Genomic DNA, 115984 nt, shown 5'->3' with positions numbered 1-115984 from the left:
AATATGGAAAGATTCATTTCTGGTGTTCCTGAGGCAGGTGTGAATTTCTGTTCTCAAGAAATCAATCTACTTTCTGGGAGCTCAAGAGGGGTAAATATGTTCTTTGATCACAAGAAGCCCGTATCCCCTGGCCCCCAAGTCAGTCCTGTGGCAGCAAATGGCTGTGAGCTAAAATGAAACACCCAGACGTGCTGTTCTACTTGGGAGGAAAAAAAAAAAAAACCTAACCTGGCTGTGCTCACTGTGGCTTTGTTTGGCCTTTAAACACTGATTGGTGGAGGCAAATGATGCTTTCCAGATGCTCCCATCTCCTCCAGCCTGGAGTCCGGCGGGCCAGCTGGGCCCCCACTGCAGGCCTCTCCTTCAGTCTGGCCTCCCGCCCAGCCAGACAGCCTTGCTTGGGCTCAGCTTCCCTCCGTCTCCCTCCAGCTGTGTGACTATGGCCTCGTTTCCTGCTGTAGAGGAGGGCCAGGCAGATGGTCCCCACGGACCCTTCCGGCTCTAACATCCTACCCTTGCATGTCTCCTGGGCTTGCATCTGCCTCAGAATCAAAGTCGGGCATTGGAGGATGCCTCCCCACCCTGGGGTTAACAGTAATGAGGCTTTTTATTTGAAAAGTGCTTCATAAACTTCAGAGATGCCACCCACAGGCCTGTCCCAGCCGCCTGCCCAGCCCTGACTCTCTGGGTACTGTTCGTGCTGTTTGTGGTGCTGGTCACCATTGCCATGATAAACCCCCTTCCCGGTGGTGCCAGCCCCCTACCCGACCCCCACCTTCTCCTGCCTTTGAACAGCTGGTCTTTGGGATTTATCACACAGTGACCCGAATCGATGGGAAGTTTTCTTCTTTTAGAGTAGATATCTTTCTTGGATTCTGATACTTGAACAAATTGGTGAGATGCCTATGTTAAAATTTCTTTTTAACTTTTTATTTTGAAATACTTATAGATTTCCAGGAAGTTGCAAAAATGACTGATTTTTTTGCTTTTGGAAAGATGGAGTAAATGTACTTTTCCCTATTCGTCCCATGAAGTACAATGAAAACCTCTGAACATTGTACGTAAAACAAATGTAAAAAGATTCTGAGAGGTGGAGAGAAGCAGTTGGCTGACGAGGGGCCTAGGGACCCACCGAGCCACGCAGGGCGTGCTCCCAGGGATTTCTTTTGCCTCATACATCCCAAACTTGGAGCTGAAGAAGCTGGCTTCTGGAAATGCCAACAGGCACAGACGAACAAAAGCCCAACAAAAGCCTGCTGTCTCTAGCCAAGGACCAGGAGAGGGCAGCCCCGCAGGATAGAAAACTTTTACACAATAACTGCCCTACTTTAGCTAAACGCACAGAAGGAAGCCGGATCCACCCACATCCACACCAGGAGGTAAAGAGGTGCTCCTGCATCCCTACTGGCTGGTGTCAGAGAGGGCTGGGTGGGGAGCCAGCACTGCTATCCCTACCAGCCAGTAACCTCTCCCTGGGGTCACTAAAGACACGTGGGGAGTCTGGATGTCTACCCTCACTTGGCAGACACGGTCTCTCCCCTCCTCCCGACAGGGGTTTTGTCAGAGGAGGCCTAGTAGAGAGTCAGGACCTTCACCATGGCCCAGCAGGAACAAGGTCACCCTTTCCCCTCCCCTGTGGAAAAGTCCCCTGGAGAGAAGTCACAAAGCACTTCTATCTCTTCCCACCAGGGAGCTTTTAGTGGAGGCTTACTGGGGAGCCAGAACTCGCACCCCCACCCAGTGGGAACGAGGAGCACCCCGTCTCGGGTGTCAGTGAAGGATAAGCAGGAAACCAGGACTTCTCTCTCCACCTGGCAGTAATGAGACAGGCCCCCCTTCCACTGCCAGAGCGATGTGAGAGAAAGCCAGCTGGAACAGAAGGTTTAAATAAGACCCAGAATCTCATATGGAATATGAGGAGAATGTCCAGGTTTCAACTGAAAATCACTCCTCATACCAAGAACCAGAAAGATCTCCAACTGAATGAAAAATGACAATAAATAGATATCAACCCTAAGATGACAAAGATGTTAGAGTATCTGTTAGACATAGATTGCAAAGCATCCATGATAAAAATGCTTCAACAAGCAATTATGAATATGCTTAAAACAAATTAAAAAATAGAAAGTCTTAGCAAAGAAACAGAAGATATAAAAAGGAAAGAATCTGTGAATCTGGGAGATAGAACAACAGAAATTACGCAGTATGAACAACCAAGAGACAATAGATTGGAAAAAGAAATGAACAGAGCCTCAGGGACCCATGGGATTACAACAAAAGATCTAATATTTGTTACATCAAGTCCTGGATGGAGGAGAGAAAGGGTGGAGCTGAAATAATAACTGAAAACTTCCCAAATTTGGCAAGAGACATAAACCTATAGATTCAAGAAGCTGAGCAAATTCCAAACACAATAAACTCAAAGAAATCCACACCAAGACACATCATAGTCAAAATTCCAAAAACTAAAGCAAAGAAAAGAAAATCTGAAAGCAGTGAGAGAGAAAGAATTCAGCAGGGGAAACGATTCAAATGATAGCAGATTTCTCATCATAAATCATGGAGGTTGGAAGGAAGTGGCGACATTTAACAAGGGCTGGGGGGGAATAATTCAGAATTCTATACTAAGAGAAAATATTCTTCAGAGAATGAAAGGAAAACTTTCATTAAGAGAAATTTTTGTTAGTAGACTTCTAAAAATTTTACTAAAGGAAGTTTCCTAAACAGAAAGAAAACAATAAAATAAGGAACTTTGGAAAATCAAGAAAGTAAGCAAAAATACGGGGAAATACAATGTTTTTTTTCTCCTGTTGAGTTTTTTTTAAGTTATGTTTGACATTGAAGCTAAAAGTACAACACTGTCTGATGTGGTTCTAATATATATAGAGGAAATATTTAAGACAATTACAAATGGGAGAGAGTAAAGAAACCTGAAGGGAGATAAGATTTCTATACTTCACTCTAATTGGTAAAATGACACCAATAGACTGTGCTAAGTTATGTATGTATATAATGTCATACCTAGAACAAATACTAAAGTAATTATACAAAGCAATATATTCAAAACAATATATAAATGAAAATGGAATTCTAAAAGAATGTTCAAGTAATGCACAGGATGACAAGAAAAAGAAAACAGAGAAACTGAAAATAGAACACATTTTTTAAAAGGGCAGACTTCAGGCCTAACTTGACAATAATTACATTAAACGTAAGTGGTCATTTACCATATAAACACAATTAAAAGACAGAAACTGGCAGAATAAATTTTAACTATGACCCAGCTTTGTGCTGTCTACAAGAAACTCACAATGACATAGGCAGGTTAAAATAAAAAGGGTATAAAAAGATACATTATGCAAATGTTAATTGAAGGAAAGCAGGTGGCTATGTTAATATCAGATGAAGCAAAGCAAATTACCAGAGATAGAGAGATATTATATAATGATAAAAGGGCAAATTCACCCATAAGACATACCAATCCTAAATGTGTGTGCATCAAGGACCAGAGCTGCAAAATATGTGAGGCAAACACTGAAAATTGTGAGGAGAAATAGGTAAATCTACAATTAATTTGGAGACTTCAACATGCCTCTCTCAATAGTTGGTAGCACAATTAGACAGAATATCGACAAAGGTATAGAAGAACTCAAAAACACTATCCACTAATAGTGTCTAAACAACATTTATAGACCCATCCAACAATAGCAGAACACACATCCTTCTAACTGCTGGGGAACAAGTAGCAAGATAAACCATATCCTGGGCTATAGCGCAAACCTCAAAAAAATTAAAGAAATTGAAATCATACAGAGTGTGTTCTCTAATTACAGCGGAAGACAACAAGAAATGAATAACCAAAAGATAACAGGAAAATCTCCAAACTCTTGGAAACTGAACAACACACTTCTAAATAATCATGGGTCAAAGAAGAAGTCTCAAGGGAAGTCAAAAATACATTGAACTGAATTAAAATAAAAAAAACGCAACATACTAAAATTTGTGAGACTCAGCTAAAGCAGTGCCAAGAGGGAAATTTATAGCACTGAATGGATAAGTCAGGAAAGAGGAAAAGCCTCAGATCAATAATCTAAAAGGGGTGGCTGGTTAGCTCTGTTAGTTAGAGCACAGTGCTCTTAACAGCTAGGTTGCTGGTTCAATCCCCACATGGGCCACTGTGAGCTGTGGCCTCCACAACTAGATTGAAACAACTACTTGACTTGGAGCTGATGGGTCCTGGAAAAACACACTTAAAACAAATAAAAATTAAAAAAATAATAATCTAAGAGTCCACCTCAAGAATTCATAAAAGGAAGAGGAAAATAAACCCAAAGCAGGCAGAAGGAAGGAAATAATAAAGAGCAGAAATCAATGAAATGGAAAATAAACTCTATGAAACAAGGAGCTGGTTCTTTGAAAATATAAAACTGACAAACTTCCAGCAACACAGACAGATTTTTAAAAAAGAGAGTATATATCAATTATCAGAATCTGGAATGAAGCAGGGCATATCACTACAGACTCTATAGACTCTAAAGGACAATAAAGGACTTTTATGAGCAAACCTACAAACATAAATTTGACACATTAGATGAAATGGATCATCTTTGCGAAAAAAAAAAATCATACTATCACAACTCACCCAATATGAAATAAATAATTTGAACAGCCCTATAACTATTAAGGAAATTGAATTCATAATTTTAAAACTCCTAAAAAAGAAGCTTTCAGATCTAGATGGTTATACTGACAAGTCCTGCCAAATGTTTAAAGAAGAATTAAACATTTACACAAATGAGACAAAGACAGTATAATTAAAAAAAACGAAACAAAAAAACTACAGAGCAATATCCCTCATGAATATAGATGAAAAAATCCAAAATACTAGTAAGTAGAATTTAGCGATGTACAGAAACAATTGCATAGCATGACCACATGGGCTTTATTCCAGGGATGAAAACCTGGTTCAGTATTTGAAAATCAATCAATCCACTTATTAATGGGCTACAGAAGAAAAATCATGTGATCATATCAATTGATGCAAAACAAGTACTTGACAAAATTCAACCCCATTCATTAAAAATTCTCAGAAAATAGGAATAGAGGGGAACTTTATAAAGAATCTCTACAAAAAAAAAAACAACTGCAGCTAACCTTATCCTTAATGGTTAATGCTTTCTCCTTAAGATCAGGAACAAGGCAAAGATGTCTGCTCTTACCACTCTTATCCAAGACCATGCCTGAAGTTGTAGTCAATGTATTACAGCAAGAAAAGGAACAAAAAGGCATACAGATTGGAAAGGAAAAAAATAAAACTGTCTTTACATGTAGATGACATCATTTGCTACATAGAAAATCCCAAGGACTCTACAAAAACTCCAGAACTAATAAGTGAGTTCAGAAATATCTTGAGATACAAGATAAGCATACAGAAATCTATTTTATTTCTACATACAATGAACTTGTGGACATGAAAATTGAAAGAATACAATGCCATTTATAATCACTCAAAAAAATGAAATACTTACACATAAATCTAATACAACATGTACAGGACATATACACTGAAAATGATAGTTATATGATACAGGGCTGATGAAAGAAATTAAAGATCTAAGTAAATGGCGACACATACTTCATTGACAGATTCGTAGGCACAACACAGTAATGATGTCAATTCTCGTCAAATTGGTATAAGTGTTTAATGCAATTCCTGTCGAAATTCCAGTAAGACATAAACAATATATAGATATAGACAAGATTATTCTAAAATTTGTAGGAAAGGCAAAAGAACTACAACAGCTTCAAAAACAATTTTGAAAAGAAAGAATAAAGTGAAAGAAATCATGTTCTTAATTTGAAGACATATTATACAGCTACAGTAATTAAAACTATGTAGTACTGGCAGAGGAATAGACACATAGGTCAATGAAACAGAATAGAGAACCTAGAAATAGACTCCCCCAAGTACACCAAATTGATTTTTGACAAAGGTGCAAAGTAATTCAATGGAGGAAAGATAGCCTTTTCTACAAATAGTGCTGAAACAATTGGACATGCATCAGAGGAAAAAATAAACCTCGACCTAAGTCTCACACTAATTAAAAACTTAACTCAAAGTGGATCACAAATTAAATGTAAACTATAAAGCTTTTGGAAAAAAGCATAGGAGAAAATCTTTGGAATCTAGGACTAGACAAAGGGTTCTAAGAGTTGACACCAAAAGACTCTTGGAATAGGAATTATTCCTATTCAGAAAAGGAATAATTCATAAATCTGACGCATCAAAATGGAAAATTTTTGCATTGCGAAGAAACCCTGTTAAAAAGATGAAACAACAAGCTACAGATTGGGAGAAAATACTTGCAAACAACATATCCAACAAAGGACTAGTATCTAGAATATATCAAGAACTCTCAAAACTCAACAGTAAAAACCTCAAACAATTCAATTAGAAAATGGACAAAAGACATGATGAGACATTTCACCAAAGAGAATATACCCAAAGACAAAGAAGCACATGATAAGATGGTCAACATCACTTGCTAGTAGGGCAATGCAAATTAAAACCATAGTAGGATGATTCACTACACACTTATCAAAATGGATAAAATAAAAAAATAGTGACAACACCAAATGCTGGTGAGGATGTGGAGAAACTGGACCACACATTGCTGATGGGAATGTAAAATGTACAGCCACTCTGGAAAAATAATTTGACAGTTTCTTAAAAAATTAAATATCCAACTACCATATGCCCAAGTGATTGTCTTCCTGTGTATTTATCCCAGAGAAATGAGGATTTATGTTCACACAAAAACCTGTACACCAATGTTCATAGCACCATTATTCTTAATGGTCCCAAACCGGAAGCAATCCAGATGTCCTTCAGCATTCACTGAGCGGCATTGTAGACGACCTTTATCAGGGGGAGGGTCTCCTTTCCATTCCTCGATTGCTGAGACTTTTTCTCATGAATGGATGTTGAAATTTGTCCAATGCTTTTTCTGTAGACACTGAAATGATTATATGATTTATATCAATGTAGTGAATTACAATGATTAATTTTAAAATGCCAAACCTACCTTGCATTTCTTTGATAACTCCACGGGTCATGATGTGTTATCCTTTTCCCATATTGCTGGATTTGATTTAATAGTATCTTGTTAACGATTTTTGTGTCTACCTTCACAAGGGCTATTGAGCTGCAATTTCCTTTTCTTGTAGTATCCTTATCTGGTTTTGATAAGCAAGTAATGCTGGCCTTATAAAATGAGCTGAGAAGTGTTCCCTCCTCTTCTATTTTCTGACGTTGTGTAACTCGGTATTATTTTATCCTTTAAATGTTTGCTATAATTCATTTATTAATCTTTGAATATTCCCTCTATCCCTCAAATCTTCTATAAACACAGTAGGTACTCAGTACATGTGGAATGAGTGAATTTGTGCCTTTGATGACTCCGGACTGCGTACTGATAAGCAGAAACCATCAAAGCAAAACATAATGAAATAAGCTCACGCTCTGTTCCTAAAGGCATGGAAATGTATTCTGCATTTTGGAATTCCTTCCACTCAAAAGTGTCAAAATAAGAAAACCAGGGCTTGGTCGCTTTGAAGGGATAAACTGCAAGACTCGGGGGAAATTGCTCACTGGGGGAAATTGGGAACTGGTCTTTTCCAAACTCATTGATGCACTGTTAGTGCATGGCGTTTTTAGAGGGGAGTTGACCTGTTGTCCTGTGACAGCACAGAGGGTCATATAGGCAGCATGGCCCCTCACTCTAAGTCTCGGTGGTGACTTCAGTGTTTCAACCCATGGTGGACCAGCTCTGAAGTCTCACAAATGCTGTATAACTATAAACCAATTCTTACTTGTCTCTCTAAAGTAGGTCTCACATCTTTATGGGCTGTTTCATTTTCCCACTAAAGCTTAAAAAATAGCTTTTGAATTTTCCCTGGCTTCAGAATGAAGTCATAAGACCTGAGAATTACCAACAGATGCTCTCTTGCTAGAATGTGAGTGTGTCGGGAGGTTTTATTAAAGTAATTTTCATGCACAGAAAAAGATCGGGTGTGTGTAAAACCTGCCATAAAAAGTACATACATTCTCCAGGGAAGGCTGTAGATTTGGTTTCAGGGCTCAGTTTTGCGTAGATAATGGTCTTTAATATACACTGTTTTTTTGTTGTTTGTTTGTTTGTTTTTGTAGTGTAGTCTTGCTTTTTACTTGTTTGGCCTATGTCCCCACTGTGACTCTAAATTGCCAAACCTTAAACCTGGAAAACCAGCGTTTGAGATGAGGCATAAAATGATGAGATTTTACACCTCCAATTTTTTTCATGAATTTTGAATAGTCTCTGTTCCAATGTTTTTTTACACCAATAATGAACGTGTGCTGGGAGCAGTGCAGGTTGTTAAAAGTGCTGGCCAAACCTGCTTCTACAGCCAACCCCACTAGCAGAAAAAAAGAAGGAGCCATTTATTGCAAAAGCCATTTACCCCATGGTTGGCCCCCAAATGTTTCTCATTAAGTATCTTCCCCAAGGGCAGGCCGTGGACTCATTCATTCCTTAATTTTCGGTACCTAGCTCAGTGTCCGACAGCGTCAGGTGCTTAGTAGATGTCAGCTAACTGGAAGATTTGAAAATTTTCGACACTAAGTGGTCTGTTAAATGAGTAGGTCCCCAGGAATATGACCCATGCCTCAGAGCAAAGGATGCTGTACAGCCCTCAATTCCAAAATGGACTTTTGGAACTCTGAGCAGACATGGTGACTTGAAATCCAAAAAGCTGCTTTGCTTGGAAGGAGAGATCCCAGAGAGAGGAAGAAGAGAGCACTGATGCTGCAAGTTCCCAGTAGGCCCTGTGTCTGCTCCTGTTCCCTCCTCAAAACCTGTGTGTGGGGGAGGAGGGGAGCGATGGATTCCCAAGAGAAGTTCTGGGGGATCCTGAGGAAAAGGGACCTTACACTCCTGAAGGCCCCAGGCAATGGGGTGGAGGTAGCCTTCTGGAGGTTGGTGGCATCTATCTGAAACATCCTTCTCTCTTCCCTAGGTGGGTCTCACCTGTTCCTCAGGACCCCGGGCAGATCTTCCCTCTGGGAAGACTACCGGCACCCCAGTCTGAGTTACCTGTCTCTGTCTCCTCTCACCTGGATCTCCTTGTCCTCCTGTTCATCCACGTGGCATAAGCTAATCACACAGAATTGAAATTCTGTTTCATCCCTAGACTGTGAGCTCCTTTGGGAGGGACCGTGTCTGATGCATCTTTCTACCTACGCAATCAGCACAGGATGTTCTGGTGCTCCCCACGGCCCCTCCCTGTCCCCACCCCAATTTGTCGAGGTTCTTTTGAAGATAATGTATTTCCCCACTCCCACTCCCACCCTCAGCTGCTTTTAAGATTTTTCTTTGTGTTTGTTTTTCAACAGTGAGTATTCTGGGCTTAGAACGTGGTTTTCTTTGTGTTTATCTTGTTTGGGGTAAGTTGAGCTTCTTAAATCTGTGGGTTGGCATCTTTCATTGTTTTTGGAAAATTCTTGCCATACTGAGTATTGCTTTTGCCCCCTGCGCCTCCCTTTTCTGAGGCTACAATTACATATATGTTAGATTTTTTTATTATGTCCCATAGGTCTTTTATCTTCCGTGCATTATAAAATCCATTCTTCTTTATTTTCTGTTTCACTTTACGTATTTTTTATTGACTTGTCTTTGAATTCATCTTTCTTGTGTTCTGCTGTGTCTTCATCTGTTGTTATATCTTTTCACCGAGTTCTTAAATTTTCATTCTTAGAATATCAATTTAGTTATTTGGTTCTTTTTCTCTAAAGATTCCAGTTTTCTTCTGAAGAAAAATCTACCTTTCATTATTTTGTTTTCATTGTCCTTTATTTTCTTTGACATGCATATCATTATTATTTTAAAGTCCTGGTCAGCAAACTTCAATATCTAGATCAACTGTGGTTGTGCATCCTCCCTGTCTTTCTCTTGATTATTTGTCATATTTTCTTCAGTCTTTTCATGTCTAGTAATTTTAACTGAATGCTAGACATCATGTATGGAAAGTAAGGAGGCTCTCAGTGACTTTATTCTCTTCTGGTGATAGTACTTCCTCACCTCCTCAAAACATTTCTGCTTAAGTGAAAAATGCTAAGTACAAAACTGTCTCTATTGGATAAAGAGTAAGAGGGGCTTTTCACCTCAATCCAACCAGAAATTGAGCAAGGAGGGGGCTGGATTGTAGAGTTAGTCATACTTAGTTTGTCTCTGGGGTGTCCTTCTTCACACATCATGCCTCCCTGAGCTTTTGATTGAAAACCTGGTGGGACTTTGTCTCCTCAGCCCTGAAAGACTACAGGAAAGCCACCTCTGTCCTCCAGAGGCTACAGCCCACCTCTCCCGCTTCCTGCCCAAGCAGCTTCATAAACTGGCAAACATGTGAAGCAGGAAGACTGGCGGCATGTATGAGGGAGGTCTCCTCTCAGGCTGCTCTTTTGTGTCCTAAGCCCCACTCTGCCTTTCCGATATCCTCCTTGCTCCCCAAGTCCCTGCACAGCACCAGAACTCAGCAAGTATGCCACCAGAAAAAGTGGGCTGTGCATCCAAACCCCCTTGAGTTTCCTTGCCACGCTTCCACGTGGCCAAGCAAATACTTGCTGGCTTCCCTTTCCCCTGACAAAGGCTCACTGCCAGGAGCAGTGCAGTCCTTAAGCCTCAGAAAAAAACAACGGCTGGACATTGTCAGTTACCTCGAGGTCTCCCAACGCTAGAAGCGAATCTAATCTAAGCCTTATTGCTTCAACTGCTCTTAGAGGCCTTAAAACTATGATTTTAAGAAAAGCAGTTTATCCAGGCTTTTCTAATTGATGCTTTGGAAACATTGATGACCTACCACTTACTCCAATGTAAAGAGTAGAAAAAGAATGTCTCTTGCATAGTTAACCCATGTATTGTATTTGCTTTTTTTAAAAAAAAAAAAAATCATGCTTAAGTGAAAAAAACTAAATACACAAGTGTAGCTGCACCAGATCACAAAGGTAAAAGTCCCCCAGGCACATGAACAAGAACGAGAGGGGAACAGTAAAAAATGAGCCTAATGGGCTGGGTGGCGGGATTCTCAGTTTTCCTCTGATTTTGAGTCCCTTTAATATGACTAAAATGGGGTTTACAGAACTTGCCAAAATCCCATTTTGGAAATCCAGGTTTGGCTGTGCAGCTCCGCCTGAGGTCTTCTTGCAAGATACTCTCCCAGGTTCTTTCAAGGGGCCACTGACCGTCCACTCTACCCATTCTGAGCCACCCAGCCGCTCTTTCTTAGAATTGCCACACCTCGTCTGACCCCTGTCTTCCTCCTCGCTGAGATTAAAAATTCGGGAGGATTAAGCATGCCAACCCAGTTGAGTCTCCTGTCCATTCTTGGTGCTTTAGCAGGTTGAGCTCCAGACTTAGAGCCAGGAGGACAGGGGAAAGGAAGCACCCAGCTCGACCTCTCACTGGCTGCGTGACACCCGCTAAGCCCCGGCCTTTCTGAGCCCCAGTTTCTCCATCTGTGAAGTGGCACAATGTTCCCATCTCACAGGGTTGTTTGGGGACTATGTTTGACTTGCCAGAGCTCGGCTGAGTCTGCATTTGAGTATGGAGTCCACGGATGGGAGCAGATGGCAGCTGCAGAGCCTCAGGCCACAGGTGGAGGGACACACGCACAGCCCAGGGCATGCTGGGCTGGTCTGGTTAGGCACAGTCACAGGTCAGGCTTGTCCATTCATTCCCCACACTTACAGGGGACAGTAAATGTGGGCAAACACAGGACAAATGTACACTTTGTCCAGGCAAGCCCTGAGCTGGGGTCCCTGAGATGAGCAAAGGGCACCCTACCCAGTGGTGAGAAAGATGGGCAAACAGCCCATGGCAGGACAGGCTGGCAAGTGCGAGACCCAGGAGAGAAGGACCCGTGAAGACCCAGAGGAGGGCATCTGACATGCCCCCACAGGCCTCCCAACCTGTGCCCGATGACAGCCCCGCACCCCACAGGGAGTGAAAGGCGTGTGGTGGTCTGAAATGCGAGAACACATAAAATATGGTCATGATGAAGTCAGCCTCATAAATTGTGAAACCCAAGACACAGGCTGACTTTTCCTGTATCAGAGTAAACACTGCACATTTTCTGTTAAGACTGAAACTTAAACCAAAGATAAAGTTGGAGCCCCGTTCTCTGAAGCGATGCAGCACCCTATATCAGGGTGGGTCGGAAAGGCAATGCTGGATGTCCCAGCCCTGTTATGACACCGCTCCCAAGAGGGGTACCTTTGGAAGGGTGAGGATGGCTTTGCTGGAGGGGAAGGGCCTGCCAGGTGAGGAAATGGCAGCTGAAAGCAAGGGAAGGATAGTCCGTGTCTGAATGGAAGCTCTACCGTCCAGGGCGTCAGCTCCACGGAGGCAGGATTTTGTCTGTTTGGCTCACTTTGTCTGTTTGTCGGTTTGGCACCTAGGACAATGCCTGGGACATAGTAGGTATTCAATAAAATGCTCGTTGCATGGATGGATGAATGAGCAATTTACTGGGTATTCAGAGAGAAAAGGCTGAAGATGAAACTGAGGAAAACAGATGGGGCAGAGTGTCGCAGGGGCCCCATGCGGCAGTCTGAGGTCCTGGGCGTGGTCCTGCAGACAGCAGGGAGCCCGCAGGATGCAGCAAGATCCCTCTGCTATTGTTCAGCTGTTCCAGGCACCATGGGAAGGAGGGGCGGCCGTGGGGCTGGCTGGACCTTGGGCATGGCCACGGGGCTTGGCCTGGGGTCTTGTGAAGTCTCCTGGCCACACTCACCCCATGGCCCCACAAACAGGAGCAAAGCCAAGTGGCCGAAAGGAAGGCAAGGGGCCCAGTAGACAAGTGTGGGATATCAAGAGGAGGCCACCTGTGCCCTGGCAGAGTGTGCACCTGCCCCCAGTGCTAACACTTCCCAAACTCTAGGTGCTGGGAATAGATCTAAAACTTCACAGACGTTATTAGCGTAGTCCTCCCAGCAGCAGTATGAGGGTGCTGTCAAACACCCTGTTTTATAAAGAAGCCACTGCAGCCAAGAGCAGATAAGTGACTTGCCTCAGGTCATCCAGCCAATGAGGGGGAGAGGCAGTGTTTAAACAGAAGTCTGTGAGGACAAAGCTCGCTCTTGGCCATCAGGAGACGGTGCCAGGTGGCCGTGGTCTCTAACATTGTCCCTTGGTGCTCTACGTGCACAGAGGAATCCTGATTATTTTCCTTTGGGATTTGCTTTTCACACTTGTCTTTATCCAGGAGAGTGAGCCAGGCCCAGGCCCCACGTGCCCAAATGCACCACGCTCTCCTCTCGTGGCTCCTCCTTCTTTCCTTGCCCACCTAGCAAACCTCTCCTGGACAACACTGAGAGCCCCTTGCCCCTGCAGCCTGCCTCTTCTTGGGGTTCCCGCCATTCTACCTAGCACTGAAATGGCCGGCGTAAGTCTTTCCCAGACCTTGAGGTCCTTGAGGTCCTTGAGGGTTTTGCCACTTAGTTACTGTGTAATCTCAGGTAAGTCCCTTCACCCATTGAAGACTCGTAGAATGGGGACCATTTGAGGCAAAGAGAGAAGAAGGCACTTCATAAATTCCGAGTTGCCACATGGTGGTAAGGAAGGATGATGGAGGTTCCCAAGCCCAGATCCAGAGAAGGTCTGGGGGACCTGCTCTTTGCTAAGCAAAGCAGGCATTTCATAAGGCTCCCAGCTATGTAGATTTTCCTAAAACATGAGTCAGTGCAAAAGATTGTTGAGTTCCTTTCAGCAGAACACTACCTACGGAGACTGTCTGCGCCAACCATGTAGCCTAACGAGATTGCTCTGCTTGCAAAGACCCCCACGCTCCCCCATCCACACAGCTGGAACCTCTGAGGAAACTTTGGGCCTTTAATTAAAACCATTTGTCCTTCCAGTGAACGGCAGGTGGCTGACCCAACTTAGAGACAGAGGCTCATTAGAGCCGTGTGTGCCCTTTGACCCATTCCTCCGACTTCTGGGACTCTGTCCTGAAGAAACAATCCCAAAATGCGGAAAGACTCATGAACAAATAAACCATCCTTGCAGCATTTCTTATTATAGCAAGGAAACTGGAATTAACTCGAATATGTAATAGGAGCCTGAGTCGATGACATTTTCCCAACTCGATGATGTTTTATTGCCCACTGAGGAGGAATGGAGGCTTTGTAGTAACACAAAGCATGTGTGTGACTGGATGTTAATTAAGGAAATCAGGTTACAAGACTGTGTGCCCTGAGATGAGCTGTGTAAACAGTGCATATAAAACACGGGAAATAAACACACCCCTGTTCCAGTTGTGTCAAGAAGATGGGATGGTGGATACTTTTTCTTTCTTCATCTTCCCAATTTTCTGCAGCGTGGTTCTAGTTGAAAGGATATTATAAGCCTACAAAAAACAAAAAACAAAACAAAGCAAAGAAACAATGGCTGGTTTTACAAAAAACAAGTTCTGCAGAACCACTGGGATGGCCTATTTCAGATTTTTTTTTCTTTAATGAAAAAGTAATATATGTAGAGAGTAAAACAAACTTGGCGTAGAAATATCTACAAATGTCATTATCCTAAAGAAACTGCCTTTCTCCCCAATATTTCTCCATATTTATATATTTTAACAAAGACTAGTACACATACAATTTTAAGTTCTGATTTCATTTTTATTTTATTTTAAAAAAGAACCTCTGCCGCAACAGTCTTAATATTTATGAATATTCCATAGTGGGAATATGTCATATATTTACTTAACAATTCCTCTATACTACACACTAGTTATGTTTCCATGTATGTTTCTGTTTCTATTATAAATCTCATGGCAATAGATGTAATTATATATAATGTACATAGTTGTATATAATGAATATATAAAATCTTATAGTTTTCCTTTATACCAACAGTAACAAGTTAGAAAACATGATGGAAAAATACTCCATTCAGAATGATAAAATATAAAGTGCTGAGAACTAAGGAAGTGAGATGTAAGATCTGTACTTTAAAAAACTGCAAAAATTGTAATAAAGGGTGCAGTTCTCAAGGGAGAGAGTCATGAGCTGGGCTTAATTCCCCAAAGGTACCCACTACTTTGCACGCCTTGGCTGCTTAGTACATTCATATACCCTTTCTCTCTATCTACAAACTTTGCTTAACTCCACCCAACTATCTCGCAACGCAACTACAAATTAACTTTCTCTCCACCACAGGCAACCAGAGTCCTGTTCAGATATTAAATCGACGTGGTGAAATTAGGGCCCCTAATTTTTCAGGGTCCGCCATCTTTTGGCAAATGTGCACTCCTCCTTTAATTCTGTAACCATCCCAGTATCAATCAGGACCCTTCATTGCAAGCACCGGAAACCAGGTCAGGCTGATGTAAATCGGAAGACATTTATTGAAATAGTATTGGGCAGCTCCTAGCATCCTCAGGACCGCTGCGGACCAAGCCTAGAAGCTGGGCTAGAATAGGGACATGTGGAGTAAAGCCAGGGCCACAGCCAAATTCAGGCCACAAAACCAGTCAGGTGATGTCACTGCCACCTACCATCGTGCCACTCAACACTGGAGGTCACGGCTTGCTCTGCTGCCAGCGCCCACCCCACAAAGTCCACGTTTTTGCTGCTGCTGCTGCTTCTAACTGCCAAGAAAATGGCTTCACCACCAACCCTGCTTCTTTCCATCAGAGTCGCTCAGCATCACAGCTCCCTCTTTGAAATCTGGGGCGGTTCTGTGATTGGCTCTCCGTGGTCACTGGCCAGCACCCTTGCTTTAAGGGAGGCTGGTGTGGGAGAAATGAGTTTCGTTTCTGTGAGGCTCTTAAGTGGGGAACTCCTCCAACAAAGGTGGGAAAAGGATAGATGTTCCTTGTAACCCCACTCACGGTTCCACGACTTCATTCCTGTATCTGGTGGCAACGGCAAACGCAAAGCAACTCTGTCCTGGAGCAAACAGAAACCCAAGTGCAAGACTGTCCCATCCCAGTCTCCACGGCTGCCCTCAGGACATCAGGGGGCAGTTTTTGCAGAACGTGATCAGAGTTCTCTCATTTTGTCAGAACAAAATTGCATTTGCTTCAGCCGTGTAACGGCTTCTTCGTCTTCTTTTTCAACCACGTGATCTCCAATGCTTTTAATCCGTTTGAAAGGTCATGGTTTCCGCTTTGCCAGTAGGACTCTTAGGACAGCCCACACTCATGCATTTTCCCCCCAGCGTCGGGCTGTCCGCCGGCTTTTCTGTTTTCTGGGCTTCTGGTTGGGTGGCGAAGGAGCGGCAACCTGCAAAGCAGAGTACAGCACTGCAAGCACTGTGTTTTAACACACAAATAAATGAAGGTGGTTTTATTTGCATTTGCCCTCATTATTCTTCTGATCCACAGAGTCCTAGGACAGCTGTGGTTCCAGAATGTTCTGGAATGTGCGTGCTCCCCCGCCCCCTTCCATCCCTGGTCCCAACGTCTATGTTCAATGTTGTAAACCACCGACACAGCACGTCCTCCTCACCCCCTCTCTTTCTCACAGTGTTTGTCTTCTAGGGCTGCATCACAGAGCACCACAGGGCAGCGGCTGAAACAACAGAAACTTGTTTCTCCCAGTTCTGGAGGCCGGAAGTCCAAGATCCAGGTGTCAGAAGGTTCTTCTGCGGCCTCTCTCCTTTGCGTGGCTTGTCGATGGCCATCGTCCCTAAGTCCTCCCAGGGTGCCCCCTCTGTGTGTGTCTGTGTCCTAATCTCTTCTTATAAGGATGCCAGTCTGTTATTTTAGGGCCCACCCTAGTGACCTCATGTTACCTTAATTGCCTCTTTAAAGACCCATCTCCAAATATAGTCACTTTCTGAGCTACTGGGGGTTAGGACTTTAACATATGGATTCTGGGGGGACACAATTCAGCTCTTGACACCGACCAACCAGCCGGTACTATGCTGGTGGGAACTGTGGGGTGGGGGGGATGAGAAACACGTGGGCTCAAAACCAGACGTGCCGAGGTTGTGTCCTGGGCCGGCCGCTGGTCCACAGGAGGCTGGCAGGTCCTCGAGTCCCCAGCTGTGAAACGGGTCCTACAGAGAGGAAAGCACACCTGCCTCACGGCTGGCTGTGTGAGTGGAGAGAGGAAGGCCTGCGGAACGCTAAAGTGCTGGACACACGAAAATTACCATCGTTAGATGCCATGGGGGAGACAGAATAATAAGATGGGCCCCCAGTCAGAGACTTGCCCGGTCACCACCTGCCCTGATGACGTGGGGTTGTCACTAGATGTGAAGGAGCCCCATGAAGGCCAAGGGGGTGTCTGAGGTGCCCAGCACAGGTCACTGCAGCCCCTCCGCCTGTGGAAAGGAATATGGCATTCAGGGGAGACTTGCTTTGGTGCTGAGCCGTGTGGGAGGCAGAGGTTCAAGAGGATGGGAGTTTGAGGAGAGTTGGCTGCAGGGTTGGGAGAGCCCGGCCGGTCTCCGTATTTTGTGTATGTGGCATAATTTGGAATCTCTTAATGTTCCGCAGCCCACTTGCAGGGGCAGAATTCTTTTTGCATTTGTCACCCTTGTCACATGAAAGCCCCTAGGGCCTTCCTAGTCAGGAAAAGACCTAGTGTAGGAGTGGAGAAGGGACCCAGAGGGTGTGGTGAGTGGGCCAGGAGTGAAGGTGATTGGTTTTCAGCACCGGGCCAGCTCCAGGCCTGGCAGAGGACAGTGCCCGGGGAGCCCCACTGGATTTCAGGGATTCCCTGGGCTTGTGGGCCCAGCTCTGCCTCCTCCCTGAGCCGCAGTCTCCTCAGCTGCTGCATGGAAGGGGGGTGCCCACCTCAGGGGTGGTCGTGATGCTGAGCGAGCCTCTGATCCCAGGCTCAGCTCTTCTCACCACGCTGCTAGGAATGCGGCTTTCTCCATTCCCACACTCAACAAGGATTTATTGCACACCAAAGATGCACAGACACAGTCCTTGCCCTCAGGGAGCTCATTGGCTAGAGGGCAGAGAGAAAAACCAACATTTTAACAAAGAAATCCAGGCGTATGAAGAGGGATAAGTTTCATAAAGGAGCCGGTTGAGCAAAGCGGCAGGAAAGGCAAGGAGAGTGCTTGGGTGTTCCAGGAGCTGTGCAAAGGCCCGGGGGCTGTCGCCAGTGAGTGAGAGGCGTGGGGCCAAGATGCATCTGGAGGGGTGGGCAGGGGTCAGGGCAGCTGCCACCCTCAGAAAACCACCCAGGGCGCATTGCAGCATCACACGAAGAACCACTGGAGGCTTGTCCTCCAAAGGCTGGGCAGCATGAAAGCCAGTTGTTCTCTGACTTGGAGAAAAACAGTTCACGGGTGCCAACAATGATCTTTGAGAGAGCTATTTGTTATTGGGGGAAAGCAACCAGTTATTCAGCTTCTCTGAGAGGGGAAAAAGCTGGACTGTCACAACAGGACATAATGAACGACTTCCTGCTTGGAGCTGAATCCAAAGGGGGTGGGGTGTCATCTTGCCTTGGCCCCAGGAGTCGGAGAGTGGGGGGCCTCCCCCAGGCCCTAATTCCCCAAATGGAACCTCTCTAAACACCAGTCCCATCTTCAGCGACCTATGAGCAAATGGGCCGCTCACCGCTTCTTGACTTTCACATAAAGACCCAGAAGGGAAATGCTTAGAACCCGGTGCCACAAAGGACCTTGTCTTTCCCGATTAAGTGGTCACAAAACAGGAACTGTGTAAGTGATCATAATTCGAGTTTTACTTCAGTTGCCAAGAAACTCAGGGTAAAGTTTAAGTGTAGGAATTCTATCACTCCAGGTTTCTGGTACAATTATTCCTCCTTGCCTCGACTGTTTCCTAAAAAAAGTAAAATAAAATAAAATTAAATTAACATTAAAAATAAAATTTTCACCAGTCAAACACAACATCCATTTCCATTTAGTGTCCTTTTGATCTTTAGCTACGTAAAAGCAGCTTTTACAGTCGTGGTTGCCGTGTGGACCTATACATTTACATGCAATTTTGTTTTCTATTGTTTGTTTGTTTTCTACATGACATTAGTTCACAAAGATCACATTTCTTCTACTTAGGCCTCCTCTTCGGCCTTTTCAGCCATGGCACATTATCCCACGAATCTAGTTGAATCCAGTCACACATACCATCAGTAGGCCATGGTTAGGCATGGCATTTTTTCCCCAGATTTTCACTGTAATAAATGATTCTGCTATTACAAAAATAAATGAGTAAATGTTATGAAAGGAGTCACAAAACAAGAAATGCAAATGGCTAGTAAGCACATGGAAAATGCTCAACCTCTATAATGATTAAAGACATACATTGGAGCAACAAGACACCCGTTTCTTTTGCCTGTGGAAATAGCCCAAATTAAACAAAGATGCTGCCCAAAGCTCGAGAGAAGGAGAGACCTAGGGCTCAGCTCTTGCCTCTCCCAGGGATATGAGTTACTTGATTTTGGGGTGCAGCCATTGCTCTCCTGGAGCACCCACGCTAGGAGCCGAGCCCAGAGCACACAGCTGTCACTGCAGCACGATTCCTAAGGCCCCAAATGCCAGCCACCTCAATGTCCGATGACAGGCGAGCAGTCAACAACACGGGTATACGACTTTCCTCGTCATTCACTAGACGTGTAATGCAGATTTCTAAGACAGGGAAAGGTTTATGGGCTCTCAGATGAGCCTGGGATTGGCAGTCCAGTGCCCTGGATTCAAACCACTAGTTATGAGAATTTGACCAATGATCTCACATCTCTGAGCCCTGGTTTCCTCATCTGTAGGAAGGGGGTCATAAAGCCTCCTAGAACTGTGTGAGTATTAAGAAAATAACGTCTGGGCACATACGACGCCTTCTCTGGTGCTCTAGCCTCTTTCCAGGGAACCCTTATTCTCCCATGGCTTGAAAAATCAATTTAATACCAAAGTACTAACGAGTCTCTAATTTGTCTCCAGCTCAGAGCTCCCCTGCACCCCATACCCAACTACCCGCAGGACCTCACCCCCTGCATGTGCCTCAGGCATCCCGTCCAGTCAAAATGGACCAGGTCCTCTTCCCGAGCTGCCCAGGGTCTCTGGTGCCTGTTTTCGCAGATGCATTTGGTCTGCCCAGGAAAGCCTTCACACCCTTCTGCTTGTCGTTCAGGGGCCAGTCCCATGTCACCTATTCTGGGAAGGCTTCTTCACCTAGGAGGCAGCTAGCAAGTGGGGCCTTCTTCATGAACTTTCCAGGGCTCTCTGCAAACCTCAGGTATATGAGGCATCCTGTGGGGAGGTGAGCGTTTTGTCTTTTTGTTTCTGATTTTTAAATCTAACATTCATTCAGAAAAGGACACACGTCATAAGTGAACAGCTTGATAAATTTTCATAAATGGAGCCAACTTGTATATGTGCTGCCGAAGCGAGCACAAATGGAGCCAACTTGTAACCAATACTCAGATTTGAAAAACAGATCTTACTCAGCGCCACCACGACCCCTCCTCGAGCCGTGCCCCCAGCCCCCTCGTGCCCCCTCCAGTCACTGACCCACAGCCAAGGGTCATCACTCTCCTGACTTGTAACTTGCCCTTGCCCTTCAAAGGCGGAATCCGTGTTCCTTTGTGTCTGGCTCTAGTGTTGCGCTGTGTCTGAGAGAGCCATCCTGTCGCTGCAAGAAGTACAGAGCTGTCCCTGTTCAGAGCTGCGGAGGGCTCCGAGGTGTGGCTATGCCAGTGTTTCCACTCTGCGGCTGGTGATGCCGGGCACTTCTGGACAGGATGCTGCTATGAACACTCTGGGACAGACTTTCTGTGCACACGTGTGCGCCATGGCTTCCTGCTGGGCCAGGGGATCAGTACATCCTGCTGCGTGGTGTTCCTATGGGTCTCACCCCATTGCTCCGCATCTTCACCTGCATTAGTTTCCTGTTTGTTCAATTTTCTAATAAAACCATTTATGGTTCCAGCTGACTCAGTCACTACTGACTGGCTGCAGCCACAGATTCCTACACAAAGAAGTGGCCCCTGCCCACCCAGATCCAAGGCTGCTTCCCCTCAGGCAAATCCAGTCTCTGTTCTTCCGGGGCTTCGCCGTGGGGCTCATCATGTCCCACCGGTGTGGGGATGCTGGCGGAGTCTGTCTGCCTCTCCTGATTGGCAGTCCCAGCATGCGATACACCTGGGGTCAGCCACCCGCCCGCAGACCCCCTGGGCAATCTGCGCTCCCAGGGCAGCTGAGGGAGGGGACCGAGCAGACAGTGTGTGCGGGTCTTTCCTCGCTGGCCACATCCCGCAGACAGTCCCCCGGGTGGACACCGCCTTATTCCCACCCCCACCCCCACCAAGGCACCTCCAACTTTCGGGGATCCCCCGCCGCCTCAGTCTCTCCTCGCCCATTCGGCGGAGTCGGGCGGAGCTAACCTTTGATACCTAGAGGGTCCCTCGAGCCGGCGGCTGGGGAGGAGATCGGGTTTCACTGGCGTAAGGGTGTGGGGGGAGTAGGGGTGGGGGTGCATCCCGCGAATGCGCCCCCCTTCTCTGGCCCCACCAGGGAGAAGTTTGGGGTCTTCGCTCCCACCCCTAGTTGTGGGCCTGAGCGCCCCTCCTGGCCGGGGACGGGAGGGAGTGGCCCCAGATGTCCGAGGCGGGGAGGCAGCCTGGGAGGACTGGGGACCCGGCGCCCCGCGGCCCCTCCTCCGCCGCGCCCTCCCCCCGCCCTCCTCCCGGGCGGGATAATTGAACCGCGCCGCGGGGCCCAGCTTTGGCTGCGGAGGCTCGGCCGGTACGTGGAGACGCGCTGTCCCCGCGCCGCGCACCAGCCAAGGAGCCGCGCCCCGCGTCTTTGTCCGCTCCGCCGCCCGCCAGCCCGCCGCCGCCGCCAGCCTCATGGAGCGCGCTGCGCCCTCGCACCGGGTCCCGCTGCCGCTGCTGCTGCTGCTCGCTGGCCTCTCGGTGCTGGCGGCCCCAGGTAGGGGCGCGGGGGGCGGGCCAGAAGGGAGGGGACGCCCCGGGTCCACGGCCCCCGCTTTAGTATCTCCCCAACCACCCAGCCCCGCACTCCTGGGAAGTTCTGGAGCCGCTGGTGACTCAGAGCCCGTGCGCCTCTCGCGCTGCGCCCCGCGGCCGCGGAGGCCCGGGCGATGTTTCCTCCCCCTCACCCCACTCCTAGCTCACGACCTAATCACCTCGCTGGTTTGCGGGACTGGTTTTAGAGACCGGATCCCCTCCTAATACTTCCCGCTGTGGCCCTAGCACATCCACCCTGCCCACCCACCCGCCCGGGCCGAGGTGCCGGGTTGGGGAGAGGAAGCGCTACCCCGCGGTTGCCTGCCAGCTTCCTCAGCTGTTTGCACCAGGAGTGTCCTTGGCATATCTTTTCTCACTGCACCCACCTTCACCCTTAGGTATGGGCTGTTGTGCCCAGCTTGCTGATGAGAAAACCGACACTGGGAGGTGGGGAACAGTAATTTGCCAGGGAGACAAAACCAGTCATGGGGTGGGGAGTGGACCTGAAGAAATCAGAAAGGAAGGGAATCGTCTGGAGGTGTTCAGGGTGATTGAAAGCTGTGTGTGTGTGGGAAACCGCTGCCTGCTCCCTTGGGAAACAGAAGCCATGAGTCAGAACTTCTGCCAGGCTCCATACTGAGCTGGGGCTGGGGACAGGCCACTTCCAAACCCACCCAGAGGCAAGGGGGATGGAGTGTCCACCAGCAAACTCGTGGCCCAGACCCCCCTCTCACCCCACCCCAGGACTGAAAACGGATGGCCAGCATCCAGCTGTGCCCTTCTTTCTCCCTTAATCCGTAAGGCCTAGCTCCTGGGGGGTGACCAGGAGGCCCTAAGGCTCAGAGCCATGACCTTTGACCTCTATGCTGACCCTTGGTTTATCAATCATTAGCCAGGCCCATCTTCCTGGAGGCTTTGTTCCTCCTGGAGCCAGGCCCAGACAATTGCCCCACCACCCTCAGAATCCCAGATTCTTTATCTCTGGATAAGCTGTGTTTCTTTTAACTCTCTGGTGACCACACTCCAGCGTGGTCAGAAGCTCACTTGACCACCCTTGGAATCCCAGTTTCGTTATCTCTGGCTTAGTTGAGTTTCTTTTAACTTTCAGGTGACCACCCTCATCCTTGGTCAAAAGGTCACTTGTCCCAGCTAATGCTAGTCAGGGGATTCGAGGAAAGGCTGAGGGCCGGGGGCAGGGGTTCTGTAGCGGTTTCTTGGCTCACTTGCTGGCTGAGCAGACCGTTGTGGACCTCTGACTGTTCTGGGCACCAGCACCATTCTGGGCATGTCCTGGGGGACATCAGTGGGGGAGATGGTGTGGGGAGGGACAGGGTTCAGTCATCCTGGCCCCCGGGGCTCACAGGAGACTTCTTAGAGGAGATAGTGCTTGGGCAGGAGCTGGTCAGGCAGGCAGGGGAGGAAGGCGTTCCGGTGACTGGTGACCACTGGCTGGAGTGAGAGCCGAGTGGGGCTCGGATTGGGGACCACACAAGACTCCTGTTGGAAATGGAAGTGGCCCCAGAGAACCCCTGTACTTCACAGACGAGGAAACTGAGGCCCCGAGAGAAGGCATGAGCCTCTCCTGAGCCTAAGTCTGCAGATACTCCATTGCTGTTCTGTGTTGCCCACCATGCGAGAAGGTCCCCCTGCAGCCTGGCAGTGCCCAACTTGGAGAGCACACCCAGGGCTGGTTAGGTTGGAGTGGCATCCTAGGCCCTCAGACAAGGTCCTAACTTGAAGTGTCCTAACTTCATTGCACACTTTGATGAGATGAGAACGCCTGGGTTATCCTGTGGCCTTTGTTTCTTGTGGGGAGGTCCCTCTACTGAGTCTGAAAAGTTTGGCATGGTTTGGGGAGAGGGAGTTAGAAGGCTGCCAGCTTCCTTTCGGTGGCTGCAAGCTCAGAAGCTGTAAGGTTCCCCGAAGCCCTGTAAAGCCGGTGGTGACACTGTCCCTACCCTCTGGAGAGCAATGTAAAGCCGTCACAGAAAAGACCATCCGGTGGTGAGCCCTTAGCTAATCTGCTGAAACTCATTTGGTGACTTGGCCACCAAAATGCCATGCCAAGGAGCAGAGCCGAGCCACCAGTCTGTCCTGTTGGGAATTACTGAGGGCCCTGATGGGAGGGAGAGGAGAGGAGGCGGGAGGGGGTTATGTTTTCTCCAAGACAGTCTTGGCCTCTGGCTCCAACTGATTACAGAGAAAGTCCTGGGAGGGAGAACAAAGGGAGAGAGACTTGGCTTGCAAACATGTGGCTTGCGCCCCTGCTGCTCCTGGAAGTTTCCCAGTCGGGTGGCCGGGACCAGACAGGCGGGAGGGTGGAAGGTGTGGGGGGGAACTGCTGGAGCACCAAATGCATGAACATGAGACTTGGGGTACCTCGAGGGGCAGTCCAGGGCCTCTTCTGTGCGTGCCACAGAGCAGTCATGCCCTGCTCCTGGCACTACCCGAGCCCTTCCCCCAACTCAGGGCTGCATTTACTCTCCCCCCTCCCCCGCCCCCCTTGCCCCCCCCCCCAGGACTGTAGTGTATGTGTGTGGTAGGAGGAGAGTAGGGCTCACTCATCTTTGGGTCCTAGCAGGCGCCACAAGTGTTTGTGGGGTGAAAACAACTCTGCCTGTCACCCCTCAGAAAAAGCCCACGGATGGTTTGGTGGTTTTCTCACTTATAACATGGACATAACAGAAACCTACTTCCTAGGTTGCCCTGTGTTGAGAGAACAAAGGACGGTGCCTGTCGTGGTGGCTGGATTATTATTATGTTATTTGTGTTGTCCCCTTTTCTGAGATAGGACAGTGTCCTTTTCCCCAAGATGGCTCTGAAAGTTCTACTCATACTGAATTTCCCCAGGAGCTGGGAAGGAGGTCCAACAGGGCCACCGCCAGCGGCTGTGGAATGCCAAAGCCATACGCTAAAGGTCATGCACAGTGGCCTCAGCTGGCCTCCTTAGGTATTCTGTCACTAAATAGCCACTGAAGGCCAGCTGTGTGCCAGACACTGTTCTAGGACTTGGGCATACGGCAGGGGAGAAGAGAGACCCAGCCTCCCCGCGCCTCGCCCCACGGGGCTCATCCCCGGAGATCCAGAAAAACTGAACAATTACAAATGTCGACTGGACAAAAATAATTCTCCAGGTAGTCCACCAAAAGAGCGGTTTATTCGGGAAAAGAGAAAGAAACGAAACCACTGGAGCAGTGTGTGAACGCACACCTCGGCCTGGGGCTCCAACCGGCCTCACACTTGCAAAAGCGGAGCTTCCCATGATGACCTTTCTCTCCCCATAAGAATCCCTCCCCCCCCCCCAGAAGTTACCACAGAGTTTAACAGGAAGTCAGGACTAGAGAGTTAACAAGAGGGCCTAGCTTCGCCCCACAGTCCTCCCAGCTTCATGGTTAATCATCCTAAGATGCTAGTTCACTTTTATCAGAAACCAGCTCCAACTGCCAGAAACTCAGGGAAGCCTTCCTGGAGGAAGCAGTCAGCAAACTGGGCTGTAAAGGAGCAGAAGGAGTTGGCCAGGTTTGTGGGGAGGTTTGGGAGGAGAATGGGGAAGGTATTCCCTGCACAAAGAAAGGCATGGATAAGGGCCCAGAAGGCGAGAGAAAGTGGGACTTCCATGGAGCTTGCAGGAGTTTGGCCTCCTCCTCAGGCTTGGGGAGGATGGCAGTGCCTACGCACGGCTCCCCCCCACCCCGATTCCTTTGCTGGTGGGGCTCTGGAGCAATGGGTGCAGTGGGTGGGGCAGTTTTGCAGGTAATTTTATGAAAACAGTTCTAACTGGCACAATTGTTTTGCCAGTATATTACCTACAACAAAAGATTTTCCTTTTGTGAAACAGTGAATTACAACGATTTCGTTAATAACAGCTTGTACAGGCTCTGTATGGTTCCTTACAATCATCTCAAATGTGGCCACATAACAAAACAGAGGGGGACACCCATTAAGTCAACTTTCCTGGGATCAGAGACCCTTCAGCCTGGAGGGGAGCATGGCGATGAGAGGGTGTGGCGTGGAGGCTAAGTCATCGTCCCAAGTCATCCAGCTCGTAGCAGGCAGGGCAGGACCAGAGGCTGTGCTCGGTGGGGGCGCAGTGCCCTTTCCAGGGGTCGGCCTCTTTTAGCCCCCAGCTGATCCTCTGTAGAGGCTGGACCAGCAGGGATCCAGGTGCCTGCATGTTATCAGGAGAGTCGTACACAGTGGGGGCTGGCACTCGAAAGGGGGTAGGGACTGGTCCCAATCCTCAAAGTCACTGGACACAGCTCCCCAACTCCCACACCCTCTCTGCTTTATATGGAATGAAAACACACTCTGCTCCAAGAAGTTATCATAATTGAAATGTCTGACATTGGCCACTAATTTAATCCTCTCAACAACACTATGAAGTAGGAGCTATTATTATGTCCATTTTACAGGCATGTAAATCAAGGCCCTGAGCCGTTAAGTACCTTGCCCAAGACAACAGGGGTAGTAAGTAGAGGCCTGTGATATGGGACCCCGTGCTCCTAACCACTGGGTGGCACAGCACTTTAACCCCAATGAGTGCTGTATATGTGAAAAGAATCCTTTGGAAGAAGGGCATTTTTCCACACACTGGGGAGGCCACAGAAGCAGGAGCCACAGCCTGGGTCCTTCAGGGGCTTGTCAGCTGGCTTGAGCGGATATGACTGTCAAGGTGGTGGCCCCTGTCTCAATTGAGATCAGTGGATGAGTCTGTCTTGTGCTAGTGTAAGGGCTGTTTGCTGGGGTGTTGAGCCCACGGTCTGGCCTGGCCCTGCCTCTCCCTCAGGTATAGCCTGAGTCAGGCCCTCCTTGCTGCCATCTGGGATGGGGTGCAGGAGCCCCTCAAGGAACCATCGGCCAGCAGTGCTCCTGCCACCGCAGGGGAGGCATTGCACGTGGGGACAGCTGGCTCCGGCCTTAGGACTCGGAGAAGTCTGGAGCTGTCCATGGGGTAGAGAATCGCCCCTTCCCTGCGCCTCTGGAGAGGAAAGTGCTTTGTGCTGGTCCTGGGTATTGAATGCAGCAGGGCAGAGGACAGGCCAGGAAGTTGTTCAGGTTGTGTTCCTGCTTGATTCCTGGGCCATCTGACCCTGCCAGAGGGCTGTGCTGACGTGGCCAGAACCAGGAGATAGGATTTCCCCCCAGCTTTGTCACCAACTTCCTGGGAGACCCAATGGGCAAGTGGACCGCTTACTCCTTCCCAAGGGACAGGGGCCCAGACCCTTCTTTTCCCCAAGCAAAGCATTTGTGATGTGCACTGTTTCCTGCACTGCCAGCTCCAGGCCACTCGGGGATGGGGAGAGGTACCACGTCCAGGGTCTGGGCCCTCTAGGGTCCTAATCCTCCTGGTTTGTGTCAGAGAACCAGCCCTGGGGTCCGATGGAGCCCAGGTTTTATGATGGAAACTGTGTGATCAAACAATACGGTGAATGTTTAAATGAAAAAAATATGTATGGTAGTAAAAGACACATTGCTATTAATCACCCTCAAAATACTCCCCCTCGCTTCGAACTCCTCAGGTGTTTTCACAGGTGCCTCCTCGTCATTCATATCTCAGCTCAAGAATCACTCCCCACTCCACGCTCCTGAGAGCTTGAGAGCCACCTCGTGCCGCTGCCACTGTCATGGTTGATGTGGTACTGATCCCACCATATGTTCTTGTTAGCTCATCTGTTCCTGTGTTTATTGTTAGCGTGTGTGGTGGGTTGAATGCTGGCCCCCCCAGACAGACATGTCCACGTCCTGTCCCCTGGGACCTGTGAATGTGATCTTACTTGGAAAAAGGTCTTTGCAGATGGAATTAAGGATTTCAAGAGCATTAGGATGAAGGGAACAGCAGGTTCCCAAGTGGAACCAGGTGTGTCAGAGGGGCTGGAGGCAGGTGTGTGTTGTGGGGAGGAGAGTGAAGGGTGCCTGAGAGGGTGGTCGAGGTGGGAGGGGCCCACGCAGTCACGCAGGTCCTTAAAAATTAGGACGCAGACGATGGGTTTTATCCGAAATGCACGGGGAAGCTGCCCATGGATCTTAAGCAGGGGAGTGACACTATTTGACTTACATTTCTAGAAGCCACTCTGGACAGCTGCGTGGGGAATAGATTACAGGGAGATTGGAGTGGAGGCACAGTAAGCCCGCGAGGGGCTCCTGTAGGGTTCAGGGGCTAAAGGTGCCCTGGACGGAGTGGTAGCCAGGGGCTGGTGAGAAATGCATAGACCTAGGGCGTTTGGGAGGCAGAGTGGACAGGACTTGCTGAGTGGTCAGACGAGGACGGGGAGGGACAAGGATTAAATCATGCTGACCTCATTATTTTGGCACAGGCTCTGGTGATCGCTGATTACTGAAATGGGGAAGGCTGGACGGGGGTGGAGGGATTAGCATTCTTTGTGGACACTCTAAGTGTCCTGTTAGACGTCCATTCATTCCTTCACAGACATTTATCGAGTGCCTGCTTGGGGCAGGCATGGGGCAGGGTGCAGAATGAGACAAGCCTGGCCCAGCCTTCCTGGAACTAAGCACAGTTAATGATTTGTGCTAAGTGCTGGGAAGTTCGGGGTGCAAAGAGACCAGGCAAAAAAGGAAGTGCTTCTTCCCACCTTTGTGTGTGTATGTGTTGGGGGCGGGGGTTAGGGAGGATTTCCTGGAGGAGAGGACCTTTGAACTGGCGTGGGTGTGAATGAGCTAGCCCAGGACAGGAGTGGGCCCAGGACCACCCAACCTGAGGAGCTCTAGCTTCCAAAGCCAGGTGCAGAGGACATGTGACAGTGTGACACATGGTCAGAGAAGTGAGAGGAAACCCAGGGGAGATGGACTGGGCAGGGTGGGACGCTGTAGACATGTCTGGGGCTGTGGGAGGGTGGTGTGAAGACAGTCCCCATGTCCACTGGCCTTGGTCCCAGGAGGTCACTGCAAGGGGGAAGCAATGTAGAAGATGTCCCCCTTCCTTCCCAGAGATGTGCCTTCTGCCCTCCCCTGCTGCCTGCCTCCTTGCCGGTTCTATCCAAGACTCCTGTCTCTGTGATGGGTGCTGTTGTGTGTGTTGAGGGCACCAGGAGTTCTTGTGCTGGGGGCGATTCTGGAACCGGAAGTGTGGCCTCAGGCATGCCCTGCCTCTTCCTGGGGAAGTTGAGTGGCCTTGAAGGGGGAGAGGGGCTTGTCCTCATGCTAGACCTGCACGGGCTGGGGAGGCACAGGGACACAACCCACTGACAATTGCCCGCCGTCTCCCTGGCTGTCTCCTTGAGGACAGGCTCCTGCCTTTTCACCTCTGCGTTGCTCACCCCAAGCTCAGAGCCTGGCCCACGCAGGGCTTTTTGAACATACAGATGAGTTCGGACAGCACGGAGAGCTGTGGGAAGGCCCAGGCTGGACCCCTCCTGGCTCCTCAGCCTCGGAGGGCAGGGCCCCTGGAAGGGGTGGATTGAGTCTCACCCAGTTCTCCTTGATTGGAATTTCCTGTTGGCATTTTCTTAGTCAGCGTCTCGTTGCATTTCAGGCTTCCCAGTTATGCGGGTCCTGGCACCATGGGGACCACATCCAACTTTTTGCTGCAGCTTCAGACAGTGCTAAACGGAGCAGGTGGGGCATGAGCCTGCAGCGTGGCACGTGCAGGAGACCCACAGGCACAGCCACACCCCCGAAACACCCACCTCTGGGGCTTTTACCTTGAGCAGAGGAAATCAAGACAAGTGACTTGCTAACTAGCTTCTGATGACACACTTTTCCCCTTCTTATTTATGCATAGAGCTGGTCCGTTTTTTATTTTGCTAAATGAGCATATTAAAATGTAAAACAAACAGAGACCCAACCAACCACCACCTCGTATGTCTCCATTTTTTATACAGAAAGGGCATTTTAATGCCCCAAATTTTGGAGGGACAAGGTCTCAGAATAAAAGAAAGCCTTTTATATAGAATCAGGCTGGCTTTGTGGAAAAGCTCCCTTGGTGGTTTCCATTCTCCCTCATTTTGCTGCAATGCTGTGGAAATTTTGTCAGCCTCGTGTCCATATCCAGGGTGGAGTTGGGAAACCTGTGTTTGACTCCAGGCCAGCTCCTCCCCTCAGTTTACAGATGAGGAAACTGAGGCCTGGACTTGCTCCAGGTGGCAGAACCCTCGATAGTAGAATTATAACCAGACCCCCAAGCCCTAGGCCTGTCCCACCACAATACTCTGCATTCTAAGCAACCTGGCTATTACATCTCAGTAGCTCCCGGGCTGATCAGACATTGCCCAAAGCCCCTGTGATGCTGACAGCCAGCAGGCTGGTATCCTGGAAGCTTCCACCTGAGGAGCGGTGCAGAACCCTTCCAACTGCCAGCCGGCGTCAGTAGTCGTGGGAAGAACACATTTTTACCCCTCGACAAGACCATCTGCTCCTCAGACTATGAGCCTCAGAACACGTAACATGCTCTTGGCATCGATCAAAACCACCATGATTCACAGCCTGCACCATAATCTTTCTGAAGGCTTCATTCACCTGGAAGACATTTCATTTCAGCTGCTGTCTCAGGTGACAAATGATATCTGACACCTGTGAACCAGGCTGTGTCTATCCACCTGCCCACCGGTTCCTTCAGGCGCTGGTGTGTCTCTTCCTTGAAGAGATGTGACATAGTGGGGCCCCAGCCATCTGGCCTTGTCAGCCGGCAGGAGTGTGTGATCCCTTGTCAAACAATGTTCGCCCCACACAGGTACGATAACTAATGTTTTTATTTTGTTTTGAAGATTCTGTTTTTTTTTCTGTGGTCAGGTTCTGATTTAAGCCCTTTGCCAGAGTTATTTATGGCCAGTTATTTATTTATTGGTTGATCTTCCCAGCCAAGCACAGCAGGCGCTGTTAGCACCCCCTTGGCCAGGAGAAAGGGGCTCAGGAGGTTTAGTGAGAGATGGAGCTGGTTCGGGGCTGGGCAGCTTTACGCCACAGTGCTGCCTTCCTTTGTGATGTTTGAGTCAAGATTAACGAGGTTTTGCAGAAGAGTTTATTTTTGGTTTATATTTGGCATTATGCTTCATGGATCTAATCCACACAGTCAGATTACAGAACCAGAGATTGAAACAGTTGGATAGAAGCTTCTTCTCGGAAGAGAGGGACATGATCTGACAGAAGATTCCAGACCGGCCCGAGGCCCCATCTCTCCCTTAAGAGCTCCTACAGCCCAGCGGCGGGCGCTGAGTGACCAGGAGTGCATGGTGGGTGTGGGTGGGCTGCCAGTGTGGGGTCGCCTGAAGTAATTTCACAGACGTTGGCATCGCTCCCAGGGAAGAAGCGTGATGGGCTCCTTTGCTGCAGGTTGCCGAGGGCTGCTCAGATATGGCGGGTCTGGGCACAGAGTTTCTTCAATTGTGCGCCCTTTGGAGGTGCTGCCTGGGGAAGGGGGGGGTCGGTGCACCCTTCCAAAGGTGCTGCCGGGGGCTCTGTGACTGCTGGTTGGCCTGGTCGATCGGGCACTGTAACCACAGCCGAAACCCTCCATACCAGTGAGGGGTGTTTTCAGAGTGGGGGTATCGCTTGGTTCTCTTTGCCATATGCCCCTTCTCCGGTATATGCCCTGTGTCCGACAGCGGGGCCATTGCCTGGGAACCCCCTTCCTCTTTCTCTGGCACTGACATTGCTGAGTTCCTACTGTGTGTGGTCGGGGAAAGTGATGCTGGAAGGGGGCCCTCCTGGCACCTCCAGAAAGTCTTCCCTCTGATTGATATTCCTTGGGCTCTAGGAGTGAGTGTCCCCCTTTGCTAAGGGCTTGTCCCACTCCAAGATGACAGTCACTTGACTCAGCTGCTCCCTGAGAACAGCTGGGCTGGCACTGAGAAGGTGCGCCGTGGGGGTGTGACATGTGACAGGAGGAGCAGGTGGAGAGCGGTGCAGGAGAGAGGCGCCGGTGTGGGCCTCAAGCAGTCCCCAGCTTTGGTGAAGGAGCATAAAGCTGAGGATGCTAGCTTTCAGAGGAGTGACAGGGGCCCATCCTCCAGGTACGAGGAGCTGGCCGAGGTGCCCCCAGGATGCGGGGGCCAAAGCCAGGGCCAGTCTGAGCATCGGGCCCTCTGGCATCTTTGTCTGGGCCACCCTCCGCCACAACCACTGAGACTTGGGGGGAGGTGTGTTCCTCCCAGGATTTGGGGGGGTTTGTGTGCTTGTTTGTTTTTCACTTTTACATCATCTTTATTTTGCTTACAAAGTTACAAGTTATTGAATTTAACAAGTTACTTTGTTACTTACAATTTTATCTGCTCTCTTTTGAGGTCTCATAGCTTGCCATGTAAAACATTGCATTCACTGCCAAACCGCTATCAGGGCGTTTGAATACGATTTACCAAATTAGTACTCTGTATTGTCTTCAGATTAGTGCATTAAAACAACATCCTTTGAAAAAAACAAGTGAATTAATTGTCAGAACAGCCAGTCCCTTTCCTAATGAAGGTGGAACAAAATGGCACACACTCAATTTGTTTTAAAGTATTTTTTATTATGATGAAATACATAATGTAAAACCTAACATTTTAACCCTTTTTACGTGCACAGTTCTGTGGCATTAAGCACATTCTCACTGTTGTGCAACCGTCCCCACCGTCATCTCCAGAACTTTCTCATCATCCCAAGCTGACACTCTGTCCTCATTGGACACTAGCTCGACACTTCCCCTCCCCCTAGCCCCTGGCACCACCGTTCTCTCTGTCTCTATGAGTGGGACTCCTCTGGGGACCTCATGTAAGTGGAACCATACAGGATTTGTCCTTTTGTGCCTGGCTCATTTCACTGAGCGTATCTTTAACAATGCCATTTTAAACGAAGTGTTTAGGTTAATATCAGGTGCTCAGCTTCCCCAGCAACAATCAGGGGAAGTTAAAACTGATTTTAACCCAAGGATGCGTACGCAACCGCATTCTGCAGGACACGAAGAAAGATAAATAATGGTCCACAGGCGACTTATGCACTCCCTGTGGTTTTAGTAGGATAAGAAGTTAGGATCTTTAGAATCTGAACACAGAAGGAATGATTTTTCATGCTCTTTCTCCGGGTTACAACAAACATGTATGGTGACTACACTTCCCTCCGTAAACACCAGGTTCAAAGTGGCGACACCAGCCCAGGCTCCTTGCCCGACGCTCTTTCCCTGGGTCACCGCACCTCCCTTTCTGACCTAATGTAATTTTCATCACCAGAGTAAAGCTTGTTGATTACAAAGGGGACAAGTATGAAAACAGCAAAGGCCACTATTTATGTTCCTTTCTAATTGGGACGTGTCTGGGAGAAGGTGTATGCAGACCTGGGACTGGTACTGGCTTTTCTGCCTCAGAGAGCCCAGCCCTGCACCGTCTAAAGGAAATGCTCAGACAGAGGTGGGCAGCTCCGTTTGTTCGGAACCCATTACCGGAAGCTCTTTTCTTGGACAGGACGCACACGTCCAACCTGCTGCAGATGGTACCTTGGTTGCCATCTTGAGTCGTGACACCAGAGTGCTGTACGGTGTTCCCCTCTCCACCAGTCCCCTCCTTTCCCTGCAGCTCAGTTTTCCTCTAATGGGTGGGGGCCCACAATCTCCAAGGCCAAGAAAGTCGCAGGTGTGCAGTCTCAGACCCACGCTCCCTCCACCCCCCGGCTCTTGCTGAAATTCTAGCCAGCCCTGCATTTGGCTGGGGCTCCAGCCAAGGATTGTCCCTCGGGGATCACTCTCTCTAGTCCCTGATTGAGGAGGAGGCCCTTGTGCAAGTAGCTTTTGTATTTCAAGGACAGCCTTGGGGATCAGGCCCCTGGTCGAAGGTCTGTGGCCGATCTGTCCTGTTTAACTAATATGTACCGAGGCTTATGGTTTGTGGTGGGTATGGCTGGTGCTGTAGGGACACAGACAGGAGAAAGGAGTTTTTAATTCAGTGGGTGGCAGACTAGAATAGCTTTGGAGGTTGCCAGAGCCTAGCCTGAGGCTTGGCTTTGCCACTTGCTGGCCCCTCTGGCTGTGTGACCTCTAGCTAGTCACTTAACCTTTTTCTTCTCTGAAAAATGGGCAGCACAATGAACCATAATGAACTGGGTTCTTGTGAGAATTAAGTGAGGCTCACTGGTGCTGTGCCTGGCACACAGTGGACGCTCAGTAATGATGGAGCGCTAATGATAGTGGCAGAGATGGTGGCGAGACTCGGTGTGGAGGGACATCCCCATAGAACTGGGTAATGTCTGGAGGTGACAGGGCTGGACAGAGGAGGACCAGAGCCTAGAGGGGCCAGAGCCCAGGCAGAGGAGCAGTGGCATGAGAGTTTGACAGGAGAACGTCTGGGGTTTTGAATGACAGCTGAGCTCCTTGCAGGAACTGGTTCTGGGCGGGTGAGGCAGGGTCTGCTGGGGACACGGGAACACCTTAAATGTTCACATCACTGGCGACTTCACTCTATTTGGCTTCTTCTGTTCTTCCTCCGTGTGAAGTGCAGGTTTCATACCGACAGTCACTGATGTGACACTTTGGTGGTGGGTCACTTAAGCCATGCAGTTTGAAAGAGAGTGGTGAGTGAGATAGAGGAGGAGTCTACGGCACAGACAGCTTCAGAAATTTGCCCAGGGGTGAGGAGCTGCTGAGTGTGGCCAGGGCTCCCTGAAGCTGAAACCTTCCTCCTCTCTACACCGCGGTGTCCCCAAGCACTCCAGAGGAGCAAGATAAAACCAGGAGTCGCACACTACGTCCGGTCCCCTCTGACTTTAAGCGGGACCTCTACTCATCCCCAGGTCAATACCTTAGCCTGGCCCGGGAGCCCACGAGCTTTGGCCAGTGAGCCCCGGCTCCAGCTGTTCACACACCCCTGGTCACCTGCTGCCATCACAGGGCGGGCTGTGTGAGCAGGGACCGCAGTCCACTGTGTGTATCAAGAGTTGAGAGTGTTCTCTGTTTGACCCAGCTCTTCTTTCTCGGTGGCTCTGGCCTAAGGAAATAATCGTGGCTTTAGGAATAAAGATTCATGAATAAAGACGGCCAACCAGGACTGTCTGTTGCCGATAGTGAAGAATCCAAACCTACGTGGATGCCGGGAGAGGGGACATGGGCTGGAAATCACGCCACTTCTACTTCACAGTGTGACTCCGTGTGCCTGGCACGGTGGAGTACAAGTGAATTGAAGGGGTTGAGAGCTGGTGAGTGAGGGGCCTTCTCGGCAGGGCCCATCATGTGTCGGGCTGTTGACTGCAATGAGGACGTGACGCCCTGCCCGGCCTGTCCCCACACCGTCACCTCGTCACGGTACAGCCTGCCTGTTGTTCCTTGGGGGGCTCATCATGGCCTCTCTGACAGGCCATGCAGGAACCTTCCCTTGGCTGATGGGGCGCCTCACGCCCAAGGAGGGTGAGCTGATCCTTGGCAGCTGTGAGGCTTCCAACCGCCTGTGTGCTGATCCCACCCGGACGCAGCCCCCAGACAAGTTCCAGCTTTGTGGCTACTTGGAGCATTCCAGGGACATTCCAAGTTTCTGGGCTCAGTGAAGGACTTCAAGTTTTATTGTCCCGCTGAGAATAAGGTTCAAAGTGCTCGAGGCTCCCAGCTAGAATCACTTCCAAATGTCTCTCCAGCTCAAGGCCCCAAGTTCTCCCCTGCCGAGGAGGCGGCTGGAGTCTGAGCTTCACCATGCTTGCCTTTCTCAGAGTTTTGGGGCTGCTGCTCATCCCTGGGGGATTCTATACCCTAAGACGGGGCTGTGGCTCCTCCATCTCTCCTGGGCAACAGTGAGCCAATCCCCTTTGTTCCTTTAACACGTAACCAAGCCATGTCTACTGGAGCACCATGTGCTCAGAACTTTTTAAGCTTTATCCATCTTCTCAGCGACTCCGAAGGTATTTTGAGCCCCATTTTACCACCCAGGAAGCTGAGGCTCAGAGAGGTGCGGTAGCCTGCCCAGGGTCACACAGCAAGACACCGCAAGAGCTGGGATCAGAGCCCAAGTCTGTCTGACTCCAGTGTTTATGCTCTTTCTACTCAGGCTTGCAGTGTTGTGTGCCAGCTTTGTTCTGAGGTACAAAGATAGGAGACAGGCACAGCTCTCGAGACATTTGGGGTGGGAGCAAGGCAGACGGTGTGCCATGGGAACAGAGGGCCAGGCTGGCCGGCAGGCTGCAGAAAGGGGTGACATTATACCCCCTGGTGGGGGGCAGGGCTGGGAAAAGGCTGGGAGAAGCCAGAAAAGGTGAGACCATAGGCAGGAGAGCTGAGCGGGCCTGGCTCGAGTTGGGGTGAAAGGGGGGCAGGGTTTGGCTGTATAGGGGAGACCAGCCTCAGTGTCAGGCCATGTGGGGGGTCCTGGTCATCCCATGGGTGAAGCACAGCCATGTTTTGTCTGAGACCCACAAGATCCTATGTTTTGTAAATGCTTTCTTAAATGCAGTTGGAGCAAGAATGAACAAAGGGAGCATTCGGGGTTCCCCTAACTGCTGGCTCTCCTTGTCAGGGCTCCCCTGCTTTGTGCTGGGAGGCCTCTGATGAGACACAATTTTATCTGAACCGCAGCCCGAGGTGAGTCTCCTGCGTTCACCAAATGGTGTCCTCGGGGAACATGGAGAGGGGATAGCTGAGGTAGTGTCTGGCCGGGTGGCCAGGGGGCAGTGGGTTGGCGGGCTTTGCGGGGTGGACCATCACCTTGACCAGGCTACTTCAGACTCCCTCCGCCAGCCTGAGGGAGCCCGTGAGAGTGAAGATGGAAGCCCTGGGAAGGGGCCTGAAGCTCTGGCTGTCGTCGGTTGTGGGAGGGTTTTGGTTCGGGGCGTGGTGCCTCCTTCTGACCATGTGAAGTGGCCAGCCAGGCCTCAGCTCCTCACCCAGGCTCTGGCCATCCCGGGGTCTCTGTGGGCAGCAGCAGTTTGCAGACGTGCTGTGGTGGTTGACAGCAGGTAGTCAAGGCCAATGTGTTTGGACGTGTCAGCCTCATGCTAAGCCCAAGAGTAAGCCGTCCTTCTGGGTTCACCCTGAGGGCCTGGCCTTGGGAGAATAATGGGCTCAAACAGAACACCCAGGACGTTCAGTGCCAAGAAACACTGCTGGGCCTGGCGGTGGGGTGCTGGACAGCTATCAGTAAGAAAATGGGGTTTCTCTCAAAGCCCCATTTTGAAATTTCCTGCTGCGTGGTGACCTCCTGCCCAGGCTACAGAGGCTGTGGTGCTAAAGCTCCCTGCCACGAGGGCCCCTTATGCTTAGGGCAACGTGGTACCTGGCTGCTCCCCCCTGGGGGCACAGTGGGGTCCTGTCCTTCCTGGGAGCTGAGGGGCCCGTGGGGGCAGCAGCCTGGGTGGGGCCAAGAGCCAGCTGGGACCGGAAGGCCTGGGTTCCCATCTCTGCCGTGCCGTAATCCAGCCGTGAGGGCGTGGGTGGCCCAACTGCTCCACCCATGTAAGCCTTTTGTCTTTCTGTAAGCAAAGACGCAGTCTAGAGGCAAATCAAGGATGGAAACCATCGCTAGCCTCAGTTTCCCCATCTGTATGAGGACCGATGCCTCCCTACCACGTGACTACACAGATTAAATGTGAGAGCAGGACATGGATCCCAGGAGCTGGTCCAGAAATGTTGGCCCTTTCCTTCCCCCACCCCGAGTTGGCGTTCTGTACTGCAGGCCCCACTCTCCATTTTCTCCTCGCGTGACTTAGGCTGTGCACCCCCCACTTCTTGGCTGAGTCCCTACTCTCAGGAACAGCCTTCCTTGGTTGTCCCCCGTTTTGGTACCAGCCCTGCTCAAACCTCCAGAGCTCCCCCTTCTGCACGGTCCATCCTTAGTGGCACACGCCATCTCTGACTCTGTAGGAGTGGGGTCGGTTGTACCCTGACTGCGGGGTTCCTCTGTCAGCAGTACCTGTTTTTCTTGCCCTCTGGACTGTGAAAGCAGGGGCCCATCTGGGCAGAGTTCTCATCTGGACAGGGTCCCCATCTGAAGGTCCGGCATGTGGCCAGAACAAGGATTCAGCTGGGTGAGCGTGGATCCCAGGAGCTGAGTGCAGTCCTGTCAGAATTGGATTTGGCAGTTACCTTGTAGTAGCTGAGGTTTCAGGCCTTTCTAGGAAGGAGTGGGGTTTGTGCTTCCAGCCCAGTGAGTTTTCTGCATGGGTTTGTTGAGTGACTAAAGGAACGGATGTGCCCGCCGTCCTTTCAGACCAGCCAGATGCTGGAGTGCAGACCTAAGGGCCTCCAGATGGTGCTACGGGGAGGGGAGCCCTTGGCCAGCTGAGGGAGCCGGCACGTTAAAGGGGACCTTGTGTGGGGTGAGTGGGGGAGGTCACGAGTTCCCCCTTTCTCTTCCCTGCACAGCGGGTGCAGATGTCCCCATGGAGGCTTGCTGTGCAGATGGACACCGAATGGCCACCCAGCACAGGGACTGCTCCCTGCCGTATACTTCGGAATCCAAGGAATGCAGGTACGTTTTCAGTGGCTACCGTGATGCCAGGGCCATGTTTCTTCAGAGGAAAGTAGGGGAGGAAGGGACAGCCAGACCCCCCTCCCTGCAGAGTCTGGGCGCCCGGCCAGATCCGCCCAGGCTGCGGGAGGTGCGGTGGGCCTTGTGCTCCCACGGTCCCTGGACAGACCCGGCTCCCCCGCACCATGCTGTCCCGGTGTCCGTCCCCTTCCCTGGGCTGCCAGCACGATGATCTGGGTGTGCAGCTCCCTCCTAGTCAGTTTCCTCCTAACAAAAAGAGGGTCATTGTAGGGGCGTGATGAGATCATGAGCTGGAGGCACTTTGCAAATCAAAGTGTGGATTGCCTACAGACCCCAAAACCACAAGGAGCCCGTCCAGAACGGGGAGTCCCCCAGACGGCTGCCCACTTTGCACAGCAGCCAACATCAGCAGTGTTTTTATTCCTCTTTCCCTAAATGGACTCAAGCTCTGATAGAGTCCTGGGAGAATATAGAAGCTTAGAATAAATAATGAAGACATGATATGTTGATCGTCATTATCAAGGTCATTGTGAAAACAGCAACAAGCCTTCAGAAAGCACCTACTTTGCGCTGTGCGTTTGATGTGCATTTAACCCTGCTGTTAGCCCCATTTTACAGAGAGGAAGCCGAGCTTCCCCAGTACCCAGAGCTGGCAGGTGCTGACGTCACAGTTGGCCCCAGAGCTGCTTGCCCTGGGAGCAGGTGTCAGGGACGCCAGGGTATGAAAATGCCATCAGTTGCCATCCGTTCGTTTCTGATGCGAATCTCAGCGGCTTTGACACTGGGCGCTGTGGGCAGAAAGAATGTGCAGAGGCGGCTTGCTCGCCTCATTCTGGAATTTGCATTTTGTTGGCGTTGAGCATAGCATGCTGCCTGCCAGCAGCGACAGAGGATGTAAATCTTAATTTAGGAAATTCTTGAAAAGTCAAAAGCCTTATAGACAAAACAAAGGAAAACAGGACACGCGGGTTGTGTGAATCCACTGGGAGGCCATGGGGTTGGGATTTGCGGAGCGTCTGATGAGTGACATCTGGGACCCTGGCTCCCGAGAGCAGCTCAGCACTGGAAAGGCTGGAGGGGCCGCTGGCAGTTCCCCGGTGAAGCTGGGAGCTCAGCCCCAGGCGTTCTGTTTACAGACTGCGCTGATGAACCTGGACCCCTCCCACGCTGGATTTCTGGCTGTGCGACCTGAGCCAGCTCGGAACCTCAGTTTCCCCAAGTGTAAAAGGGGGACCCTGATACCTCCTTCCTTTCAGGGCTATGGTAATGATCAAAAGAGAGAAGAAGCCAGCACCACCAAGCCCAGCGCTGGGCTCCTCCACCACCTGCCCTGCTGGGGCACAGCTCAGTAACTGCTGCCCTAGTAGCCCCCTCCGTGGGAGAGGCTGTTCCTCCCACCAGGCCATTCCTCTCCCCGCCCCTGAAGCCTTTGCACGAGCCTGACAGTCGGGATGCAGCCAAATTTTGTTTTGATTGTAGTAAAATACACATAACGTACTTTTATCACCTTAACCACTTATAAGTGTACAGTTCAGTATCTCCCCACGGTTGTATGACCGTCACCACCACCCATCTCTAGAACTTTCTCATCTTCCCGAACTGAAACTCTGTCCCCCTGAGAGAACTCCCCATCCCCCACCTGCCCGGCACCCACCGTGCTACCTTCTGTGTCTGTGAATTGGATTTCTCCAGGGACCTCACATAAGTGGGATCACACGGTGATTCCTCTTGTGACTGGCTTGTTTCCCTTAGCGTGATGGCCTCCCAGTTCATCCGTGTTGTAGCGTGTGTTGAATTTGCTTCCTTTTTAAGGCTGAATAATAGTCCACTGTATGTAGAGACTACATTTTGCTTATGTGCTGCTGTGAACGTTGGTGCACAAATATCTGTTTGAGTCACTGTTTTCAATGCTTCAGGGCATATACCCAGAAGTGGGTATATAGTAGTTTTAGCTTTTCTGAGAAACCTCCGTCCTGCTTTCCACAGCGGCTGCACCGTTTCCCATTCCTACCAACAGGGCGCGAGGGTTCCGTTTTCTGAACACCCCTATCCGTACTTGGTGTTATCTATCCAGCCGAAAGTTTTTAATGAATGCGTGGATGGATGCATAGCTGGGTGCTCTCCCTGACGATTTAATGAAATGCCTGTTATTTGTAAATCCCCCCAAAGCTTGAGTGAACTGTTATGTGGTCGCACAGTACAAGACAAACCTATCCCAGAGCTTGGGGGCAATTCTGGAAACACGTGGGAAGCTGGGTACAAAGCTCTGCAGGGTGGAGGCAGCGGGAAGAGCAGGCTGGGGGCTGATGCCCGGGGCAGAGGTGGCCTGGCTGGCAGTGCACAGAGCCTGAGTGTGCCCCACACTCTGGGCAGGCACAGCTCTGGCGGCTCGTCCTGCCCTTGCTGGCTTTGGCTGAAAGCCAGGGTTATTTTGGGTCTAGTGGGAACCACACCTGTGACTTACACATGCTGCCCTGCCGTCTGTGGCCTTGGCCAAGCTACTCCACTTCTTTGGAGCTATTTCCTCTGAGTCTGGAAAATGGGGATAAGTGCTGAGATGAATTCATCCGGTAAGGAGGGGAGGTCCAGCCCAGGGTCAGCAATCAGCTGTGTTTGTCTTTTAAACAAGTGGGAACATTTTGGGGGTGAGGCTCAGAGCTCAGAGAGGTGAATGGGGATCTGGGTCTCCTGACTCCACCCAGGGCACCACCTTGCATTCATTCTTTCTAACAAAACACTTATTGAGCACCTTCTGTATGCCAGTCTCTCTGTGTCTGGGTGAGTGGGGGAGCGTTGGGGAAGGGGAGGCACCCAAAGATGACATAGGCCAATCTGCAAGGGGCTGCTGCTCCCAGGCCCGTGCGCCACCCGGCAGGCCCCCCACCCCCAGAGCCTTGGCCCTTGGCCCAGCCCACCCCTCCATCCGCAGGATGGTCCAGGAGCAGTGCTGCCATAACCAGCTGGAGGAGCTGCATTGTACCACAGGTATCAACCTGGCCAGTGAGCAGGAGAGCTGTGCCATGTCACACGGTAACAACGCCAGCCTCGAGGCCCTGTTTGTGAAGGTAAGCACCTGGCCTGCCCGCCCCCAGGCCCCGGGTCCCTCCCAGCTCATCAGCCACTGCCCATCGGTGGGGGGCCTTGGGCGCTCTCCCCCTTGCACCCCTAGTAGGCCACCTTTCCTTTTGAGCAGCAAGGGGTGCCCAGCCCAGGAGGGAGGAGGGACCACTGAGTCTCCCCACATCCGCTAGTTTAATCAGTAAACCCCAGACAACACCCTGGGCCCAATCCAACTCTGGGGAAACAGAAATGCAGTGACCTAGCCTCGCCCTGAGGACCTCCAGTCCTGGGGCTTCAAGCAGGAACACAGAGGTCAGAGCAGGGGTTACCTCTTCTCAGTTCAAGGTAGGCACCCCTGCCCCACTCAGGAGGTCTTCAAGCTTCTCTGCCTTCCAGAGCCCAGAGCTCAGGATGGGCCTCCACCTCCATAACCACACTAGAAGAGAAAACTGAGGTTCAGAGAGGCCCACATTCCAAAGTCGCCTCTCAGGACCAACTGGGGAGTGGTCTGGTGAGGCAGAGTTGGGAGTGGGCTCCATCAGGCCCAGAGAGAGTCCTACCACTGAAGGTGAGCTGGGAGTAAATCACCCATCTGGGGCTCCAGGTCCAGGCCGGCCACTCAGGGCGTCCACCACTGTGGAAGGTCTGCATCTCTGTGTGGGTATGGAGAAGTCCCAGACAGCATTCCCACGTCCGAAAACTGCACATAAACTAACGAGATGTCCAGGCTGTCCCTCCCTTACTATCTACTGAGGGAGGAAAATGGCTGGCCAGAGGAGCTCAGGTTTGGAAAATTACCCTGCTCGACGGGCTTTCTCGTGGAGGTGCCAGGTGACGAAAGCGAATTCCCTGGAAAAAAGATTTCCTGCTCTTTGTGAGGAAGGCGGTGGAGTCATTTCAAGAAGCCAAAATTGGAGTGGAGTCTGATTTTCAGGAGGGCTGTGTGGGCTCCTTTCTGAGGGTTCTCTCTCTAAACAGATTGGGTTACGGAGGGAGATTCCACGGAGAAGAATTAGGGGTCCAGTGCCCCTCTGGCCACCCTCAGCCTTTGTGTGCTTTCATGGGAGGAGGCTTCTGGTGTGGGCGAGCTGGGTGGGGTGGGGGTGGGGTGGTCGGGGCCTCGGGCGTTCGGTGCCTGCGTCTCAGGCCAGGATGGGGCTCTGCAGACGCCGTCTGCCTGGCAGACGTCTCTGCCCGTGTCCGCGGACTTGAGAGAAGGGGAGGTATGGGGAAAGCATGGAATATTCTAACGGGAGTGAAAACAGATCGCTCTGGCAGATGAATGATTTGTGTTTCCGGGAAAGGTGACTCATGTCCCTCAAGGTGGAGGAGGCAGCTAATGCTCCCCCTCTTTCTGGCAGCAGAGGTTGTAGAATGAGCAGGATGGAAGACGCATCACCCCCTCACACACACACACACACACACACACACACACACACACACACAGAAACAAGTGGCTCACCTCCCTGGCTCCTGCTATGGACCTTTTGGAAAGTTCTGGGCTCTTCTTAGGATAGTAAAGACTGAAAGGGCTTTTCATGTCCGGGTGAATGTTCACCCCAGGATTCAGGTGTGACTTTTGGGAACACGGGTCCAGGTGACAGGCAGCAACTCTGTCCCCTGCTTGACGACTTGTCTTGAGGTTCCTGTGTTTTTCACATGGATGACACCACTCCTGCCACCTGAATCACCCTAACTTGGGAAGGAAGGTACATATGAGGTCTGACAGTTAAGTTTGCGAGCTTAATGGTCCAACCTTGTGTTCATTCTTCTAGGCATGCGTGAGGGAGCTTAGGCCATGTAAGAGGAACGGAGCCTTAGGCAGCTCTGTGTGACTCTTCGAGGGTCCCTCTCATAGCTCCCTCTTCTTGGAGGTGTGTAAATGTCTAGGGCAGGGATGTTGGGGGCCAGTCAAGTATTGGGGAGCACATGCTGGGTACAAGCCCTTTAAGCTTTCTTTCAAACCAGGGCCTGGGAGATTTGGGGGCAGCAAGCCTCAGGCTTGACTTGTTTTGCTATTTCTTGCCCACATTTAGAAGAGATAGTTAAGACAGGCATGTGTCATCACCTTCCAGGGTGAGCAGACATGGGGGGTGGTCAGAGAAGCCCATGGGGCCGTGCTGTGCTGTGGGTCCGGCTTCTCCATCTGGAGTCTCCGCCTGTGTTCGTAGAGGTGCTGTCACTGCTGCCTGCTGGGGAGAGTGGCCCAGGCCCAGGGCCAGAGCTGCGAATACAACCTCCTGGTAGGCTACCAGTGCGGGCTGGTCTTCCGGGCGTGCTGCGTCAAGGGCCAGGAGACCACAGAGTTTGCCCCTGCCGACATTGGGGACCTCCCAAGAACAGGTAATTTCTTCCCTCCCTTCCCTCTTGGGCAGCGCATTAGTCAGGGTTGTCCAGAGAAACAGAACCAATAGGATGTGTGTGTGTGTGTGTGGAGAGAGAGAGAAAGAGAGAGAGAGAGAGAGAGAGAGATTTAAGGAATTGGCTCGTGTGATTGTAGGAGCTGGCAACCTACCTGGGGGGTGGGCAGCAGGTCGGAGACCCAGGAGAAAGCTGATGCTGCAGCTCAGGTCTGAAGGCCGTCTGCTAGCAGAATTCCTTCTTGATAGGGGGAGGTCCGGCTGTCTCCTGTCTTTCACCTGATTAGACAAGGCCCACCCACATTATGGAGAGCAGTCTGTTTTACTCAAAGTCTGCTTATTTGAATGTTAATCTCATCTGCAAAATACCGTCACAGCAATGTCCAGATGAGTGTTTGACTAAATATCTGGATACTGTGGTCCACCCACGTTCACACATAAAATTAACCCTCGTAGGAAGTATGGGCACACACATCTACCATTGCCTTAGCTCAGCGCACACAGGTTCTAGTTGTCAGAGCAGTTTCACTCTTGTCACCTAATCTGAGAGCCACTGTCCTGGAGTGAGACTGGGGGCTTGGGATCTGAGACCTGACAAATTGGGTTCATGTCCCTGTCCTAACATGTATTTTGGCAAAATGATTATCCAGGCCTCAGTTCCTCATCTGTGAAGTGGGGAGAATTATAGTCCTACTTCATAAGGTTGCTGAGAATTAAGCGGGAAAATGATGGAAGTGCTTGGCACGGCGCCTGGCTCTATAAACGTTTGCCATCACAGTTCTTCCCTGTCTCTCCAACAGCCCCGGTCAGCGTGGGTGGCTGGCCTGGCTCTCATCTCACAGATGACGACCTGATGCTCAAGGCCACATGGCCGACACGTGGAGGAGGGGGGACGCGGGCCTTCTGTCTCCTGGCCAGTGCCCCCTGTCTCCATCTGGAGCCGATGACACATAGACTAGAGGCTGGGGGGCAAAGGGACAAGTGACCCCTAGAGCAGCTTCAAGAGAGCTGCCAGCTGTGGCTCCAACAGTCCTGTCTCTCCACCCTCTACTCGTCCAAAGCCAGATAAATCCTGAGGCCTTGGGACATGGTTCAGTTACATGGTTCCGGAAACTTCTTGGTTGCCTAGTAACCTCTTCCCCTTATGCAGTGGTTTCCTGTGCCACAATGGAAGTAACCCTGGAAAATTTCAGGGAAGGGTCTGCTCTGCCCCAAGCTTGGTGCATGACTCTGGGCCCTTTCCTTCTCACTCTGAGTTCCATTCCCCCTTTATTAAAAACGGGTAAGGGGCGGAAAGGGGTTAGGAAGGAATTGCTCACAGACCCATGGTCCGTCTGTAAGTCAAGTCATCCATTGCTCTGGCTTTGTGATTCCCGTGGCTTCCGGGCTGTGGGTCAAATGGACCAGTCTTTCATTCTTTGTTTTTAATTTGTCATTTCCAGGGCCCCCATGAATGCCTTGGGGCTGAGTTCCAAAATCTCCGTCATAGAGATTGGAACCACATTCTGACTCCTTCCTTAACTTTTGAAATCAGACATGACAGTTTTACTTTAAACAAACCCAAACTCTTCACCCGGGTGGAGAATTTCTCCTTTTGTCTCTGGGGAAGGCTTTTGATGATGTCTTGTTTCAGTAATCATCTCTGGACTTTTCTGCTGCTCCAGATGTCTTATCTTTTATCTGCTTCAGTTCTTGCCTCAGACTGTGCTCCAAGTCCTGTGAGGACTTCCCCGCCCGTCGTCCTCCAGTCACAGCCGCGCCTTCCTCCCTTCCACTAACGTTTACTGCAGACCCACTGTGTGCTGCCGTGGGGTCATACAGAGGGGCCACAGACCAATGCTGGCCTGCGATAAAATAAATACAGAACTGAGAGTAAGCTTTTAGAATCTTCTAGAAGCACGTGATAGAGTCACTTATGTCTGTTTAAATTTAAAAATCAAGCCTCATGTCAATTTAGTTTTTCTGGTAATTTGTTTTTTATTATATGTGATCAGAGTTTTGGTCTAAGGCTGGGGAAAGAACGCTGCTCCTTTACGATGGGTGCTTTGGGAAGAACTGTGCCAGGGCACATCTCTGTTATTCCCATTCTACAGATTGGGAGAACAGGGCTGGGGAAGCACAGGTTCAGGCTTCATTTTCTAGCAGGAATAGTGGTCTTTCTGTGCCAGGCTTGCTGGCTTCCACAGAACGCCGTGGAAATCTTGATGACCCCATAGCTCGGTCGATAAATAGTTTCTCACGAGTTCTCCTGGCCTGTGCCTGGCACATGGGAGGGACTTGGCTGGGATTCAAGGCACCAAGTGAATGAAAAGTCCCCAAATTAAATACCCTGAGCAAAGGTACTCCCAGCTCCTAACCTAGAAGAGGTGATTCACACCCTAAATGTCTTTTGCTTGGTGCCTCTGCTGGTGAAAAGTTCTTGGAATTATTTAGAGACCCTCACCGTATTTTACTAGCCCCTGAGAAAGAATGTGTTGTGCATAGTTAAAATATGTAAGTTGTGTTATATTGCGTTTTATAGCAGAATTACTAATATGTTTCTTCTTAATCGTGGTTATTTTCCCAGGGAGGTGCATACATTATAGGCTCTGTGTGGGCAGTTTAGAAGATACTGAAAGGTAGAAGGAAGAGGAAATGGACAGAGATAAATACTGTTTCCATGAAGCAGCATTTCTTTGAAGTCTTTTTTCTACGTCTCTTTTGATCATTTTGTCTGGTGGAAGGGTCCTCAACATCCGACGACTTGGTGTTCAAGAATTTCTCAAGATTCTTCTTGGCTCGGTCCCCCCAAGTTAAAAGGACTGACCTGTTTCTTTTATGCCAGATGACTGGAGTTCCACCCTATTAAGTTAGGGCCCCGACACCCCACCGAGTGTCTCTCCCATTGTCCTGTTGCGTTTTCTACTGAGAGTGGGGGCCTGGTCCGTACCGAGGGCTGACCCACAGAGCAGGTGCTCACCCTCCATCAATAAATGAATTGAGTGAGTGAACCTTGATAACTGGCACTGACTATAGTGAGCTTTGCAGGCAAACTGGGTGAAATAAGTGTGTTCATTTTCTGGGGCTACTGTGATGAAACACCACGGACAGGGGACTTAAACAACAGACATGTGTCCTCTCCCAGCCTACAGCCGGAAGTCCAAGATCAAGGTGTCAGCGTGGTCCATCCTTTCTGAGGCTGTGACGTAGGACCTGTCCCAGGCCTGTGCCCTGGCTTCTGGTGGCCTCAGGCACGCCTTGGCTTGAGATCGCCATCTTCTCCCTGTTTCTTCACATCATTTTTCCTATATGTGTGTCTGTTGCTATGTCCAAATTTCCCCTTCTTATAAGGACACAGTCCTATCGGATTCGGGCCCACCCAATGATCTCACCTTAACTTGACCATCTGCAAAGACCCTTCTCGAAAATAAGGTCCTTTCACAGATGCTGGGAGTTAGGACATCAGCACCTTGTGGGGGACACAATTCCACCCATAACAGCACTCAGCATTGAGTCGGTAATGACAGGCCCTTATGCCGGTGCTTTTCTGTTATCATAGATCTTTTAGAGATTTAACTACATTTGTGGCATGATTCCACTTTTAAAAAGGAGAAGATGAATACTGAGCTGTCAGGAGATACACTGCTTGATGTTTCCAACAAGATGCAATATTCAGGGTGTCTTCTGAGAGAAGACGGGACATTGCATGTGGTTAAGTGTGTCCACCCGTCTCGCCCCTTAGCTAAGATTTCTGAGATGGAGGAGGAACAAGAGGATCCGTACCTGAACGACCGCTGCCGAGGTGAGCCTCCGGGCCGTTTGGGGGTTCACGAAGCCTGCGGGACAGTCAGTGCTAAGCTCATTGGGAGATGGCCCCAGGGTTTACTCAGGGTCACCTGGGAACTGCCCTTTGGCTGGGCTTCACCTGTCAATCACTGGCATGCCCACCGTCCTGGGCTCCTTGCTTTCACCCTCCCCTTAGCTGGGGCCTGGTTGGCGAGGGAGGGAGAAGGTGGGCCGAGAGAAGGTGGTGTTAACCGCACCCCCCGCCCCCAGCGTCCACCTGAGCATGATCTTGCTCCCAGGCTCTATGAGCTGTAAACACCAGCTGCCCCCAAAGCTGGGAGCCCCTCAGGGGAGGGGGTTATTTGACTTTGTGTTCTGGGGCCTGGCTGTACCAACCATAATATCCATTTGTCTTACAAGAGAGATGTTTGCAAATTTAGAGGTAACAGGTTAGTTGTTCATATGAATAAAACTTTATTTCTCTTTCTTGGAACATTCTAGCATGTCTAGACTGGCAGGTCTGCTTCACAGGCTCATTCAGCAGCTTGCCCTGTGGTTGGGGTGTTCATTAGGGAGCCAGTTTAATCACCGAATGATGTGGTTGGTATATAGTGACAGTCGGCACAGAGGCCTGGGGGGGAGGGCAGAGAGCCCCAGAAAGCTTCGGAATCTCTGGCGGGCATGGGAGGGTCTTCCCGGGGGAGGGGATAGCTGGTGTGCAGTGGGTGAGGATGGGCTGTCCAGGAAAGCAGCACTGAAAGGGGAGTTTGGGCATCCGGAGGGGAGACCCAGAAGGATGAGGGAAGAGGCTAGAGACTTGGGCGGGGCCCAGCAGGCCTTGGGCAGCTGTCACACTGTATCTCCTGGACCTTCGCCTGGAAGAGGTTTGAACCCAGGAGATTTGCTTTTGGAGCATCACGCTGGCTGACCTGCAGGAAGCGTGGTTAGAGGGGTGGTCAGGGCTGCTCAGGGAGCCAGGTGAGCGGCTAGCCAAGCTGAGACAATGATAGTGGGGTTGGAATCGTGGGCTGGTCCAAGAAAGATGTGGGGGGCAGGGGGGGCCCTTCAGGCCCTGCCTCCCTTGTGGACCAGCTCCCTTGGTGTCTGGGCCGGGGCAGCAGCTTCACACTCTTGTCTGCCTTGCCCCTTCCAGTTCCATTACAGCTGACAGGATCCGACTGCCCTGCATACTGCCCAATTTGTCATACCAGGGCTGGGACCGGAAGCAGCAGCCCCGGGGGGGTACCCCCGGGGGGTACCCAGAGCCAGACCCCAGGGACTCCTGTGGGAAGGGAGGGGTGCTGTGGAGGCTGCAGTGGGCTCTAGCCTGGGGAGCCTGCCTTTCTCTGTCCATCCACCCTGAGGACATTTCCTCAGGTCTAGTTCAAACAGAACTGGAAAAGCCAAAGGTCAGGGGTACATCTGGCCTCCAGCTCATGCTTGCCCTGATTGCAGGCGGCGGGCCGTGCAAACAGCAGTGCCGGGACTCGGGAGAGGAGGTTGTCTGCTCTTGCTTTGTGGGCTATCAGCTGCTGCCTGACGGCGTCTCCTGTGAAGGTAAAGTTCACCTTGCTCTGGGGGCAGCAGGATGGCAGGTCACTGCACTGGGGAGCATCTGCCTCTACTTGCCATCCAGGCAGGGCCCACTTTGCACAACTCGGGGTCCCGCTCGTAGGTGAAGAACAAGCCCGGACCGGCTTTCCAGCATTCCTTGGAGTGTGTACCACATGCTGTCACCCAGGAGAATATAAACACTGTGTTGGGAAAGAGGGTTGGGTTTGGGATCTGACTGGGCTCTGAGTCCAGCTGCTCTCGGTCCCTCATCTATGAGATAGAAGATGGAGGAAAGTTGTAGCCCCGTAGAGGGTCCTGAAGGGTCACATGACTCCAGTCTGGCCTGGCACTTGCTTAGCGGGAGCTCAGAAGGATGAATAGATCTGAAACGTATCGGGGGAGAGAAACCGCTGCTCTGATTCTGTGGTGAGTGCCCGGGACTCCAGTCCAGTGCACAGCCTGAATATGCAACGTGTGGGGACTCGATGGGTGCAGGGAACCGACCCGCTCTGCCTTCTGGTACATTCCTTCTGGGAAAGTGTTCCCGCTGGTGACCCCTGTGTCGGTCCGTCTCTCCTAGACATCAATGAATGCATCACAGGCAGCCACAGTTGCCGGCTTGGAGAGAACTGCATCAATACAGTGGGTTCTTTCCGTTGCCAAAGAGACAGCAGCTGCGGGACTGGCTATGAGCTCACAGAGCACAATGATTGCAAAGGTATAACATGTTCCGTGTCTAACACCCTCGTCTCCTCAGTAGATAATGTGATGGGAAAGGCGGCCTGGGCTCAGTGCTGCTGCGCCCCCTTGTGGCCAGCGGTGCTCGTGAGGATTTACCTCCTTTACCTGAGTTAATGACAATGGCCAGTTGGGATTTCTGAAAAGGCTCAGCGCATGGTCATTTAAAAACAAGACCAGGAATACATTTCAGGTGCGCACATGCGCTTGTTACAAAAAAAAAAAAAAAAAGCAAACAAAAATTATATTTTGCACAACAGCTGCCTTCCATCTGACTCTAAGCTTCCCTAAAGTTCAAAGCGCCCTTCTCACGGCTTGAAAACATGACATTTCTGGCTGCCCGCCTTCCCCCACCAAGCCATAGATGTTATTTGGCAGATAAGGCTTTGATGAGGATCTGTGAGAACATAGTTTTCTGCTGAGGGTTTCCAGCCCTTCAGACGACAAACCACTTGTGTAAAAACCTTGGTTGAATTATGAGGGTAGCTCAAAAGCAAGGCACACCCTCCTGACGTCTGAGGGCTGTGGACAAGCTCAGCCCACTCCACCCCTGCAGACGCGCTGGGTGGTTTGGACCCGAGAACTCAGGGGCTGGCCAGCTGAGTATACACTTTTGAACATTTGACAGCCATGAACTTCAAGGAAGGGCAGCCAACACTCGGATCATGACAATCCCCATTGTTCATGTTTGTAATACTTTTGACAAGTTCAGAATGAATGAATTTACAGAGACAGTGTTTATCGCCACTAAGATCGTTGCTTTATGAGCTAAACAAAACATGCGCTTATCCTAAAATGAAAAAATAAAATCAGCCACATATTGCCAGGAAAATGCCTGGATTATTTGTTATGTAACAGAAAGTTTGTCTCATAAGAGCGCTGGGAAAAAGTTAGCATTTTAAGGCTTCAGCGTCGCGAGCACTGTTTGGCTAACTCAGGCCCTTTTTGTATGTGACCTCTGTATTGAAATGTTTTGGGTTATAGTCTGAGTAATGAGCATTAAAAAAACAACAACAAAAAAAACATTCTTGTGATTTTAAAGTGTTGTAAGATGCTTCTGGCAGGACTCTTGCTAACAATTTCCTTTTTTTATGATGTACCAGATATTGACGAGTGTGAGAGTGGTATTCATAACTGCCTCCCCGATTTTATCTGTCAGAATACTCTGGGATCCTTCCGCTGCAGACCCAAGCTACAGTGCAAGAGTGGCTTTATACAAGATGCTTTAGGCAACTGTATTGGTAAGACACTGCCGCCAGGGGTAATGGGGTCCACCAGGCGGGGTGCACAGACGTGGGGGCTGCACAGCGTACAGAACAGAGGTCTGCGTGCTTTTTCTATAAAGGGCCGAATAGCAAGTATGTTAGACACTGTGGGCCTTTCAGTCTCTGTTGCAACGACTCATCTCTGCTGTTGCAGTTGGAAAGTAGCCACAGACACATAAACAAATGAACAGGACTGTGTCCCAATAAAACTTTATTTACAAAAACCATCAGCAGGCTGGATTTGGCCCCAGGGCTGGAGGTTAGCAACCCCTGGTTTAGATGGGAGGACTTGAGTTTTGGAGTCAGAGACACCTGGTTTTGAACTGAGTAACCTAAGGTAATTTACTTACTTCCTCTGGGTCTCAATTTCCTCCTGTATAAAATAGGAATAATCATAATAGCTGGCTTATGGGCTTGAGACAAGGATTAAACAAGGTGATTGTGAAGTGCCAGGAATATTAAAAAATTGTTTTAAAAAATAATCTGTATTAGTGGCCAAATCCATAGAGATGGTGTAGAAGGGTGGTTGTCGGGGGGCTGGGGTGGGGGCGCTGGGGAGTTAGTGTTGAAGGTCACGGAGTTTTGGTTGGGGAAGATGAAAAGGTTCTGTGGGTGGTGATTACACAACAATGGGCGTGGACTTAATGCCACGGGACTGTGCACTTAAAAATGGTTAAAATGGTAAATTTTGTGTATATCTCACCACAATAAAGCAATGCTGTGTTACTATCAGAAGAAGATCAATGTGAAATGAAAGAAAATCCCATGTGAACTTAGTAAAAATAGGAGGTCTGGGTAAGACTCCTCAAGTTGGAGAAGTAGCGTGGGGTGGGGATGGAGAAGCAGGAGCAGCCGGTGGCTTTAGCTATTCTCCCAACAGGAAGTGACTCCCCTTTCTCCTGCAGTTGCCCAGGTTAAGCACCTGGCCTGGTCACTGTTTGCTGTTGACATTGAGGTCCAGATCTGCTGGCCTACCCTTGCCCTCTGCTCAGCAGAAGCTTCTGGGTCCTGCTTTTGAGGTCAGAAAGACTTTTCCCCTGGTCTGAACTGCAGACACCACTAGTCAGAACCCACCTCCCTGGGCTGCCCCAATCACCCCTCCTTAAAAGGCTGGCACTTCCATGAACAAGGGACTAAGAGTTTCTGTCTGATTTCTAGCTCACCTTTTCTTAGAGAAATCTGTATTGATCTTTGATTTGAAATGGTAGTTGGCATTGAAAACCCTTCTTTTAACCACCCCAGGATATTTAACGACAAATAGAAAAGCGACCCCTTAGGGCAGGGGCCTCGCCTGAACCTAACCCAACCACCACCAGCCTCCTGCCCGCCAGGCTCTTGTCACTCGTTACTCAGAAGGGCCAGTGAGCAGGAGGCCTCGGGCTCTCCCAGGGCCAGCAGGGAGGAGAGTCCTGCCCAGACTTGCTGCGTGCTTGGAGGGGTTTCGGTGGAGGAGGCTGGCATCTGTTGGAGATGGAAACCCTGACTCATGGCAAAATCAGCTGGATTTCCACCAACCAGGGGCATTTGCAAGTCCCAACTTAGCCCGGCTTTCCCTCCATAGAGCACAGCACTGTCCAGGGGGAGACATAAGAGCAGCAGGGACAGCCCCCTCGGTGTCCACCCCTACATGGGGGAGGGCCCAGGCGAGTGGAGCAAAACCTTGCAGGAGCCTGGGCCCCAGGACGTGGGCCGAGGTCCAGCCTGTCAGTACCCGTTTATTCAGCCATGGCCCAATGTTCAGGGGCACCCTCATCTCTGCACTAAGGGGGGGGCGCCTTCAGGGGGCACATAATCCTTGCAGCCATGTTCAGGATTCTTTTTAAAATTATTAATTTTTTACTTCAAAAGTTATACACATTTTCATTTACCCAGAAGCAAACAAAACCCAAGTGCAGAAAGGAAAAACTTCTCCCCTGCTCGGCGGGGACTGCATCCTTCTCAGCCCCTGCTCCTTCGAGACTTTTTGTGTTTAATGAAAATGGAGCCAGACATCTGCCACTTACTCCCCTCCACACACGCTTAACACTGTGTTTGGACATCATTTTATGTCAGTAGCTTTATGTTATCTTTTTAAAAAATGACTGCATCATCCAAGAAAATGCTTTACAAGGAGAAAGTGTATCAAGATTGAATGATCGCTTCAGGATCATTTCAGGGAGAGGGCAGTTCCCCTCTCTGCCTGAGCCCTGCGTCTTCTGCTTGCACACCTCTGCCGACGGCATGCTCACTCCCCCAGGTTAGCTTGGTCAGTGGTGGGCAGCTCTGACCTCACGTGTAGCCAGAATGTGCCTTCCTGGAGCTCCTGGAAGCATCCCTGGGGCCCCTGAAGCCCCTTGGACCCCCTCTGGCCACTCAGCAGACAACCATGTAGCTGGAGAGCTCCCTCCCCCCACCAAGGGGCCAGCACAGAGGGCAGGGCAGGCTCATAGGAATCAGGCTTCTCTCCCTATTATAAAACGTAGAATGTTCTAGAACCTTGAGGTTTGGTCGCCAAGAGCCTTGAAACTCTCACATCTTCGTTGGGTTTCCTTTTTCTTTTTCTTCCTGTCCCTTCGCTGTGCTTACCATCAATCTCTTTTCTGCTTAGTGAGGATGAGAGAATGGGCCAGTGCAGGCTTCCCACACTCTGATCTACTGGGTATTAGGACGGTCACAGGTCCTGAGGCAGCAAAGGGTTCCATGGTCGGTCATTGGATTAAACAAAGTGAACAGGGCCCTTTGCAGCTGGAATTGTCTGGGCTTTGCCCAGGTGAGCCCCTGAGAGGGAGAGATTGTCCATCCGATGAGTTCCCAAACTTCTCAGACCTTTTCTGTTTATTCTTTGTTTGTTCACTCTCCCATTCACTCACTCACTCACTCATTGGTCGCCTTGCCTGGTCCTTATCCCACGCAGCTCACAGGCTGAGGGACTTCCCTCTCTGTGGAGCACACGACGTCTCCGGGAGACCAGTGTTCCACGGCACAGAGTTTGGGAATTGTGGAGCTTAGTGGCAGGCGTAAGGCTTAGACGGAAGGGAGCAATATTGTTAAACACTGTACTTATTCTTGACACAAGGCAGAGGCCCAGCAGTTTTTTCTATAAAGGGCTGGACAGTAACTATCACCTTCACATGCCATAGGGTCTCTGTATCAGCTTGTGAAAGCAGCCTACACACTACGTGAAAGTATGGGCTGTGCTCTGGTACCATTATTTGCAAAAACAGGCAGTGGGCTGGGTTGTAGTTTGTCAACCCCTGATTTCAGGAGACCCTCGTGCTAGACCTGCATGGGCCCCACCTCCAGCCTTGTGCTTAGGGGAGTTTCCTGTTTATAAAACACATACAGTAACCCCAGCCCTGCCTAACTTGCAGGCTAGCGGTGGTTGTCGAGGGCAGTAATGGACGTAAAAGCTTTTGTAAACTGTAAAGTGCTTGGCTGGTATAAGAAGGTTGACTCCAGTGGTGGGAGAGAGTGAGGCTGATTGGTCTGTCTGAGGAGGATGGACTTGGCTGGGAGGGCAGAAGTACAGCTGGTCCCTCTTGTTGACTTCAGCGCAGGGGTCCCTTTGCCCCCTAGATACTTTGCAGGTGTCTGAATAGGTGACTCTGAAAAACTTAGGTCCTTTTAGATGATCCGTAGTAGGAAGTTCAATCTGTGTGTCTTTGCACCAATGTGAGCCTGAGGCGTGAATAGATGTGTAACCTCGTTCTCCTTGTTCATTTACTGGGTCACACTTGCTGGGTGTGTGTCCATCACAAGTGAACGACCCACGGTCCCTGTGTCAGAGGTGTGTCTGGTCAGGGAGGGAGACCTGTGTACAGTGAACTTAGACCGGGCAGCCCTTCCCACTGGGCCTGAGTCAGCACAGGCCCCGAGGAGCCCAGGTGGGGGCGGCAGGAGGTGTCCCTGAGGAGGTGGCACTAAGTTGGGCACTGAAAGAGGCATGTTTACCAGGCAGACAAGGGAGGTGGCTTCCCAGGAGGGGACCATGTGAATAAAGGTACAAAGGTGGAACCCAAGTGGCCTATCCAGGATCCATAGGTGTGTTGTTAAGGCTGGAGCCTGGGCTATAGGACAGACTAGCCAGAGTGAGGCGGGGACCAGGCGGGACCTGGCTGGTCACCGGAGGAGCCCAGAGCCTCGCCAGGGTGGTGGTGCTGGCACCGAGGGGGTGGCCACCTCTGTCTCCCTCGCCCTGCGCCCCGCTCATGGAGGACACTCGTTTACCATGTGGAGTGCATGGATACAGATGGCACCCAAATTGCCAGTCCACCGTGTGGGATTCAGAGGGGATTTGACCGTGGAAGGGCCTGGAAGCCAAGTAAGCTGCTTCAGATTCAGTGCAGTAAAAGAAGGAGGCATTGAAGGTTTAGGAGCAGGAAGATGGGCCAGGATGGTGGTATTTAAGGTGGCGTTTGCTGGCGAAATCTGGGAGCCCGTTGGGAGGCTGCGACGTGGTCCAGGGTGAGGGCACCGTAACACCTGTTTGTTGTTTTGCCAAGAGGGGGGATGTGGGGTTTCTTTGGAGATCTGCTTGTTGGGTTTGGGGAAGACCGCCAGGTCTAACCACGTGTTCTCCATCTTTCCCGCTATAGATATCAATGAGTGTATAAGTATCAGTCCTGCTTGCCCTGTCGGGCACACGTGCATCAACACGGAGGGCTCCTATACGTGCCAGAAGAACGTGCCCAACTGTGGCCGTGGCTACCATCTCAACGAGGAGGGAACCCGCTGTGTTGGTTGGTATTAAAAAAGAAAACCAATCTGAAATGCATTTTTTGGTCTGCTCCCAGCACAACCCTTTCGTCTCTGGAAGGAGAGAGTAGATCCCCAAAGTGAAGCCATTTCCGCCTGTCCATCCCGTTGCTGTCTCCAAGCATAGGCCTTTGTCGTCTGCTGCCTGGACTATTGCAGTAGACCAACCCACCTGCTGCCTCCAGCTTTGTCCCCTTCCCTCTGTCTGGTCGTCCTGAGCCAAGAGCGCTCTTGCCCCTCCACGCTCACAGCCCCCATGGCTGACAAACAGAGAATAGGTGCTTCTGCTTGCAATTCAGTCATCCTGAGCTGGTCCCAACCTCACAAACCTTATAATCCAGGTGAAATTGGTCTTGCTGTGCCCCATGCAAGCCCTGCCCTTTCCTCTCTGTGGGCTTTTTGCTCTTCCATTACTCCCTCCACCCACCTGCTCCTCCATTCCCTTGGCTCCAGGGCAAAGGGTTTTGCACCCAGCCGGCCCAGAACCCTGCCAGCCAGAGGGGTCTTCTTCCCTGTTACTCCCAGGGCACTTCCTCAGCTCTACCCTCGTCACTGGGCATTTCCTGCCTTAACTAAGGTCACTGCTGGCTGGCCAGAGCGGGAGTGCCCCGAGGGTAGGTAGGTGGCCAGGTCAACTGCCTCTCCAGCATGCACCCAACACACAGTAGGTGCTCCGTGAAATCGTGTTCAAGAATAAACGGTGCTGCTCTGTCAGTGTACATTTTAGGAGCTCCCCCCTTTCTTTCCCTTCTGACCTAGAGGAAACACACACCTACTGAAGGTTTTTCCACGTGTCTTTCTCTTTTGCAAGATGTGGATGAGTGTTCGGCACCTGCTGAGCCCTGTGGGCCGGGGCACCTCTGTGTGAACTCCCCTGGAAGTTTCCGCTGTGAATGCAAGACTGGTTACCATTTTGACGGCATCAGCAAGACGTGTGTGGGTACGTGGGTATCTTCCCAGGCGTTGGGGCACCCGGCCAGGTGGCACCAAAGAGAACCAGCCTGTTACAATCCCAGAGAAAGAGTCCAAGTCAGGAGACCCCATCCCAGTTCCAGCTCTTGCTGCTACCTCCCAGGCAGGAGCCAGTTTCCCCACTGTACAGCAGGTGCTGTGTTTGACCTAAGACCCCCAAATGTTGCCGAGGCTCCAGCCCACTGTACAAATGCCCCAAGGATTAGGGATTTCCCAGGGCAGTCGTCCAGGGCAGTGAGAACCAGAGACAGCATGGTGGCCTGAGCACCAGGAGTGGAGACAGACCTTGCTGGCTGGCGCCTGCCATCCACAAACCAGGGTGTTCAGGGTAGGCTGGGACCTGCCCCACCCACCCCCAGGGCCCCTTGGTCAGATCCCATGAACCCTCCCTTGGGGCTCTGGGGTGGAGCATCAGACGTGCCGTCGTGCAAGGAACATGAGGCTGGCCCAGTGTGGCCCCAACTCCCCCACTGACTTGCCCTGTTTTGGAGACAAGTCACTTTGCCTCTGAGAAATGAGGCTGAAACCATGCAGGGGGGGGCGGAGTGTGGTGCTGCCAGGAGAGGACGCTGTCCCTGAGTTGTCCGCCTGCTCCGTTTTAGACGTCAACGAGTGTCGGCGTTACCCCGGGCGCCTGTGTGGCCACAAGTGCGAGAACACGCCAGGCTCCTACTACTGCAGTTGCACTGCGGGCTTCCGGCTCTCGGCTGACGGCCGGTCGTGTGAAGGTGAGGAGCAGGGCCAGGGCAGCCCAGCTGGGACCGGCACACATTCATATTAAATGACATGTTTGCGGTGGGAAATGCCTACCAAAGGTTGCTTGTCAGAGCTGACTGCTCCCCCGATGTCTCCTGGGCCCTGGAGGGGCTGCTAGCACCTGCCCTCCAAGGCCACGCATGTGGAGTTAACAAGCTGGCGGAGGTTTGGCTGAGCTTGCAGGACCTGGCGGCCTCAGACCCATCACTTGTTCACGTGACCTTAGGGAGTGGCCACCCTCACCTGCCTCGGTGGCCTCATGGGGGAAATGGGGTTGATATGTCAAAGAGCAACAAAAGCGGGACACTCGTTTACAGCGGTAAGACAGATTTTATTTACAGTGCTGCAGTAGGGGAGGGAGACCTCACTGTAAATTAGTCTCAACTCCACCAAAACAAAAGGGGCTTTGGAAATGCTGGGTCATACCCAGGAAAAGCACTGACGGACAGTGAGGGAAGTGGTCCTTGTGATGAAGCCAGCTGTGCCTGCTGATTGGCTCCTACCCTCTGGCAGAGACTGGGAGGTAGGGGCCTGCCCTTCTTGAGGATGACATTTCAAAGGCATGTTTCCCAGTCCTTGAGGTGGATGGTCCTGGGTTGTAGGAGGTACATTTCAAAGGGACAGGGCAAGGACTCCCATTTGCGAGTTTTCTAAAGGAAATGTTTCTCAGAGAAAGGGAAGTGAGGGCCTGCAGTCCGGTGTTGGATGGCACACACAGGAAATGCTTTTGGCAGCTGTGCACTTTCTCAGGCAGGCATTTAAAGGGGGCTGGGGTCGTCATCCTAGGGACACAGTCTCGGGCCAATAGCAGCCGTGCTAAAGTCTGCTCAGGTCCCTTAGTGTAGTGTGCAGGGTGGGGGTTGGACGCAGTCATTGATGCCGAGAGTCTTCAGTTCTAAGACGACACTGACCTGTGATGGGAGGGACCAAGATGCCGTGAGCAGTGTATTTAGCACAGGGTTTGGCTCAGCAGATATCACATCTTCTACAGGGATTAGGTTCTGAAGTCAGCTGAAGTTGAGAACTTTGACAGCCGTTGGGGATCCCCCACATTGCCCATCAAGCCCTACTGTGTGCAGTACAATGCCCAGGGCAGAGCTGGTGGAGTCAGACTGAAGACATGGCAGGCCTTAAAATTCTGGATTAAGAAGGATGTGATCACATAAGTCCGATCTGCCAGAATGTGCCCCAGTAGACATCATTCTCTACCTGGAGGATGGACAGTATAACAGACTCCTGGGTCCTAGGTGTCCCCTGAAATTCTGGGATTGATCCCCAAGAACCATACCCATCTCATGTATATTGGCAAGGAGCAAGATTCATGTGTAGGGGCCCTCGGGCATGGGTGCACATTCCAGCTCTGCTATTTTATGGCCTTGAAGAAATAACTCAGTGTTTCTAGGACTCAGTGTCCTCATCTGTAAAATGGGGGTATTAGGACCCGCCTTGTAGAGGGTCATCAGGATGAGACAAGATGAAGCAGGTGAAGCGCTTATCATATGCCCGGTGTGAGATGGAGTGCTGGCAGTATGGAGACGGCTGGTATCATTGTTGTTGTCATTCATGGCTTGTGCTGTCCCTGGTCACCTCTAAATGACTGAAAAGTAGACATTCGTATCTACGTTAGTGAGCAATGTTGTGGATACAAAACCCGGGCCTGGCCAGCCTTGCCATATTAGCTCACTAAACATTTATAAAGAACCCTTCCCCATCAAAGTGTGCAGTAAGAACATGGTTCCTGCCTTCAGGGAGTGTCGCTGGGAGGTGACGAGGAACCACACTGGGTAGAGGTGAGCAGGTGAACAGGTGCAGCCAGACTGGCCATGTGGGTCTGCAAGGATGACACGTAGGGTGAGAGGCTATTGGATGTGCTTAGCTGCTCACCCCTCCTGCCCTGCTAAGAATTAGCAGTAAAGACTGATAAGAGAAAGAGACTTGTAGGTCAGAGGTTGGCAAACTTTTTTTTTTTTAAGAGCCACATAGTAAATATTTTAGGCCTCGTCAGCCACAGTCTCTTGCAACCACTCAACTCTGTCATTGTAGGGCAAAAGCAGCTATAGACTGAGGTAAATGAATGAGCATGGCTGTGTGCCAATAAAACTTTATTTGCAAAAACAAGTAGAGGGCCGGATATGTGCCCATCGCTGCCCTCACCAAAGGGAATAGATGACAGGAGCCCAGAGTTGCTGAGTGGCCTGGTGAGTTCTGAGCATTGGAGGATTAGGTATTGGCATATTAACTGGGTCATGCAGGGCTACCCTCATCTGCAGAGGACATCGTCTGGGAGGTAAAGTGGGGAGGACATGATCAGATTTCCATTTGAGAACTAGAACTGACTCTGGGACCTTGGTGGTGGTGGCGGCTGGGTTGGAAGGAGCTGAGGCTGGAGGCTGTTACTGTTGTCCTATGGGAGATGGTGCAGCGTGAGGCAGGCAGTGGTGGGGATGGAGAGATTCTAGGTCCATCAGTCATGGGGGGCTGGAGGGAGAACCTCTGTCCCTGGGGGAGACCCCACATGGGTCCCCAGCCCCGCACTCCGGCACCTCCGCCTCTCTGTGTGCGTCACTTGAGGGAGGTGCTGTGTTCACTGTCATGCCACGGATGTGGGGCTCGGCTCCGAGTAGTGACCCCCCCGGGGACCCTCTCTTTCAGACGTAAATGAGTGCGACAGCAGCCCCTGTAGCCAGGAGTGTGCCAACGTCTACGGCTCCTACCAGTGTTACTGCCGCCGAGGATACCAGCTCAGTGACGTGGATGGGGTCACTTGCGAAGGTGAGGACGCCCGCTGGCGGGAGCGCACCCTCCGCCCCCTCCTGCTTAGCGCCCTTTCAGGCTGGCGGGTGGTTTGTTTTTTCCCTCTAACTGAGATTTATGTGGGTGCACTTTACCCACCATTGATAGTGAGGTTTGCAAAGGAGCAAAGCCACTCACCAGATGTTTGTTTGATAAACACGTGACAGTGGTGATGGCCATGTGTGCAGGGACCCTGAGCGGGGCTTGGCGGTGGCGTGTGACTCGGGTGAGGGTGGCCACCCACGTCCCTGACTCGCAGCTCTGCCTCTGACCTTTTGGAAGCCCCTCGCCCAGCCTGGGCCCTCCGCCCCTGTAACACAAGGGTTCACCCCAGGCTTACCAGGTGTCAGAGGATGAAACCGGGTGATGACTCAGAGGGCTTCTTCCTACAGTGCCTGGCACAGCAAGGTGCTTAAAGGGCAATCGTTAAGATTATTACAATTTGCACGAAAGGGGTATTTTTTATTAGCTCAATTATAATAAGCATTAGGATGGGCTTGCACGTGTCCTGCGTGTCATTCTGAAGTCCTTGGGCACCTGTCCTGGGTCTCATTCTGAAGCCCTTGGCCTATCCCCTCTGCTCAGCCCCCGTTCTGCCTCCTGCCCCCACATATACACACTTCACACCATGAACTTGCTGTGTGGCCCTAGGCTAGGTCCTACCCTCTCTGGGCCTGTTTTCCCTTCTGATGTGATAGTCTCTGAGGCTGCCCCAGCCCCAGCACTTGGAGGCCTCCTGTGTCCAGCTGGCCCTGGGTGGCTACCCTCCCAGGCCCCAGCCCGGCCCACTGGGGTGACGTGGCCTGGCCAGGGTGCACACAGGATGCTGAGGGTGGGATTTGCCATCGCAGACATCGACGAGTGTGCCCTGCCCACCGGGGGCCACATCTGCTCCTACCGCTGTGTCAATATCCCTGGAAGCTTCCAGTGCAGCTGTCCTCCAACTGGATACAGGCTGGCCCCCAATGGCCGCAACTGCCAAGGTGAGTGGTGGAACTCCCCAGGTCACACAGGCCGTACTTGGGGCTCTGCAGTGTCAGGGGGCTGAGGCCAGGCAGTCCCCAGCTGGGAGGATGTGCTTCCCTGACTAAGGGGCCACCTCACAGGTAGGGTGCATTTGGGAAGGGTGAGGGAGGCCTCTGTATCTGAGACGTGGGGTTCCGCATACACCCTGGTCTCTCACACCTGTCCCCACCACCAGCAAACCTGTCTTCAGGGGTTCTGAGCTCTCCTTTGCTGCCCTCGGCATCCCCGAGGGGCCTGGAACAGTCTTTAGGAAGATGCCTACCAGGGAGGAAATGAGAAGTCGGTGCCCTGAAGACCCCAGTCCACAGCAGTGCCATTTGTTCAGCCTTTCATTGTCATTCAACAAACCCTTGCTGTGGGCCAGACCCTGCCAGGCGTTAAGGGCAGTGAGCAGATGGCAGAGGCCTCTGTGCCAGGCCTCTGTGCCCAGGCCAGAGGAGGGTTGTGTGACAACCAGGATCTCTGTATCTATGGACACTATGGCTGTGAGGGTTCCACTGGTGCTGGGGGATGGGGCCAGCTCCAGCATGGGCTAAATTAGGGGGACCACTCAGCTCCCATATCTAAGAACACTCTAGGGGTCATCCTGCGACCCATAACTGTCCTTTGAGTAACAGAGGGGGTGCTGACTAGATATTTGTGAATGAACGATTCTGGAGTGGAAACTTTGCCTCACCTCGGGGAACAGGCCCAGAAGCTGAATCTAGTGGGGTCTGCCCAGCCCCTTCCTCATGAACCCCTCAGGGGTCTGGTAACCCAGAGGCTTAAGTCCCCAGGTTCTGCAGATGTCATTTCTGGTCATGAAGAAGGTGACTTTGATCCAAGGCAGCAGCTGTGGCGTTTCCTGGGAGGGACCCACTCAGCTGGCCCCTTGCTCTGGAGCTCTGGGTGGCAGTCGCTCTATTTTCGCATTTCTGATGGAGCAGATGACTTTCTGGCTCTTGGCCTGGCTCCCTCACCACAGCCTGGGGTCCTGCCAGACATAGCAAAAACACATTCCTGAGCCTGGGCTTTGAGATTCGCAGTGTTGTTTTTGCCACCAAGGTCAAGCATTTGGCACCTCTTAACAGATATCTCCTGGGGACGGCTCCACATGTCCAGGGCTCAGCCCAGATATCACCGACCTTGGACACTGGGCACGACGTAGAATCCCATTAAGCCTCGGTTTGCTCATCTGTACCATGGGGCTTATAGCCTCTGCTCCTTCCTTGTTAGGATGTTACGAGTCACACGTGAAGTGAGCCGTGGAGAGGTGCTGGCTGATTAGAGCACAGACATTGGTGCCAGCCGGCCTGGGTTCAAAGCTCAGCTCCACCACTTACAAAATGCGTGTCCTTAGGCGTGTCACTGAACCTCCGAGCTCCTCCCTAAAATGAGGATAATACAGCACTTGCCTCGCTGCATTATTAGGAGAATGGAGAGGATTCTGCAAAGCACTTCCAGGCCCATCCGAATGCTGGCTGTTGTAACTGTCATGCCCATTCCAGGGATTGTGAAAAATAAGGGAAAACTCTATAAATATAAACGTACTATAAATAAAAGAGCTGGCACAGGACACTGCTCCAGAGAGCAGCCAACAGAGGGCAAGGATGGCAAGATCCTGGTGGGAGGCCTGAGCAACCCTGTTTGTGGGTGGGGGCTGCTCGGGTGGCCTCGGCCTTCACCGTGCTGCCTGGGGGGGCGGTCTCTCGCAGACATTGACGAGTGTGTGACCGGCATCCACAACTGCTCCATCAACGAGACCTGCTTCAACATCCAGGGCGGCTTCCGCTGCCTGGCCTTTGATTGCCCGGAGAACTACCGCCGCTCTGCAGACACGTAAGTCCTTCGGCCCGCGGTTGTCTGTCTGTGTCGGCCTTCCTGGGGGTCTGGCTCCCAGCCTGGGCAGGTGGTTAATGAGCTGTGACCTCCCATGGGGGTCTGAGGAAACTTGAGGACCCCTGGTTCTCAGACCCCTAAATGCCAGCAAGGGTGGTCTCAGAAACCAAGGTAGTGACTTCAAATGAGCTAAAAGTCGGCGGGCCTGCTCTCAGGTCAGCCTGTGTGTGGAACCCGGCAGAAACCTCAGCCCTCTCATTACCCAGGGTGAACCTTGCACAGGGGACAGCTCTCTGGGCCTCAGTTTCCTCATTTGTGAGACACAGATGTCAGACGTGCTCTGACTCGTGGCAGTAACCATGACTCCAGGTGGGCCGACGTGACTTGTTGGGACATCAGTATTAGGTGAACCCACCTGAAAGCCAGATTCTGTCCAACCAGTGAGTTTGTGGGAATAGCACGGAAGATTCCGTGTCCTCAGTTTGAAGCTGTGTGTCCACACGTCATTGGAAGCTCATTCACTCTTAGGCCACCGGGATGTCTGCTGGGGTGTGGAGGAGCCCCTCCCTCAGGCAGTAGTGAGAACCCTCTGGACTCACCACACACCATCTCACCCCTAGTTTTATTTGGAAACTCATTCAGTGCCACTGTCAGTCATTTCAGGAAAAGCTTCATGCTGCAAGCCCATCTCAGGAGCGTGGACACCTGATCCCTCCCCCCTCTAGCCCCTGGAAATGCTCAAAGCCAGCACACAGCCAGGCAGACTGTGTGGCTTGGCCTCTTGACCTTGAACTGTTCCTCCTGCCAGACGGTCAGAGACTTGGATGGTGCACCAGGCCCCAGGGTCCAGTTGCTCAGCCTGAGAGCCCTGGCTCCAGGTTCTGGCCCGGCCTCCAGGTTTGCGAAACCCGGAGCAGGAGATGCCCAGACAGCCCCAGTTTCCCAGCCACCCTTGTTCCCTCAGCCTCGGGCGCTCGTCCACCAGCCTCACCACTGCCTCCAGGCCAGCTCTGTTCCCCCAGCATGTGTTTTGTCTGCTTGAAAAACCAATACTTTGCTTCTTTCCTGAGCCCCGGCTAGGGAAAAGCCACTTGAGAACTGGGTTTGTGAGTGCACGGTATTCGAAAGAGCTTGTGGGTTATGCAGTGGCCCAGCGGGCAGTGAAGGCGCTCCTCTGAGCTGGTAACAAAGTTCCCTGTCCTCATTTTGAGGCTGTGCTGCCATTTGTCATTGTAAGGCCCCTCGCTCCCAGAGCTTTGTCCACGTCTGGGTTTGAGGATACTGGAAGAAAGGCTGTTTGAGGTCGACCTCTAACTCACACACAGCTATGAAAGCAGAAGCGGGGGAGGCTGCCCTGTGCGGGGTCTTCATACCTGCTCAGCCCAAGGGTGAGCAGGTTGGCATTGCTCGTTGAGGTTGCTGCTGGAATCTGCAGACCACCTCGTCCCCGTCATGTTGGCATGCACTCTGGACGCCTCAGTGCTGGAGAAATTCACTTAACTCATATGCGGAATGTTCACTGTGGGCCTACTGTGTGCAGACACCTGGGCAGATAGTGGGCTTGCAAAGGCTGCCCACTAAGAGCATGTGCAAAAGCCAGCCATGGCTACAGAGTGCAGAGGTGCTGAGACCAAGGATGGCCCCCCATGTGGTTGGGGTGGGGGTAGGGGGTGCCTGGAGTAGGCGCTGCTTGGATGAAGGGGGAAGGAGGAACTGACTTAGGCAGAGAGGGAGGGAGTGGGGGGTGGGACGGCAGCAGGGGTGTAGACACACATTAAATGGGAAGGAAGGAGTTCCCAGTAATGACGTGGGGTGTCACCCAAGCAACAGCACAGCAGTCACTGAGGGGTCGATGCTCCGACTCCTGATCTGTCCCCATCCCATGGGGTCATCAGCCTGTCCCCCGGGGGTGATGAAGACAGGGCTCGTCGTGCTTCATAAGTAAGGGCAGGAAGTGGGCACCTCCCGGCAGTGAAGGCAAGGGGCAGCATGAGGCTCCAAAAGGCGCCTCCAGGCAGGATGGCTGCCGCATTAATGCCTATTCCTGCTCGCTAGTGCCACCCAGTGGCCTGAGCAGAGGCTGGGTGGAGAATGGAGCTGGGAGAGGAGTGCGCCCAGAGCTGGGGGTGCTGACCTGAGCAGGGCCAGGCAAGCCGAGTGCCACCCCGCACCCCTACCCCTGTTATGCCCCCATGACTGTTCTCACCTCATGGGGATGCTGAAGTGCTGAGGCATCCAGAAAAGATCCTGGCTATGGAGTTAGGCTCGCTTGGGTTTGCCTCCCAGCTCAGTGCATTCCAGGTTCCTTGACCTTGACCTTGAATTGGTCCTGTGAGCGTCTCAGAACCTCCATGCCCTTAGCTCTACGGGGGGTGAGGATGTCACCCTCCCGGATTCCTACAGGGTAACCTGTGACTGTGAGACAGAGCCATTCCATAAACTTTGTTCTGGGTTCAGCTTTGATGGGGTGTGTGGGTGGGCACCCCAAGGCATATGTTACTGCCAGTACGATGGCTCCCCTGTTCCTTGGTGCCATGACCTCGTGTCAGTCTCTTGGTCACCCAGGGGCCCTTTCTGCATCTGTAATACCTGCTTGGCAAGGCCTTAACGAGTGACAATTGGCAGTAACGAGCTCCAGGTGCCCAACCAGTGCCAGCATTGGTGCGTAGAAAACGGTGGTGAGGAGGGTGATTATAAGCCATCCTGTGCTCCTCTCAGGACACAGCCAGTCAGGACACAGAGGTCCGTAAGGGGAACTGCACCTCTTAACCTGCTGTGTGCTGACTGGGATCGGCCGAGTCCCTCAGCCCTCCGATGGGAACACGAGACATGGCTCCTGAAGACCTCTGTGGTCCTGGGGACACCACTGCCACTCACAGGAATCTGTCTGGTTACAGTTTTCTGCTTTTTTGACCACTGTTGGGGAATCATGGACCCGCCGGGAGCTCAGCATCGTGTGTAGGAAGTGTGGGCCAGGCCTGGAATCCCACATGGAGGGGCCATGGGGCGTCTTATCCTGGCTGTCCCCTCCCAGTCAGGGGAGTTCCTCTGGGACCACAGGAGCACCAACAACTTAGTGTGAGCGTAGGGCTAAGTCATCGGCAAGTCACATAAACCGACACGAGCAGGATGCAGGCCGGAGCCTCAGATGGGGAGAGTCAACCTTCCCAGCCCTGCTAATTCCTCAGCCTGGAATTTTCTATTTTACAGCCCATTTCCTTCCTCCTCAAACACCCTCTTAAAGAATTTATTATATGCCTTTTGGAAAATAATTTGTAAAATCTGAAAGAGCTGTCTTAGAAAGGACCCGGTGGTCAGTACTTCTGTGGTTCATATCCAGCAAGACCGGCTTGTTCCAGGAGCCTTGACAGGCAAGGTTTAAAATGGTTTCTTGCTCTCTCTCGCTCTCTCTGGGCTTTTAGCCTTCTCTGTCTCACCACACAGTCTCCTTCTGGGCAGTGTCCGTGGTGGCTGAGGGGTGGGAACTAGAGCACGACCCAGCAGGCTGGGCCACAAGACACAGTGCTGGGCCTCGCGGACCAACAGGCTGTTAAGATTCTGACCACACAGTTCCCCCCTGCCCGCAGGACGAATGTTCAAAATGTCCCAGAGCCTGGGATCGGACTGAAAACATTCTCTTTATCCCTCCAGCAGGGCCGACCCCTGAGACTCGTGGTCTTGGAAGCCAGAGCGAAGCAGGGCAGACTCGGTTGAGACAGCTCTCAGCCTGAGGATGTAATGCGGGTAGACAGAGGGGGTTAGTCCTACCCTGGCCCGTGTCTGGGGCTTGTCTCCAGAATGGCAAGAGCATGAAAGCCAGAGACGACTGCAAGTATCAGACAGCCTGCAGGTGGCCAGAGCGGCCATGTGTCTCAGAAGGAGGGACTGGGCCTTGACACCTTTGTTCTCTGGTATATGGTAGCTTTCAGGAATTACATTTTCACGGAATTTGGCGTGTTCTGATCAAATTTGTTGAACTGAAAATCGAGGCACATTTTTCTCTTGTGCTTGATGAGATGGAAACCAAAGCCTGGGTCCCAGGGGCCTGACCCTCCTCTGCTCTGTGATAGATGCAGTGACAGCAACCCTTCCTCAGTCTAGATATACCGGCTGACAGAGACTTTTGGGCCATTCCCAGTCTGACCGTTTGCCAGACACAGTAATTCTATTTTCTGGGGTGTTTCAAGAAGTCTAGGGTAGAGCAGTGGAAACTGATCAGGAAAATCAGGGCCATATTTATTTGTACACATTTACTAAACACGTAGTAGGTGTTGAGCCCATGCCGGGTATTGGAGCCACAGGCCTGCGCTTGGGAAGCGAGTGGTCTAGACGGAGCCAGGCACAGAAGTGCCTTGTGGGAGGAAGGGCGTGGGGGGCTCTGTGGGCTGGGAGTGTGGAGACCATCGAGCAGGAAGGCACGTCCGTCTCTTTTGTGTGCGATGGCTGTGGGAGGTATACCAGAACATCACACACACCTTACATTCCCTGCCTTCCACACATGCTGGGATAATGCTTCCATGTGACAAATCACAACCCTGTCCTTGGACAAGGGACTGGCCACACGAAAGTGGGAAAGCTTAACTCACAGAGAGAGACTCTAGCGCCACCTGCTGGCCAGACCCACAAGGCCTTTCCTAAAGCAGCTCTGTGTGTATGTGTGTGTGTGAGTGTGTGTGTGTGTGTGTGTGTGTGTGTGTGTGTGTGTGTGTGTGAAGTCATGGACTCACTGAGCTTCTGTCTTCCCATCAGTAGAATAAGGAGAACGATATGGGTCAGTGAAGTGAGCAGGTGGACGGAGAAACTTGGATGGACCAGCATGACGCTGGACACCATCCCTCAGAGTCTCCCAGATCACCTGGAGCACTCCCATTTGCCCTGACCTGGGTTTCGGGCCTTGGGCCGCCCCTCAGCAGCACCCATGCCTACCTTCTTTCTTACCTCTCCTCCCTGCGGCCTTTGGGCCCCTCTCACACATGACTCCCTTCTTCAGTGTTCCTGACCCTCAGATGCCTTTAGTACCACAGAGCCCATCCCCAGGGCTGTTCTTTCTAAGAGCTCAGAATGGTCCATGGTCAAGCAAAGGAAAGGATTGTTATCAGTCCTGATGAAGAGCCTGGAAATAGGATGTAAAAAGAGACCACTCTCACCAATGCCAGTGTAAAATAAGTCCAAGTAACCCAACCGGAGGCATGGAAACTTAAAAAGCTGAAAGGGAGACTAGAAGAGTAGATGCGCCGACTGGAGAATCCAAGCACAGTCCAGATGGCGGACCTTCCATGCTCTGCCAAGTCCCACGGGGCGCTGCACCTTGGCTCTCCTTCCTACGGCAGCTGTCTTCATAGTGTGATGGGCCTGATGTTCAGGTGGCAGAGGATAGTCCCTGTCCCCATCCTCTTGCAGGCAGTTAGGAGCTATCACCGTTCTGCCACAGGAAGTTAGAATCTATAACAGGAAGTTAGAACCTGTCTCCATCTCCATCACAGAAAGCTAGAACCTGTCACCATCCTGTCACAGGAAATGACTATAACGGAAATTAAAACCTGCTTCCATTCTGTCATAGGAAGTTGGAACCTGTCTCCATCTCCATTCCAAGCTCTGGCTGGCCCTGTGGGCACAGACCGGAACCTGGGCCTGGAGCATAAGGCCTAGTGAGAGGGGATGGGGAACAGTCCTCACGACCCGAGCACAAATCTGGCTTCCTCTGTCTGTGACCTTGGAAAGGCCATCGACTCTTTCAGCCTCAGTTTCCTCATCTGAAAAATGGCACTCATCCCACCCTCACAGTGCAGTTGCCGTGATCACACTAGAGAATGCATGGTGACAAATAGCCAAGCACTTGATAAATGGCAGCAGCCATCACTGCTAGTAGCGGAGATGGTCACTTCTAGGGTCATCTCTACAACCCACCCAAGAGCCCTGTGTAGCCCTGACCGCTGATGGGCCAGGGGCCAGGAGCCTGGATGACACTCAGAGGGCAGGGTGTGCCTGGTGAGTGTGGCCCGGGGTGGGGCTCTGCCAGTGAGAAGGGGACACACCTCACTCCGGGCGCAACCCTTGACCCCAGCCACCCAGTGCCCCCTGAGGGTGTTGGAAGAGGCTAGTGCCTGAGTCGGCAGCCCGGAGGTCCACGGCACCTCCCACAGGTGAGTGAGGGGTGCTCTTCCCATGGACTGAATTGGCCAGAGGGGCGGCGGGAGGCCCTGCACAGTGAGCCCGCGCTTGCCCTGTGCTCTGTTGTTCCTCCGCTTGCTGAATTTGCCCTAACCCTCTTCTTGTCTCTCTGTCCACTTTTCTTGCAGCCGCTGTGAGCGCTTGCCTTGCCATGAGAATCAGGAGTGCCACAAGCTGCCTCTGAGAATAACCTACTACCACCTCTCTTTCCCCACCAACATCCAAGTGCCCGCCGTGGTTTTCCGCATGGGCCCCTCCAGTGCCGTCCCCGGGGACAGCATGCAGCTGGCCATCACCAGCGGCAATGAGGAGGGCTTTTTCAGCACCCGGAAGGTGAACCACCACAGTGGGGTGGTGGCCCTCACCAAGCCCGTCCCTGAGCCCAGGGACTTGCTCCTGACTATCAAGATGGACCTCTATCGCCACGGCACCGTCAGCTCCTTTGTGGCCAAGCTTTTCATCTTTGTATCCGCAGAGCTCTGAGCACTTGCTTTGGGCTGTGGGGGCTCCCTCTTGTTGCTTTCCTAACCCTCTTCGCCGGGATTTTAATAAAGTGTAGCAGGCGATCCCATACCACATGCCTCCCGTGCCTTGGTTTTATTTGGCGTGGTTGGGAGTATCCGCTGCTTGTCACCCTGGGGTGAGCTGCACTTGCTACTGCCTGGTGCCTCCAGGGGGTGACCGATGACCGAGGGGTGTTTTCCGTAAGGGAGTATGTGCCTGGGAGTGTCTGTCAATAGAAGTCACTGTACATAACACCAGGGACTCCAGGCAAGGGGAGAACGAGGCCTGGGTCTACCATTTCAGATGATTTCTCTCTTCTCCATTTTATGTTGAGCCCAGAGGACAAGGTGATGTTTGAGAAGGGCCCTCAGAGATTAGTGAGCTCCAGCCCCTCTCATTTTACAAATGTGGAAACTGAGGCCCTGAGAAGGGGGAGGGCCTTGGCCAAGGTTACACGGCCCGTTTGTGGCAGAGCCGGGCTTCTGGTTCCAGCTTGGTTTCCTTGCTATATGGCTTGGAGCTGAGCATCTCACGGAAGCACAAAAGCTCTAACCAGAGATTCAAGCCTCCCTTTTCTGTTTGTCTTGACGAGAAGCCCAACCTTGTGGTGGAAAAACACTGAACACAATTGCAGCAGCTCTTGTCTAAGTGAGGTCAGTGCATCCACTGAGGATGCTGGTCCCATGCCGGGAGGTGGCAGAGGGATGGCACAGTGTGCTGCTCATGAGAACCAGGTCCCGTGTGTGCATTGCCGCCCGTCCTCTGGGGCAGGTGTATCCTCTTCATAGAGACTCAGAGAGGGTGAGTCCAAGATAACACAGCCCCTGTTTTAACCTCAGTTTGCTGACTCCACAGCTCTGGCTATTCCGTTCTGTCACGATACCTCCAATGTGGACTGTGACCCACCTGCTTCTCTCCATCTCCACCATGATTCCAGCCAAGCCACTGTCACAAGTTCCCAACATGGCTTTCAAGGCCATGTTGCATAATTTAGTCCATTTCCAACCCGAGCTCATATTGTTCTCCCTTGCTCACTTCCTTTGGGCCACAGTGACAGGCTCTTTGCTGCCTCAGGCCCTTTGTACCTGCTTTGCACCCTTGGCCTGAATGTTGGTTAAACTTCAGCTTAAGTGTTCTTTTCTCAGAGAGGCCTTCCTTGATACCTTGGGTTTATGTTTCTTCTGTCCAATTTACTCATAGCACTTCCTTCTTGATGCTTAGTATCACACTTTGCAGTTCCCATTTACCTGTGGTTTTCATTTGTCTTTCCCACCATCACCCCACGGAGAAAACTCCGTGGAGGCAGGGACCAAGTCTGTCTCATTCAGTGCATGTCCCTAGCTCCTAGCAAGGTGCCTAGCACACAGTAGGTGCTTTGTCCATGGATTATTTTGGAGATAACATGAAATTACACCTGACGCCATGTCTGGTATATGGCAGGCAATCAATATGAGTTGGTGTGTTTACTCATTAGAAGGTATTTGAGTGTTCATTTGGATCTCGATTTAAATGTGGAGTGAAGGTTTAGAGGGTTTGGATGTATCCAAGGTCACTGATATGTACAGCTGCCATCACTTCTCCCAAGGGGAGAAGCTCCCAAGGGGAAATGATAATAATCGCGATTATCGTTACTATAATGATGATGATTCTAATGGCCACAGCTAACCCTTGTGTACTTCTTCTGTGGACCAGGACTGTCACAATCACTTAACGAATCCTCACAGTGGCCTCGTGATTAAAGTACTGGTGTGATCCCCATTCCACAGTGAAGACATGGAAGCTTAAGTAACTTGTCCCAAGTCCCACAGCTGGTATCAGGTGGGGCCGGGATTCAAACCCAGGCAGGCTGGCTCCGGGGTCTGCGCTCTGAAGCCTTGCCCCAGCTGCCTCAAATGCTGTGCAGAGGGCAGAATTACTGGAATTAGTCCATGCTGGTTACGTTATTACTCTAGCCTCATCTCAGAAAGCCCTGGATGCAAGCTCTGTAATTCCCAAGTACAAAACAGGATATTTTATTAGCTAAAGAAGGAGGCAGTGTGGTGCAGAGGAAAGAGCTGTGAGGATGAAATGAGATGTGTGTACAATGTCTAGTGTAGAGAATCCGGGAAGATGAGAAGATGCAGCACATAGTTTCTGAAGCTCTCTGGATCTCAACCAAAACACACAGAACAACTAGATAAGACATTTTTAAAGTCCATAGAAAAAATTTACAAGTAAAGGTGAGGATGTATCCCCAGGAACCCCTAAATACAGTTCATGCCCACACGCATGGTATTGGCATCCAGGCAGGAGAAAGGAGTGGGAGACCCCAAAAGAATCCTTAGGTTTTCCCTACAAAGTCCAATAGACCAATTTGGGCACAGCAGCTGAGACTGGGAGGCATTTTGCTCATCCCAGTGGCCAGTGTGTACAGGGGGCTCATGGAAGGATTGAAGGATGGAGCAACCTGGCCCCTAGGGAGTCTTGAAACTGAGCCACCAAACTTCCCTTAAGGTCAGGATCTCACACTGTGGGAAAAAAATTGCTGAAAATGAAGCAGAAAACTGAGTAGGAATGAAACAACAGGAATGATGGAGAAAGAAGGTCCAGGTAATGTAGAGGAATATCAGAAAGCAAGCTGCCAAAAACAACAGAAGAGGGAGCTCTGGGAAGTCAGAAAAACCACTGTGAACCATACCTCTAACTTAGATTTCAAGAAAACTAGTTTCACATCAAAATATTCAACCAAAAACTATCAAGGTTAAATCTCATACAAAATTTTTATAAGACAAAAGCATAGTAAAAACAGAATGACGTCCCTCTGGGTAATGAAAGTACACCAGAGAGATATGCTCACAGACTAGATCAAAATTGTAACCTGTATCAAAACAAAATAAAACCTATAAGAAAATGATAAAAAATAGAAGGACAATGTAAGTCAGCATTAGGAAAAACTCAGGAGCCAAGATTATGCATAAACATCTTGTATGATTTTATATGACATAATTTATTTTTTCCCCTTTGGGGAAAAGAAATAGGAAAAACTGAGAAATGAAGTGATGGAACTCAGGAAATAATTTAAAATGAAAGCAAAAGGCAATTTCAGAAATAACTACTTAAGAAAAAGAGAAACTGAAAAGAAGAAAAAATTTATAAATTAAAAAAATAACAGATGAAAAATAACAAAAGAGATGAAGAGAAAGTGACAGATATTGAAGACAGGCAAATAAGATCCAACATACAGGTAACAGAAACCTCTGAAGAACTAACCCCAAAAAGAGGGGGGAAATAAACACTAAAAATGATAACTCAAGAAACTCTACAGAAATTTAAAAAAAGGATTTGAAATTCCATATTGAAAGAACAACAACATAACTGAACATATCTACTCAGAGCAACCAACACAAGACATAGTCTAGTAAAATTGGACTTTAAAGAGAAAACAAACTATGGGCATCATGCAAAAATGGCAAGTGGCTTCTAAGGGAAAAAAATTATATTATCATCGGACTTTTTCACAGCAAGATTTATACCAGAAGAAAATGAATGATTAGGACGCTCAAGAAAATATAATACCAGGATTTTATACCCAGCAAAACTAGCTTTGTATACAAAGGGCACAAATTATTTTCAACATGCCAAATGATCAACATACAAGCATTAAACATACTTACTCATAGAACTATAACTAAATGAGAGTTACAAGAAAAAATAGATAGTGTGAATTGCTATATGCTCAGACACTGTAGATATAGTACATCTATTTAAAATTTGTAGGTAGAATGGAGAGAACCTACCCCCCCACATTATTCATTTAAGTAATTAGGGGTGGAAATTTTAGTATTATTATTCTGAGACTACAGTGTCAGAATATGGAATAAGTTAAATAAATAATTATGGGATATTCTATCATCTCCTATGTTCTCATATCAGAACCAAGATTCTGATATGGAAGAAAGAAGATTCCTTCATACTATAGAAGAGATTAAGTAAACAACGGTGTGGTCCTTATTTTGAATTGGAAATACCAGTATGCACTCATGATGTATTTTTTATCTTTAAAAATATTCACTGACAGAGGCCTAGAAACAATGAATGTTCCTGCTCTCCAGACTGTGGTCTTGAAATACTATTTCCACAGAAAAACAAAACAAAACAAAAACCAAACCCAAGATTTCTTGGAGAAATAGCTGGGGCAGTAAAAGTACCAGGTGAGGCTGTACCTCCCTGTCATAACAGACAGCAAGAGAGCTCTCAAAAGCTATTGAGTCCAGGTCTAAAGAACTCAGGAGCCAATCTGATTTTGCTTCTGGCCAAAGATGGGCAATCTTGAGCTCCAGCGAAGGATAATTGCGATGCATTGAAATCCATGAAATAGTTCAAGTCCTTGAGTTCATACTGATATTTTAAAAACCCATTAATACCTCTGGATGATGATAGAGAGCTAGTTCATTATCCTGAAAACTGGTAAATACAAGGGAAGAATCAAGCACGGATGTTGCTTTTCCTCTATGACTATACCCACTGGTAACCAGATAGCATATAAGGGAAAGTGTCATTTTATAGAAGTATTCCAAGTAACAAGTGAAAAAGACATGGTAGAATCAGCCTATCAGCACTTTGCAATCCTTGATGTATCGGTGGGTCTCGGCTCTGAGCATCAACAGCTGCTGACATCACAGAAAGAGATGACCAGACACCATGTGCCCTCTGAAGGAAAACACACTACCAATTGTCATCTTTCTGAAGGGACTGGGCCTGCATGTGATCAGGCGTCTGGATCGGCTGCCAGTGTGCAGGAAATGCAGAGGACAGAAGGAACATGCCAGACTGCACCATGCGCCTGTACTCAGCAAGTCTAGATGTCAGAAGTTCTACAGTCCTAAGGTTTCTGGTTCCTTAGCAGATAAATTGTGGGAAATGCAGAGGATGGAGACAAAACCTGTAGAGGAAAAAGGACTTAGAAGACATAAAACTTTTTAACGGACGCATCTAAATGATCGTGTCCCGAGATGCACACTTGTGTGACAGAAACTATAAAGAAACCCAGGTAGGCGATTGCTAGGAGACTTCAGATAGGGGTTACTTTGGGGGTGCAGGAAGGGGTTGAAATTGGTGTGGGGCGCGTGAAGGAGCCTCAGGTGGCTGGTATATCTTAACCTGAGTGGTGATTATAAAGGTGTTTGCCTCATAATACCCAAACTGTAGCTTTGTTTTATGTAGCATTTATTTGCATGTGTGTTTTAAGATTAAGAGGTTTTAAAAATATTTCTAGCACAATGCGTGAAGCAGACTGCCTCTTTTCCCTCCTCCCCACCAGTCACATGACACTGTAGATGTGACTTCTTTGCTGGGTACCAGAGAGGGCACTTTATAAATGCCCCCTCATTTATGACCCGTGCGATCCACCCAACCGAGGGTTCCATGAGGCAGGACTCCCTTGGTGTCCCCGGCACCTGACACCCAGCAGGCACGCAAAACACACTTATCGAGAGAGTGAATGGATGCCTGGGTTTTGCTCTTCTAGAAACTGGAGCTCAGTCTGTAGTGTTGGCAAATAGCAAAGCCTCGCTTATGCACAACGTGGGCGGATGGAAACCGGGGTGTGTCTCTGGCATTTGGGTCCCAATCCCGTTTGCAGGAAGGGCCCTGAGGTATCCCCACGGAGCAGCCGGGCTGTGGAGGCCATTGCAGTTCTCTGATGGAGCCGTCTCTGAGCCAGCTGTTCCCCGCCTGGCCGCCTGCTGCTCCTCTCTAGACCCCGGTCTCTGTAGGTGTGCTGGTTCCAACTTTCTCATCTGCTCTTGTGTTCTGGCTCCCCTCAGGCTCCGCCAAGAGAAGACGGACACTGTCCGCTGCGTCAAGTCCTGCCGCCCCAACGACGTCACCTGCGTGTTGGACCCAGTACACACCATCTCCCACACCGTCGTCTCACTGCCCACCTTCCGAGAGTTCACCCGCCCGGAAGGTGAGTGACACCTCCCCTGGCCCGGAATTGGCGTGGGGCCCCAGGGGAGGCCATTGTCTGGGAGAGCTCCCTGAGAGGCAGCCACTTCTGGGTGAGATGTGGGTTGGGATTTGAAGTATAGATCTCCCCAACCTCTACCCCACGTCAGCTCCGTGTCCCCAGACTGCAGGGCACCGTGCTGCCTGCCCCCTCCGGGGTCCCAGTTCAGGGGTCTCTTCTTATGGGTAATCATCGTTCAGCAAATAGTGATTAAGTGTTGATTCTGTGCCAAATGCTGGAGAGTCAGGGAGGCCTCCAGGAAGAAGTGACTTCCATGCTGGGGCCTGGGCAGTAGGAGGTAATCCAGTGAAAGTAGGGAGCAGGGAGAGAGGAGGGTGCCAAGCAGAGCGGAACACATCTGGAGGTAAGTGGGGAACGTGGGCATTTGAGGAACTAAACCTGGTTTTTCTGGCTGGAGCAGTAGAGGCTCGGCCAAAAACGAGCTAAAGAATAAGTGAAAACCTGAACTTGGGGTTGCGACTTTAACATCACCCTGGACACCAAAGGATAGACAGCTGGAGGGGCTACACTGAATCCAGTAGTCAAGGGACAGTGTTGCTGTGCCCGCCCCTGCCTGCAGGGGGTGCCTGGCCTGCCATGCGGACCTGCTGTCACAGTGCCCTTTCACTAGGGCGGGGCCAGGGGCAGACTGGTCGGGCAGATGGCTGTGATGGGGGTGCTACTCTGTACACCTTGCTTTGGGGGATGCAGCCCCCCAAAGCATGCCAGGGCTGGTGTGGTCTCCAGCCACCCCCGTCCTCTGTGCAGGCCCTGGCCTCTGGAGGAGCTCACCATGATTGATTCATTCAGCAAATGTGGACTGAGTCTCCCCTGTGTCCAGCTCAGGGCATGGCTCTGGGGCTCAGCGATAAGAAAGAGCACTCTGACCCTCTCAGGGAAGACGTGCAGTTACACCAGTATGAGTACACCCTGTGTTTACCCACCGTGACAGGGTCCTGCAGAAGCACACGCCAGAACATGAAACCTAGTTGTGGTTGGTGGCAAGGGCACGAGAGGCTCCCTAAGGACGTGGTCGCCTGAAGGAGCAGGTGGCTAGCCCTCAACCGCTGACTCGTTCCTCTTGAAACAGGGAGGCGCAGAATCTTTACAGGGTGGCACAGACTTGGGATGGAGAAAATCACTGACTGGTGTTTGCCTTGTGCAAAATGACGGGTTCCAACAAACCACATACGAATCCTTTGCAAAACCCTAACGGCTGGTTGTGGCCTCTCGGCCAGTGCTGATCTAAGTGGGTTCTACAGGGAGTTGGACGTGGCTAGAGACACCTGTTGGCATCTCAGGCCCAGGAGATTCAGACCTTGACCTCTGGCACTGAAAGGACCCTTAGTGGGCACTGGTGGGCTGCCTCCTTCCCTTTACAGATGAGGAAAATGAGGCCCAGAGAGAGGACGCCCCTAGATGGCCCAGAGCCGGCGTTGTCAGGGCCTCGTGCTCCCAGCCCAGGGCAGCTGCCCCACTTCACACCAGGTGGTCTGGGAGATGGACACAGCCACCAAACTGCCCAGCCAACCCTGAGAAGGGCTTTCTCTGACCCGTATCACCGTGGGGCAGGAGACCAGCCTGCTCCCTTGCCTTTCGTTCCCTCTGGCCCCTCCTGCATCTCCCTTCCCCGTCCTCCCCTCTTCATGAAGACTCGTGGCTGATTACTAGTTACTTCTCAATGCTGGCACTGCCACTGATTACCTCCATGACCTCAGGGAGGAGCCCAAAATCGCTCCAGGCCTCAGTTTCCCCATTGGTAGGGCAGGGTGATAGGCTACGACCTAGGACCCCTCAGGACCCCTCCAGCGTCTCCATGCAGGGGTCCCTCCTGTTGGGCTCTCATTACCTGAGGGTGCATTTCTGGGGTCAGGGGCCCAGTGCTGCACCCCTTTCCATGCCGTGCTTCGCTCTCGCAGAGATCATCTTTCTGCGAGCCATCACGCCAACGTTTTCCGCCAACCATGCTGACATCATCTTCGACATAACAGAAGGGAACCTGCGGGACTCCTTCGATATCTTCAAGCGCTACATGGACGGCATGACTGTGGGTGAGTGGCCCAAGACCTCCAGGTCTGTTCAGACACGCCGTTGTCCTCCCAGCCTGTTGTGCTAATTGGGCAGGCAAACCTCTCTGGAGCAGCCCAGCTCCCATCTGAGTCCCCTTCCTAGATCGGACCCCATCCATTCTTCAGGGCCCTGCTGGAACTCCCGGTGAATTCCAGCACGGGGAGCGCCTAGGGTGGTGGAGCCTGCCTGGGACCCGCCCTAGCTGTGCCACCAGGCCTCGGGCAACTCCTGTGGGCCAAGTCTCCCTCCCCACCTGTAAATGGGTGGATTCGCTAGATCCCTGCGTCTCACAACCGTGAATTTCAGACGAGATTGCCCAGGTGGAGCACTCGTCCCAGGGCTCGGCTCACTGGGAGCTGATGTGATTGTCATTCTTGCGATGTAACAAAAGGAATAACAAAAAGGGAGTCGGGACTGCAATGTGGTCTCACCTGGGCTTGCCCGTGTCCGGTTGTGGTCCCCTCCCGCGCGGCAGCCTGTTAGAGGACCACGGCCACGCCCTGGCACGTACATGCACACAGCCTGTCTGACCGGGGAGCCCTTTGGAGCCTGCCCCCTGAAGATGCAGAGCCTTGGGCGCATACAGGAGGGACGGGGTAGATGAAAGTTACGGGAGGTGGCCGCTGAGAGGAGTTTTCAGGTGAAGAGGGCGGGGAAAGGGCAGCAGCAGAGTCCAGGTGGAGAGAAGGGGTGAATCTGGGAAACTGGTTCACAGTACCTCCCTGAACTGTCACCTTTGGAAGAATTTAAGCTCGTGGGGCATGATAATGGTCACAGCTGCCATTTTGGACTTAGATTTAGACTCTGAACATTTTCAAAGCAGCTGAGCCACTGAGGGCCAGGCTCTGTCCTCTCCTGGGCCTCGGTTTCCCCACTGTGAAGGGGGGAGGGGAGGAGTGGGCTTGGGGGTCTCCTAGGCCCTGGATTCTGTGAGGTCCTGACCAGAACCAGAGTCTATACAGTTGCCCCCGCAACACCCAGCAGAGCGTTTTGGAAGATGGTCTCTAGGTGGCGCTGTTGGATCTTAAAACCCCCATGCCTGACGCCCCAAACCCGACCGTTGTTAAACTGGCAGCTGGAGACAGGGAATCGTTATTTCCCTGTTGCCAGAGAGCCATTTATAGCGACTTTACAAGCTCTTAAATGGGTTTGCGTGTTGTAAACATGACTGAGTCATTTGGGGGCTCTCCACCGCCAGCCGCCTCCTCCTCCGCTGGCTGGCAGCAGGAATAATTAGTTAATGACAATTAATGCTGCACTAACCCTCGCTCCAAGGGGAGGGCATGCCATGTGTGCTTGTCAGCAGTCAAAAAACGCGCTGCTTGCCCTGGAGTCACTGCCCGCTCTGGCCTCAGTATCCCCCACTGGTAGATGAAGAGACCCTTCAGGGACCTTCAGGCACCTGGGCATGAGAACAGGCAGGAGGCATTAGGGTCAGAACTTGTCCCACCTGTGTGTGCTGGGGCGGAGGGCGGGGGAGGGCCAGCCTGACCACACTCGCAAGCAGAAACCCGTCTCATGCCAGCCCTGTGCTTACTGCTGGGCTTGCAGGTAGGCTGTGACACGGCCACCCTGGAACCTGAGAACCGCTTGGAACCTTAGGAGCTGGAATCGGAACCTTCCTGAGCCCCCACCTGTACCAAGCCCCGGGCCGGGCACTGTGGATACAGAGCTAGGGTGGAACCTGTGCTGCTTTGCATTCCAGCAGGGGAGGAGACAGCCCTGTACACAGATCATGAAAACAGGACACTGCAGCAAGCGTGCACAGAGACAGGGACCAGCCCCGCAGCCTTTGAGAGCTCTCCTGGGGCTGGGTTCCCTGCAGTATTTGCACCTTCGGCCCCAGCTAACTCCTCCCTGCGGTGACCCAAGACAAAGGGTTGGGCAGTGGCCAGGCCCAGACCCAGTGCCCACCAGCACATTTTTCTAGCTAAATCTATACTCCAAACAGAACCACCTGGGAGGCTCTGTTTCTTGGCTTCCCACCCACTGGGGCTGAAAATTCTGGACTGTCATAGCGTCCTGGAGACCACCTCTGCCAACTCCTTCTTTTGTAGAGGGGGAAACGGAGGGCCCAGAGAGGCGAGAGGGCTTGCCAGGGTTCTCACTGTGATCAGGCAGAGTGGAATGGAACAGATCCCGAGTGTGAGAGGCGACCACAGGTGCCACCCGCTTCCTGGGAATGGAATGTGGATAAGGCCACAGAGACAGAGCAGCCGTCTCTCACTGCGCTTGGTCACACGGCCCTGGTCTGTGGAATTCCGGGCTGGCGCTGCAGGCGGGAGGGCTGAGGCTGGCCCTTGGGAATTCGCCCTGCCTGTAGTCCTGCCTCCTGTGTGGGCCCAGACTCTTCCACTTCTCAGTGTGTTTGCAAGATGCCCCACTTGGTTGGGTTCCTGGAGTCTGCCATGTCCCAGGTGGAGGACCAAGGCCAGAGCAGGCAATGTCTTGCTGAGGTGGGACCCAGGCTGTGTTTCGGGTTGGGCTCTTATTTCTAAACCGGCTGGTGGCTGCCTTATTTCTCTGCCTGGGGTCTCTTCCCTCAGTGTCCTTAACCCCACCTCTTGCCTCCCCTCTTGTAACCCAAATAACTTCTGTGTACCCCAGGAGCTTCTGGGCCTCTGGGCGTAGCCATTCTGCATGCACTGGCCTTAGACATGTGTGTGTGCTGTGGTTCCGGGTCTGTCCTCCCGCAATAGATTGTTTTGCCGCTGGACTCAAGCCCAGTGTGAGCAGCCTGTGAATGAGAGTCGTGGCTGAGCTCATTCACCCCGTGTCCCCATTTTGTCCTCACAAATACCGGTGAAGACAGGTGGGGTTGTCTCCCTTGAGCAAGGGAGGGAACCGAGTTAATGACTTCGTGAGACTGAGCAACTGAAAACCAGCAGGTCCGGGGTATTTGGGAACTTGTTTTCAGGGGTGCAGTTCTCATTTCAAACAATGTCTTAGACAGAAACCCTTTCTGTCAGCGGAGAGGGAAAAGCGTTCTCTGGGACTGCTCATGCCTCCCACGTGCTGTGCCCCGGCAGGGCCTGGGAGGTGGCTCCCGACCCATTGAGAATCAGCATGCAGCCCCATGCAGCCGACAGCACCTGGGAAGAGACACCTACCTTCTCACAGGTGTTAGCTGAACACCTGCCTGCTCTAGGCCACGCCCTGTGCCAACACTGGGTGCCAGGGTCAGGAAGGCTTCCTGGAAGAGGTGAGGTCTGAGCTGAGTGTCAACGCATATGAAGCAGCATTTAACACTTAGTGGGTGCCAGGAGCAGGTGTTCCATCGCCACCACAACCCTGTGACGTGGGGGTGTATCCGCATTATTGGATGAGGGAATGAGGGCCACAGAGGGCAGGAGGCTTGCCCGAGACCACTTAGTCTGGGGGGCAGAGTGGGCCGAGAGCCCTGTCTTCCCCAAACACCCAGAGCTGGAGCCCACAGATAGCTGGCGCTGCTTGGGCAGAGTTGCTAAGAGTTTGGGTGTCCCCGGAAAATAACTAGTGTACAAGCCTCCAGGACCCCAAGGCAGCTGCATTCATTCTCCACCACCACCCTCTCCCCACCAATAACAAAAGAAGAAAGTGCCCTGAATCGACTAAGAACCTAAAAGGGCCAGGCCTTCCCCTAATGTGTCCTCTAAAACCCAGGTCTTAGCGGGGATAAGGGCAGCTCTGGAGCAGGGCTGGGCCTGCTGCCTGTGTGAAGCCCTGGACAGCCGTCCCAGCCGTCATCGCATTCCTCTTTAACCAGCTGTCAGCAAGAAATAAAGAATGCATTTTCAATCTGTGCAAAAGTGCTCTATTAGTGCCCCGGTATTCTCGGGCCAGTACAAAGCCTTCCTCATCCAGTTCTGATGCCTTCCTCTTTCTGCAGGGTACCGGCTGTAATGGGGGTACTTGGAGAAGGGGTCTTTTAGGTAATAGCTCCCGAGTTCCTGTGTTACAGTTTCAGGGATCCTGGAAATAGACAAATATATATTTCATGTTGGTTTCGTTCAGCTGGAAGTAAGATTCAGATGGGCAGTGTCTCCACAAGCACACCTCTCTTGCAGTTCTGATTAACTAGTGGAGAAGGTCTGCAAGGAGCTCAGGTTTGCCCCACTGGCTTCGCTCCTTTGTGGTCGGGCTTGGGGAGAACTTCAGCCTTGGAGCTGTGGGAAGTCACAGGGGTCAAGGGGCGCACAGGCCTGGAGGACACTGTGACGAGTCAGTTAACCGCCTCGTCCATTCCACAGTGCTTCTTGAGCTCCTACTATGTGCTGGGTGAAGAGGATGTAGTCTCTGCCTCTGGGGAGGATGATAGTCCCCAGAGAGTGACAGAAGGGTGCGATGAGAGATGCTGAGGCCCCTGCCCGGGCAAATCAAGGCAGGCTACAGGGCGGAGATGGCGCCTGGGCTGGCTTGCCATTGGCCAGGCGAAGAATCAGAGGGCATTTCAGGACTTTGTCCTTTCCTTGGCATGGTGGTGTTTTGACCCTCACTTGGCCATATAGACTTGAAAGGGGTCTTTACTTCTAAAGGGGTGGCCTTGAAGCTTCGAGACGACCATTCCTACAGGAACTGTCGAATGACAACCCAAGTCTTGCCCAGTTCCTCACCTTAAATGCCAGTGCAGATCAGCAGCTCTCAGCTGGAACAAGGCAACGTCCCGGGGCTTGGACTATCGTCATGCTTGCTCTTCACTGACCCAGGGACTTTCCAGCCCGGTGCCAAATGCAGGTTGGGCTATGTGCTCTCGTGACCACATGCTACACACACACACGTGCACACACGTGCACACACACACGCACACACACGCACGCACACACGCACACACAGGCAAACGCACGCCAGCTCTTGCTCTACTCCCTCCCCTGCTTCCCACTGAGTCTTGCCCACCCGGTGCCTTGCCGCGTCATCTACCCTTTCTGGCATTCCAAGAAACACTCCGAGCCCCTGTGAGCCCAGCCTGGGGCGACTCTGGGGAGGCTGAAACACACATCCCATGCCCTCGGGATCTGCCAGCCCTGTGCAGGAGACAGACGCCAACCCAGACCCTTCTAACAGCACATGGAATGTGCTGGACGTGCAGAGGACGGGCAAACCAGTTGGCCTCACAGAGCAGTCAAGGGAGGCTTCTTGTAGGAGGTAATGCAAGTGTTGGGTCCTGACAGCCAGGCAGGAGTGAGCCAGGCACAGAGGCACTTGCGGCCCAGGGGCAGCAGGCCCAGGGCGCCGTGCAGGTTGGTGCTACCAAGCATCCAGAATGCACCAGCAAGGGCGAGAGGAGAGGCTGCAAGGGGCCACCGGGTCTGGGGCCTCGGGCCCCCTCCCCTTGTGAGTAAGGAACCGCTTCAAGTCTCTACGGTTCAAGCATCACCATGCTGAGGGAGGGGACGGGGCCCTGGAACGTCACTCTGCTTCTTCATCAGGCCGGTGCCGACCGCTCTTGCTCACACATGCTGGCCGCGTGGAAGCCCCGGGCTAGGCAGTCTTCTCTGGTCAGAAATGTGCTTTAATGACCACCTGCAAATCTGAACAGAAATTCAGACCCCACTCCATTTTGTGAACTTGTTTCTGGGACAGCCCTCCGGGCTGACTCAGTGTGCACACGGGACTGAGTGCGTGTGTGTGAGTGCATATGGGGGGAGTGTGTGTGTGTAGCTGAGTGTGAGTGTCCATGGGTGTGTGTGAGCTTAGGTGGGGCCAAGTGTATGTGGGTATTTCTAGGTGTATGTGTTCGTGGGGGTAGGAGCAAATGTGGATGCCCACAGGGTTTGATTTCTGAGGTGTTTCGTACTCACTGGCGTGGAGAAAGGATGGTCCTCTAGTATCAAGGCCTGGCCTCGTGTCCCCAGACCAAGGCCATCCTGGGCCCGGGGACAGGATTTGGAGATTCTGCTCACAGCTCACTTAGGATTGGGTGAGTCGCCTGGTGTCCCCATGTGTATTCGCTCGTCTGCATTCACGGAGCTCTTCGCAGGCTCTGCACTGTTAGATCCTTGCGTGGCCTTGTGGGACAACACCCAGGGGTGCTAGGCTGGCATCACTGTTTATATAAGAAAAAAATGAAGGGCTGGCCTGGGGTCCCACAGCCAGCGAGTCAGAGCTGCAGTTGGCAGAGAGGTGTGCAAGAGCCAAGTCTGTTTTCGGTCACTCCCCAGGTGGCTCTGAGGGCCCCTGGGTCCCTGAGAGACCGAGGGTTCCTGTCCTCACGCTAGCTGGCCCCGGGGCAGCCAGTCCTGCGCTCAGGAAGGTCTGAGTGAATGCAGACTGATGGTTGACCGGCCCCCCCTTGGAGATGGTTATCTACATTAGGTTTAGGAGGGATGGGCCCTAATTACAGACGCCAATTAACGTAATTAGATGAGCCGATTATGTGGAAGCTTCTAGGTGTGCAGGACGTCAATACCAATGGGCACCCAAACCCCTTGCACGAAAAGGGGCTCGACAGTGCCCACTTCCCACGCTGTCTGCACTGAGCGTGATGTGGGGGCCTCTAAAATTCACCAGTGCCCACACCCTCCTACGGTACCTTCCCTCCCTCTCCCTCTTAAAGGTAACTAAACTCTTTTACATGTTGAAATGACACTCTAAACTTCATCCGAGTGTATAAGGATTGCTACTCTATTTCAAGTTTCCCATTTGAAAAAGATCAATGGCTCATGCGACCATTTGGGGACAAAACGCAGTCGAGTCTCTGCTCCCGCTGCTCACGCATCGAACTTGGGGGAAGACGTTCTGGGCTTGATGCTTCTCTGTTTCTAGCTGTGTGACCTTAGGCAGGTCACAAACACTCTGAGCCTCAGTTTTCTTCTCAGTAAAATTGCCACATAATACTAGCCTTGTCGGGTTACAAGCACCAGAGGAGTATACATGTTTTAACACATCTGGTAAGTCCTTAGGGGGATAAATAAGCTGTTGTGAGGGTACCATTTGAAGCTGGAGAGCTGGTGAGAGCTTGGAGCCCCCTGAGGGGACAACAGGCCAGAATGAAGCACACGGGGCAGTGCCAGGATGGTTCGTCCCCAGGTGTCTCCAGCTATGTGGGAGCTATTTACTAGGTATGCGTGTGGCCTGGGCTGGCGAGTCAGGCCCAGCCTGAAGCAGGCTGTGGAGGCCATGCCTCCCAGGTCCTGTCATCCCTGAATTTTCTCACTCAGTCAATAAGAACATCCTGGGTTTCTACTCCATGCCAAGCCCTGCGCTGGGAGGTGGGGAACAAATTTATGCCTAAGCCACAGATCCTGCTTCTAAGTAGCAGCCTGCTAGCTTCCCTAGCATCCTGCCATCTGAGGTCCTGCAGCTAAAAGTGCTTGTTTTTGAGGGACGGCCCCATCCCTGTTAATGTCTCAGAGGGAGAGAGAAGTGATGTGTGGCAGGGCTGCTACGTACAGTTGAATATGTTGTGCACTGCAAAACTGTGTTTCCCTGAAAATACGACCTACCCCGAAAATAAGCCCCAGTTAAGATCGTTAGCCAGACGGACGCATTTAGTACTTTATGACAATGTTCCAGAGAAGAAGATGACATGACTGTATTTGAATAAATGTAGATTGTTGTACGTGAAAAAATAAGACATTCCCTGAAAATATGCCCTAATGCACCTTTTACAGCAAAAATTAATATAAGACCCGGTCTTGTTTTCAGGGAAACACGGCATTCACAACCAAGTCTGTGTGCAGTGCATAACCTGCTCAACCGTACACAATAACCTGGGTACAAGAACTTGTGAGTGAAGACAGCAGCCGAGCTGTGCCTCTGTCCCTGGCCAGGCACGGCCTCAGTCGAGAAAAGAGCTTGCTTGCCCAGCCATCTGCCTTTGTCACCATCAGTCATTCCAGCTAGCAGGGCCCAGATCACTTCTTTAAAATCATTACCTCTTAAGGGGTTAAACATGTGCTGCTGACCCCATCCTGCAGCCTGATTCGGAAAGCTTGGCCCGGGATCAGTACACATTACGAGCGAGATTCAGAAATTCCACCTAAAAACAACAGCACGGCCGTCCCTGCCGGGTGATGAGTGATTGGCCCTGTCCCGGCTTTCACGGCAAATCCCGGGGATTAGGCACTTTCTCTTCTCCGGGAGGCACAGCCCTGTCACCCTGGGGCCACACCCTGGCCAGCAGCCAAGTGGTTTCCCAGGGTGACGGCCCCGCCGCCTCCAGGCCCACAATGGGCTGCGGCCTGACTTTTACCTTGTGGCTGGTCGTGTCACTGAGGGTGGTGGGAGAAATGGGCAGGTGGGCATCTCTGACAGGGGATGAGAGCGTACAAACACTTTTTGTGCCCCCTGTGCTGTGCCCCTTGGAGCAGAGATGGGGTTGACGGTGTCAGGCCCAGCGCTGTGCCTGACATGTGATCACTCTAAAATGGCCACTGTTGTCCCTCCCAAGCCCTGTGAAGGTGGCTCTCGACCCCAATTTCACTGACGCAGAAATTCTCAGAGGTCACCCCAGTCACATAGCTGGTGGTCCCCCCAGGAAGCCCCCGGGTTCAGACTGGACTCTCAGAGGGCTCGGCGGGGTTCAGTGGGGCATAGTCCCCAAGTCCCCTGGAGCGAGACACACAGAGACCATGGGGAATAGTGCTGGAAGCATCCCTGCTCCTATCCACGCTCAAGCTGGGCCTGCAGTGGAGTGAACGGCATTCATCCAGGGCCCAGGACCCAGAGCCTTTCTCTTCTGCACTTTAACCTTGACATTCTCCTCCTTCTCCTCTTGGTGAACTCCTATTCATCCCTCAAAGCCCAGCTCAGCCATCACCTCCAGTCACATGCCCTCCACAGGCAGTGTGTGCAGCTCCTTCCTTTGTGCTCCCACAGTGCCCTGGCTGAGCCTCTTCCAGAACCCTCATCATACCCATTATTCCAGCAAACAATGTGTGTCCCTTTAGGGGCACACAGACGTGAGCACAGATCCTGCTCTAGGAGCCGAAGCATCAACCAACACAGAGACGGACATGAATCCCTACCTCACACACGTTTTATTCCAGAGGGTAAGAGCAGACAAGAGACAAGTATAATATACACACTGTCTGGTGATGGTGAGTGCTGTTCAGAGGGCAGTGGGTGGTGCGAGGTGGAGGAGCAACTTTAAATCTGGTGGTCGGAGACATTTGCCTAAGCCGCAGGAGCCGAGGAAATGAACCATACAGAAATCTGGAGGAAGAGGGCTCCAGGCAGAGGGAACAGCACGTGCAAAGTCCCTGGGGCAGAGGGGAGCCTGCTGTGTTCACACTGCAGCAAGGAGGTCCGTGTGGCTGGATCAGGGACACGAGGGGGTGGCTGAGCAGGCAGGGTCTCGAGGCCGCTGGAGTGCCTCTGGCTTTTGCAGTGAGCCAGGTGGGGCCACGTAAGAGTTCCGAGATGAGTGAGATGACTCGGTGTTTTAATGGCTCCATGTGGGTGCTACGGTGAGGCTAGAAGCAAGGAGACACTGAGGGCTGTTACAGTGGTCCAGGCTGGAGGGGATGACGGCTTTGGCCATGTGGCTCCAGCAAGAGGGGTGAGCAGTACACGGATTTGGATGTAAGAGCCACGTAGTGCCCGCTTTTGCTGGCAAGTTGGGTGTGGAGCCGAGGCTAACTCTGAAGTTGTCATGAGCCGAGACGGGGACAGCTGTGACACGGCAGCTTCTGGGGAGGCGGGAAGTACACTTTGGACTCTCAGTTTGAGGTGTTTTATTAGAGACCCATGCGAGGCGCAGTGGAATACCTGAGTCTGGGAGACGTAAGGATGTGGGTGATAAGAGCCCAGAGGCCAGACGAGCTCATCCAGGGAGTGTGAGGAGACAGAGGGGAGGAGGCCAGAGACACATGTTCGCACCCCCACCTCCCTGGTGCTCAGAGGCCCTGGAGATGAGGAACTGAGCCTGGAGCCTTGATGGCCTGGAAGAGAAGGCACTTCCAGGAAAGGCAGTGAACCCTGTCAGCACTGCTCAGAGTCCAGTCAGATGAGGACCGAGGGCTCACCGTCAGATTCAGCAACACGCAGACTGTTGGTGACCTTGGCAAGGTCATCTCCAAGGAGGGGGTGGAGGAGAGACTCACTGGAATGGGAGCGCTCGAGGCAGTGCCAGGAATCTCCTTCTAGAAGGTCTGCCGTGGATGGAGCAGAGAAGTGCTCAGGCCCGTGCGAAGGGTGTGTAGCCATGGCAATGTGAGATTTTGCTTGATTTTGCTCTTCCACCAGTTGTGAATTCCTGGAGGCAAGAGCCTAAAAGGGGTACATCGTGCAACGCCCCCCTCTGTCCGTGTCTGTCTGTCTTTCTCGCACACACATGCACACAGCACACCCACAGGAGTCACCCAGGCCCAGAACCCGGCTCGCTGCAGGCTCGCACACACTGCTGACTCCCAGGGTCGCCCAGGGTTAGAGTCCCGAGCAGCCTCTCGGCAGCTCCCTCCTGAGGTTTTCCTGGGGTCGTCTGTGTCCAGCCAGGATGATCTGTGACCCTCACTACCGCAGTTATGCACTTTTTGAAAAGCCTTTGATATCACCGGGCACATTCATAAATTACTCTTTAAAAAAAAAACTGAAGTGTTTTAGCGAAACAGGAGCAGAGGCATGTTGTGCAAAATTATAAAAAAAAGAAAACCAACTGATGATGATAGGAACCTTTATGGCCTCACCTGGAAAGGTCCCAGACTCCCACTGTTGTGGAGGGCGTTTCCTTCAGCCTCCATGTCACGTGTTTCCACATGGATGCTGCCAGGCATGGTCAATCTGTGGTCCAGGCTGAGAACCCCAAGTAGCGGGTCCCGACACCGGTCGTCAAATTAACAGCTAACCTCCGGTGGCCTTTGCTGTGTGGCAGCCACTCTTCCGCACGTCATATATGCTCCGCATACGGCCCTGTGGGTGATTGTCCCCATTCTCCAGATGAGGAAAGTGAGGCACAGAGGAGATTCCAGGCTCAGGGGGCATGACTTAAGAGTGCACGCAGCAGGTTAGGACTCATGTGTGTGACCCTGGGCAGGGCAGTGTCCTACTCTTCAAGGTCCAGCCCAGTCTGGAAATTTCTCTGCATCTGCATTTTTCTGCATGTCTGAGCCACTCCCCCAGCCTATTTCCTGCCAGGCCACCTTGTCTTTCAAACGTCAGCTCAAGACTAACTCCTTGGTGAAGGTTCCATGAGTGCACGGTGTCTGGTCTGGGGTGAGTGTTCCTCCCTAACCTCCCGAAGTACCTTTGCTCTCCTTTACTGGCATCTGCTGCCCCGCCATCTGTGTCTGCCTTGCCCAGCAGGCCGAGAGCTCCAAGAGGACCCAGGCTGGCACTGGTCAATGTTTGTAACCCCAGCGCAGTATATGCCCGGAGCAAGTGCGCCATGCTTGCCAAGTGAATAAAGAAGAGAGTGCACTAGCTCCAACCGTCAGGCATAGGGTTTGGGGTGCCCCTTCCACACTCACCAGCTTCATGCTGGAGGCCTCTTAATTCCTCGGGGCCTTAATTGCTACTAAAGAAGGAGGCAGAGTGGCCTGAAAGTCTGGAAAGCAGAGGGCAGGGCTCGTCTCTCTCTGGGGTTCCCAGGTCCTTAATTCTAAGTCAAGTTGAGTTGGTGAGCCTGGTGCTCATCCCGCCCTCCCACGGCCTTGGCTCATCTTGGGGGCATTGCGACGGGTACGGCGTGCCTGGGGCACAGACTGTGCCGAGAAGCCAGGCTAACAGGGCGGAGGGGGCCTCATCACGCTGCGCCTTACCTGCTGTGAGCCAGGGGCTAGCTAGGGTGGGGATCCGCAGCGTTTTCGGGAGAGCCACTACTCGACCCTGGGATCAGGTTTACATTCTAGAAGCCTGGTTCTGGCCGCAGGAGGAGCGTGCATGGGGTGCGGGATGAAGAGGACGGTGTTGTAAGTATTCAGGCCGAGATGAGGAGGCCTGGCCTGAGGCAGGGTGGGGTGTGGAGCAGAGAGGAGAGTCTAACCATTCTTAAAAATGGAATTCAGCAGCCCCAGTATGACTGAGTGTGGGGGCGGAGGCCAGCGGCCCAGGCCAAGTTCTCAGGGGCTCGGAGAAGGGCAGTGGGTTTGGGGAAAGAGGGTGGGACGATGTATGAGTTGCTCATCTGGGGGCGTCTGGAGGGATTTGAATGGGCTGATGAGTTTGGGTAGGGCGGGACCCCAGCATGTAGGTGAGTGGGGGCTGATCCAGGTGGGGGACACAGAGGCCGAGGAAAGGACTTCTTATCCTCCAGTCGCAGTCACATTTTTGGTTAATATCCGACGGCAGTATCTCCCTTCCGGAACACCGCCCAGGCCTCTCTCTCTTCCTCTGTACGGCCACGCAGCTTGGTGGAAGGGGCAGTGGCCCAGGAGCTGGGTTCGAGGGCTGGTGTGCAGCTTACTGGCTCCTGGGGTTCAGAACTCACTTCTCCACGCTGAGCCTCGCGTCCTCCTCCATGAACCATGGACAACGAGGTGATGAGAGGGAAAGAGACAGCAGATGGGAGCAGGTTTCATAATGACAAAGCGTCGTAGACATGTTAGTTGCCAGTCAGGGACGAAGGCTGGAAGGTTTTGTGCAAAGCTGACAGTTCTTGCCATATTTCTCCTTAAGGGGAAACGTGGACTCTGGGGGCTGACTCTCCCTCAGCTACCTGCAGTGGCCCTGTCCAAACTGTCTGGTTTAGCTCACGGAAGACCTGTGCAGGGAGCACATTTATAACAATCAAGAAATACGGATGATGAGTTTTGCTGGGACATGTTGAGTGACAGTTGGTATTTTAAATATGCAGCCCAGACACCTGTCCCCCTTCCTTCCCAGCTCCAGCCTGGGTGTTTTTCAGGGCGAGAGGCGAAGACAGGGTTTCAGGAACTCAGGTCCTTCACTGCCAATTACTGATGCGATTACTCCATAATTCCTTTCTGCCACTGTGGCCCTATATTTATGACTCAGTCAAGGGCAGTATGTTCTGGAAATTTCCTCCACATCACGTCGCCCTGTGAGGAGGGAGGAGGTGCAGTGGGACGGAGAGCTGGGCTTTGGGTCAGTAGTGTCTGGACGGAATCCATGCCCCTGTGAGCTGTGTGGCCTGGGACATGCAACGCTCAGAGCCTCCTCCTCCTCCCTAGTGAGAGGACGGGGGTCACCTTCCTCCTTAGGACTGCGGTGAGGACGGAATGAAGCAGTGGACACATGGGGTCCATCGACTTCGCCCCTCCCCCTGCTGAGCACCTCCTTCCCCGCCCATCCAGACTCTACTTCTTTGGCTTTGTAGATATGGATGGTATTTCTTTGTGTTTTTGATTTTTCCTCTTTGCCTTTGGTCTGTGTTATTAATCCTAGCCTACAGGGATCGTTATTTCTGTCAAGGAAAATTCACTGAGATGAGGGTGACGATTGGCTTCCTCCCAGTTGTCCATCGTGTTTGTGTTGGTGAGACCACGAGTGTCTCCTCTGAGCTCCCGGGTTCTCCGTTCCAGAACCTTGTCCACACGGACCCACACTCCACCTTCCTCGCTGCTCGTGGTTCTGTGTGAGGGCCCTGGAGGCCAGACAGTGAGACCTGGCTCTCGTTTGTGGCTTTCTCCTTTCAGGTAGTCAACACCTGAAAACTCAGTGACCTGCGGCTATCGTCTATTCTTTGCCAACACTTTGATTTCTGGGTGATAATTTTCAACTTTATAAATTGTGCTTAATGCTTTGAACTTTAGTTCACCTATTCGTTGAATAACTGTTGGTTGAGTGACTCCTGTGGGTCAGAGACAAAGTAGGTCCAAAGACCTACTGTGTTCCAAGAGCCAGAATGCAGGAGCGGCCCAGAGAAACAGTGTCGTTGGCTTCCATTGCAGTGGGGAGACTGCTGATAAGCGAGAAGACAGATGCCCCTGTGTGATTTCAGACAGTGATAGCCCCTCACTGCTTTTATGATGTTGGCACGTGGCTTTCTTAAGCTTTTTCCAACTTGAATCTCCGTCCTTGAAGCACAGGTCATTTCCACAGGCATGAGATACTGCACGGTCTCTCGGTTCATCTTCTTCTTAAAGTCCTCCTTGACAACCGTGGTCACGCCATTACACTTTGTCAGTTTAGACTCTCAGGACTTCTGAGTTTGAGGCTGAACTTCAGAAAGCTTGGCGACCTGCACAAGGTCACACAGCCGGTCAGTGAGGAACCAACATAGGAACCCCCGGCTGTGACTCCAGGCCTCGTTAGAGATTGGTGTCTCGTGTTGCAGAGCGTCCAGTAGGCAGTTTTCATCCTTTCAAACAACTGATGGACAGTCCAGAGCAGCCTGAAGCACCAGAAGCTTGGGGATAGCTTCAGGGTCCCGGAATCCAAGCCGCAGACCCCAAGAGGAGATGAAGGTCCCCACTGGAGGCGTGTGCTCCGTGTTCAGGCTCCGCGATCCCCCACACATCAGCTGCAATTTACCAAGCAGAGGAGACATGAAGGTGAACTGCCCGAGGGGGCCTACATTTTTCAAAGGGAAAAAAAAGGCTTAATTATATCTTTAAGAGGCACAGACACGCCGAGGAATACCAGCAGTGTCTGAGACCCGAAGCAGAAATGCCAAGGACGAGGATTTGGAAGATTAACACGGTTGAACTCAGCACCATGGCCTTTTTTTTGGCCCCTGGGGCTCTAGAAAGCTGGGGAGGTAAACACCCAACAGGTAAATGGACGAGGCAGGCATGATAGAAATGCCCCTGCCTTCATCCTGCATTTTGCTGCAAGAATGGTCATTCCAAGTAAAACTGCCCTCAATCTGAGGCTTTAGTGCCGCCCCCCCCACCCCGTCCTTTAGGACAAAGTTTCAACTTCCTCCCCAGATTGTGGGGGCCTCAAGGACTGATGCTGCTTCTTTCTTCTCTTCTTCCTTCCCTGTCTCTATTCTTCTTTCTTCCTCTGCCTTCATCCCTCTCAATAATCATGACGGAGCTCCTGCTACATCTTGCCCCAGGCCCCGGGCTGGGGACAAGGCGACAAAGAGGAGCGTAATGCAGACCTGCCCCTAAAGCAGGAGCCGACTGTGAAGGTTCCCGGCAGTGGGCAGATGCCACTGGTGTTCCAGCCAAGGGAGACCAGGTCCCAGCTGACCCAATGTAAGGCGGGGGAGGCTTCACAAACGAGGATATAAGCAGTCCAGCCGGTCCCCAGTACCTGGCACCTGGCAGACACCAACTTCATGTCTGTGGAATCAAGTGCAGGGGTGGAATTGGACCCCTGGTGGAGGCTTTCCAATGTTCGTGATGCCACAGATGGGGAGCAATATTCCCCTTCCTTCCTCCCTCTCGTTTCCTGCACCAGGAAGGTTGGTGGTGGTTGTAAAAGAAAACTGGTCTAGAATTGGTGGGGGGAGTAAGCCAGGAGGCCATAGACCCAAATTCCTGGTTCTGTGAGATGTGAGGTCCCTGGATCAGTCCTTTTCATCTCTTCAAACTCACCTGCCTACCTCTCTGCAGAATTAACACTGTTCCCAGAACTGGCCTGAGCCCTCATACTTTTGGGGTTCGCACATGTCCTTCCTGCTTCCTAGGCTCCTACTTATTCTTCAAAATCCAATTTAAAAGTCAGTTCCTTTGTAGAATCTTCCTTAACCTTCCCCTCTGCTGGATGGATGGATGGGTGGATGGGTGGATGGATGGATGATGGATAAGAAAGCTGTGAAAAAAGAAGTGATATCAGGAGAAAGCCTGGGTTCAGTCAAGGTGAGGACGAGGAGGGGGAACTCAAGCTCGAACTAACCTGGGAATGGAGGGAACATGTCCATCCAAGCAGAGCTCCAGGGAAGTGTGGTGAGCCTGAAGAAGTCGTGGTCGGGTCCACTGAGTGGGCGTGGCCTGGGAAAGGGCACCCGGGCTGACCAGGGTTATAGATGGATTTGAGATTCAGCGTGAACTTCAGGTTAAAGGGGAAGGATGGAGAAGCTGGTTGTGGGGGGCGGGAAGGGTGGCACACCCCCTGAGCTCCTGCTACATGCATTCATGCGATTTCTTGTTTACCCCTGCAACGTGCCTGTTGGTTCTGCCTTAATCATTTTTCTTGTTAAATGCAAAGATCCTGAGAAAATCAGGCCGTGGATATGACCTGCATCAGAAATTCAGCCTCTCGTCTCCTGTCTCCTCCGCGCCTTCTCAATGCCGTCTTCACTAACACAGCCCTTCGCTTCCTTTCGAGTTTCTTTTGTCTCATCATTTAGCTGTTTGCCATCTGAACAATTCGTCGACACTGTGGGTTCTGGTCTTTGGCTGTCATAGAAACAAGCCTTGTGAAGTGCCCTTCAAGACAATACAGGATGTATTTAGATACAAACGGTTTCTACTCATTCAGAGCTTTCCTTTCTCGTAAAATTTGAAAACCAACCCCGCAGAAATACTTAACTCTTGCTCTATTTTCCAGGCGTGCAGGAATTTAGCCGTACTGTAGCTGAAAAGCAGGTCACATTTCAACAGTGGAATGCTTTTTAATATCCAGTGGTCATTTCTGAGGGAGGGGAAGAAGGATGTCGGGTGGTGGTTTCTGATTTTGAAGGTGGCTATTTTGAAGCCCTGTTTCATAGAAGAGGAAATTGAGACTCAGAAAGGTTACATAACTCGTCTGGAGTCGTACTACTACTGTTTCCTGTCCCCCAGTCAGGCTTGCTGCATTAGCACTGTCGCTTTCCCACAGGCAGCAAGGAGTGTTTATTTAAATGTGTGTGTGTGTGTGTGTGTGTGTGTGTGTAATATAATTATTTACATTTTGTAATATTTATTTATATATGTAAATTTATACTATATCTCATGTAGTAATAATATATAAATTACACATTTTATATAAAATTAATATAAATGTATATAAAATATATAGATACATGTAAAATTTTATATAAATTTAAAATACATTATATAATCTATAGTGTATCACTATTATTATGTAATAATTATATATAAATTAGATTTGAATATATCTAAATAAAGATTTATATTATATAGTTAGAATACATATTCTGTATTTATAATTATACTATATATTTCTACATTCTATATTAATTATATGACATATTAAATATAATAATAATATATAGAAATAGATACCTGATTGTGGCTTGCGGAAGTGTTTCCCCACCCCCATTGTTCCACTGTTCTAACATAGTCCTCAGGCTCCCCCAGCCGCCCCCTCTTTCCTTCAAGCCTCCTGAGCCCCTCTGAGCACTGGAAGCTCAGTAATAACCTTTTCTGCCCCAGGGACGGGTGAAGTCAGCAGGTAACCCAGGCCACTGAGGCTGGGGGGGGCACCACTGTCCGCCTCAGACCTGGAGAGAGGAGAAGGTGATGTTGACGGGGGCACAGAGGGGGCAGGAGAGCATGGGAGCATGCACCCCACAAGGGGCAGGGGGAGCCCACACCAACCCCGGCCCAGACTGTGCCCAGGGAGGGGAGGGCAGGAGTGGCCCGGTCATCAGGGGGCTCTGGCTAAACCAGGGTGGTGACAAGCCCACGTCTTTAGCCGGGAGCTGAAGATGTTCGTGGGCGTTCAAACAGGACAAAGCTGCAATGTCATCGCCGAGCAGAGGCAGAGAAAGGGTGCTGACAGCCTGCAGAAGCCTGTGCTTATCTCTCCATCAGAGCTAAAGCCCTTGTTTGCTTAGAATAGCCTGGAATTCCACCCCGGCTGCTGGGCATTTCACTTTTGAAACATAAGACCAAGGAGTGAAAGGGGGGATGGCGCGCCCAAATTCCCCCTCTGAGCATGAACTTGGTGCTTTTGACGGGGAAGGAGCCACTGGTACAGGCGGCCTTTGCGACCCTTCAGTCTCCTCGAGCCCTTGCTGCATGTCAGGCGGGCACCCACGGCCTGACAATGCCACCCTGCACATTTCCTAAGTCTGCGGCAGGGCTGCTTGTGGAAAGCAGCCTGGAAGCAGCACTTTGACCAGGAAACAGTGGCGGGCTGTTATCTTAACAGTGGTGGGGGGGCTGCAGGCTCCATCGCTCTTCGCGAGTCCCTGGCAGTGGTGTGCAGGAACCCGACTATGTTCTCTTCCCACCCGCCTTCAGTGGCTTCTCGTTGGGAGCTTGAAACCAGCCACGGAAACTGTCATTATGGTCCAACCAGAGCGCCGGTTGTTGAGTAGTTCCAGTATACCCGGCGCCATGGGACTTTGGGCAAGTCCCACTGTCGAAGCAGGAGGGACCTTGGAGTGGTTCCTTCATACATGTCAACAGCTGGTGGTGGCACCTGCTCTGCACCGAGCACTGGGGATCAGCCTGCAGGCTTCCTCTGCACGGAGGGCCACCTCCTCCAGGAAGCATCTCCTGATGCCCCCAGCCTTCCTCACCTCCATTCTGGCCTCTGCTGGACAATGTGCCAACTTCTATCAGAGCGCGGCACTTATCTAGATCTTCCATCAGCTTTGAAAGCAGGATTCTGGTAGTTTTCTCTGCATCGCTGAGAACAGCTCGCATGCTTTTTGAGGAATGCAAATGTATGTGGAGGTCTGGCGGGGAGGTTGCCCTGCACACCTGGACTGCACATCTTTGGCAGGTGCTGTCCTGGGGTGTCTGGATCATGCAGGACAGAAGCGCAGCGTCACATGGCATCATTTGCTCACTGAGGAACCCGAGGCCCGGAAAGGGCGGTAGTCTCTCCATGTCTAGCCAGGATGACAACACTCACCTTAGCCCCGTCTGTCTCATCCCACAGTGCAGGAGAATTCTCTTCGTGAGCCTTTGGGTGCCCTGCAGAGGCAAGGCGGGGCCAGCAGGACCTGACCAGGCACAGGTTGGGGAGAGTTACGGAGTCCGCTCTTACCACCCAATCCTGCTCCCCTGCGAATCTGCAGAATGCCTGGGGTTGCGCCCTCTTCTACCCCGACCCAGCTGAGCTTTGTCTGCGACCTGTACTCTGAGCCCCAGCAGGAGAGGCGCCAGCCTTCGCCTGGTCTCTACCCTGGTCCAGGCAGAACTCCCTGCCACCCCAGCAGCTTCACAGCAGATTTCTGCTTCCCCAGAACTGACACTTGTCTTTCTTCTGTCACCTGTCCTCCTCCTGATTGTGCTGGCCTATCTCTGCTGCTCGGGCTGGATGCACTCCAAGGCTCTGTCCCTCAAGCCGCGTCTTACTCACCCATTACCACAAACACTGAACAATGAGTTGAGGTGTCACCCTCCACAGAGGTATGGAGAATGAGGGATCCAGGGGTATGTGCCATGGGGAATTGGCACTTCTGTGCTTGGATAAAAAGATTCTAGGACCCCACTGCAATCCTCAGTATGACGGGGAAGAGGCTCACACCTGCTTTGTTTCTATCCAAGGGACAGGTGTCTACTGGGCATCTACCCCATGCCAGGCCTTTTCCTGGGCTCTTAAGTCCTCTGTCAGGGGGATAGTGATAGAGGAAGAAACCTGGGCTGGGAGCAAGCAGGAGCTGGCATTGACCCCAGAGCCATCTGATTGCAAAACCTGCCACACAGATTCCCGCACAGTCCAAGCTGCGCACAATGGAAAGACCGTAATGAGCTCATTGTCACTCATCTCTGGAGGTAGAATGGAGCCCGGGATGACCACTTGGAAGGAGAGGCTATGATGGGGATTCAAGCATCTGGCTCAGAGTGGGATCTGATGAGATCTAAGGCCCCTTATAGCTCTGAAATTCCTCGAGGGAAATGCTTTCCCAGATCTCTATGTTATTACGGACCTTGCTAACTTCCAGAACACCTTCTGCTCTCTCCCCAGGGGTGGTGCGCCAAGTACGGCCCATCGTGGGCCCGTTTCATGCTGTCCTGAAGCTAGAGATGAACTATGTCGTCGGGGGTGTGGTGTCCCACCGAAATGTCGTCAATGTCCACATCTTCGTTTCCGAGTACTGGTTCTGAAGGTGGGGCCACGGAGCAGCCAAGTCTGCATCTCCAGGCCAAGTCATTGCTGCCAACCACTGTGCCCTGTCCCTGTTTGTACCACCCAGACATTTCTTGATTTTTATGTATTTGTTTGTAGTGTTAGACAGACATGTATTAAGCTGGGCCAGATGAAAAAGTCCATCTGATGTATTTTGGTGTTTAAGTGAGTCTAATTATTCAACTATTTGTTTGAAAACCTTGCCTAATTTTCCTAATTTTTAATGCAACAATTAAATTTTGCTCCCTGTATCCTGGGCATTGCTAAGGACCAAGGAAAGAAAGACATTTTTCAGGCGTTAGCTAGTGCAAATGCCAAGAGAAGACCAATTTTTGCCCTGATTGTATGAATTTTGACATTTGGTACTTTTTTAGCCAATCAGATTTTGTATGCCCAAGTCTAAGAACATGGCCGCTGGAGACTAGCAGGTATGATAAATTCTGCCCAGAGCAGCATGACACAATGCCTTGGGGAGCACTTGGAAGGTAAATTGCTGTCCGTTGAAACAGAAAAACCCCTTGATAAAGACACAGCCTGTTGTTTGTGTGTAGCCCCATATGATCACCAGGAGAATGGCTGGGTTTTCTCTGTTCCCTGCATCGTCTTTTCTTATCGTAGGTGGGAAAATAAACAGCTTTGTGATTGTCCTGATGGCCTGTGCATGAAAGTCTTTCAAAAAGGGGATTCCCTACTATCAAATGGCCTGGGAATGTTCCCCAAGGCCTTTGTCTCAAGGTTCTGGGGTGGGACCCGGTGTGTAAATTGGAAAAGCCTCCCACCCACACCATTTCTGGTACCATGCCCACCACCTGTGGAGCACGGCTCAAGCACATTCCACACGCATGTCCAGCCCTGCTAGGCAGGTCACTGAGCTCTAGCTTCTGATTGCGTCCCTCGTGGACATTCCGATCCACTCCAGAAATGGCTGGGGAGAAATAACAATTCTCTTCCGAGACCAGTGTGGGCTGAGTCCCTGTGCCCTTGGCACGTGGTGCTTCATTTATTCCTCCTGGCAGCCCAGCGAGGTAGGTGTGATCATGCCCAATTTAGAGGGGAGCAAACTGGGCTCAGCGAGAGGAACTCACCTGCCCAAAGTCACACAACTTTTTAAAGACAAAGCCTTCAAATTCCGTTTATCAGACTCCAAACTCCATTCCTCTCTAAAACCCTATGTCAAATGAGACATGGACAGGTGGGATTTATGGGGTGTCCCAACACCACCCTCAGTGTGTGTGTGGTGGGGGGGGGAACGACAAGAGCACCCTATGCCCCAGGGCCCACTTGGATCCATAGATTCAGCATGCAGACCTTTGTTCCCACACACTCCTCTCCTTCAAATCCCGCCTTCTTAGGCATCCTGTTCACAGCTCAGAGTAAGTCCAGTGTCACAGCTCATCTCAGCAGCCTGGACCCTGGCCCACATAGGACTTCAGCCTCATTGGGATTTCAGTGTGGCTGGTGTTCTAATAATTCAAGTCAGCACTGCTCCAACTCTGCGGAACGTGGTCTCTCGCCCCCTTTGGGAACTCCCAGCATTTCTGAGGTCACTCATTTGGGGCACTGGCCTGTCAAAGGCAGGCGTGGGCCAGCCAGGCACAGGCCTGCTGAGGCCAGGGCATGTTCGGCTGGTGGGAAGGGGAAGAACTGGTGTGGGCTAGACAGTCCCGAAAACCAGTCCAGGGACCAGGAGAGCACAGCAGACATCTGAGCAGCTCTCGATGCAGTGAACTGAGCTCTTGGCCAGGAAGAGATGGAATCCTGGGATCTGATCACAAAAATGGAAGCCTCAGGATGACGGGCAGGAAATGAGAAGACCACACGGGGATCCAGTTTCCTACCTGCAGCCTGGGAGACAAGTCTGCAGGAGCCAGACAGTTCTGGGCCCAGGCCGTTGGAGAGGGAGATTTCTGGGAGCCTCCTCCTTCCCGAGGCCTCTGTGGGGTGGGGCTGAGAAGACTCAAGTGCTGGCTCCTTCTGGGAAAGATCCCTTACCATACTCTTAGTAGGGGTTAGGTGGGAGCTGCCATTGGTGGGCAGAGCCAAGCCTCTTGCTGTGGATTGGCTCTATGATGAGCACATGACCCAAGCTGGCCAATCATCCCTTTCTGAGGGAGGGCACAGCGGCATGGGAGCCGACAAACCAAAGGCGCTGAAGGCAGGGATTTGCCAGGTGGAGAAGCAAAGAGGGGAATAGAGGGAACCCAGTCCCGGTTCGCAGAGTCACAGAGGCCGGGTCCGAACCTCACCTTGGCAGGACCTAGCATCATCATCATTCACAGCCATTTGCGGGGCCTCAGGTTCTGCAACTGCCAAATGGAGCGGGTAATTCCTGCACAGCTCGCTGCCCTGCCCCTAGGTGGCAGTGAGCAGCGCGGGAGATGATGAGCGCAAAAGAGCTTTGCAACTGTCAAGTGCCGTGTTCTGTGTGAGATCTTACAATCATTCGTCCTTAAAAGTAAGGATGATGATGATGATGATGGTAGCGGTTGCCACTGTCAATCAAGACACACAAAAGCGCTGCAGAAGCCAGGTATCTTTTAAAGTATGCGTTTCCTTTTCTTAATTATCCGTGAGAGATTCGGCAGACAGTTATGTAAATCACACACAAGTGTAACTCTTCATGTTTCATATCGTGCTCCGGGTTGGGCAGCTGATGGATAGATACGTACTCCATTAAGCTGATGGATAGATAGGTACTCCATTATTCTTGCAAAATAATTACTGTAGGGGCCCAGCATTCGCTGCATTTAGAGACTAGCTAACGCTGCTAGCAGTACCTCTGCCACACCCCCCACCCCCAACAGTGATCCCTTCTTAATTTAGGCCCTAAAACAAAGTAATTGGGAGCAATCGCTGAAGGGGAAGCAGTTTACAAGCAGGGTGAAAGGGCAAACAGAGACACCAGGTTGAATCATTTTCGCTGATCTGGTTGTAGAAGAAACTTGGAGGCAAGGTTCCAGAAAGTCTCGTTCTGTAATATTCTACTAAAAAGCTGTGTCTGCTTTGAATGAAGGGAACCTACTCTAATGTTCAAAGGAGTGTGGCGGAAATGTGGGAGTCATGTCTGAGACGCCTGGCGCCCTGGAGAGACCGGAATTAAGGGTGGCAGGACCCACCCTGCCAACTAGAACTCAAGTCAAGGAGGTAAGCCAGCTTTTCTAAGTCCTATCAAGGTTCTCAAGTTGGTTCAGGTGAAGAAACACCTGGAAATCATGTTAAATTTTTTCTTTGCTAATATTTTATTATGAAAAATATCTAACATACAGCAAAGTTGAAAGAATTTAACAATGAATGCCAGGGTGCCCACACCTAGATTCTTCTGCCAACATTTTACAAGATCAGTTTTCATTTGAGAAACGATGATTTGATGAGATATTAAATTGCACTTTAAAAAATTGAGTTTTGTGAGCTGTGAGGCCTTGGGCCTATTACTTAATGTCTCAGAGCCTCGTTTTTCTCTACGACAATATGAAAATTGTTGCATGTACTTCATAGGGGTGGTTGTAAGGATGAAATGGGATGATTACATAAACACTCAGCACAAGAATTGCTGCACAGTAGGTCTTCAATAAGCAGTACTATCATTACAAATACAGTTGTAGAGGATATTCTTTATTCAGTTTGATGCCATGTTTTATTAGAATCTAGTGTGAACGAGCAGTAGAGGTAGCGAAACTCCAGAAGAGTTTATAAAAAACTAATCTTAGGTGGTTTTGTGTGACATGACTTCAGCCCTTGCTCATTGGGTCAGGGACACCAGCTGCGAGAGTGCTTGTCCTGGACCACTTGCCCTGGAAGTGGCCACTTTCTGGACTACAGCTGACTGTCACCCTGGGCCAATTCAGATCCATATTCAGGACAGTTTACATAGTGTGTCGCTCTCCCTGGCTCTGGTCTACCCACCTGGATGACGTCTGGGTGCCAGCAACAATTCCTCATTTCCAGTCACGTTTCCCAGAATCACTCATGCCAGAGAGACGGACTTCAAGGGGCTGTTCACTTTCATCCTAAAAGTGGAATGAGATGAAAATTGACTCTCAAATGACTTTTGAAGTCCTAAGGGAGAAATAGAGCTATTGCAGACATTTTCTAATATGGCCTGGGCAAGTATGTGACAGTCACCGTGACTCCTGATAATCACATTACACTTTGTTGAAGACCTACTAGGCACCCCTTTGCAACCCCACCAACAGTGCACGAGGGTTCCCTTTTTTCCACATCCTCACCAACTCTTGTTGTTTGTTGATTTATTGAAGATGGCCATCTTGACAGGTGTGAGGTGATATCTCATTGTGGTTTTAATTTGCGTTTCTCTGATGATAAGTGACATTGAATATCTTTTCATGTCTATTGGCCATCTGTCTGTCCTTTTCAGAGACATGTCTATTCAGGTCCTCTGCCTATTTTATAATTGGATTTTTTTTTTTTTGGTATTGATTTGTATGAGTTCTTTATAAATTTTGGATATTAACCCCTTATCCGATGTATCGTTGGCGAATAGCTTTTCCCATTCAATAGGCTGTCTTTTTGTTTTGTTGATGATTTCCTTTGTTGTGCAAAAATTTTTTAGTTTGATGTAGTCCTGTTTGTTTATTTTTTCTTTTGTTTCCCTTTCCTAAGGCGATAGATCAGAAAAAATATCACTAAGAGCGATGTCAGAGAGTTTACTGCCTATGTTTTCTTCTAGGAGTTTTATGCTTTTTAGGTCTTACATTTAAGCCTTTAATCCATTTTGAGTTTATTCTTGTATATGGTATAAGAACGTGGTCCAGTTTCATTTTTTTTGCATACATCTGTCCAGTGTTCCTAATACCATTTTTTTAAAAAGGTTCCCTATGATTCTTTAAATATAAGTTCCCTTTGTTTATTTAAATCATTTTACACAACTTTTTTTTTGAACTTTTATTTGTTTTAAGTGTGGTTTTCCAGGACCCATCAGCTCCAAGTCAAGTAGTTATTTCAATCTAGTTGTGGAGGGCGCAGCTCACAGTGGCCCACGCAGGGATCGAAACAGCAACCCCGTTGCCAAGAGCATTGTGCTCTAACCAATTGAGCCAACTGGCTGCCCTCCAGCACCATTTTTTGAATAGACTGTCTTTACCCCAGTGTAAATGCTTGCTTCCTTTGTCACAGATTAAATGACCGTATAGTTGTGAGTTTATTTCTGGGCTCTCTATTCTGTTCTATTGATCTATGTGTCTATTTTTACGCCACTACCACGCTGTTTTGATTACTGTAGGCTTGTATTATAGTTTAATGTCAGGTAGCATGATATCTCCAATTTTGTTCTTTTTCTCAAGACTGCTGTGGCTATTTGGGGTCTTTTGTGATTCCATATAAAATTTAAGATTATTTCTTCTAGTTCTGCAAAAAAGGCCATTGGTATTTTGATGGGGATTGCATTGAATCTATAGATTGCTTTGGGGTGTGGTAATTTGTTATAGCAGCCCTACGAGACTGATACTGTGTGTGTGGGGGGGTATACGTATATGTGTATGCATACATTTTTAAATTAGTGCTCAGTAATGTATCTCTTGGTTTATGTATTTCTTGGAGAGCATAGAGAGAGTTGATCCTGTTATTTCCTCATGTTTCCCTACAAAAAGGCATACTTGAGTGTAGGTGTACGTGCCTCACGTGTCCCCTTGGTCTCAGTCTTGAGAGTAGCTCCATCTGGGTTGCCTGGTTCCCTGGGAATCGCTGCCAGGAGCAGGGCACAGAGCACAGGAAATAATGCACCTCAACACAACTGCTTCAATCAAATCAGTATCCCTGGTGACAGGAAGTAGCATAGAAGATAAAGGGCAGCTGCATACCATTTGGAGAATTCAGCTGTGATGCACGGTGTCCCCTGCAAGTTCAAGGTGTCACAAGTTAATTATTAAACATGATGGGGCCTTAGGAGGCTTTGGCACATGATGAGGAGTGATCTGTTTTTAACACAGCTGGTTTATTAATATTTGTGGCAGCTCCTGCATGAATCAGTGTCACTTAACTAAGCAATGGTGTTATAATTACGCATGAAATTATGTATGGGAAGGGGTCAATGGTACCGGTCAGACTAACTGATTCCTTGGAGTCATTCAGACCTCCCTACGGATAAATGTCACTCTGGCTTGTCCCCTGTTGATTTTCTGCAGGCACTGAGGGTCCAGTGCTATGATTCCATGAGCACTCCTCTGGTTGGTGGGTTTGGTGCTGCGTGGAATAAACACAGGTCTCTTGCTGGATGGAACCCGTCGACAAGCCTTTCTAAATTCTCTCACTCGGATTGCCTGGACCTCTGGATCCTGCTGCTTCTTGGTAATTTGCTCCTTTAGAGTAAAGCACACTTGCTCCCAACTCCTCCACCTCCTTTGCAAAACCCTGCACCATCTGGTCCCGTTCCTTCCATCTACTCATTAGTTCATTTATTCGTTCACTCCTTCTTTCATTCGCCTCAGGTCACGCCCCCCCTTACACACACATACTGCTGAGTCATTTCACCTGTGTCTCCTCCCCTATCTATCCAGTCCTTCCCACTGCTGCCAGATTATCTTTCCAAAACCCAGACTAGATGGAGCCCTTCCTGGTCTCGACCCTTCGGGGGTCCCCACACCAACCTCGTAATGTGGCTACATAACCCTTTGTATCTAGGCCCCACACTTACTTCCCACCCCTCCTCCACCCACTCTACACAGGGTCCAGACACACAAAACTCATTAGCCTCGGACGTGCAGGCCTCTGAGCCTTCGTATATGCAGATCCCTCGACTAGGAACGATACCCTTTCCACCTTCTCTACCTGTGAACTCCTCCTGACCTTACAATACCTGGCGTAAAATGCCAACTGCTCTAGGTATAGGTCCAAAAGAATTGAAATCAGGGACTCAAACGGATATTTGTACACCCGTGTTCATAGCTACATTATTCCTAATAGGCAGAAGATAGAAACCACCCAAGTGTTCACTGACAGATGAATGGGTAGGCAAATGTGGTCTATACATACAATGGGGTAGGATTCACCCATAAAAATGAATGATATTTTGATATATGACCTCATTAATGAAATAAACCAGACACACAAGGACAAATATTATATGATTCTACTCATAATTGGTAACTAGAATGGGCAAATTTATAGACACAGAAAGTAGAATAGAGGTTTCCAGGGGCTGTGGTGGGCGGGTTATAGTGTTTAATGACCACCTTCATTGGAGAGGATGAAAAAGGTTTGGGTATAGATAGTGAATATATGTAGTGTCACTGAATTGTACACTTAGGAGCGGTTCAAATGATAAATATTGTGGTATGCATATGTTACTGTTATTTTTTCTAGAAAAGAAATGCTAATGGCTCTGAGATACTCCCTTTAATTTCCCAGGTATGATCAGTTCTTCCCTTCTCTGTCATACACGTGGGATCTTGACGTGGGACGGGCTTGCTGAACTGTACTGTAAATGTCCCTTCACGTGTCTGTCCCCTGCCAGACAGGGCGCACCGGGAGGGCAGGGACTCACCTGGGTCATGTCCGAGTTTCCCCCAGCACAGGGTCTGGCACAGACAGGCTCTCAGGGAATAGTCATTGGATGGAAAAATATGGAGGCTCTGTGCTGTGCACTGAACTGTGTCCCCCCAGTATTCATATATTGAAACGCTAATCTCCAATGTGACTGTATGTGGAGACGGGCCCTTACAGAAGGAATTAAGGTTTAATGAGAACATAAGGGTGGACCCTGGTCTGATAAGGTTAGTGTCCTTATAAGAAGAGTCACCAGAGATTGGTCTCTCTCCATTATGTGAGGACACATAGGTGTCCTCCAGAAGGTGGCTGTTTACAAGTCCTTGAGCTTGGACTGCCCCGATTCCAGACGTGGGAGAAATAAATGTCTGTGGTTTAAGTCCCCCAGTCTCCGGTATTTTGTTAGGGCAGCCACACCAACTAATTTCTACACACTGCAAACAGACACAGGACCTGCAAGCCATCTGATGACTGTAATATCAGTGCGGCAGCCAGTGTGGGCAGCTGGCAGTGGGAGTCGAAAAAGGCCCAAGAGTTTCTAGGGGGCTTCTGGATCCCTCAAGAATTCGGACATTCTAGAGTCTTGCTGCATGAGGAGTTCCTTCTGAGATCTAACCTAAACCAACCCCTCCTTGCCCTCCTCTTCTCCCATACTAACTACACCTTTAGCCAAACCAGGTCTGCCTAAACTTCTGCCCCAAACCAGGCCTGAGGCACTGGGCTCCCCTCCCTGGGACCCTCAGTGCACTTCGCAGATTGTCCTCTCTGAAGCAAAGTCTCTCTAGCTGGTCAGGATTGACAGAGACGAGGGGCCATGTCAGCTTTCTCCATCTGCCTCACTCCCTGACCTTCGACCTCTGACCTGAACCAAGGACCACCGTGTCCCCTTCAAATTCCGTGCCACCATATTGTGCTAATACTGTCAACTTTGGGGAATGAAGCAGTAATAATGATAAAAAGTGCTTGCGTGATGGATACTCCTGTAACTACATTAAGGTTTTAAAATGGCAAATACACGGTTCAGCTGGGCCAACCCCACAGGACTGACTGGACGTTGCTTTAACTGCGCTGGCCAGATGGGATTTAGAAATTAGAAAGGAATGTTCTCCACTCTGCGGAGAGGAAAGACTCTTATCCCATGGCCCATTTTGACAGTTTGATGGCTGCTCTTCTCCACCCAGCCTGGATAATTGCATAATTAATTGCATGCAAGTAAGTCACCCAGGGAAGGTGTTAATGAGGCGTGGGGAGCCCTCCGCCCACTCCCCTGCGAAGTCGCCAGGCTGGCCTCTGCCAGATGCCTGGTGGAGAGGAGCCACCAGTGCCAGGTCTGCACCCACACCTGGTGACAGCTCAGCCTGAGAGCCTGGTGGCCCTTGCTGCTGCCTGTTGGCTCTGTTGGGTCAAGTCTGAGGCTGCTCCTTGGAACCAAGGCTCTGCCAGGGTTGTTGAAGTGAAGATGTCTCCTCGCCTTGAGGCTGGAAAGAGTCAAGGGTTTCCCTTGGGGCCTGGGCCATTCCCCCTTTGGGTTTTGGAGACACTTCTGGAAAACCAGCCTCCATTTCCTCTCCCTTAACCCCCCTCAATGGTCCACATAGCCATGCGTTCGCTTGGGGTCTTATGCACCAGTGCCCAGGCTGAACCCTAATCAGCCACGGTGCTGGGGAACCATGGCAACCCCACCCTGGGGGCTCTCCACCTTCAGAGAGCTAGGCCATCGCTCAAGACGGCTGTCATCTGGGTGTGCCCTGTCATGGGCCCTGGTGCCGCTGGACCAAGTGCTTTGGGTGCTGGAGACAGAGAAATGCTCCCCAAACTAGTCTTGATTCTCTGAATCACCCTCCATCACCACCACCATCACCACCATGCTGGGACTCTGGAGCCTCCTCTGTGAGGCACAGATTGCCTAGTCTGCTGTGCCAAGTCTGCTGTGCCAAGTCTGTTCTCCCCAGTCTGCTGTTCCACAGTCTTCACACACGCAGCCACCGGTGCTGAGGAACAGGAGTGGAGGGGTGGGCTCAGGGTTGTTTTCAAGGGGCAGTGGAATAACCACTCACACCACCGGTCTCCCTCCCTCTTACTTTCTCTCTCCCTCTGCGGAAAATTCGGGAATAAAGCACAGTCTCAGTTTGTGAGCAGCTTGTGACCCTTTGCCTGTGAGCTGGGATTACCTTAGCACACAGTGCCGAACCCCAAGCTGTGGGGAAAGCTGGAGCCCTCCCTGTAGTACCCTTCTCTTCCTACATACCCCTAAAATCGGCCCCGGAGCCCTGGCTTTGGGCAACACTATTAAGAAAAGCGACAAGTAGTAGGGGAAGAGGTGGGCACCCCTTGTGGAGCTGAGAAAGGGGAGTAGCAGGGGTCACAGGGGCATGGAACTGGGTCAAGGAAAAGGGAGTCACTTGGAGGGTGGGACCCAGAAACTATTGAAATGTCACAGAACAAAAGCGGCCATCTAGCACCCCTACAGGCCTCTTGGGGTGGTGGCCAAGTTCCAGTGTCCACATGGGAAATCTAAGCAGTTAGCAGGGCCAACTCTAATGGCTGCCTCAAGCAGCAACTCTGACCCTGTCACTGAATTGTCATTCAAGTCCCTCACTGGCAGCACCGAGTCTCAGGCCCCGGCACCTTGCCCCACTTCCTGCGCCTTTGTGGGTGAATTATTCCAGCCCATCTATTGAGTAGCCAGTAAACTGGGCTGTGGACCAAGTCAGAGAGAGCCTAGGAGAAATCTTCAGATTTCCAAGAACGCACTGTCCTGGACATCCTTTCCTCTTTGCCCGTACACCGCTGCGCACACAGCAGGTGCTTAATTCTTGCTCTAAAGAGCCTGCCACCCCAGCATGAAGAGTTTGGATGTGCACAAAAGAACTGTTTCTGCCCTGCCTCCGTGATTAGCAGAGGCCCCTGATTAAAAATGCTTCTCCTGAGCCTCTACCATTAGGAACTAATGGTAGCATCACCCTGGAAACCTGAGCACATCAGCCCCCAATCCCAGATCACAGCAGAGAATGCAGTTGGCATCCCAGGACCACATGCTGATAGCATGGAGGTCCCTGGAGCACCCACTCTGGCCTGTGCCGATGGTGACTTACTGTTGATAATATTAGTGTTTTTGGTGAACAAGAAGAAATCCATTCCAGCATAATTAATCCAACTGGAATTTCAGATGGCTGGGAATTTTCCACATTCCAGATTTCTTTGGTTCCATGGGAGAAAAAAAAGAGTTTTTTGGTTTTTGTTTGTTTCTTTTATGCCACATAAATGTGGCAGGGAATAGTAACCTAGGGTAACATGAGAAAGTTTATTAGATCAGTCTGTGGCTTTCCTGCCAACCTTGTGAGTTATACGATGACGGGAAGACTGAGACCAGCTCCCCAGAACATGGGTCATTGCAGCTGGATTTAAGGCCAGGCTTGGTGAGTTAGCACCCGGGCCTCAATGCCACAGGTGTTTAGGGAGAGGCAGGGTGACTGAGGGAGAGGCAGGGTGAGTGGGTGACAGGCGACAAGCACCTGGAGTGCAGAGATGGAAGCTACCAGTGTTCACGGAGTCTTAACGGAGATTGGAAAGGAAACGACCCCTCCTGGAGCAGGATGACTCTCTTTAGAGAAATGTCACCACCTTAACGCACACCACCTCCAACGAACACTGCAAGGTCAGTGTCAGTATTACCATTTTGCAGAGGACAACCTGAGCCTCAGAAGTTAAGAAACTTGCCCAGGGTAGGACTCGACAGAGCTGCTTCTCCCTCTGGAGCCCTCCTCAGCTCTTCCCACTACAACCGGAAAGGACAGACTGCTTCCATCTAAGCTCCTGACAAACTCTGGCATTGGGGAACCAATCTTTCCTCCTTGCAAACAACATTCAGTTTAATTTGATAAATATCGATGGAACCTTTGTTGTCTACAAATCTCTGTATCCAAATATACCTGAAATAAAAAAACAACAGCACAGGAATAACCAAGTGGACCCAGGGCCACACTGCCCGGGCAGGCCCCTCCGTGGGACGTGTGTGCCAGATGGAGTTAGCAGGGAGGCCTCTCCCAGTTCTCCAGGGGGGCGGGTCTGGCATTTCATCACTGGAAAAGGACACTTTCCTGACTTCTTCCCGTTGGACCAAACCCAACATCTAGTGCTTTCCCCCAACTCATTACAAGATCCTCCTAAGAGTTTTCTTCATCCATATCAGTTTTCTGATCTGAAAAATGGGCCTAATAATGACTACCCTGCCGGGCTTTTGTGAGCAGGAAGCAAGATGGTGAATGGAAAACGGCACAGTGCCTGGCCCAAGGCCGGGCTTAGAAATGTCTGTTCCGGCTCTTCTCCTCCTTCCCTGGGGACCTGCTTTGTAGCCTCTCGGTAAACGTCACTTTACTCTTCATTCTCTTTTTTTTAAATTATTTTCAGCGAAGATTGATTGCATATGTTCCATACCACAGGTGTAGAGTCAGGCCCAGAAGTACAGTGAACAACACACACAGTGGCCCGCAAGGGAATGTAAAGAACGGTATGTGGGGGTGGGGGTGGGGTCTTTCAGACCCAGAAGAAGCCAGTTTCTTTCATTGTCTCTCACAAACTTGCTGGACTAAGTTTTGTTTTCATCACTTTTATTTTGTTAATTTTCTGTCTACGCACCAAGATAAAACTCATTTAAGATAAAACTCATTTCAACTTCACAAATATTTATAGAAATAAATTCTCAAAGAAAGATCCGATGAGTTGGTTATAATTTAACTCTGCTAACTTTGCTAATAAAAATATCACAGGCTTTTAGAATCCTGAGAACTACATACTCCTTTTTACTTTGGCTGTTGGGAAGCTCAAATCTATACTGAATGTCCAATTGATTAATACCTTACCTCACAGTTAAATTTTAACTTTACCTCCCACCTTGTTTCTGATCTCCATTGTCTTAGTTTATCCCTTAGTTTAGATATGTTAAAAAACATATCTAAAGAATGGTTTTTTAAGGGAAGTTGTCTCAGACCCTCAGTTAAAATGAGCCATAAATTATAAATAATTTTGTGAAAAGTGAAGAGACTATCATCATAGAAATCACCTGACACAATAGCCAAAAGGTGGAGGCAACCCAGGTGTCCACCGAAGGCTAAGTGGATAAACAAAATGTATTATATACATACAATGGAATGTTATTCAGCCCTAAACAGGAAGGACCTCCTGACACAGGGATGGAACTTGAGGACAATATGCTCAATGAGATAAGCCCGTCACAAAAGGACCAATACTGCACGATTCCACTTATCTGAAGTAGAGTAATGAAATTCACCGAGACAGAAAGCAGAATGGTGGTCGCCAGAGGCTGGGGGAGGGGGAGTGGGGCGTCAGTGTTTAAGGGGGACAGAGTTTCAGTTTGGGAAGATGAAAAAGTTCTGTGGATGGATGGACGGTGGGGATGGTTGCACACTGTGAATATTCTTAATGCCACTGAACTAGATACTTATGAATGGTTCAAATGGTACATTTTATGTTACGTATATTTTACCACGATTTTTTAAAAGTTAGTGAAAAAAGAAGTCACCTGAAAATGAACATTTTGTAACGCTTTTGTATTACAGAACATGCCCTGGGCCAATTTCTGCTGGGGTTTTTTGTTTTGTTTTGTTTTGTTTTTGTAGTCGTGGGATCTCGGATCTCGTAGTAACTTTCACATTTTGATTTATCTACCTCCTATCAAAGTAAGTTGTGTTTTGACCTCTCCGAGGAGGTGTCTGTTGTGCAAATGCTGACTTGCTACCCGATGCGCCACAGCCATCCCGAGTTTTCTATAATTTGATGAGCGAGCAGAGCTGTGTCCCCAGAGCAGACGGGCATTTGTTGAGCAGCAGGACACTGGCTGGAGCTGGAGCGCCGGGCACCCCCAGCTCCTGCCAGCCAGCTCACAGGCCTCGTTGGAAAAGAACACTGTAAATGTAGGCTTTCAGCGGCAGCAGCGACTGTCATCACCGTTTTATTTTATCTTTGGCCTCCAGGTATTCACACTGCTTCCTCGTTATTAGTCATATTATATCATCAGCCACAATTTTGCTTGTCAGTCGGTGGGGGGAGGAGGTACCATTGTACTAGAGGGGCACTGAGGAAAAAGAAAGAAGCAATCTCTCTCCGGGAGAGGAGAAAGACAAGAGGGGGTGACTGCACGCCTGGTGCTCTAACTGTGCTGGTGACAGACGGGGGCCAGAGAAAGGCTTCCTCTGGCCAGGATCTCAGACATACTCACTGTCGTCTCTGGGGGCCCTTGAAGACAGTTTTACTAAAGGTGGACAGAGGCTGGGCCACCCTGTTGACTGGCCGTGCTTGTGCCTGACTGAGTGGGTCTTACGGGATCTCTCCTGAGTGAGCCAGAGGTGACCATGGTCACCCTGAGGCTGGGCAGGGGCACAATTGCCTTGGCAACTCATCCTAACAACAGCCCAAGTGCAATGGTGGAGCCAGGTGGCCTGGATTTGAGTCCTGGCTCTGCCACTGGCAAGCTGTGTGATGTGGGCAGGTTGCTAAACCTCTCTGAGCCTGATTTGGGGAATGAGACTCTATTCACGATAGCTCCTAGCACGGTACCTGATACCTTTTCCCCTTCCCCATTCTCCTCCCCGTCGTCATGTGGGGGAAACTATGCTGGTAACAAGACTCCAGACCCCCTCCTGCGTGCTCAGCGCCTTCCTCCCCACTCTTCCCTCCATCGATGGAGAGGACAGCCTCTACGGGACAGTCATGACCGTACCTTCTGGGAACCACTCTGGCTGGTGTCCTGCAGAGTCAGGAGGGCTAATTCCTAAGGACTTGCCTTGGACATCCTGCTCGTCTAATCTCTGCTGAATGGCAGGCTGCAACCCAGACAACAGGCGGAGAGGACAATAGGAACAAAGTATTAAATAGAGAAAGTGGCCACGGGCCGCCCTAACTGGGGGCAATGTGTAGCAAGTGAATTTAGTTCTATGGACGTTGCTCGGGGGCAGTGTTCTGCAGACAGTCAGCTTGCAGTGAATACCGGTTCCCTTTCCTAGCCCCTTCTTTCCTTCTGGAATGTGAATGGGCCGCTTTCCATGTGTAAGAATTGGCAGGCACAAAGCCCAACAGAAGAGCAATAAAAACAATGAGCCCTTTTTGGATTAAACAGTGAAAGGAAGAGTAGCCACAGGTGCCAGTTACAACAAGACTGCAACACAGATGACAGGCCGCCCTGTCACGAGGAGCCCATTCTAGCCGGCAGCTGTACCCTGAGTCTCAGACCCCATCAGGACCCGAGGTGGTGAGAACTGGATGTCCAGTGACTTCAGCAACTGTCTGATGACAGGCTCGTTGGTGGACAGGGAAGAGACAGACGAATGTTCTTTGAAGCAGCTCCTCACACAAGGTTTCCATGCTGTCGTGGTGCAGAAGGACCACAGACCAAGACTCAGACCAGCTATGTTGCAAGCCTTGCCCACCTGACCTCCGTCGAGCACCTACGTTGGGCCTTCCCTGCCAGTGCCCAGCCCCCTAGAGGCAACACCTCTCCTGACTCCAGTCACAATTTTGCTTATTCTTGAACGTCCTGTGAAGGACGTTCTGTATCTAACTCTTCTGTATCTAACTTCTTTTGTTCAGTATTATGTCTGTGAATTTCATCCATATTACCAGGTACATCAGAAGTTCATTCTTTTTTTTATCATTGTGTAGTATTCTGTTGTGTGAGTAAGCAACAATTTATCATGTGAGAGTTGTTATGTGCATGCTTGTCCATGTGTTTTGGTGGACACGGGCACCCATTTCTCCTGCGTATACATTTAGGAGTGGAATGGCGGGTTCATACCGTAGGTCGAAATGGTTGTACCAATTTACAGTATCGTAGGAGAGTTTCACTTACAGTCTTACCAATACTGGTGTCATCAGTCATTTTCATTTGAGCCATTCTAGTTAGCCACATGACTTTGAGTACTTTCTTCACCTCTTCAAGTTGTATATCATTATGGTTTTAACTTGAATTTGTTTTTGATGGTCAATGATGCTGAGCTCCTTTTATTAATAATTCCTGGTCCTTTGGGTACCCTCTTTGGTGAGGTGCCTCTTCAAGTCTTTTGCCCATTTTTAATCCAGTTGCTTGTCTTTTTCTTTTGGATTTGTAAAGATTCTTTATACATTCTGGATATGAGTCCTTTCCTGGATATATGCAATGTAAACATCTTCTGCAGCTTGTATTTTCACTCATTTATTGGTTTCACTTGATGAACAGAAGTTGTTAATTTTGATTAAGTCCAATTTATCAATTTGGTGCTTTTTTTTTTTTTTTTTTACAATTAATGGCTTTTTTGTCCTGTTTAAGAAATCTTTGCTTATCTGAAAGTCATGAAGATATTCTGCTATGTTTTCTTTGGGAAGCTCTTTTGTTTTACCTTTCTCATTAGGAATATAGTTCATCATGAACTAATATTTGTGAATTCTATGAGGTAGGAGTCAAGATTTCTTTCTTTCCTCATGGGTATCCAATTCAGCATCATTTATTGACCAAACCATCCTTTCCTTTACTGTCTTGCTTAGGTACACTTATTGTAAATTAAGTGGCCGTATACAAGGTGTGATCAAACAATACAGTGAATGTTTAAATAGAAAACATGTATTACAGTAAAAGACACATTGCCATTAGCCCCCCTCAAAATACTCCCTCTCGCTTCGAACACACTCATCCCGTCGTTCTTGCCACTTTCTGAAGCAGTTCTGGAAGTCCTCTTTCGTAGTGTCTTTAATCACACTGTTGTGGCTGCCTCGATGTCCTGAATCATTTTGACTTTGGGGAAGAGCCAGAAGTCACACGGTGCCAGATCTGGTGGATGAAGACACACCATATTTTGTTTTGTTTTGTTTTTAACTTTTATTTATTTTAAGTGTTTTTTTCCAGGACCCATCAGCTCCAAGTCAAGTAGTTGTTTCAAATCTAGTTGTGGAGGGCGCAGCTCACACTGGCCCATGTGGGGATCGAACTGGCAACCCTGGTGTTATGAGCATCATACTCCAACCAACTGAGCTAACCGGCCATCCCCATAATATTTTTATTTGACAGAAGTTTCTGTACCGGAAGCGATGTGTGACACGGAGCATTGTCATGATGGAGGATGATTTACAGCACACTTTAAAACACAATGTCTCTCAACTGTAACTCACACCCAACTGACTGCACTGAACAAATTGAAAGTTGTCACACACTGTTACTAAGGGTCGATGCACCATTTCCCATATTGAAGATCCTGCCTTTCTGTTGGATGGCACTCGTCAGCAGCACTCACCGTAGTTTATGATCACAACGGAAAGACTCCGTTTCACATATCGCTTCTGGTACAGCAATTTCTGTCAAATAAAAACATTACGGTGTGTCCTCATCCACCTTATTCACCGGATCTGGCACCGTGAGACTTCTGGCTCTTCCCCAAAGTCAAAATGACCATGAAAGGTAAACGTTTTGAATGAATTCAGGACATCGAGGCAGCCGTGACAGCACAACTAAAGACCCTCATGAAAGAGGACTTCCAGAACTGCTTCAGAAAGGGGCACGAACGATGGGATAAGTGTGTTTGAAGCGAGGGGGAATATTTTGAGGGGGATTAATGGCAATGTGTCTTTTACTGTAATACGTTTTTTTAAATTTAAACATTTACGATAATTTTTGATCACACATTGTATGTGTGGGTCTGTTTCTGAGCTCTCTATTCCGTTGGTCTGTGTCTTTTCTAATGGCAATATCACACTGTTCAATTACCATTGCTTAATTATGCTTGCCTTATAGTCAGTCTTGATAGCTACTAGAATAACTCTTCCAACTTTGTTCTTTTTAAAAATAGTCCTTGTTGTTCTAGGTTGTTCACAGTTCCATACAAATCAGTTTGGCAATGTCCGTTACAAAAACACTGCTGAAATTTTGATTGAGATTTCATTGAATCTATAAATCAGTCAGGAAGACTTGACATCATAACAATATTAAACTTTCCAATCTGTAAATGTGGTATATCTCTCCATTTATTTAGGTCTTCTTTAATCTCTCTTAGAAATGTTTTATAGTTTTCAGTATAGGTCTTGCACATCTTTCAAAAGACTTATTCCTAAGTATTTTATATTTTATGCTATTGTAAATTTTTTTACATTTCATTTTCTACCCCTTTGTTGTTAGTATATAGAAATAAACTTAATTTCATATGTTGACATTTTATCCAGTGATCTTGTTATATTCATTTATTAATTGTAATACTGTATAGATTCTTAGGGATTTTCTATGTACTTCATTATGTCATCTGAGAAGAACAGTTTTACTTCCTCCCTTTTCCAATCTTTATACCTTTTCTTTTTCTTGCTTGATTGCACTGGCTAGGACTTCCAGTACCACACTGAAGAGAAGTGGTGATAGTGGACAACAAGAGGTAAGTGCTTAATTATTTCATTTGTATTAACAGTCTAGTTTTTAAATATACCCTTTGTCAGATTAAGGAAGTTTCTTTTTTTCTTAATTGATTGACAGTTTTTATCATGATTAAGTGTTGAATTTTATCAAATGATTTTCTACATCAGTGGGCATAGTCATCTGTTTTTTTCTCCTTTATTCTGTTACTATGGCAAATTACATTGACTTTTCAAACATTAGACCCACCTTGAATTTCTGGAAAAACTCTATTTGGTCATTAAGCATTATCCTTTTACTGTTTCTGTATTCGATCTGCAAATGTTTTGTTTAAGATTTTCATTTATATTTATGAGCGATATAAGCCTATAAACTT

General features: G+C 50.6%; 1 protein-coding gene across 2 annotated transcripts; it reads left to right on the top strand.

The window, feature by feature from the left end:
* Window positions 1-21734: 21734 nt before the first annotated feature.
* On the top strand, window positions 21735-98374 carry FBLN1 (fibulin 1). Of its 2 annotated transcripts, XM_033118135.1 has the most exons (17): window positions 21735-21935; window positions 38232-38337; window positions 41288-41423; window positions 43590-43761; window positions 47500-47559; window positions 48999-49100; window positions 49678-49815; window positions 50939-51076; window positions 55675-55818; window positions 56646-56774; window positions 57409-57534; window positions 60215-60334; window positions 61207-61338; window positions 63076-63199; window positions 75679-75821; window positions 77780-77911; window positions 97566-98374. In XM_033118135.1, exons 1-17 carry the CDS (start codon window positions 21854-21856, stop codon window positions 97703-97705), a joined length of 2124 nt encoding a protein of 707 aa, XP_032974026.1. In that variant the 5' UTR covers window positions 21735-21853; the 3' UTR covers window positions 97706-98374. The 2 variants fall into 2 exon arrangements, with proteins under 2 accessions (XP_032974026.1, XP_032974027.1); XM_033118136.1 differs by lacking the exons at window positions 75679-75821; window positions 77780-77911; window positions 97566-98374 and adding an exon at window positions 69499-69944.
* Window positions 98375-115984: the final 17610 nt, after the last annotated feature.

The sequence above is a fragment of the Rhinolophus ferrumequinum genome, chromosome 10 (genome assembly GCF_004115265.2).
Source record: "Rhinolophus ferrumequinum isolate MPI-CBG mRhiFer1 chromosome 10, mRhiFer1_v1.p, whole genome shotgun sequence".
Taxonomy (NCBI): domain Eukaryota; kingdom Metazoa; phylum Chordata; class Mammalia; order Chiroptera; family Rhinolophidae; genus Rhinolophus; species Rhinolophus ferrumequinum.
The sequence above is the reverse complement of the archived record's forward strand: the minus strand, read 5'-3'. Positions and strand labels throughout refer to the sequence as shown.

Coding starts and splice junctions, on each gene's coding strand:
- FBLN1 (XM_033118135.1), top strand. CDS start 21,854: ATGGAGCGCGCTGCGCCCTCGCACCGGGTCCCGCTGCCGCTGCTGCTG. Junction 51,077..55,674: donor TGCTTTAGGCAACTGTATTG/GTAAGACACTGC, acceptor TTCCCGCTATAG/ATATCAATGAGTGTATAAGT. Junction 60,335..61,206: donor GGATGGGGTCACTTGCGAAG/GTGAGGACGCCC, acceptor TTGCCATCGCAG/ACATCGACGAGTGTGCCCTG.